The sequence below is a fragment of the Ambystoma mexicanum genome, chromosome 5q (genome assembly GCF_040938575.1).
Source record: "Ambystoma mexicanum isolate Mex_15411 chromosome 5q, UKY_AmexF1_1, whole genome shotgun sequence".
Taxonomy (NCBI): domain Eukaryota; kingdom Metazoa; phylum Chordata; class Amphibia; order Caudata; family Ambystomatidae; genus Ambystoma; species Ambystoma mexicanum.
Genome location: NC_090933.1, coordinates 833283025 through 833427203, shown reverse-complemented (window position 1 = coordinate 833427203; position 144179 = coordinate 833283025).

The following is a 144179-nucleotide window of genomic DNA, read 5'->3' as shown; positions in this document are numbered from 1 at the left end:
TGTGGTTAATCATCAGGGCAGCTGCGGTTTCTGCCTTGCAATTTGGGGCTGGGAGACATTCCACCCACTTGGCAAACAAGCATGTCACAGTCAACATGTACTTATTCCCCCTAGCAGAGCGAATCACGGGGCCTACAAAGTCGATTTGTAAATCTGACCATGGCAGTGTCATCCCCCTCTTTTGGAGAGGCGCACGGTGCGTGAGGGATGATGGCTGAAATTGTGCACACACGAGACACCCCTTCAAGTATTGGTCAAGGTCCTGCCCCATGTGTGGCCAGTAGGCAACCTCTCTTAAGATCTCAAGTGTTGTATGAAACCCCCTATGACCGGCTGTAGCCGCATCATGGGCGTGACTTAACATCAGGCTTCGGAATGAGGTAGGAACCACCCACTGATCGTGGCCAGCTTTGGATTTCCTTACCAACAAACCGTCTTGGATCCGGAACATTTTTGGACATTTCATCAACACTCTTAGGTCCTCTTTCCCAATGTAATCGGTATCCGTCAGGGGAAAGTTCTCAGGGTCCTCAATGTGCTGGTAAAATTTACCAATTATTGGATCCCCTTTCTGAGCTGTAATCAAATCAGCATCAGGGGTCTCCTTACTCCATTGTGCAATTGAAAGGTCGTTGTGAGCATTTGTCTGGGACCTAGTGATAGCAGTGACCTGGATTTCCCCCAACAGGGACTCAATCTCAATTAGATCCCCTTGGATGGCCCCGGTTTTGGCCAGCTGATCAGCTAAGTCATTTCCAGTTTTGTCTGGTCCCTCTACTTTGGAATGACCCTTGATCTTTTTCCAATAGATGGTCATCTCATTCGAGGTGACCAGATCATCAATGTTTTGGATCAACTTCCCATGCTTCAAGGGTTTGTTGTTAGCACATAACATGCCTCTGGCTTTCCAATTAACCAGGTGCTCCACGAACCCGTTCCGTACATAATCCGAATCTGTGATTATGACCAGTTCGCGGAGTTGATGCTGGACAGCAGTGAGGATGGCCTGATGCACAGCCATCAATTCTGCCACCTGACTACTTCGGGGACCAATTTTGTATCCAGCGGAGGGTTCTGGGAACTCATTCACCCATGCATTCCCTACGCCAGCCACCAGTTCTTTCTCCCCGTCGTTTTCAACATGGTAAGAGCATCCATCCACATAGACAGTGGGCATTCCCTCACACTTGTCCTCTTCAAAGACTTTGTGTGGGGAATTAAGGTATGCCTCCGTGTTGTCCTGTATTTTTAGACTTTCGTCCTCGAGACAGTTTTCTCTGGCACAATCATGCAAGTCAGCCAGACCTTGCGCGAGGGGACTCTTCTTGTTTTGGCCATATCTGACCTCCACCGGAAAGCCTTGCATTGACAGAATCCAGGAAGTAATTCGGGAATTACTCACATTTCCGGCCCGGATTCTGTCACTTTGGAGATATTGCAGAGGCTGGTGTGGAGTCTCCACTATGATGTGTTCCCCCTGGATAAACGGGCGGTAATTCTTCAATGCCCACACCGTTGCCAGGAGTGCCTTCTCACAATCGTTGAATTTTTCCTCCACGGAGGATAAAGTTTTGCTCGCATAGGAGATTACTTTATTGACCTTGTCATGCTTTTGGTATAATACTGCCGTCAAGCACGTATTAGAGAACCCCGTCTCCAGGAAGAACTCCTTGTTTCTGACAGGGTAAGCTAGGCAAGGCGCTTGTGAGAGGCTTCTCTTGAGTTGTCTTACTGCCTCGGCTTGTTCTGGACCCCATTCCCACTTGACCCCCCCCTTCAGGAGATGAATCAGGGGTCTGGTGATCTCTGCGTAGCCCTCAATGAACTTTCTGCTATAATTAGTCAGTCCAAGGAGGCTCCTTAGTTCTCGCAGAGTTGTGGGGTCTTTCAGTTTCTGAAGTGCTTCCACTTTCTTTTCCTGGGGACAGAGACCCTGAGGAGTAATCTCATGCCCCAAGAAATTAACACGGGTTCTACACCACTGTGCTTTCTGAAAGGAAAGTTTTGCTCCGGCGGCCCTCAACTGGGTCAGAACATAACGGATCTCCGATATGTGTTCCTCCACAGATGAACTTTTGATGTGGACATCATCTACATAAGCCAGGTTACCCCTCGCACCCAGGTCGGGCATGGCCTTATGTAGGAAAATGTTGAATTCATTGCCGGAGTTGAGGTATCCGAAGGGAGTCCGGGTCCATGTATACTGCTGGCCCCCAAAGGTAAAAGCCAGTTTGTATTGGTCCTCCCTGCTGACAGGCACGGTCCAGTATCCATTGGTCAGGTCTATTGCAGTGAATACCTGTGACCCCTGGATCTGGGCCAGCCCTTGGTCAATGTAGGGAAGAGGCCATCGGGAAGTATGGACCCGTTTGTTGAGCTCCCTGAGGTCGGCGCAGAGTCTCCACTGGCCGTTTGGCTTCAATATTCCCAGCACCGGATTATTGAAGGTGCTGTGGACGGGACGGATTATTCCCCGGGACTCAAGGTTCTTAATTATTTCAGTAAGGGACTCCATTGATGCGAGAGGCAAGCGATATTGCTTCACAAACACAGGAGTCATGCCAGGGTCCGTTGGGATTGTTGTTGTGTGGATGTCAGTGCGACCACAGTCATATGAGTCTACCGCAAAGAGATCTTGGAAATCCAAGAAAACTTGTTTCATCTTTTGCTTTTGTTCCAGAGTCACACAGGCATCAGCTAGGTTGACTCTCTCTTCCACCATCTGCCTGAAGCCTGGAAAGACTTCTGGTTTGGCTATCTCCGCGGCCTCCTCCAGCTGGGTGGAGAAGTCCCTGGTCAGAGTGCTGATTTGGACCGGAGGCTTCAGGTGGGAAAGGCAGCCCTCATGGACCTGGAAAATCACCTCATCCCTCCTGAAGTCACAAGTCACATCTTCCTTACCATAAGGGCAAGAAGTGTACACCAGGAAGTTCCCCCCATGCCGGGTAAAAATCCTGTCTGGTGTTGTATTGTCATCACTGTCACTGTCAAAGCAGTCCTTGGGGATTGGCCCTAACAGTTCATTTCCAAGATCAATGGAGAAATGTCGGTCATCAACCGCCATTCCAATAATGGTGCCTGCGGCTAGAGTAATACTCTTCAAGTCGCTGTTATCCACCTCTATTGGAATGGTGTCATGTTCTATGTTGACTAATGGTGTTGGGTTTACCCCCAACCCTTGCTGTTGGAGAGAAGCGTTTAGATGTATGTAAGCATCGGGGTTTTGCAAATATTGTCCTCTTTTAACTTTCACTTCCAGGGAGAATTGTCGAGTCCTTTCTGGGATGGTGACTTCCTCTTTGATCTGAATTTCAACTGCATAAGGTAGCAATTGAGCTGACCTAAATGCTTTTTCTGGATCATCAAAGCCCATGGGATTATCCGCTAATCGGGACCAAGCTTTGAAGTTTATTAGGTCCAAACTAATGGCAAAGCGATTGAGAATGTCACTGCCTAAGTAAAAGGCGGCAGGGACGTCTCGCACGACCCAACAATTATGGACTATGCTCTTGTTGCCAATAGAGATTTTGAGCATACACCTGCTTGGCAGGAGATGTTTGGAATTAGGTGCTTCCAGGTCCATTTCCCATTTGTCAATCAGTTTGAATGTGGGAATGGCTGGATCTTTTGGGAGTTGGCGAAACATGGCTTCGCTGATGAAGCTCTTACCGTTGTTCACACACACTCGAGCGAGAACAGAGTCCTTCCCATCATTTAATTGGACAGGGATGAACAACTGCTCTCCAATTTGCTGAATCTCAGCCAGGCTCTGAGCTGATTTCACATCTTTCTGGACTATAGGAGTGGGAGTTTCTGATTGTGGATTAGTATAGAATCTCAGAGTGTTTCCTTCCAGCGTGGAGTACCACTTTAGACTGGAATGAAGGTTGATTTTCAGAAATAGAGAGGACCCCCCATCACCAGTCTGTTGTCCTACTGCTATTACTGTCACGTCTGGAATTTGGCTATTCTGGAAGTGAAATTCTACTTGGTCAGATTTTTGTTCAACCATGTGGCAGGTGCCGTTTAAACTAACATGGTTGACACTCTGTTTTAATTTCATGGGTCGGCTAGTCTGGGTCCAGAGGACCTTGTTTACACAATCTATTAGGGGTGACAACCTTCTCAGGAGGTCATTCCCCAGTAAACAAGGGGTGCCGTCTGGAGTCACAACTATGACTGGGTGTTTCAACTTGTGTCGCCCAATTTTAATGTCCAAGTCTGCCGTCCCCTCGACGGGAATTTCCTTCCCGTCGAAGTTCTGGAGTTGTCCAGGAAGAGAGGTGAGAGGAATACGATAATTCTCTCCCCTTCCTGCATTCAGTTCGTCAAAGGCCCTTCTGGACAGAAGGGTAGCTTGAGATCCAGTGTCCACCAGTGCCAAAATTGTACCCTGCCCCTGTACTTGTACCGGGGCATAATATCTTCCCTCCTTCTCCTCAAGGGGGCACAGATAATGTACATTTTTGGACAACTGGTGGGCTAATTTTCTGGTTTTGGACATCACTAGCGAAGAGATTTGGGCAGAATTCTGTGGAGAGCCTTGGGAATCTGAAAGAAAAAATTGGCAACTGGAGATCAGAGCCATTGTGGGTTCCCCTGGCTCCGGTTCCGGGCCGCCCCCCCCCTTTTTGGAGGCAGTCATCAGGATGGATTTGAAACAGGGGATTTTCTTGCGGTTGGTTCTGGGATGAGATGGTGGGCGGCGGTAGCTCAGTCTCCACATCTCCCCAGTCTGGATTTGCATCCCTAGAGACCCATTTTTCTTTGGGAGCAGTTCCCCCCTCTCTGAAGGAGAAGATCCTTTTCCCAGGATCCTCTGAGGATCCCTCTCCCTCAAATTGGAAGATCTGTACCTCCTCCTCAAACTGAGTCTGTTTGGGTCTTTTGTTTCTCCTACCCCCCCTCTGCTCCTTAGGAGGCAGACTTTCAGGGGCAAGAGATTTTGTTTCCGGTTCCTGGGTTTCCAGGGGCTGTTTACAAGTGAGGAAGGAAGCTTCCTCCAAGGCTTTACACCCCCCTTCCCTTTGTGCCTCCTCCCTGGGAACCGGTGAGTTATCGGGGTGCTGCCCCTGTCATTGTTCTGGAGCACCAGGTCCAGAGTTGGGTGTGTTCTGCGCCGGCATGCCGATCTGAGGGTTCTGCTGAGCCCTCAGTATGTGACCCAGATCCCGCGCCATGTTTTGAACCTGGCGCTCTAACTGGGAAACCCGCTCAGGCTGATACGGGGCCCTGTTTTCTCCCCTGGGCTGATCCCGGGAAGGGTAGCTATCCCTTCTTTGGTAGTACCCCTGGTTGGGAAGATTTGGGTACCCCTCCACCCTTGGCCTCCCCTCTCCCGGATTCAGTGGTCTGGGCTCAGGGAATTGGGGAAAGAAGGATGGATGGTTTTGGGGCTGAAAATTGGGTGGATACCTGGGGAAAAAGTTCTGGCCAGGGTTTGGAGAATTTCTGCCCTCCTGTGGGAAGTTAGGAGGGAGGTTCCCTGGGTTAGGTGCTTGGCTGGATCCCCCCCCCTTGGGCTGGAGGAGTCCACACATAACCCAGGATGGGTCGATTTCCCTTGTAACGGGGACTTACATAATCAGGAGAGTGAGGGACCCCATATGTGGGGCTGCCTCCCTGGCTCCCTGTCTGTGACTGGCCCGAGGACCTTCTGGGCCTAGCATTATTAGGTGCAGGTAGGTTTTTAGGCCCCCCCATCTCCAAATCCAAAACGGGGGTGACCTTTACCTCTGCCACCTTGGCAGCAGCAGGGGTGCTGTTGGCTTTGGGGTTTTTCTGGGCATTACTTTTGCTATCTACCGGTTTCTGCACCTCATAGATCCGGGTAGCCTGTTCAATGATCCAGTCTAAAGGTCTTTTCTCGTGAAAATCCCTCACGAGCTGGGTCATTATGTATTTGGGCAAGGCATGAAAAAATGTATTAATGAATTCTCTACTGTCTGTGCGCACCCTTCTGGTGGTCTGCGCAAAGGCACGTTTCAGTTCTTGCACAAATTCTTGTGGGGCCTGATCCTCCCCACATTGCAAATTCTAGGCTGCCTTGCGAGCCTCTTGAGGATTTCTGTGAACAGAAAAATGTTTCAAGATGGCCGCCTTATAGGTGGACCATCTTAAATGATTTTGGTCCTCCAACCCCGCAAAGAAACTGGAGTATTCCGGGGAGAAGGTCCACTTTTCATATTGAATACAGCTTTGGCTGTCCTTCAAATGGAAAGTCTCCATCATTTGCTCAAACAACTCTAAGTGCTCCCAAACAGAATACTTAGCGTTCTTATGGTAAGGCGTGATGACGCTCCTGATCGCCTTAATCTGCTTTAAGGGGTCCTTAAGCAAGGCCCTTTTTGCCTTATTGGCCTTTTTGGTTCGGGTAACCCTTGTCCATTCATCCTCTGACTCAGAGGCACTGCTCCCAGAGGTTCCTGTCTGTTCTTCCAGGTTTTCCCGGATTCTGCGAGCCTGGGAATGGCTGGCAGAATGTGGGGACCTGGTCTCCTGTTTCCTGTGGTGCTCAGAGGAGTCCTCAGATCCCTCCTTGCTGCCAGGATTTGCTGGGTACCCCCCCACTGACCTAACTGGGCAGAGGTTTTCAGGATGCCCTTAAGGGGCCTACTCTCCTGGGGTTCCCCACTGAACTGTACTGTACTGGGGTGCCCATACCCGGATGCCCACCCCTCCATACCTGGGTGGTACTGGCCTCTGAGCCCCATACTTTTGTCTGGATAGTAGTCTGCCATCCCTGTGGCCCGGTGCTCATGTGCGCCAGGGAACATGGGGGTGGCAGAGTCCAGGGACTGAGAGGTATGAGGGCCTCTGGTACTAGGGCTCCTGAGGTTATGCTCCGGAGCTTCCCTTTCCCAGCGAACCTCATCTCTATCCGCCCCTGCTCCCTGTTGCAATGCAAGAGCCTGCATTTGTGCCTTCAGTTCCTCAGTTAAGGCCTTACTAGACTCTATCAGTCTCTCCTGCATCGCTACCTGTTGTTGGAGCCTATCATTGTGTTGACAGAGGGCCTCATTTTCCCTCTGTGCTTCCTGGTTGGTCCTGGAGAACTGGGCCAGTCTTTGCTGCAGGAGGTTTACCTCCTGAGTCCCATCCCTACTGGCCTGCTCCTTTCTTGCCAGAGCATCTTCCACCCTTCTGGTGTGCTCTACCAAGTTCTGGTTTTCTTTTTGGAGGTCACCCAGCCCTTGGAGGGCCAGGTGATTTTCTTCAATTTCCTTTTTTAAGTGGCAGACTTCCTGGCCTAAAGTGTCTCTTTCCTGACTGAGAGCCTGCATCTGTGCTGCCAGGTCGTCCCTCTGTCGTTGAAAGGCACCAGCTTTTTGGCACTCCTCATCAAACTCTGCCTGGGTATCCAGGTCTTTCAGAATCAGTTTATTGCTCTCCTCTTTCTCTCTATCTAGCTGGCTTTGCAGGGTGACTACCTGCTCCGCGCATGCCCTGTTGAAATTGATCTGTTGCTCCAACTTTTTCTGGTTCTGCAGTAAGGAGTCCAAACTGTCTTGGTGCTCCTTCTGCAGGGCCAGAAATCTGGTACCCTGGTCTGTCTTTTCCTGTTGTAGGATGCCCATATCCTCTTTTATTTTAATGATATATTGCCTACTATCATTTTCTGACTCCTGGCTCCTCTGCAGCCTCTGCTCAGAAGAGGCCAGATCAGATCGGGCCTTCTCTAACGCCATCTGTCGCTTGTTCGCCAGATCTTGGCTTTCCGTACATTTATCCTCCATGTCTCCCATATATAGGTACAGGTATGCCGCTATCCTAACCATCTTGTCTTGTTCATCCTTAGCTTTAGGAGCCATGTATAGTTCACTCAGGCCCACATGTAGGGGACCCTGATCTCTCCATAGGTCTGACCCTGTTTCAGTGACCTGTCGTGTGATGGCCTGCAACCAGGCATCCTGGCCCTGTTCAGTCCATTCACCTCTCACAAACAGTTTATGTAAGAGGTGCTCTCTGGCTATTTTCATGTCTACTAAGGTCGTCATTCTAGAGATTGGTCTCTGTCCTGACTTACAGAAGTTTGTATTTTATTTTTGCAAAACAGACCTTTTCCTAAGAGCGTTCCTTTGAGGAGTGCTTTACAGCGTAACACAGCGTGGTGATCCGACCGGATATGTGTATCTGGTCAGCTGGCACACTGTATTAATCTGCACAAGTGATAGATCTAATCCAAACGTCCGGCAGGAGCCCCCAATTTGTAAGAGGATTCAATTCAGCACTACAGCCAAGTCAACGCCTAGTCTAGAATACTGAATGAAAACCCTTATTGATATATCTTTATGTCCAGTTCATGCGTTCTGGATGACTACCCCTATATAACACCCCTCTCTTGGAATCCTCCTGACCCCACTGAGCCAAGAAGTAGTTCTGTTTTGCAAGTTAAAAGGTTTAATTGATAGTTTAAACAATATATATATATATATATCACACTTTAGAATAAATTAATAATTGAATAGCACACTTAATCTGATATGATAAAGATTAACAACGGAGAATCTGGCACTAGCAGACCTCTTTATAATCGTTAAGGAGTTGACATGAAATGGATAAGGTAGCACACTGGTAAGTAGGGACAGAAGAATAATGTGATAGAGAATGCTTTATAGAGTTCAAATGGATGCAATGTTGAATGAAAGATGCAATACAGAAAATACTCAATATGATTTCAACATAACAATGTAATCACTTTTCTCTGGCAATCCCCTCCCCCCTTTATGCAATGCAAGGAAATGGAAGGAAGGCACACAGTTCTCAGAAATGCAATTCAAATGTAATTCAGTTCACCCAGCAACTTAGACTACAGACGTTGAAAACACAGGCAAAATGCTTTGATATGTGCTGGCAATGGAGTGAAAATATGTTAAAATGCTTTTAATTCCCTCTAGGAGGTTCAGGGTGAGTGAAATCAAGTTAATATTAGTCCAGGCTCACTCTTGCAATGATTCAGGGATGATTAGCAGGTTAAACGAATTTCTGGCAAATGGAAGGCAAGCAGCAGCAGATTTTTACACGTGGAGAAATTTGCAAATCGCGGCAATATTCGCGGGTGAAAGTTACAGCAAGTCTCTAGCACAAACGGTCACGGAGATATGAGCGATTAAATAAAGGTCGTTTTTCAGATTTGAAATTTTAAAGTTCAAAAAGACAAGTGCAGCTTGCAACTAGAAAATGACAAGTGACAGCTTTACAAATGACCGGTGACAATTAGGAGGCAGTTCTACTTAGATTAAAATAGCTTGGATTATATTATTTTAACTAAGAGATTGGGTTCTGCACAGTTTGCTAGGTACTCACACTATATTCTTGAGTTAAATGGGCCTCGCCACGGATCTGGTCAGGTTTTAGACTGGACTCTGGTCTCTGCGCTTCACAGTGACCTGGATCAGCTCTCTCTGGTTCTGCTAACAGTGGTCTGGATCAGCTCTGCTCTGCTGGTCTGGTCTGGGTCTCTAGTTCTGGATAGATTGAAGTCTCTAGTTTGGCTCTCTGGAGGTTTGATGGAGGTAAAGTATGGATTTTCCCGGCAGAGCGTCCCGCAGCAAATGGATTTGAAGGTCCCTATCTGTCCTGTCTGTCTGCTTTTATGTGTTTTGAATGTGGGTGTGTTCTAGCATCACTGACCCTACCTCTCTCTCAGCTTCTAATTGGTCAAACTTCCATTTCTCACTTGATTGGGGAAGGAACTGTGAGTCAGAGCGATGTCATTTTTACAGCCTGCAGAAAGTCCACTCCTCCTGTCAACTTGCACACAAATCTAGATTTGAACCAAATACATATTTGCAGAGGTACATATTGTTTTAAAATCATATGCACCCATCATGCATTACAGGAGGTATACCCTGTCCAAATCTGCTCTTCCTGGGGGCTTGCATTCAGAAATGGCAATATTTTACACTTTTTAACTGGTTTGCGATACCGGACATTACCCCAAATTTACACACATGTGCGCAAGGAGTATGGACATTAGTTGATGAAGTGTCAGATTTTTCACATGCACACACTTTGAGTAATATCCTCTTTTCTGCTAAAACCCCCCTGAACATACCACCGGTTCTAAAAACCTCTTAAAATGTGGGCAGAAAAATCACACGAATTATGGTATCATTTATAAAATTTTCACATGTCCGCTCTATGAGTTATTCATCTTTTTAGAGTTAGGTTCTGGCCCCAAAGGGGTGTGGTTTTCCTCCAGCACAAGGTTGAATTTCTGGTTTTTCCAGTTCTGCCAAGCCAGCTTGCTCTCACAGGCAGTGCTCCTCCCCTTTGCTTCAGGAGGAAGCTACTTTTACGACATCTGCAATAAACCATCTGCCTGGGTCAGGACAGGGCTTTGTTCAGAGCTCCTGTATTCTGTGGGGGCTCCCCTTAATTCAATTATCAGAGAGATGGCATATCCTTAGTGTGGCCAGCAAAAGGCAGATAGGCCTGGGAACACAGCTGTGACTCAAGTTTCACTCCTGATGGGGGTAGTTGCCAGGCAGAATTCAGTTTCTCAAGCCAGGTTTCAGATAAAATGTCACTTTTTGTTCCCCAGTCTAAGTCAAGACAATGTTTACATATGCAGCTAGAATGCTGATTCTAAGTTTAAAACTATGACATTTAAACAATTGCAACCTATGTGACACTCAAAAGTAGGTCACTCATTTCTTTTAAACATTTAGATTTTTTTAGTGTCTTTCAGTCCAAATTTACTTAAACTGCTGAAATCCACAGCTCAGCCAGTCTTGTTATAAACCTTCAAGTCACTTCAGAATATAACTTTACATTGGATCCACCTCTCAGTAAGTCTTTCTTTGGCTTGCCTTGGGTTCATTTATTCAGTTTTGCACAAAAAAGTAAAATCTGGTGGTTTTAAAACGCCGGCTTTTGGATACTGGTGAGTACTGGTACTGCACCCCTTTTTGGGATTTAAGAAAATGAATTCCCAACAGTTATGGGTTTGCTTTTGGCAATCAGCATTGCCATTCCCAATGGTTTCAGACTACTGTGTGGGTAGTCCAATGGTGGTTTTAGGCAGTGTCCTTCTGTGCCCATAACATCAGCAAAAATGAGTGGCAGCCTGTTCTTCATGCATTTCCCTGTGCATTTTCTGGGAAGCTCTGGCCATCATGATGTTTTCCATGTCAGTACTGCACAGTTTTGAGGTAGGGCTTGGATGCGTGGATAAAAACATCCCACAGTTGAGAGGTTAGTTGAGACTGTAACACAGTCGAGTATTTTGTCCGATTTCAAACCTCTCCATGTCGGTTTCCTCGGAATGTCCCCCGGCGTTATTCCGTTTAGAATTATACAGTCCCGGGCTTAAAGAGTGCGCCTCCAAGTTATTCCTCTTTTTTGTTTAGTCGTGGCCATTATTGGTTTTTCTTGAATTACTTTATTGTTTTCATCAAAACAGGTACAATTGAGGTTGCCTACCGTTATTATCCAGGCATTGTGCCATTTGCCTTTTAAATCATAAATTGCATTAGCAACTTCCTTCGGGAGTGATTTGCTTGCTTTTGACCTCGGCATGCAGTTTATGTTGATGAGAAATACATAATGCGGATGTTGGTCTCCTTGGTTCCTGGTTACTTCGGCAACTAGGATTTGGGTGTATGGTGACGGGTTCAGGGAATCGATCACGTTCCAATTCTATTCCTCTTTTATTGCAATCAGTAAGCCAGCCATTGGTCTTCCTTTTTGCCCTTTCTTGGCCGGATTTATGCTTACAAAATAGCCTACAATCAAGGGAGTTTCTCTCAACCACGTTTCTTGTAAGCATAACACATCTGGCATATTTTTTGCAAATTCATTTTTAGTAAGTAAGTGGTTGAAACCCCTTTTGTTCCATGTTACGAGGGTCCATGTTTCCTTCCTATGCTCCTTTATGAATTATTGTGGTTTTATTTTACCCACTGCTAGCTTTGCTAGCCATTCCCATCTGCCTGTTCTCCATCCTGAAGTTGAGTCACTTGCGATTGTTTCATTGCTTTTTTGTGCAAGTCGTAAGCCTCTTGAAATTGTGCTTTTTTTGATAATTTTCCCTGTTCTATTCCGTCCAGTTCCACTTCTTCGTTGTTTTTTTCAGTTATCTTGAATCCCATGGTCCTTAGGGTATTTTCTTCTGTTAGTAGTAGTTGGTGGATAACCTGTGAGCCGGTTAAAACCCTTACTCTGTCCATGTGCGTTTTGTCAGAGAGTTCGATTAGGGATATGTCACTTGAGCTGATTAATCTCAGCCTTGGGACGTGATGAATCAATCTTAATACATTGGCCCGATTTACAATTAGGCCATTATTTGTGTGTACTAGTCTTTCCAGTATGAGTCCTCTGCCTTTCTTTTCAGGGTTTAACCTTCTCGTCGGCAGTCTCAATGGACTTATCAAGAATTTTTCATCTTTGGAATTGTGGTCCCCCTCCTCTACATTATACTCTTTGATCTTCAGTAGTGGAGGGGAGTTATTCTGGTTTCGGGCTCCCAGCTCCTCTGGTGGTGTCATCGTCAGTAGACCTGGAGCAACTTCCCTGTCTGTTTGTGATTTTTTCTTTTGGCTACCTTCCATATTTTTACCCACTAGTTTGTATTCAATTCCGGGATCTTGTGAGTGGCTATTCTTTTTTGCCATTTCTGGCTGATGTGGCGTTTCATCCTGTATTTTCTGTTTTTCGTGCACTATTTTTAGTCCAGGGTTGTCTGTATGCTCAGACTCTATTTTCTCCCTGTACATTTGTTCTATTTCTTCTTCTTCCGACTCACTAGAAGTAAGATCTTCTTCATCTGTAATTGAATATGTTGACAAGTTCATCATGTCTAGCTCCGAATTGTTGCTAGCTATTAGCTCCTCGTCCTCTTGATTTATTTCCTCGGGCGTGTTCGCCTTTTTCAGTGTGACAATACGCTGGCTCGCTTTAGATGTCATGATGTCTTTTGGCATAGTTAAGCATTTAAAAAAAACTTTGCTATTGTTCGATTTTCTTGGCCTCTGGTATGTTTGATTTTTAGATTATTTTTTTTTCTACTTGTAATAGTTTAGATGGTCTCGATTTCTGTTCCAGGGAGCTAGTTTTCGCTTTTGGTCGCTCCAAGGCGCTCACTGACGCCAGGTTTCCTTGTTGTTTTTTAAAGATTTCACAAACTTTAGGTATTGGGTTTGTGACCTTAGGTGGAGCAGTGTCCTTTTCAGCCTGCTGGAGGGCCGAATTTCCTGATTGTCCTGGTGTCTCCATTTTACTGTTTTGTTTTTCTTCTTCTTGGGGTATTTTGTCCAGCCCATCACTTGGACTTTTTGTAAGACTACTGGACGCAGACTCTTGTTCCTGGTGCTCTTGGGCTAGAGAAACCTTTGGCGAGGTTGTCGTCAGATCGTTTTCTTTGCATTTTTGATCACTGCCGTTCACTTTTGTGACGACCGGGTCGATGGTCGAGACTTTCTTGAGAATTGTTTGAGGTGACTTAATCGAATCACTTAGCCCTTCTAGGTTCGTTCCTTCAGGTATTTTTTGGAATTGACCTTCTAATGTCGCTCCCAGACATTTTGTCTCCCTGTTTGCTTGTTTATTCGTTAATTCCAATGATTGTGTAGGCAGGTTATCAAAACCTCCTAATGATTCTCTTCTGGAGTTTTTCCACCGCATTTCCTTGTCTTTTATTATTGGTTCTAAAATGGTATGTAGCATGTCAGCGATTCTTTGTTCGACATTTTGCATGTTTTTTTGTATGGCCGTTATGAATCCTTCAATGAAGATTGTCTTTGAATGAACCATAGCTAGCAATGTGGTATGGTCCTTTAAGGTGTCCGTAGCATCTTCATGTAATTTCATGTAAGGGGCCAGTATTGCTGCCATTGTGGAGACCATCAAGAATTGGTCTATTTCAGGTCTTTTATCTCTTGTCCCTTGATTAAGACGAGGCTCCCCGAACGTATGGGGAGGTTCTGTTGTAGGTAAAGAGTCTGGCAGGTTTAACTCTTGCCTGTGGTTAGTTTGAGTTAATTGGTTTTTGGTTCTCTCGTTAGTTGGTTGTGTCTCTGTCTCTGCAGTAATTCTTTCTTTTTCTATTAAAGTTGAATTTTCCAGCATTACTGCATCCGGAATTTCACTTAATATTGGATTGTTGACAGGCTTCTTTTTCAGCGTAGAATTGCTGACTCCATTACCCCAGTTGAGTAGGGATTGTTTCCCAAAATAATAGTTACTTCTGTCTTGACCTTCACCTGCCGATAATTATCGAGGTTTCCATATTTTTTTTCCGAAGTCCGTGTATCTAATAAAATCCATTTGGATTGATTTGGGAGTCGTAGTTCTTCCAGTTGTCGCCGGAGCATTTCCCTGTAATAGTTTGTCAGAGATCTGTTAATTCAGGCACTGGTCTTTCCATGGGAGTTTGGTTCAGTTCACTTTCCTTGGTCAAACTTTCTGTAGATGTGGTTGACCTTAAGTCTGATGGGATAAAAGGAGTATCTGGGAAACCTTCCATCAACTGATTACCCCTATTTGATGGTTCTAGGTCTTGGATATTATTATCAGGTTCTTCAGTTGACTTTGTTAAAGGAACTCCTTTTTTCCCCTTAATGTTAGCATTGCTAACTTGTAGGTCTAATGGTTGCTCACTTAAAGGCTTATTGGCAGAGGGGTCTCTTAAGGAGTTAGCCACACTGGTGCTCCTCTCTTCTCTAGGGGATGCAGGAATACCTCTTTTAATGCGGTGGGCAGCTCCGTTCGTTTACCGATCTTTACGTCGATCGTAAATGGACAAAGGGCTCCCTCATACTTGTTGTTCTCCGCATCATGACTTGTAGTTTGGGCAGGTTCATCGGGATGTGGCAGTTCGACTGTCTCGTTCAGCTCAGTTATCTCTGGGGAGTCCCTTTGACTTGCAGTCAAAGTTTTTGCTCCCCTTGTCGACTGCAGGGCAGTCTGTTCCTGATGCTTGCCAGTCATACTTTTTTCTTGGTTTTTGGTCCCGCTCCTAGTTAAAAGCGACACACCCCGTTGTCTCTTTCAATCTCTTTTTGGCTTAGTAACTTTGTTTGTTGTGTGGTAGTGGGCAGGATCAAAGGGGACGAGCCCCAACAGTCTCCCGATTCCAAATGCCACTTGTGTTGTCTACTGTCTACTGTAGCAGCAAACTAGAACAGAACAATATGGCTGCTAGCTTGTGCAAATACAAGCGCGTTACTTTAGGCTTGCAGGCTCAATTGACTAGCTTGTAATGTTTTACTTGCTTACATGCTTTACATGCTTTACCTCTGGTACTTGACCATCTGGTGCTTGACCATGACACTTATAGGTCTTGTAATGGTCTTGTAACGGCGAAGCAATCCAAAAAATAATTTTTAATTTTTAATTTTTTAAAAAAAAAATAATTTTATAATAGGGACACACTGCACACGACGCTGTGGCGAAGTGGCAGTGTGGTCCCTGCTGGTATTTACAAACGGCACGCTCACACGCTGGGGCAGCTCTATATTTTAGCTCTTTACCTTGATGTGCCTCTCACAAGCTCCCCGTATCGGGCCACAGTAGTCCTCAGTACGTCCCAATATGCTGATATGGAGCCCTCGGGGCGACCAATTCTCAATTTCTTTCCCGAGGCACTCCAACAGTGCTCCGACAGCACCGCAGTAGAAACCACGGGTCCGTAGCTACCAGTGACCAGCTTGCTCCCACACACGCACTGCACTGCTACTGCCGCGGACTGCTTCGGCTAAGTTAGAGGAAGGGACCTGGAGAAACTAATGGATTGTCAAGCTGCACCAGTCAGTCTTTCTACTGCTCTCACTCCTTCACCGGCCGCTTCCGACAATCTCCATCAAAGTAATGCATTTATACATACCTTGAGCTCAGAAGGAGCTTATCTTTGAAGTTGATGTGTCTGTTCTTCTGTGGGGATGTAAAGCCTGCTACCTTTGTAGATTATTCTGGGCATTTTGGGCTGGCTATCCACGCTTCAAGACCAGGTGCAATGGATTGGTTGTTCTAGAAAATCTTCTATTAGGGGCATGCAGGCTACCAGACACTAGGATAATGGGATTCTGTAGGCGCAAGAGACTGGTTAACTTTATAGACTTACTACATGTCTTCCAGGTTCTCCATATGTTGACCCAAGGGTATACTGAGTGCGATTTCAAGGATACCTGTCTGACTGCAGTGCGCTACAAAGGTTAACCTATGTAGTTATAAGTGCAATGGTGGGTTACCAGCCTATATCTTAGAGCATCAAGTGGTCCTTTAGGGGCCATGATTTAGAGGTATCAATCAACATGTTAGAATGATACTAATTGTTGCGATTTTCCGCTTTAAAAAGTGAACCCCAGGAGTACAGATATGGTTTCCAGTTCAGTTCCATTGAGCTGTCTGTTTTTCTCCCAGCTGTTTCTTTTTAATAACATATTTTTTTCTTGCAACTTGTACACTCCATTTTTGACTACTTTTGGATTATTTTTTGGATTACTTGGGGGACTGTACCTTTACACTGCCAACAGATACCTTGCATATTTGATGGCCTTCCTTCCTTGCCAAGTCAGTCCATCATTAGGAACAGCTAGCTACAAGCCTTCAAAAGGAGAGACATTTCTTTGTGGAACGCAGCAAGTACCAGGGATCCTGACTCTGAATTATCAGAGTTTATTGAAAATCCTGATGTACCTCACAGATATTTTCCTGGGACAGTCCCTCCTCCCTAGAATCAGGTTTGCAGGGGAGGAGAGAGGGAGAGGATAGGAGAGATAGTTCATTGCAAAGTAGAAGTCTGGTGCATGGATGTCAACAAGAATAAGGTCCAACTGTTCAGTATGCGGCTTAGCATGGGGTCAATGGAAAAGGCTGGTTTTGAGTTGGCTTCTGAACGGCCAGTAACATGTCTCTGCATGGATGTGGGGAGGTAAGTTGTTCCACAGGCATGCAGCAATGACTGGGAAGCTAGAGCCTCCCACTCGGGTGCGTTTGAAATGCACAGTTGTAAGTCTGTGGCTGTAAGGGAGTCTATTTGGTCAGGATGTGTTGGCCTTGGAGATTACATGCAACAGATAGAGTGGTGCAGACTTGGAGAGGCAGCGATGGGTAATGGAAAGTATTTTGAAGTTTATCCTTTTTCTTACTGGGAGCCAGTGATCTGCTTTTGTATGAGCTGACTCTTGGTCATGTTTGTTGAGGCCCTTTGTGGCTCGGATGACATTGTTCTGAATAGTGTGAAGTTTGAATAGGTTACTCTCTGATGTGCCTTCGAGGAGGGAGTTGCAGTGGTCAAGGCGCACGCCTATTACTGCTCTGGCAATGGTTAAGTGATCTTTTGTGTAGAGAAGGAGTTTGGTTGTGTTAAAATGTTTGATAGTGTATGCGGCTGAGGAAGCGATTCCATTAACCTGGAGGGTCATGCAAAGGCTTGAGTCGAGGTAGACGCTGAGGGTTCTAACCGCCAGAGAGACAGGGATGATACAGGCATCCATCGTAAAGGAGCGGTAGGCTGGGTGGAGTTTGGCAAGGTGGGCAGGTGCACCTATGACCAGGATCTCTGTCTTCTCATCATTGACAGAGGGTTGGTGTGAGGCCATCCAAGTTTGGATAATGTTGTAGATTTTGATGATATTGATAGAGTCCTGTTCGTAGTTGGATGAGGATTTGGGTGTCATCAGCATAATTTGTGTAGGAAATACTCTGGGCATCAAGGTTGTCAAAAAGCGGCTTTGTGTAAATATTGTACAACGTGGAAGACACACAAGAGCCCTGTGGGACGCCGCAAGTGATGTGTTTTGGGTGGGCTGCTGTGCTACCAGCATTGACACGGGCAGTTCTGTCTGCCAAGAAAGACGCAATTCATTTTGTGGCCATGGGGGAGAAATTGGTGGCAGTGGTGAGATGGTGGCAAAGAGTCTGGTGGTTGATTAGGACAAATGCTGCTGGCAAATTTAGCAGAAGGAGGAGGGCTAGGTTGCCTTTGTCTCAGATGTCGTCCAACTGGTTTTTAAGGTCTAGGAGGACTGATTCATTACCATGTGCTGGGTGGTAGTCTGACTGGCGTGGGCTCAAGATGTTGTGATGTTCTAGGTAAGCTTGTATTTGGACATATGCTGCACAGTTTTTTTAAAAGGAAAGGGACTGTAGTGATGGGCCTGTAGTTAGTGGGTATGGTTGGATCAAGGGAAGATTTTTGTGAGCGGTGCAACCCAAGCTTCCTTGAGGCTGGACGGGATGAGGCTGTTGGTGAATGATTAATGAATGTGAGCTGTGATGATAGGGATGAAGGCTGACTAGCATTCTTTTATGAGGGGAGGCTGGGCAGGTGTCGCCTTGTCATTGGGAGGACTTCAGGCCGGCGATAAGGATGGAGTTTCTGCTTCTGTGACAGATCTGAAACTGAAAGAGGGTGCAGTGGGAGGGGAATGGGTGGGGTGATAGGAATTGATAGGCTTGGCACTGGCTTGTGGGCTTTTGAATGAATGGAGGCTCTTTTAGATTAGATTTTTATCTGAAGGGAGGGGATTTTATTGGTGAGTAAATCTTGGATGTTTTGACGTCAGTTGTCATCTTTGGTGAAGTTGACAGGTAGTGTGATTGGGGATTCTAATTCGCGAAGACTAGAACATAGTTTGTGTGATTGGGAGTGGGCTGTGGCGATCCTATTTGAGAGTTAGGTTGCTTTTGTCATTGTAATTGTAATTGTTCTTTTATAATGTGCTTAATACCAGAGATTGGTTTCTAAGCACGGGATCAGTATTCAAACCTGTGTTGCGCTGCGTTGTCTTGCTTCCAACACAAACACATTGCCCCTGAGCTATTCCCCCCCTGACCCTTGCTTTGGTAGAGAGGATGGCTTGTTTGTATTTCTTGGAGTACTACTGGAAGTTAGATTTGTTGGCTGGTGATGGTGATTTCATCCAGGCAGTTTCAAAGGTGCACTTTTTGGTTCACGTGGCCTGGAGGGTTGTTGTGAACTATGAATTGATATGGTGGATGGTTTGGCTCTACAAGCTTTGAGAGGGGCAATGGCATCTAAGGCTAACTGGATGGCACTGTTGTAGGTGTTGACTAAAGTGGTTGGGCAGTATGGCAAGGAGGCTGCAGAGAGGATAAGATCTTCAGTGAGGACAGGTAAGAGACACTCTTTAGTGAGATTGCAGGAGCATCTAGTTATTGCCATGGGAAGGGGATGGGTATTGCTACTCTGGCAGTGGTGGCGAGAAGTGAGGAGATAATGGTGAAGTGGTCCTACCAAAGGTTGGAGGCAATGGTTAAACTGGTTAAGTTGCAGTTGGTGTCTGCGAGCCAGTCAAGTGACCTGCCTTGCTGGTGAGTAGGGCTGGATATATGCTGGGTAAATCGAGAGATATTAAGAGTGAGGTAGCGTCATTGTCGAGAAGGTTGTTGAGGCCCAGGTTAAGATCTCCAGTGAGAAGTATTCTAGATGTGGGTTTGATACTTGTACTAATGAGTTGTGTGAGGTCATCATCAAAGGGTTTGGCAGGGCCTGAGGGGTGGTAGATTTCATGACAAGTTATGGTGGAGGTCGGTGATAGAGTAAGCTTGGCACTTAGTAGGTCGCAATAGGAGGAGCTGTGCTGGTGAGAGGTCTGAAGTCGAGTGAGTCTTTGTGGATGACTGGGACTCCGCCCCTTTGTGTGTTAGGCGGTTACTGCCTAGGATGGAGTAGCCAGTGGGAATAGCAATGGTGAGGGCAGGGCCAGCAGCTGGGTGTAACCATGTTTCGGTTACAGCCAGGATGTCAAGATCCTGATTGGTGATAAGGTCGCAGATATCTGCCCAAGAAGGGGTGCTAGTCGATTGTTTGCTTGTTAGCAGTTGCTGTGATGCTGCTGCGGTCAGAGTGATCTTTCGATTCCTTTAGCTAACAAGAAAACCATCGACTAGCCCACCTTCTTGGGCAAAAGTTTGGATATTGGTCCTACCATCCCAACCAGGACACAATTGGTACCCCGACCACACTGGGGCAAGAACATGAGAATTCACCCCAGACCTCAATCTAGCCCCCAAAGCAATGACTGTATCATCACACCACATGCCTTGGTAAAGACCCAGGAGGGGCGAAACACGTGTTGGCTAACATCTCGCAATAAATATAGTACCAATAAATTGGTTTGAATCCTTTATTCCATCAATATCTACATATTGAACAATTCAATAACCCAGCGCTCAGGTGAACAGGGCTCAAACTCTTTTTTTGCAACATACCTCATGGAGAAACAAGGGCACCTTCTCAATTAGACCCAATCACCAGCAGGAGGGTATTTCATCTATGTCTAAGATCAAGTGCAGTGATGTACCATTTCTAGTGTCCCTCGCCTACTCCGCAACTTATCAGTATGCATCTCATGCTTGGTATTTGCATGTGATCGGTACCCCCGCCCCCATGAAAAGTGGAAACCTTATAACAGCCACTTTATGGTGAATGCACACACTGTTAAAAACATGGTTAAAAACAGAATGTATTATAACATTTGTTGAAGGGATCAGGCAGTACTTGGAAACAGCAGCCAGGCAGCAGGCCTAGACACTAAGCAGCACACTAGACATGACATTTGGGTTTTTATGCTTTGGCAAAAGTGTGCACTGACTTTTTCCATTAGGCCGCGGCATGGAGTCCCTTCCAGTGTGGCGGTGCAGATCAAAGCCCCCCTTTGCCCTCCATAAAGACATGTCTGTGTTGAATGACAGGGTAAAGAGTTCAAATATATGGGTAGCATCCACCAATGATTTCACAAGACCGCTACCAATCAACAATACACTTACACGGTATGTAGTGACCTACAAAATGAAATTACAGGTTCATTATCTACCAACAATTAAAACACAAGGCAAGTAGCAACTAAAACACATGCCTGTAAAATTTAAAATAAACGAAATTAGGACCTGGTGCATTGTCTATCTATCACTGGAGAGCAGGACAGGTCAGCAGTTGGAAGTAAGCAGCTTTCATATTCATTCTTTGGTGGAGCAGCTTGTCTTATGTAATGAAGTGGGACACAGAGGCAGCAACAAGTATCCACTTTGATGGAAGCAAAGACTTTCAGAACAGACGGTACATTAACAAACAGCAGGTTGTATGTTATTTGCAGGCCCTACTGTAACAATACAGAAGTCCTTTCTCCATTCACTAAACCCTGGGAGGTGGGACCAGGAGATCAGCATCCCTGCCACCAGAAAATAACTGCTTTTGCATCACCTTGGACCTCTCTTTTCAGGATCTCCCACCTGACACCCTCCAAAACCAAGAGATAAACAAACCCACAACCCACCAGTCACACCCAAATACCTACACCCCTTTATCAGACATATGCACACCCCTAAACACCTAAATCATGATATTGAACATCTAACCCCAGAAGAACATCACACCATCCATAGCATAAAAAACCAACACAACACAAGAATACTTTTTTGCATTAAAAGGTTTCGTCAGAAAATCGATACAGTACACACATGAAGACATTCATATTCTTCCTCCTAAAAAAGGCTTTGTGAGGGACAAGGTAGAATTGGTGCATAGAGTTTGGAACTGCACATGTAATCCTGTATCAAGAAATGTTTTAATTATTATCTGATTTATCAAAATGTATCTTTCATGTTTTCTGATGCTGTTTGTCTTAACTTTTGGAGCAGTTAGCACTGCTTGTCATGGGTCGCAGGGCCCTAATGCTCATCTTTGAATAAAAAGCAAGAATACTTTTTGGCATTCTACTTGGTGTTAGGAAAGATTTCTCTGAATGCAACTTTCCCTCCATATTTAGGGACCCCCCAAACCTTTTGCTTTTGTTACAGTATCCTGACATGACCTTTTACAGTGGGGCACAGCCTTGAGCTGCACTCCACTGGGCTTACACTCATTGTTATGGTGAAACCGACACATCCTTGAGGCTGTCAGTAGACTTTAGAATTTGTTGCCACTTTTGGTAACATTTTATCATTGTACAAAGTACATTACTGCACCGTGCAATGGGGTCCTTTTGTTTTCGGGCCCTAGTCACCTTCTAAGGATTTTTGCGTGATTGTACGGTATGCCTAGGAACAGACTGGTGGCAGCAGAAGCTTTTTCTTATATTTGTACAACCTTTTACTGAGCCATACCGTGCTTACCGGGTTTGGCTAGTGTCTGTCATGGCCGTGCCATGAGGTCCTTTGTCTGCTCCTTTGCCCATTTTGTGGCCTTCCCCCTGGTCTTCCTGACCTGCATGCAGGCACCCCAAAAAGCCATTTCTTTCATGGTCTGCTGCAGGTCACGTGTGTGTGGGCTGGGACTGTCTGGTCCCAATCCACACTGCTGGTGCCCGGACGTCTGGTGTGCACGAGAACATGAATCCCAGTGGTCCCTGATTGGACCACTGCTGGTGCGCATCCATGGGGTAGATCTTCTCATTGGTTGACCATCTATGAGCACTCTCCGTACTTTGGAGGGGTCCTGAATGCCATCCAGAAGATCAGCAACAGGTCAGAACTGACCTGGAGATGGAGCCAAGTTTCTGGAAGAGCCGAGCTGAGCAAAGGAAAATCCTGACACACGCAGAAGACAGTTGGCAAGTGAATCCCATTGTTGTTCTGGTGGAGCCCTGCTTTGTGCTGGATCTCAGAAGACCTGCAAAGGTGCTTCGAACATGTGGAACGCTGGGATTAATCACTCTCAGCGCCTCCTGGTTCCCCTGCTAAAGAGCCTGTTTTGGAAGTGTCCCTGGGCCATCCAGTGGACTGTCCAGCTCAAACATTGTTTACCTTACAGGAGTGTCGCCGTATTGAGCTTTAACCTGAGACTTTTAGGCATCCTAGCTTACACTGCTGAGCACCGTTTCACCGAATTTCCTTGTCCCAGCCATTTTGGGTCTCGAGATAGAAGGCTGTGTCAGATAGCAAGAGTTGGGAGCCCCTGCATCACTGTACTACAGTGACGGTCACTGAAGGAGGTTTTCCCGCGTTCCTTCTTGTGCACTGAGACCAGCTGCATCAGTGTTTTATTTCTTCATCACACAAATCCAGAATTACAGCTCCTGTTCCATACTGGACCAGCATCCGCACCCCTGGAAGCCGAACCAAGGGTTGTAAATCGAACTCTGATGACCCCTTCCAGACCTGCCAAGTTTGGACCAAAACGGAGCTAAGGGGCGGTGAGTACTGAAGTCAATTACCGCTGGACCCTTGTTCATCCATGTGCATTGTTACAAACTCGTGTGAGCAGATCTGTAAAATGAAATCATCGCTTTCATTTCGCTATCCCAGCCGGTGAATCCATATGGTTGTTTAAGCTGCTGTAAATGAGGCACTAGGTTATACATGGGGCCGTATGTTTAAATATGTGTAATCACTAGAAACACTAATTATTCTCATGCGTTTACCTGCTGCCATCCAGCTTCTCTCCCTGCTCACAATGTGGTGTGCACGCACATCTAGTTCCTGTTTACAAACTGTCTCCCAGGTAACGGAACTATTTTACTTGCATAGATTGCTGTGCATAGACGGTGGCAGCTGTGTTGGGACAACAAACGTAGTTAATGTGAAAATGAGTGCGTACACTCTATCTGCCATAGTGTATATGAAACTCTCATTAGGTGTGAAACATAGATACATAATTGTTTCATAAGGTAAGTCGAGTGTGTTGCTTGGCAACGCTATATCTGCAAGTGTAAACTATATCGTGTGGGTCAGAACACACATCAAATAAGTCATTTATCTAAATACATGTAACGCCAAGCAACATTATGTTAAAATGCATGCAGTTAAAATAGCCAATCTTTGAACCAGGTATAGCCAAAGGTGTCGCACAAAACAGACACCTCGGGTCCCAGACGTGTGTACGTACGGGAGGGACCCCTGGTGGTTCACTTACATGTGTCAAACGGAATATGTACAATGGTAAAGGAGATGATTAGAAGAGGTTAGTAGAGTGCATAAACTTATAAATATGTAGTTTAACAGAAATTGTACTACTCATCCACGACGCATATGAACCATACCCCCAGTCTGAACTAATAATAACCCTTCATTAGTCGTATGAAATTCTCAAGTCACTGTTAGAAAAATACAGAAAAATACAAAAAAATACAGAAAAATACAAAAATACAGAAAGTACAGAAAGTATTGTTCTTTGTATTCACACATGGAATGTGTTTTGAACCATTTTGGTTCGCCCTGACGAGGAATTTTTTCACAATGCATTGGCCAATGAACCACTATGGGAAAGATGTGGATATGCTGATTGTCGCCTCACTAAGAATTGATTAGTGACTCTAATTCAGTACATAAACTACTAAGAATAAATATAACACTGACTTAAGAGTTTTATTACGGAAAAGCACTTTGAAAAAGTATACATAAGAAGTATTTTTGCAAGAAACTTTTGAGATTGTTTTTTGAATTTACATAACTCAGTTTTTGGGTACACACAGAGAGCAACTGCATTAGCCTGGTATGGTTACCAAGTTTTTTGCTACACTGTTATTTTGGGTCTCGGTGTCTCTAGACCCTTTTGCAGTCTGCTCCTGAAGATTCCTACATATTAATTTGTTTTCAACTATTTCCAATTTCCAAGTACTGATCATTGTTACCATAAACTCTAAGTGGTGCCCACTTTCTTTGCATTGCTACTTTGTGACTTTTACACACGACCGAACGCTTTTACGCGTACATCAAACATTGAGCACAAGGCTCCATTCATTGTAGGACTGGACCTCTAAAGTTAGGGTTATCATTTCAAGTTTGTCTATGCTCCAAAGGTTATTCACCCTCTTGTCTTGCAGGTATTGATGGAGTCATTAACTTTAGTTTATTGACTCCAGTGATGGTATAAATTTTATATAGTGTGTTGCTTGTGTGGTATTTTGCTAACGCTTTTCGTTATTCATTTGTGTTTATTCTTGGGCCGCTAATAAATACTATATTTTGGTATACTTCTGTCTAATGGTAATTCTTGGCGTTTCACTGTATTTGCTCATTGTGGGCCTCTGATCACCCTCACTCCTCCTAAAACCTTCCCTTGACTGCTCTCCAAGCTACCCTGAATTGTTCTGGCTATCTTCCCAGAAGGGTCCCCTGTTCATCTAACAAGGGTGGCCGCCTAAACATCTGTCCACCAGGGCATAGTTTAGAAATCCCTTCTAAAATTTAGCAATATTCCTGCATCCAGAATGTGTTCAACTGTTGGGTCTGTGCCCATCACCCACATAACGTAGGCTCTGGATTCCCTATGGCACTGTTCCTTTGAATGGGGAGACATCTGCAGTGATTTAAGACTGGTTTCCACATCCAATGGCCCTAAACCTTGTTCTGTGTTGTTTTCAGGCTTTCTTAATTTTCCTACTCCAGTTCAGCTTCAGAAGAAACCTGATGGAATGCAATTATAATTATTTCTTTTCTTTAATGTTGATTGGTTTCACAAGTTAAAACCTATTACATATTAACAGCATCAACTCCTCAAAGAGGAGATTCCAATCCATTCTTAGCATGCAAATGAATCCATATACACCACTTCCACCCAAAAAAGAATAAAAAGAAACCTTTTTAAGCACAGACATAGTATCACTTAAATAGTACTCCCCATACATAATACACCAGCTTCCCTTCCTAAGTTTCTCTCTGTACTTAGTACAAATTCAACAAACTTCAGAGACACCAATACCAGACTAGTTCCCTCACCTAGGAGAAGCCATTCCCACCATTGTTCGGCCGATAGAGTTAGGGAGTGAGCGGCATGACCCCCTAAGAACCAGTCTCGAGTTTTAGCCAAAGAATTGCAAGATATAATTAAGTGCAACAAAGTTGCCACCCCACCTATTCCACAGTACCTACAGTGTGAGTTTGACTGATCGATTAACTTCCTAGATAGGCGGATCTCTCTAGTATCCATGATATTCAACCTGCATCGTAGGAGGAGTTCCCTGTAATGGGCTGAGGGAAACTTTTGCAAATAGCGTGGAAGCTGATTCAAACCCTTCCTCTCCCTACACAGGATCGGTCTCAGACTGTCAGCCCCTCTCCTCTCCAACCTTGGTGTCCAGTCAATGCTCTGAAGCTTTTTTTCACACTTGCAGGATTGGACACCAAATCCCCAACTTAACGTTCAGCTCGCTAAGGGTGGCCTCCACCTTGATTTCCCATCTCCTTATGCAGCTGTCTTGAACACAATCTTGCCATTTCAAAATTTTCATTGGCACCACAAGCTTTCCCAATATGGCTTTCCTATAGAAGGCCACAATCTTTCATAACACTGTTGAGGCCAATGATTTCAATCACAATTCACGTCTGATGATGGTTATTGAAAGGGATAATGGCAGCCTCAGAATCTTTCGCCAAAGGAATCCTTGCAATATTGCCCAAGTTTCCCAAGAGAGAGTATTTTACCCACCATCAATTCACTACCTGATAGTATGGCTCCAAACACGTTAGTTGCCGAATACAATAAAATGATGACCACAACACTGGACTCCATTGCTCCTCTAAAAATGAGACAAGCAAGCCTAAAGCCCACCTCAATTCTTAGTGCTCTCCAACCTGAAATCCTTGAGAATAGAAAAAAGAAAATGTGATGTTTCTTGGAGGTTATTACCTTCAGCTGAAAACAAAACAAACCTTACTAATATGTCATCTCACTACAAGAAAGAAATACTCTTGGCTAAACAAGAAACCTATAATAACAGAATCTTGCAAGCTAACTCGAGTATGAATGAATTATTTGTGATCTTAAAAGAACTAGAAACCCTGATCCCAGTGCAAGACAGCTGTGTGAAGGACAACGTTTGGTGCTCCAATATTCAACAAGCACTAGCTACTAAGGTCACTACCCCCAGGACAAGATTGCAACAAAAAAAGCCTCCATAACTACTATGACTTCACCGAACAATACCCCTGTGCCAACCCATAAATCTCCACTCCGATTTAGCTTCTCCAAAATCTCTATCCTCGAGGTGGAAAAAGTCATCCTTTCCTTTAAACCCTCGAACTGCCAGGGCGATCAATGCCCAGCCCAATAAATTAAGAATGCTGCAAGATATTTAGCACCCGTCATCTCAAAGCTAATCAATGCTTCCTTCTCCTCGGGCACCATCCCAAGTAACCTCAAAGGGTCCTGGGTACTCCCTCTTCTCAAAAAACAGACATTAGACCGAACCATACTAATTAACTATCGACCCATCACTACGGTGCCATTTCTTCTCAAAATCTTAGATAAAGTGGCTTATCTCCAAATACAGAAGTGTCTGGAGCTTAACCAACTCCTTGGAGCCCGCCAATCAGGTATTTGGCCTCAACATGGTACGGAAATGGCATGGATTGATCTGATGGCCCAGATTGACAAGCTTAGGGGCAAGAGAAAATCAGCCTTTCTTCTCCTTCTCAACCTCTTGGCTGCATTTGACCTGGTGGACCACAAGGTCTTATGAAACCACCTGGACTCAGCAGTGCACTTCTCAAAGGAGGCCATAGTCTGGATACAATCTTTCCTAAGCAGCATGACTATGAGCGTCTTCGCACCCTCAGCATCTGCAGTCCCCATCCCTATCACCTGTGGAGTGGCCCAGGGATCATGTGTCTCACCCACATTGTACAACATATTTACCAAGCCCCTTTTCGATGATCCGGACCATCGTGGTATAGCCTACACTAACTATGCAGATGATACCCAGATTCTCCTACCACTTACCAGGGATTATGACAAGGATTTGGCCTCGGTAAATAGAGTTTACCTGATCATCCAAGCATGGATGGCTGCTCACGGTCTATGCCTGAATGATGACAAAACTGAGTTCATCATCCTGTGTACCACATCCAACCTTAAAAAACTTGGCCCTGAATACACCTCCTTTAACATCAAAGGTAACTCTATTAAAGTTGCCAAAGAGGTGGAACTCTAGGCTTCTACCTTGACTCCACCTTCACTTTTACTAAACAAGTAAATTCCATGGGTTCCACCACTGCATATACATGCAAACTAATTGGAGCTGGAAAACCATTCTTATCCAAGAATAGCTGTATCATCCTGGCTAGAGCCTAGTCTTGTCCAAATTGGACCACTGTAACGCCCTCTACATTGGGACCAATAAGCACATTGTCAGGAGAATACAAACACTCCAAAATAATGCCTTGATAGCTGCCTTGGACATAGCAAGGAAAGAGCACATTTCAGAGATGAGGAGACAGAATAACTGGCTATCTACCAGTGACAAAATCTGGCTGAAAACTGCCTCACTCACCTACAAATGTTTGAATAAGCAAACCTCACTGAGAGAGTCAACAAAAAATCTTCGATCAGGCCTACTAGAACAGCTAATACCAACTGCATAACTGTGCTAAGATTTAAACTCTCTAAGGTCGGATGTGGTAGTTTCCCAGTCAAAGCAGCACAGCTTTGGAACTCCCTACCCCCATCCTTGAGAGCTGACCAAATGTATGTGAACTTCAGACAGAATCTTGTCAATTGGCTTAAAGATAATGACCATTAATGCATTTGTCTCCCTTTTTCACCTGCACTGTAAATAGATCTTGTTTCACCTTGCTAAATTATGTTCTTACTGTATAGTGTTTTTCTTAGTATAGTACTTACATACCATTTCCCGTACATTTGTATTTGTATATACTGACCTGTGTTCTATATATGCTACTGTGTAACCTAGGCTGAAAGTATTCTTGTATCTCCTGTGCCCTGTTACCCTCGGGTCTGGCGTGCACTACAAATAAATAAACAAACTCATGACAATAGTGATGCCGCCAAAGGTAAGACATCAGTTAGTGGAAAGGGTGGCCGACCTAGGCAAATGGGGCACCCTGGTGCAGGCGAGGGAAAAGATAGTGATGGCAGTTGCAGAGGAATAGTGATTGGGAAAAATGTCAAACTGCAAGCAGAACAAGAGCAAATCTCCTGCCGATTACTTAAATAGACTGAAGATGGTGTTCGCTCAGCGCTCCAATATCACAAAGCCGGAGGGGACAGCTCAGGAGTCTATAGCAAATTAATTTGTTTTGGGTCTACTCCAAAAGGTGCAGATGCAGCGTTAAAGTGTGTGTATAGGTTGGCAGACCAAGCCGTTAGTGGAGCTGGTGGCAGTGACTATTCATTGCATCACTCCAGAAGCAGAAGAAGGAATCTTTTGAGAATAACCTCATGTCATTACAGACAAATGCAAAGTCTTCAGGGACAGGAGCAGGGGCAGCCCCGGGGAACGGCACATTATTTTGGGAAATCAGGCCCAAAGGGGGGCCAACAAAGAAGCATAGGTGAAGGACCAAGGGGTCCAGAAGCATGTCCACCTCAGCAGAGGGACATGTGAGGCAATCTCAGCAACTGAGACAATGGGGACAGTTTGACCAGCAACAGGGGGGGAGCACTGGGTAAACAGGTACAGGGAAATTGGAATAACTAGCACGCTCCTAGAGCCATGGCACCACATTCTTTGGTTAGTTATTTGTCCCCCCATCCTGCTTGTACCTGCACATCCTGCATGTGCCCGCTTGCTCTCCCTCTTCCTCCTAACAACCTCTATGGTACTCTCCATCTCTCCTGGCTCCTGCAACTGCTACATTCTCTATCCCTCTCACTAAGTCTGGAAGGAAGAAGGTAAAGAGGGACATCCTGGTCTCCAACCCTGACTTCCCTATTGCTGATACCTACACCAGTGCTTCCTCCAGACTGATTAATACTGACATCTTCTTTGTCGTTCCCTTTCCAGAACTATGGACCCCTCATTTGGTCTCTGTTCTCTCTACCTTTTCCTCCTCTCCCATTAATGGTGGCACTAGGTGGGCGGTCCTCTTGACCTCCTTCCATTTCTCCAAGACCATCATTAATTTCTATTTGAATGGCACCATCTTGGTCCTGCGCCCTCAGCACAATCTCCTCCTTTTTGATTGATGATTCCTGCACCGTATCAGCTTCTTCCCTCCTGCTGCTTCTCCTTCTGCCTCGTCTCTGTCACTCTCCTCTTCCTCTTCTTCTTTCACCTCTGCCCACCCTCAGGCCCCTCTACCAGCTCCGCAGGGCACACCTCAAGCCTGTACCCCTCCACAGAAGTCTTTCAAGTGTGGCAACCTGCTCCACATCGCTACTCTCAACTCTCGTTCCACTGTCAAACACTCCTCTGACATCTGTCCCCTCCTTGAAGAATTCGACCTGGATGTCCTCACTCTCACAGAGACATGGTTCACAGCCAGTTCTGTCAGGAGTTTTGACACTCTCCTCCCTGAGGGCTACAAGATCCTCTCTTAACCCAGCACCAACCGTCCTTGAGTTGGAGTAGCCCTGATCTTTCCCGATTGGGACCCTGCTACTGTCAGCCCTACGCAGGCCTATTTATCCTTTCAATGCCTGGTCTGCAGGCTCTATATCTCTCTCTAACTGTGCCCACTATCTACAGGTCAGCTGGCCAAGTTGTCCTCTTCCTCTCTGAATGTGCTGACCCCTACTCTGCTCTCCTCGTATCTACCTCTCAACTTCTTCTACTCAGAGACCTTCAAATCCATCTGGATGCTTCTAACCCCTCCTTGGGGCTCTTATACAGTCTGTGCGATACTTTCTCTCTTCCTATTCTACCTTCTGACACAACACACTCTGCCAGGAAAACCTTGGATGTTCTCAACTCTTTTGACATCCCCCTCCCTAACCCTTTCACCACTCCTCTCTCTCTTGGACTGACCACTTTTTGCTCTCCTCCCCCCTGAAGCTCTCCGTCCCCCAGGTGAAGCCTACCCCAGCACTGCCACAACCTTCTCGGTCATGCAGCCCATGAAGCGTGTGTCAGTGGAGGCCTTTGTCGCTACTTTCTCTCCTACTACTTCTGTAGCTGACTCATACTCTGACAGAGCCTTCTCTAGCCTGCATCTTTCAATCACTAACACTCTTGCTGCCCTTGCCCCTGTCATGAGAATCTGCCTGAAGCATACCTCCAAGTGCAACTCTTGGTATGATTCTGACCTCGCTGCCCTGGAGCGCAAGTGCGGGGCAGCTGAGAGGAAGTGGAGGGCATCAGGCACATCCTCTGACAAACTGGCCTGTGTGCTGCTCCAAAAGCAATCCAGACTCTCTGTCCTGTCTAAGAAGAGAGCCCACATTCAAGCCCACCTCTCTGCAGCCTCTAACAACACGGCTGATACTTTCAAAATCTGCAAGGAGCTGGCCCATCCTGTTGCAGTCTCCGTCCCTCCTGTTGCATCCCAGGCCTTTTTCACAGCTCTGGCTTCTCACTTCTCCACTAAAGCTCAGGACATTCTGTCCTCTCTCTCCTCCTCTCTTTCCCCTTCCTCTCCGTCTATCTCTCCTGTCCCCCTTCTGGGTGCCTCTCCCTCTCCTCCTCCTTTCTCCTCTTTTTCTGTGCTCACCCCTGATGATATTTCTAGACAAGTCCGATGTATGAAATTGTCATCCTAGCAGGTGCTCCCCTGCTCCTCCAGAACCTTAAAGAACCACATCAACACCCTCGCTCCAGCCTTGGATGGTTTTTGCAATCACTCTTTTGCCACTGGAACCTTCCCCTCTCCCTTAAGAACTCCCTCCTGAAGAAACCTTCCTGTCCAGCAAACTACTGCTCGATCTCTATCACTCCTTTACTGGGCAAACTCTTGGAAAAGCTGGCCATCTCCCAGTATACTCTCCACACTGAATCTGTTGGTTGTCTCCATGACCATCAGTCTGGCTTCGGAGCAGCTAGAGGCACGGAAACCACTATCCTGAACACCCTTGATGTTCTGCTCACTAATCTCGACTCTAGCCTTCCTTCTGTCCTCATCCTCCTTGATATTTCCTCTGCTTTCAACATGGTTAACCATGCCATTCTGATCAATCATCTCTGTGACAACCAGGGCATATGGATCAGGCCCTAGCATGGTGGACCCCCTTCCGCCTTGGCTGTCCCTCTCAGGTACAGCATGTATCCTTTCTCTCCACCACCTCTCTCTCCACATGTGGTGTTCCCCAGACCGCCAACCACTGACCCTGGCTTTTCAATGACTACATGGCCTTTTTGGCCCACATCATCTCTACCTTCTCCTCTGACTTTCAGTGTTATGCAGATGCCACTCAGCTCTCCTTCAGGTTCTCCTCAGCCTCCTCTCCTCTCTCGCTCATTCCTGACCCACTATCTATGATTTGGGAATGGTGCACCTTCAACAATCACTGCCTCAATGCCAGCAAGATCAAGATCCTCCTCATTAGAACCCCTGCTCCAGCTTTCCCTCTTTCACTCTGGCTGCCTTTCTTGGGCCTTCTCCCTGTGCCTTCCTGTGATGCAAAAATCCTCAGAGTCATCTTCGACTCCCCTCTCTCCTTCTCTCTTCACATCACATACCTCTCTAAGAAGTCTCACTACTAGCTGCACCTCCTCAGAGGTATTCTTCTCTTCCTTTGTTCACTTTCCTCCAGAAGCCCAAAGTCTCCAGAGCCCTTGTTCTCTCTAGGCTGGACTATTGCAACAGCCTCTTTCTCAACCTGCCTACCATCTACTCTCCGCCCTCTGCAACTAATCCATAACAGGACTGCAAGACTTGTTCTTGGCCTCAAGTTCAGGGATTGTATATCTCCAGCCCTGAAATCTCTCCACTGGCTACCGGTGGCTGCAAGGATCAAGTTCAAAACCCTCTGCATTGTCCACAAGGCTTGCCGGGGCCCACACTACACCCAACTCTCTCTTCCTAAACCTCTTCCTTCTCGAGCCCTTTGCTCAGCTACCTCCAACTATCTGATGGTCAGACACTTCTCCAGGCAGCGAGTGGGAGGTAGATCTCTTTCCTCTGCAGGGGCCTCCCTCTGGAATGGCCTCCCTGCCCCTCTCAAACTTGAGCAGGACCACCTTCGGTTCCGGAAGCAGCTCAAGATCTTCCTTTTCACTGCTGATTTATATCTTTCTCTCCCTTGTTGTCCTAAACCTAAATCTAAGATGGGAGCCAGCCTTGACCATCAAATGAAAAATAAGGTAGTCCTTGTGGCGTTGTGTCAAAATAAAAGGGCCTATACTGAAGAAAAACCTATGGCCAATTCCTTACACCTAATTAGAGAAAGAGTGTGGGATAGGGTTTCAATAAAAGTGTTCCAAATAATTAGTCAGGATGTAATTGCCAGGGGTCTCCCTTCCGCACATTTTGAGAATGGGACAAGGTGGATCTCCTGAGCACAGCACACACTTGATCCTTTCCAGTACGAGTCGACAGTTCCATACTAGCTATCAGGTTCTTCGATGGTTAAGTATCTTTCCAATAAAAAGTCTCTGTCTTCGAGGGCCTGATGCATTCAACAAACAAACACAAAGTTCTGTTCCACTTATAGTTTGGGTGACGGCTTCACCGCTCGGTCCCCCTCTTCCGGGTGCAGACCCCACACAAGTTGTATTCAACAAATCAATTGAACAGTTCCTTTCTCAATGAACATTGGGGTGGTAACTTTCCATCCCAGATCTCCCTCGACCTAGCCCAGACCCACTCAACACGGGGGACAATTCACTTCTCCTAGTCTTCCAATACTTCTTACTTTCACGAGTCTTAATGTCTTTTTAAACAGTCCTTCACCCTTCATCCCTGATTGTCAGCTTCCCTCTGCTGGGTTCACTCTCGCCAACTGTTACAGACCATTCACTGTGGACACACCTTGGTCGGGGTCACTTCTATACACCCACTATTCTGGTTGTCGGCTTCCCTCTGCCGGGGTTCACTGTACTTCAGGACTTTAGACTTTGCCCCTTTTTGTTAGCATCCCTCCGCCGGCTTCACTCTTGCCAACTTTTACGAAACACACTGTTCATATACTGATTTCACCATGTGGGATTCATTTTGCTTAACTTCACAATCATCTGTTGGTCAAAGAGTTTCGATGGTACAGAGGATTTTACAAGACCCCTGTATGACCACTTTGACCTCTCTTCGCCTCTTCCCAAGGCCTGCTGGTTACGGTAGTCTCTTCCATAGGGTAATCACCAAGTTTCCTGCGTGAGCACGCACATGGTGCCGAATGCATCTGTTGCTGTGGTTTTCCCCCTCTTTCATCAATTGTTTTTTTATGTCTTTCAATGTTCAAATTAGTTGTTTTCTACTTTTTGATCAACACAGTGCGGTTTCTTATCGACTCTCTCCTTGACTCACCGGCTGTGATGAACCGCTTGGCTTTCTTCTTTTTTGAGTCAAGGTTGGTACCACAGAGACCCATGTCTCTCCTCAGCTTGGTTAGCAGCGTAGGAGGGTCTCATGTACCATAGACCTCTGCTGCAACACATGCTGGCTATTGTTTGCAGACTTATGATTCCCTCTGCAGAGATTTCATGGGTCTTGGTCAGAAAGGGCAAGGTTGCTTCTCTCCTTGTCACCCTCTGTGCCCTCTTTCTCCTCCTCTTGAACTGCCGTGCTGAGTTAACTCTCACATCGTGCCGTCTGCCTTGCTCTTCCTGTGCTCTTGTGCTCCAACTTTTATCCCTGTGTGAAAGGGAAAGGGCTGTCAGGTGTGTGTGTGGTTTTGGCCAATTGTCTGCCTTTGCCTGCCCTTGTATTGCGACATGTCAGGTAAAAAGGTTTCGACTTACTCCGTTGTCTTTCGTAGGGTGTGAAAGTGCTCATGTCGAAAAAGGGGGTTGGGGGTATAGAGTATTTGAGTATCCTACATGCTAAGATGGTAAAAAGGTATTATAAAACGGGGGTTGATTGGTTAAATCGGAAGGGTGGTTTTTGTTGGGTTTGTGCAACAAACAGGAATGACCAGGATTATTGTCGGAAAATAAACAGGGGGGATTGTGGGAATGGTTGTGTTTGTTCCACATAGACTGGGAGTTTGACAAACCATAATTAGAGGGATGTGTAGAAGAATGACTGGGAGTGTTCGGATAGGAAACAGAAAACCAGGGATTCTGGGCGTTGTTTTTTTTAAGGTGTAACACGATTTGGGATCCTAGGGGATTTGCCAGATATGGAGGGGTCATTGGATTTGGGTAAGGGAAATTCTGTGGGTGGAAGAGAAATAGACGTGGAACAACCTATAAAGGCCTGAGGGACTTTGCCCTCCTCGCATTCTTCCAATCCCTCCAAAAGTACACACCATGGCCCTCATGGGGTACTTCAGACCAGCAGATTCCATAAAGCATCAAGACTGGGACGAGGAAGAAATAATAACAAGAACTGTGAATTATTCATACTGGTTTGAGAAAACCATGATACACAAGACTATGATTTATCCCTACTGGGATGAGGGGAATGCTGAAGGACATTGCTATCCAAGAGAAACAGAACAAGCACCAATCCCCGAAGGTGTGGATAAGCGTGAATCCATTGGGGAACAAAAAGAAATGAGATGGAGAGAGAGAGAGACACGCCCTCACATCAGCTGAGAAAGGTCCTAAACTGCGTGAGGCAAACCAGTTAGAGAGAGAGAGATGTACACCAGCCTGGGAGTTCCCCAAGCCATGTACACTGCACCAGTGAGCGAGACTCCAGAGGTCTGAGTTTCAATCTTGCATAAGCGTATCAAGCGATACGCCAAACAAAGGGCAAGCGAAGAACCTTAAAAACCAAAAGAGCAGCCAAATGGTGGTGAGACCAAGGATAGGAATCCTTGCTGGACCAGGTGTCCAGGCAATGTCCCCGATACCCCTGATGGTCGAGTGCTGTATGACTGCAGCATTGTGCAGAAATGGGAAACAAAGAAGGAACTTCAATGACGAAGGATTCCACACAAGTTCTCTATTATCAGGAAGTTAACAGGGAGAACGGGAGGCCTGAGAAGACACCAAAGGATCATTATAACCCTCAGTTTACTCACCCCAGTACCATATCTGAAAAAGAGTTGAATTGGAGGAAAAGGGAACCTAAGAGCAATACTGAAGGAGAAACAGAAGAGATACATTTACCCTGGCAAAGGGGAAAGTTAACTTGACATCCCTTACACAGTCAAAATAAGTTTAAATAGGAAACAGGATATGAGCGAAAGTCTTGAGAAAGTTGGCTATTGAATCACAACTTGAATAAAGTATATCCAGAGACTGTAAAGCACACGCTGAGAATCACAAATTAGAAACAAGGAGTAATAAGAAAATCCCTAGAGGAGTAAGACGTGAGGAAAGAAAGCCAAGTAATACAATTAAGGAATTAAAGAGTTTAATGAGAAGAATCAGAAGACACTATTCATAATTCATCTATTAAAAAGTCCGTACTATGAGAACCCCAGAAGATTCACCTCAATTGTGAGAAGTAAACAGTTTCAAGAAACTATTTTCTTTGATTCACATACAGAAAGTCTGCTACTGAGAGTACTTCAGGAGAACGGAATCATCCCCCGTATTTAAGTTAGTTTTTCATCATGGTAGGGTCAGTGGTGGTAATTTAGAAAGCTGACTTATTTTGTTTGGACAATCACGATTGACTGATGAGAGCCTTAGTTATTAAAATTGGCACGTAACACCCATAGCGATAGGGAAATGTAGGCATTATTTGTTTTGTTTAATGAAAGACTGACTACAATGCCCACAATGATTCTGCATTCTTCTTCTGACCCACCACAAATGCTGTGGGAAGTGGGACCTATACCAGCTGATTAAAACTGGGGACCCATGGAGACCGCTAGCACCCGCTTCCTCCAAGAACAAAGGGATGAGATTGTGCTTTCCACCCGTAGGAAAATAAATACACTGGCCTATGTAAGTGTGCCGAGAGGCGAGAAATGTGAAATACTGCAGCTGACATTGGAGAAGCGAGCCATGAGGGACAAACGGAGGCGGGAGACGGCAGTGAGGCCTGCGGGCAGATGAGAAGGTGACTCAGCCCACGTCTCGAAATGGGCAGCACTGCGTGCTAAGTGCAGTGTGTGAGGAGCAGCGCACCCCGACAGAGTAGGGAGGAAGGACAGACGAGGCCCCAAGATGCTGAAGTGCGACGTGGAAGCAGGAAAAACATTCTGGACGAGTGCGCCATTGAAAGGTGCACCGAGAAGAAATCCGGAAGATGAGGTGACCCCGAGAGGAGGAGAACCATGGCCATGACCGCAGGCCAAGCGGGGGTGAGGAGAAGCAATGGAGGAGAGTGCGGCCCCAGCCAGGAAAACCCCCCTCGCAGGAGTACAGTGAGCCGACTCAGTGGGGGTGATGGGTCTAAGTGGAAGGAGAGGTCGACTGGGCAGGGAGGAGCCATACAGTGAGGTTTGCAGCATGCCCAGCTCCCCAAACATCGAGCCGCCCCTCTACTTGCTAACAGCTGAAGAGTGGGTAATACGGAGAAGGAGGGAAATGGTACCAGCAAGGCACAGAAGCTCCCATGACCCCCGGGGGAGAACAATATAGACCCAAGGCCATACGGCAGACAGGGGCAGGGTGGAGACACCTCCAGGGATAACCTCATGCATCAAAATTGAGGAGGGTGCGCACTCCCTACGACGCAGCCTCCACCGTACCCTAAGTGCGGGCAGCAGATGCAGAACACGTGAGCCCTGGGTACAAAGTGGCAGAAAACGGCACAGTGGGACCAACAGGGTATACGGCGAGAAGACCCAAACACGTGCCAGAGTGCACAGTGAGGCTGAAAGAGCACGGGTGGCCAACGAGTTGCAGGGGACCTCGCCACCACTTGGCCCCAGGGGGAACATATGCCCATAAAACCCAAGACAGAGGAAACTATGAAAAACAAAAACACTAAGGGCAAGTCAGAAAAGGGCCTAAACCCCACCCTGGCAGCAGTGAGTAGAGCAGCCCAGAATATTGGGGTGGTGAGTGGGAAGAGAGCTGTAGCTGCCCTGGAGGGGCTGGTGCCCACAGAATAAACAAGCCCCAAGTCCTGAGGCACAGAGCAGATATGCGCCAACAAGAGGGATAGGGATCCGGTCCAGGAGGAGACAAGCAGAGGATAAGGGACACAATCAGAAACCACAGAATAACCAAACTGGTGTATTGAGGTGCAGCCACAAGCAGGCACTTACAGTGTTAAAAGCGCAACACCACCGGAACGGTGACAGGTGGTGAAACTTCTGAGGGGTGAGGTGGGGAATAGCGAAGGAAGAGAGCATAACACCACTGGAACAGTGGCAGACAGTGGAACTCCTGAACGGTGTAAAGGGGAATGATATCAGTGGTGCAGAGTGGAACAACAAGGGACAGGGGGCCAGAAGTGAGAACAGGAGTAGCACGAGCTCAACGCGCAAGAGGGGCAAACAGAGGAAAATGGACGAGGCCCTGAGAATAGAAAAGTGGGAGGAAGAAGAACTAGAAGAGAACAAGAAAGGCTCCGGGAACGACTGTGAGACAAGGATGGACGGCAAGATGTTCGAAACTGGGAAGGCAGGAGGAACACCAAGGAAGGTACCAGAGATGAAGCTGATGATGGAAATTGACATGTCCCTATTTTCTACAAAAGAGGACTCAGGACATTTACTGGCAGAAATAAAAGCCCTCAGGGGAGATACACAGACCTTGCTAACCAAACTAAATATCAGGATGACAATGGTAGAGAGCAAAGTGGAGGGCTTAGAGCATAAACAGCTGAATGCGCACATGGTCAAAATAAGGCTTGATGCCAGACTGATGGAATTGGAACTCTGAGAAGAAGAGGTAATGTTGAAAATGGATGATTTAGAAAATAGAGAAAGACAGAACAACATAAGGATACTCGGCTTGAAGGAGGCAGCGAGAGAAACCCTGAGGCAAGTGGAGGAGAAGATACAGGCTCTGGCACATCACCGATTTGAAATGTAAGGGAGGAAACAGGTGCAACTTGAAAGGGCACACAGAGGAGGTAAACCATACGGGAGTGGTCCCCGCCTCTGTAGAAGCAAAGTTCCTGAGCTACAAGGATAAAACCGAGGTGCTGAACAGGGCGAAGCAACAAAGGGAACTAGTCTTTGGAAGCTCCAAGGTGACAATTTATCAGGACCTATCCAACCTCAGGCTGTCTAGGCGTAGAGACTGTAGACCCTTCACAAAGTAGCTACAAGAGAAGGGCATCAGATAAATGTTGGGATACCTGTTCTCTCTGAAATTCGAGGTAGAAACTAGACTATCGCATAACCTCCACAGAAGAGGCAGAGCAAGTCCTATGTCACATTACAGCAGACACTAAGATGGACACCAGGGGCCCAGACAGGCTGATCACAAGCAGGGACAGACCAGGCTCAGTGCCAGGTCTACAGAGGAAGAGGAGAGGACAAACGGGCAGGAAATATATGAGGCTGAATGGCCCATCACCAAACAAGTCACCCAAGATGCCAGAGCAGCTGCAGAGGAACATCTCTAAAGAAAAGACAATGTGTAGGCTGAAGCGATAACCGCAATAACCGGTGAAAGGTAGCGGTAAGAATATAGATTTCTGGAGGCAGGTACATGTCTCTGCTCCAAGTTGGCTGTCTGTTGGAGAGAGGGTGTCTCAATTACTCTTATTGAACGTAAGTTCATGTTTCAAACTGTTGCAAATTGTTTAGGGGATTTATGTTGTTGGAATGGCCCCGGGGAAGAGGGCAATAGCCATGGGGAAAGTAGTCCCCAAGACAAGGGAGATGAGGATGGGGTAGAGTCACAAGCTAGAAGAACGAGGAACAGATGGGCAAGATGGTGCATTCACGATGGGCAAAGGTGAAGCTAACAGGGTCCTGGTTGTGGGAACGCTAAACGTAAAGGGCCTAAACTCCCTGATGAAAAGATCTTTGGCAATGAGAGAATTTTGCAAAGCCTCCCTAGATGTGCTTTGTCTGCAGGAAATGTGTGTAATACAAGGGGAAGAGCGGACATTAAGAGGGGCGGGGATAGGACAGGTACACTGGGCATCAGGGAGCTCCAAGAGAGGAGGGGTTGGGATAGTACTACACAAACAATGCAAATTACTAGAATGTGTGGCCACTAATCTGTTTGACAGGACTCTGCTGATGCTGCAAGGTACCATTGAAGGGGCAAGGGTCCTACTGGCAGCAATATATGCACACAACCAGGGGCAAACACAATTCATATACAACATACTCAATGTGATACAGGAGGTGGAGGCTGACTTGTAGATTATAGGTGGGGACTTTAACTCCTGGCGGAACAAAACCTGGGACAGAAGGGCGGGAGGGTAAGAGGGACTGAAGGGAGGGGAAGATAGAATGGGGCACTTAGGGCAGGCGATAGAGATGCGTGGCCTAATTGATGTGTGGAGGAGTGAACACCCGCAAGAGGGGGGATTTACCTTTTTCTCAGCTCCGCATAAAACATACACCAGGATTGATTTCCTGCTTCTAAACAGAGACCAGGGGACAAGGGTACTGGGCTGTGAAATCAGGCCGGTGGGATGGACCTACCATGATATGGTGTTAATGACCCTAGATATAACAGGGTTGCACAGGCTGGACAGTAGCTGGCATTGTATGAGTCACTCTGGAGGGACCCCCTCTTTGCAGACCAACTGGCCAAGGCAACAACCGAATATTTCAAACTAAATGACACTGGAGAGGTGCGCACAGAAGTGGTCTGGGTTTCTGGGAAAACGACATGGTGAGGGCTTCTGATCAGGGAGGGGTGGGACGTAAAAGGGAAAGGAACCTACAGGAGGAGAGGTTGAGGAAAGAGATAGTGGAAGGGGAAGGAAGAATGCATGCAGCAGAGGGAAACACAGATGAGATGAGGGAGAAAAATAGCAGAGTTGAAAGTATTGGGATTGGGAGACACCGTGTGGATACTGAGGTATCTCAAACAGAAATATTATGAGAAAGGAGACAAGGCTGATGCATTATTAGCCGCGAGACCCCGGGCGTAGAGAGCAGAAAGATGGGTGTCCAATTTGGGGATCTCGAAGCGGGCAGTCGAGTGGCACCATGAGATATAACAGAACAGTTCACCCAATAATATGAGAGGCTCTATAAATCTGAAGACCCCAGCGGGGAGACCACGGTGGGAGAATATTTGTGGGCTACATTGACCCACTGAACAGAATTTCACCAAAACCAAGCTGCATTTGCGCAGAAACAGCAAAATGTTTGCGCTGGCTCCTGTGAGCACCATGGCCTCAAAACTGCGTTTTGCAGCAACAAAAAGATGGCTGCAATGTCTTGCCAAGCATATATTGGGCAGGATGGAACAAGGGGACACACAGAGGGAGCGTGCCAGTGTGTTCTGACAATGGAATATTCAGGACAAGAAAGTGTCAAGTGTGAAGTGGGAAAGGGGCAATAAACCTTCAATCAAGCGGGGAAACACCCTCCTTGCTCTGGCGGAAATGACAGTTGGTGGCAGCTGAAGAAACAAAAAAATGGTCCAGTGACAGATAAAGGACTGCCCTTTGCTTCCAAAGACTATTTATAAATAAAAATGTAAAGACTTTTCTCTCTGCAACAAGACTTAAAAATGTAAAATTTAAACATTTTGCCGTTTAAAAGTGATTTTATGGGATTTCATTTAAGATATGGTAGAATTCACTGACCCTTTGGGAATGGAAATGGTAAAGAATCAGGGATTACAAGGAAAGTATCCATGATGCCAATGCAAATTTAGATACCCTCATGATGATCCACACATGTGTATAAAGTTATGGAATTTTAGGCCGAATCGTTCATACTCAAATTACCAAAAAGTATTAGAAGAGCGTAACAATGTCTGACAGATTACAGAGTTGGAGTACTATGCTATACATAACATATGTCACCTGTGTATATAATTTGCTAAGATATTTCCACTGTATAAATGTACCGTTTGTAGCAAAATCGGATTTTTGCTAAAATTACTGTGGGAGGTTTTTGAACATTGTAAACTCACATCATCAATCTGCCCTCCTGCTTTGAAATCCAACCAGTTGAGAGCGAGGTGGAGACTAGCACCCCTGACCAATCCCGTGGGTTAAAGGTGTGCTTAGCTAAGCCTGCCCAGTCATATACTTTGATGATGCCACTATGCATTAGAAAAAAAGAGTCCCTGAAAAGACTCTAGACACACTCTTCCTGATTTTCCTGTACCAGCGTTCCTGTTCCATTCATCCTGCCGAGTCCAGATCCCAACTACAAGGCTAAAGCATTGCTGACCCTACTCCTGTGCCCACTGCAAAACAACCCAAGCATTGCTGATGCTATTCCCAGCAAGGCCATTGATCAAGAATCAGCCCACTAATCTCCCATTAAAAAGGGGAAAGCTGTGGTATTCTTTTGGGAAAGCATCCTGAACCAGCCTGTCTTGCTGCCCACTAACTGCTTGCCCACTAACTGCATCCAGAGGTACCTGTGCCATCCAGTGACTAGAATTACCATCCGGTGACCCAACCTTGCCCAGCTGTCTTTTGCCCAGATGTCCTTGGCCAGGTGCGCTGCCGTGTAATGACCAGAACCTGTTGACGGTCCAAAAATCCCGAACTAAAAGTGTACTGTACGTATAATCCCTACCGCATAGAAATCCATAGTCTACCTTGTCTTGCATTTTTCCTTATCCCAATCTCTATGCCATCCTATCCTTATCCTGGTAACTTGTTAAAACTGTCAGAATTCTCTGTGTTCTTGCCCTTGATCAAAACGTTAGCGCCACTTTTCTCTTCATTTCTGTCTTGCATAGATCATAAGTCATTAGCGATATTGTGTCTAAATAAATTAATTGTCCCTAAAGAAAAGGGTACACTGTGGGAAGGGTTACAAATGTGGCGTAACTTTTAAATTCACGGGTGGCATTTCTCTTTTCTTAGCCATTAAATCTAGTTTAAGTAAAATTTGCCTTTCACATTTAAAACCGATTTTCTCTTTTTCACTGCTATATTTTCTTAAAAACAAACCTCACTCTACATTCCAAATCTCTCTCAATTCACCAGTGAGAGACCTATTTTCACCTCTATGTTGTACCTGTGATATATATCTATCCCCCAGCCCAAAAGCTGCACTCCAAATCAGAGTATTTCACCCATTTTTCTTAAAAACTGTGTGAGTAAATTTACACGGAAATTGAAAGGAAATGTAACTTTTACACGTGTCATTTTGCTGCAACATGTTTTAAACTTTCCACTCAGTTTTCAATTGCATGCTCTTTGTCATCCATTGCTGGTGATTGTTAGTGTCTATGCATTGTTGCTTTAGTGAGAAATTGTATTTACCTTAAAGTTTTAACGGCACATTATATTTAGTGTCCAGTTCCGAGTGCTATTCCATAACATTGCAAGGGGTTTAAAATCCATTTTCCACTCTTATTTGGTGAGGCATGGTCGGATTTTGATTCCGTTTTCTGCCTCTTATTCCTGATTACCTGCTAGGTCTTTCTATCCATTTCGAATTCAATTATTGGTGGGTTGAGGGAACATTGCACAGGCAAATCCTAACTTGGGTGCTATCTTTCCTAAATCAAAAAGTGCTCCTGTTCCCTGGTGTTTGGTATATGTTCCACTAGAAGGTTAAACCAAGTGTATTGTTTACATCCTCATTGTAATTATCACCCCATTGGTGATGGCTGTCCCATATTAAACATTGTATGATTTTTTTTGAATTTTAAAATAAATATATACATATTGCATTTTACCAACCAGCCTGGTCCATTGTGACCTGGGGTATTTGAAAAGGGGGTGTGATACGAGTTATGTACTATCTCAAACTGAATCTGCATAAAATAAGGAGAAAAGCATCTCAGTTGTGTGCTACATACTAGGCCGAGACCAAGGTGTGTGTCACCTGATTGAAATCCTTAACAAATTTGGGGGCTTGTTAGCTGGGATTGACTTTGGTTACCACCCGTGCAGTCTAGTAGAGCAGACTAACCTGCAGGGTAGTGATATTATGGGTGGTTGGAATACTGTGTTACATTGTACAAGCGCCTCCCAAAAACAAATACACTAAGTGCCAGGCCTGTTTCTAAAAGTAAAACTAAAATCAACCCCAAAATAGATAGAAAAGCAATAGAATACAGGTTACCCTTACATAAATAAATAAATTAATAAAGAAAGAACATTTCCAAAATGACTGTAGTAGAAATCAATATGGCTAGGGAGCACCTTCTGCACAAGCTATTTGTCAGAGGTGAGTGACCAGAACAGGATGAAAAAGTCTGGCTACAAGAAATAACACAACAGGTCACCACCATGAACCTGGACACGTGGCAAGACAGTGGCCTATTACACCAAGATTTAAGTGAGCTATATATGACCCCAAAAATTAAAGAGGAGCAACTCAAAATTGTTAGAATCGTGGCATGGGTCTAAGTGGATGGAGAGGTCGACTGGGCAGTGGCATACATGTATCTCCACATGGGAGTGATGCGGGTAAGGCATGATGAAAACACAACTCTTGCGCAGAATCAATTTGAACTATTAAATAAAGTCCAGACTGACCTAAATTTAGTAGAACAAAAATTACAGAAGAGCCAAGAGTTGGAGGTAGAATCTGGAAATCATGTCATAAAATTACAAGAAGATTGTGGCTCTCCAACAGCCAAATAATGAAGATCAAGAGACCCAATTAAAGGCATTGAAAGAGGAGTGTAAGGAAAAGGTTGACCCTCTGCATGAGAGTCAACGGAAGTTAAATCAACAGATACATTTTAATACAGCTTGCGCAGAGCAGATAGTTACCCTACAAGATCAGATAGAGAAATTGAAAGAGGAAAATAATAAATTAATTAAGCAGAATTTGATCAATAGTGCCAGAAATCCAATGCCATCGAGAAACAAAGGGATGATCTGGCTGAACAGAGGGGCACCCTAAATCAGGAGAAAGACACCCTAGGTCAGGAAATAAGCAAGTTAAAAACAGAGTTACAAGAAAGTGAGTTAGCTCTCGAGAAACTAAATGAACTCAAAACAGGGTATAGGAATCTACTGGAGCACGCCATACGGGTAGAAGGTGCTCTGGAAGAGACCCCCAAACCAAAGATGCACAAACTCAGGAGGTGAGTCTCCTGCAACAGAAATTGTCTCATTATTTTCAAACCATACAGGAAGCGCCGAGAGACAATGAGGCCCTCTGTGAAAAGAATGATGGACTCCACAAACAAGTGGTAGCATAAGAGCGGGTCATAGAGGCCAGTAAAACCTTGATAGCTGAGCAAAAGGCTCAGATCTCTGCTTGTCATCAAGAAGTAGGGGCTGAGAAGGAGAAACTAGCGAGGTTGGAGAAAGAGGGTGCTAGATTTAATCCTAACTGGAGGGACCTTGAACAGGTAGAGAGGGACAGGGCAACCCCTGATCATAGAATAAGGACCTCTGTACTAAGGGACTCGAACCCATTTAACACTTCGTACACTGCTGACTTCATGGCTGCCAGTTCACACGAGCCGGAAACCGTGAGGCCATCAGAATTTAATAGACCAAGCATGATGGAACTAACAGCTCAGCACCCCCCAGAAATTGATGGATGGGCGTCCCAGTATAGATACCCAAACATTAAGACTGATGTCTCCAACAAGGAAGACTGCTATGAGGGGAGTGTAGGGTGATTAGATCCACAGAAATACTACCTTCCAAGGGACCGGTTGGTTCAATTTGATGAAAAACCAAATGAAATGAGGTCCAAAAAGAGCATCCTGAAGACCTCTACACAATCAGGGCAGTGGGGGGGATACTCTACTCACCCTGGGAGCAGGCAAGAGACAGAAGACTACTCTCCTGAGCCCCACAGGAGTAGAGAAACTAGGACCCTCCTTTCTGCAAGCCCCTCTCAAGCTCGCAGATTCAGGCACTGCCTAGATGATCATGAGGGGACCTCAAGTAGTAGCGCCTCTGAGTCTGAGGGCGAGTGGACTCGGGTGACTAAGCCAAAGAAGGCAAATAAACTCAAGAGACTTATGACAAAAGATCCCATTAGGCATATTAAGGCCATTAGGAGTGTCATAACCCCATACCATAAAAAATATTCAGTTTGGGAACACTTGGAACTCTATGAGCAGATGATGGACACTTTTCATCTGAAAGACAACCAGAACTGCATAGAGTATGTAAAATGGACCTTCTCCCCTGAGTACTCCAGCTTCTTTGCTGGACTGGAGGACCAGAAGCATTCAAGATGGTCCACCTACAAGGCGGCCATCTTGAAACACTTTTCTGCCCACAGAAACCCCCAAGAGGCTTGCAAAGCAGCCTACAATCTGCAGTGCGGGGAAGATCAGGCCCCACGAGAATTTGTGCAGGAGCTCAAACGCGCCTTTTCACAAACCACTAGGAGGGTACACACAGATAGCAGGGAGTTTATAACCACCTTCTTTCATGCTCTCCCCAAGTATATCATGACCCAGCTGGTCAGGGATTTCCATGACAAAAGGTCTCTGGACATGGTCATAAAGCAGGTGACCCGCATTTATGAGGTCCAAAAACCTGCAGAAAATAAAAATCTGGCCAAGAACCCCAAACCAGCCAACACCCCTGCTGCTGCTAAGGTGGCAGGGGTGAAGGTTGCCCCCATTTTAGACCTAGAGATGGGGGTGCCTAAAAATGTACCTTCACAAAATCAGCAAAATCAGAGACCCAGAAGGCCTTCAGGCCAATCACAAACAGGTGACAGTCAGGGAGGTAATCCCACCAATGGGACCCCTAACTCCCCTGGTTATATCAGTCCCAGATACAAGGGCAACCAACCAATCATTGAATATGTATGGACTCCCTGAGCTCCAGGGGGGGATCCAATCAGATAAGTACCGCCCTGGGAAACTTCCCTCCTAACTTCCCCCAGGAGGGCAGTAATTCCCCAAATGCTGGGTTAAGTTTCTTTCCCCGGTACTCACAAAACCCCAACCTGCAGGACAACCCTCCTTTCTTTTCCCGCTTTCAGGAAACCAGACAACCCAATCTGGGATAGGGGAGGCCAAGGGTGGAGGGTTACCAAAATTCACGATATCCATAGTATTATGGGAGAAGGGATAGTTATCCTTCCCGTGATCCACCTAGATTGGAATAGAGACCCCCATACTAGCCAGAACGGGTGTCCCAACTGGAGCGCCAGGTCCAGAACCTAACACAGGATCTGGGTTGCATGTTGAGGGCTCAACAGAACCCTCAGATAAACATGGCAGCTCAGAAGCCCACAAACCAAGGATCTGGTACCCCAGAACAATGACAGGGAGAGAACCCTGACAACTCGCCGGTTCCAGAGGAGGAGGCACAGGGGGAAGGGAGGTGTAAAGCCCTAGAGGAAGCTTCCTTCCTCACTCATGAAAAGCCTCTGGACACCCAGGAACCGGAACCAAAATCTCCTGCCCCCGAAAATCTGCAACCCAAGGAACAGAGGCTGGGTAGGAGAAATAAAGAACTCAAAAAGGCCCAGTTTGTGGAGGAAGTTAGTGTCCACCAATTTGAAGGGGAAGAATCCTTAGAGGATTCTGGGAAAAAGATCTTCTGCTTCAGGGACGGGGGAACTCCTATAAAGAAAAATGGGTCCCAAGAGATCTAAATGAAGACTGGGTGGCTGTGGGGACTGAGTCAGAATCGCCCATCCTTGAACCCCAGAATGAGCATCCAGGAAACCCAATAGTAACAGAGGGATCCCAAACCTCACACACCAATTCTGATGACCGCCTCCGAAAAGGGGGGGGGGCAGCCCAGAATCAGAAAAAGGGGAGCCCGAAACTCCCCAAATATCAGAATGTACATTTTTTCTTTCAGTTCCCCAAACTCCAATACAGAATTATGCACAAACTACCCCTGTGTCGGAGTCAGAAATAAGGAAATTGACCACCCAGCTTGCCCAAAATCCACATTACCTTTGTCCATTGGAGGAGAAAGTGGGTAGATTTCATGCCCCCAAGTACAAGGGAAATGTACATTTTCGGCGCTGGTGGACACTGGATCCCACGCCACTCTTCTGTCAAAAAGGGCCTTTGAGCAGCTAAATTCAGGAAGGGGGAGAGATACCAGATCCCTCTCACCCCTCTTCCTGGACAACTCCAGAACTTCGATGGGAATAAAATTCCTGTCGAGGGGACTGCGGATTTGGAAATAAAAATTGGGCGACACAAAGTGAAACACCCAGTCATAATCGTGACTCCAGAGGGCACACCCTGTCTACTAGGGAATGACATCCTGCATAGGTTGTCACCCCTAATAGACTGTGTGAACAATGTCCTCTGGACTCAGACTAACAGGCCAATAAAACTGAAGCAGAGTGTCAACCATGTTAGTTTAAATGGCACATACCACATGGTTGAACAAAAACCTGATCATATTGAGTTTCATTTCCAGAACAATCAAATACCTGACGTGACAGTAATTGCTGTAGGACAACAAACAGGTGATGGGAACTTCTCTCCATTCCTGAAAATTAACCTTCCTTACAGTTTCAAGTGGCAATTAAAAATTAAAAGAAGACAGAAACTGCAAAATCCTGACACATATGTACACCTCAACGCCCAGCTCCAACAGCAGGGGTTGGGGTTAAACCCAACACCATTAGTCAATGTAGAACACAACACCATTCCAATATTGATGGATAACAGCGACCTTAGGAATATCACTCTGGACGCAGGCACCATTATTGGAATGGCGGATGATGACCAACATTTTACCATGGATGGTAATGAACTGATAGGACCAATCCCCAATGACTGTTTTGACAGTGATAGTGACAATGACATACCACCAGACAGGATCTTCACCCGGCAAGGGGGGAATTTCCTGGTGTACTCTTCCTGCCCTTAAGGTGAGGAAGAGGTGACATGTGACATCAGGCAGGATGAGGTGATCTTCTAGGTCCACAGTGACAGCCTTTCCTACATGAAACCCTCTGTCCAGGTTAATACTCTAACCAAGGACCTCTCCACTCAGCTGGAGGAGGCAGCTGAGATAGCAAAACCGGAAGTCTTTCCAGGCTTCAGGCAAATGGTTGTAGAGCGAGTCAAACTAGCTGATGCCTGTGCAACTCCGGAGCAAGAGCAAAAGTTGAAACAGGTGTTCTTAGATTTTCAAGATCTCTTTGCGGTTGACTCGTATGACTGTGGTCGTACCGAAATACATACAACAACCCTTCCCACGGACCTTAGAATGACTACGGTGTTTGTGAAGCAATACCGCTTGCCTCTCACATCCATGGAGTCCCTGATCGAAATCATCAAAAACATTCAGTCCCATGGGATAATTCGTCCAGTCCACAGCACCTTTAATAATCCGGTTCTCGGGATTTTAAAACCGAACAGCCAGTGGAGACTCTGTGCTGACCTGAGGGAGCTGAATAAACGGGTTCACACGTCCCGATGGCCTCTCCCCTACATTGACCAGGGGCTGGCCCAGATCCAGGGTTCAAAGGTATACACTGCCATTGACCTGACCAATGGTTACTGGACTGTGCCGTTCAGTAGGGAGGACCGATACAAGCTGGCCTCTACCTTCGGGGGGCAGCAGTACATGTGGACCCGGACTCTCTTCAGATACATCAACTCCGGCAACAAATTCAACACATATTGCCATGCTCGACATGGGTGAAAGGGGTAACCTGGCCTATGTGGATGATGTCCTAATAAAAAGCTCAACTGTGGAGGAACACATAGCGGAAATCCATTATGTTCTGACACAGTTGAGAGTTGCCGGAGCAAAACTATCCTTCAAAAAGGAACAGTTGTGCAGAACCCGTGTCAACTTCTTGGGGCATGAGATAACTCCTGAGGGTCTCTGTTCCCAGGAAAAGAAAGAAAGTGGAAGCACTCATAAAACTTAAAGACCCCACAACTCTACAGGAGCTAAGAAGCCTCCTTGGACTGACTAATTACGGTAGGACGTTCATTGAGGATTATGCAGAGATCACTAGACTCCTGATCCATCTGTTGAAGGTGGGGGGTCAAGTGGGAGTGGGTCCAGAACAAGCCAAGGCAGTAAAGCAACTCAAAAGAAACCTCTCACAAGGGCCTTGTCTAGCTTACCCTGTCAGAAACAAGGAGTTCTTCTTGGAGACAGGGTTCTCGAATACATGCTTGACAGCGGTATTATATCAAAAGCATAACAAGGTCAATAAAGTAATCTCCTATTCAAGTAAGACTTTATTTTAGGTGGAGGACAAATTCAACGATTGTGAGAAGGCACTCGTGGCAACGGTGTGGGCATTGAAGAATTACCGCCCGTTCTAATCATAGTGGAGACTCCACACCAGCCTTTGCAATACCTCCAAAGTGACAGAATCTGGGCCGGAAATGTGAGTAATTCCAGAATTACTTCCTGGATTCTGTCAATGCAAGACTTTCCTGTGGAGGTCAGATATGGCCAAAATAAGAAGAGTCCCCTCGCGCAAGGTCTGGCTGACTTGCATGATTGTGCCAGAGAAAACTGTCTTCAGGACGTAAGTCTTAAAACTCAGGACAACATGGAGGCATACCTGAATTCCCTGCACAAAGTCTATGAAGAAGACCAGTGTGAGGGAATGCCCACAGTTTATGTGGATGGGTGCTCCTACCATGTTGACAACAACGGGGAAAAGGAACTGGTGGCCGGCATTGGGAATTCCTGGGTGAATGATGCCCCGGAACCCTCTGCTGGGTACAAAATCGGTCACTGTAGTAGTCAGGTGGCAGAGTTGATAGCAGTTCATCAATCCATCCTCCATGCCGTCCAAAACCATCTCCACGAACTGGTCATAATCACTGATTCAGATTATGTCCGGAACAGGTTTGTGGAGTACCTGGTTAATTGGAAAACCAGAGGCATGCTCTGTGCAAACAATAAACCGTTTAAACATGGTAAGCTAATCCAAAATATTGATGATCTGGTCACCTCTAGTGGGATGGCCATCTATTGGAAGAAGATCAAGGGTTATTCCAGAATAGAGGGGCCAGACAAAACTGGAAACGACCTGGCTGATCCGCTGGCCAAAACCGTAGCCATCCAGGGGGAACTCCTCAAGATCGAGTCCCTGTTGGGGGAAATCCAGAAATCCAGGTCACTGTTATCACTAGGTCCCAGACAAATGCTCACAATGAACTCTCAATTGCCCAGTGGAGTAAGGATACCGCAGATGCTGGTTTAATCATGGCACAAAAAGGGGATGTGATTATTGGTACATTTTATCAACACATTGAGGACTCTGAGAACTTTCCCCTGACGGATAATGATTACATTGGGAAAGAGGACCTCAGAGTGTTGGTGAAATGTCCAAGAATGTTCCAAATCCAAGACGGTTTGTTGGTAAGGAGATCCAAATCTGGCTGTGACCAGTGGGTGGTCCCTACCTCATTCCGAAGCCTGATGCTAAGTCACGCCCATGACGCGGCCACAGCCCATCATCGGGGGTTTCACACTACTTTAGAAATCTTGCGAGAGGTTGCATACTGGCCACACATGGGGCAGGACCTCTACCAATACTTGAAGGGGTGTCATGTGTGTGCACAATTTCAGCCAACATCACTCACACACCGAGCTTCCCTCCAGAAGAGGGGGATGACACTGCCTTGGTCATATATACAAGTAGATTTTATCAGGCCCGTGATTCGCTCCTCTAGGGGGAACAAGTATATGTTAACCGTAACATGCTTGTTTACCAAATGGGTGGAATGTCTCCCGGCCGCAAATTGCAAGGCTGAAACATCAGCTGCCCTGATGATCAATCACATCTTCTCGCATTTTGGCCTATTCCAAAGGATTGAGTCAGACCAGGGGGGTCACTTCAACAGCAAAGTGATGACAAAGACGTGGGAGATACTTGGTGTAAAAAGGAAACTTCACATTGCATACGGCGTCCTCTAATGGTGGAGTTGAGAGGTACAATAAAACCATTGTGAGCATTCTAAAAAAGATTGTTGGAGACTCTGGGCCAAGTTGGGACATCCAATTACCACGTGTCCTGATGGCCATCAGATCTATACCTTCTTCATCAACCAATATGTCTCCATTTGAGCTGATGACTGGACGAAGGATGGTGCTACCTCAGCATCTGCTCTATAGAACACAAGAGCAGACACTGATCAATGCCTCCACAACTCATGAGTATGTTGAGAATCTAAGAAAATACCTTCAACATGCTTTGCGTATGCTCAACGGAATCTAGAAGGATCTGCAGAGGGTATGAAGACTCAATATGATCTAAAAACAACCTCAACGGAATACCAAGTAGGAGACAGGGTCTACTTGTACAATTTCCAAAGGAACCAGACCAAAGAGCACAATTTTTGCCCAGTTGGCGCAGTCCTTTTGAAATTGTAGATAAATTTCACCTGTCGCCTACAGAATCTGCATCCCCAAAGGCGAATTGACAGAAGAGAAATGGGGCCATATTAATCAGTTAAAGAGTTGTCACCCTAGGCACACTTTTCAGCAAATTGAGGAGCCAAGAGAGAATCAAATAGAGGAGACATCTGAAGCATGAGAATATGAAAAAGAAGAATCAGAAGGGAAAAATTGATTTACAAGTATGATGATGTAACAGGGAGTATTTTTCTTCACCATCAATTGTCATTATTGAATGCATGCGTGTCCCACTGCTGTCAACCCTATTGGAAGGCAGTTAGTGGGAAAATGAAGTAACCCGTTCTGATTTATTTAATAGATTCAAACTGGTTGCAATGATTCAGAGACCAGGGAGGACCTCCCTGGCAACCTGGAAGGGAGAAATCAAAGAAAATCTGTCGCTCAACACCATAAAGGAAGATCCAAGAGAAAGCTGGGGGTGTCGTTCCATGCTTCAACGAGAGACAGCGAGAGGATCAGGGCATTCTGCTCTCTGATGGAAGAAGGACTCCTAACTGATGAAGCCCACCTTGCCGGACTCTCCATCAGAAAGGATCTCAGAAGAGTCGGGGGGAGGATCTGTGGCTACATTGACCCACTGAACAGAATTTTGCCAAAACCAAGCTGCATTTGCGCAGAAACAGCAAAATGGTTGTGCTGGCTCCTGTGAGCACCATGGCCTCAAAACGGCGTTTTGCAGAAACAAAAAGCTGGCTGCACCATCTTGCCAAGCATACATTGGGCAGGATGGAACAAGGGGACACACTGAGAGAGCATGCCAGTGTGTTCTGACACATACAAATGGAATAAAGTGAAAAAACAGCTCTGCCTCGCTGCAAGCCCAAAATCCCCATTAAAAAGATAACTTTTTCACCTTTAAAAATGCTGCTCTGATGCTATTTCCATCTGTTTTTCCTTAAACCACTATGATTAATAAGGCCCTGCCATGCCCAGTATATCTCATTGTTCTCCAGCAAAACCAGGCATGATTTCTGAATGACAGGCCCTGTCAAATCAACTCTGAGAAAAATCAACAAGGAGCTTCACTTTTCCCACACGGGAAAATGCATTCATTTTCATCACAAAGTATCAAAGCTCAGTAGCTCAAAGATACTCCAGCTATCTGAGCCATGTCAATTTCAAGGCATCTCTGCTTCAAACAAAACTCCTGCATACCAGGAAATAACTATAGCTACAAGACAGTGTGGGAATCCAGAGTGAGATGCAAAACCGAATTTTAAAAAAAATGCCAGCTTTTCACCACACATGTAAAATGGGCTTTTCAAACTCAAGGAGAGAAAGGCCCGTTTTAAAAGTAAACTGTTGAATGAAAACTTGCCATTATCTAGCAATGTGAAGGGGGTTGTTGCTGGGGAGAATACACACATGGGTGATTTTATTCAACTGGCTTGTTTAATTCAGGACCAAATATAAGAAAGTAAAACTGTTAAACTATATTTGCTGTTTTTTAAAAGTTACAAAAGAAAAATAGGTTTCTGCTTGGGGGGGGATGCTACCAACAGGAGGGCCTCTCTCAGCAGATACTAACACCCCAGTGATAATGATTAGGTTGGACAGAATCTAGTCTAGGCTGAACCCACTGACAATGGAATTTCCAGGACAAGGAAGTGTGAAGTGGGGAAGGGGCAATAAACCTTCAATCAAGCGGGGAAACCCCCACCTTGCTCTGGAGGAAATGACAATTGGTGGCAGCTGAAGAAAGAAACAAATGGTCCAGTGACAGACAAAGGACTGCCATTTGCTTCCAAAGACTATTTATGAATAAAAATGTAAAGACTTTTCTCTCTGCAGCAAGACTTTGTAAAAATGTAAAATGTTCGCAGTTTAAAAGTTTTTTTATGGGTTTTCATTTAAGACATGGTAGAATTCACTGACCCTTTGGGAATGGAAATGGCAAAGAATCAGGGATTACAAGGAAAGTATCCAGGATGCCAGTGCAAATTGTTATACTTACATCCCTCATGATAATCCACACATGTGTATAAAGTTATGGAATTTTAGGCAGAATTGTTCATACTCAAAATTACCAATAAGTATTAGAAGGGCGAAACAATGTCTCACGGATTAGAGTTGGAGTACTAAGCTCTACATAAAATATGTAACCTGTGTATATAATTTGCTTAGAGATTTCCACTGTATAAATGTACTGTTGTAGCAAAATTGGATTTTGGCTAAAATAACTGTGGGAGGTTTTTGAACATTGTAAACTCACATCATAAATCTGCCCTCCTGCTTTGAAATCCAACCAGTTGAGAGCAAGGCGGAGACTAGCACCCCTGACCAATCCTGTGGGTTAGAGGTGTGCTTAGCTAAGCCTGCCAGCCATATACTTTGATGATGTTACTATGCATTATAAATAAGAGTCCCTGACAAGACTCTAGACACACTCTTCCTGATTTTCCTGCGCAGCGTTCCTGTTCCATTCATCCTGCTGAGTCCAGACCCCAACTACAAGGCTAAAGCATTGCTGACCCTACTCCAGTGCCCACTGCAAAACCCAAGCATTGCTGTTCCTATTCCCAGCAAGCCCATTGATTCAGAATCAACCCACTAATCTCCCATTAAAATGGGAAAAGCTGTGGTATTCTTTTGGGAAGCATCCTGAACCAGCCTGGCTTGCTACCCACTAACTGCTTGCCCAGTAACTGCATCCAGAAGTACCTGTGCCATCCAGTGACCAGAATTACCATCCAGTGACCCAACCTTGCCGAGCTGTCTTTTGCCCAGATGTCCTTGGTCCGGCGCGCTGCTGTGTAGTGACCAGAACCTGTTGATGGTCCAAAAATCCCAAACCAAAAGTGGACCGTAAGAATCATCCCTACCCCATAGACATCCGTAGCCTACCTTGTCTTACATTTGTCCTTATCCAAATCTCTAAGCCAACCTATCCTTATCCTGGTAACTTGTTAAAACTGTCAGAATTCTCTGTGTAATTGCCCTCGATCAAAGAGTTAGTGACACTTTTCTCTTAATTTCTGTCTTGCATAGATCATAAGTCATTAGCGATTTTGTGTCTAAATAAATAAATGTTCCCTAAAGTAAAGGGGTACACTGTGTGAAGGGTTGCAACTGCAGCGTAACTTTTTTATTCACGGGTGGCATTCCTCTTTTCTTAGCCATTAAATCTAGTTTAAGTAAAATTTGCGTTTCACTTTTAAAACCGATTTTCTCTTTTTCACTGCTATATTTTCTTAAAAATGAACCTCACTCTACCTTCCAAATCTCTCTCAATTCACCAGCGAGAGACCTATTTTCACCTCTATGTTGTACCAGTGATATGTATCTATCCCCAGCCCAAAAACCGCACTCCAAATCAGAGTATTTCACCCATTTTTTTATTAAGAACCGTGTGAGTAAATTTAAAGGAAATGTAACTTTTACACATGTCATTTTGCTGCAACATGTTTTAAACCTTTCACTCAGTTTTCAATTGTATGCTCTCTGTAATCCATTGCTGGTGATTGTTATTGTGATTGTTAGTGTCTATGCATTGTTGCTTTAGTGATAAATCGTATTTACCTTAAAGTTTTAACCGCACATTCATTATTTAGGTGGAGTTGGAAGCTGAGGTGGAAGCAGTCTGGTGCAGTCCCCCTGTGCTGTGCAGTCTGTTGTCCATTGCTATTGGTGGCTGGAGGAGGAACCCACCCTTGAAAATCCACCACACACCGCGGAGCGGGTGCAAAGTTGGAAGCTGAGGTGGAAGCAGTCTGGTGCAGTCCCCCTGTGCTGTGCAGTCTGTTGTCCATTGCTATTGGTGCCTGGAGGAGGAGCCCACCCTTGAAAAACCACCACACACCGCGGAGCGGGTGCAGAGTTGGAAGCTGAGGTGGAAGCAGTCTGGTGCAGTCTGGGGCTGCACGGGGCGGCCTGCCCATCAGTCTGTGTCCAAAATATGGAGGACACAGGCCGCAGTATGTGGAGCAAACAACCTAGTCGTGAGGACTCTGAGTTGGACAAGAGAAGCCCGTTGAAGCAGTTACCCCGACTGCGCCAACGACGATTGGTATCGGCATCACCTATAAGCATAAAGGTGGAGACAGGTACGCAACAAAACATTTTTCTCTTTCCAAAATCGACTTTTCACAATCCAGGCCTTTCTGTTTCCCCACCACATTTGGATGAAATATTTGAAACATTTAAAACACTTGAAAGTCCCGTGATTGGGAACAAAGAGGAGTAGAAGGAGAATATGGACAATGCTCACAAGCCGGTCTCTACCACCTCCCCTGCCTCTCCCTCCTTCCTCCTCCCCTGCGAAAACACAAACATCCCCCAAACATCCCCAAACATCACCAAACATCCCCTCAACCCTCCCTCCCAACCCTAGAGTCTCTCCTACCTAGTGGTGCGCCCTGAGAGGGGCTGTGGGGGTCGTGGGGGCCGGCTTGCTCCCTGCTGGAGCGGGAGGAGGACCTCCGGAGCTCCCTGGTGTGGGTGAGCAGTCGTTTTCATCCTCGCCACGGGAGCCGTTGCCGGAGCTGTGGTTTACGATGGGAGGGGTCACGGAGGGAGAGAGGAGCCCGGAACAAACAGCGGGCGATGTGGAGCTGCCCGACGAGGTGGGAGGGGCGGAGCTCCAGGGACCGATGTTGTTGGGAGTCGGGGGGTGTGGCCCAAGAGACGACTTCGCTGGGCCAGCCCGTGGAGGGGGTGGCAGCGGACTTAGGCATGGCACCACCTAAGAGAGTCCAAAGTGCCAGTGCAGTCAAAGTGAATTCGAATAACGTGACAAACGTTATTATTCAGATCCACTATCAAACGACAGGGCCAGATTTAATCAGCCCATGTGAAGAATCCAGAAAAGAAAATCAAACATCACCAGTGGACATTCAAGTCCCAAAGTTCACCGACGAGAAGGGAATAAATATAGAAAAAGAAAATGGACTAGGAGACCGCAACAGGGGTGAAATCGAAGAAGTAGACCAAAGTAACAACCCCCTTCCATCATAGGATAAACCAATGACTTTGGATCCTAAAGATAAACACATCAGGGAAAACTCTGCCAGAAAAGGCAGTATAAAAAGACCAACTAAATTGCTGCACAAAATGTCCCTTCATGAATCTTCCAAGCTAAGTAATAGGAGAGTAATCCACAAAACCACCTTGGGACGGAGAACAAAGATTGCAGCCTCAAATCCAATGGCAAGATTTTTCCAAAAAAACGTTAAGGAAAGACCAAACGATGACGGAGGAAGTGTCTGACGTGGATTTACTAGATGGGAACAGCATGCCCATAAATGAAACTCCACTTGGGGGGGAGTGTGTTTGGCCAGGAACTAAAGTGTACCCCCCCCTGTACATCCTTAAAAAAAGGAATTCGGTATTTTAAGGACCCCGAATCACAACTGGAAGGGAACCAACAATCTAAATGGTCAATAACTAAGCAGTTACAGGAGGAATTAATGAAGTCCCGGACTGTGAGCTCGGGGACGAGTAAAAATCACACGGCAAATGGCCGTGTTTTGGGCCTGTGTGAAACTACTAAGGCAAACATAGATAAGAGCTTGGACTCAACCTCTATGGAAGAAGCAACTCACACAATGATATCTGATAAAGATCCCCCTTTAAGAGAAACAAACTCGAGGCCCAGCTCGAAGGAATCGCCAAGGACAGGCGAGGAACGAAGGAAGGATCCACCAAGAGTCCCATGGGGCTTGACCACTGATGCAAAGAACACAGAACAGGGGTCAAACATCCTGCCCAATATCCATCTACAATCCCTGTCGAGAAATAAAATAGCGGGTTCTTTTCAGGATCAGGATTCCTGCACTATCCTCCTGGATAAATATAATAAGCATCTCACTGAATTAGTGGAGGCAGAAGCTCCGCTTACCTCGAAATGAATTAGGAAAAATAACAGCCAAAAATGGTTTACTCCAGAGCTTCATTCCTTGAAGAGGGAAAAACGGACCTTAGAAAGGAAATGGATTTCAGACAAAACCGCGGAGAGCAAAATTATCTGGAAAAAAAAGGACAAGGAATATAGAGATAAGATTAAATTAGCAAAGGCTGACTTTTTCAATTGTGAAATTGAGCTTGCAGATAACAAGACAAGCAAGATTTTTGATATTCTGAAGAATATTGAAAAGCCTGACTCTCTCACCCCTCCATTTACGCCATCTGAGGAGGATTGTAATATGGTTTTAAATGCCTTCCAAGCAAAAATAGAAAAAGCAAGACAGAATATTTTCAAAGCTAGATCCTCTGCTAATCTAGACACCTGCCCTTTAGTAACAGATAATTCTGCTAGAGAGCAGTCGTTTAAGTTTAGCTCCATCTCAGAATCAGAGATGTTAGAGGTACTGAATAGCATGAAGACAACCACTTGTGCATAAAATATCCTGCCTCCAAACATAATTCTACAACATAAAGACATCTTCGCTCCTATTCTACAGAGAATAGTGAACTCATCTTTTCAAGAGGGCATAGTGCCTAGAGATCTTAAGAAGTTACTATTACCCCTCTAGTTAAAAAAGCAGGTCTGGATCCCAAAGATCCTGGGAATCTCCGTCCAATAACTAATTCGAACTTTGTTCTTAAGTTATTGGACAAGGTAGCTACACAACAACTGCAGCAGTTTGTCGAGAATGAGGAGATCCTGCATCAACAACAATCTGGTTTTAGAGCATCCCATAGTACGGAAACTGCCATGCTGGACCTGCAGAACCAGATGCTCAGCTTAATGGGTAAAAGCAAGTTGGGAGTACTTATGCTTTTGGATCTAAGTGCCGCATTCAATCTGGTGGATCATCGCCTTCTTATCAAGGCGCTTAGAGAGAATGTGGGTTGTTCAGAAGGAGCCATTGATTGGCTCTTGTCTTTCCTCTCGGATCGCCAAGCAAGAGTACATTGGGGCAGTAGTTTTTCCGATCCGTATGACATCCTATTCGGAGTCCCACAAGGGGCCAGTCTGTCCCCCATGTTGTTTAACATATACATGCGCACATTGTGCAGTCTACTGGTGAATGCGGGGGGGTCGTTTACTAATTACGCAGACGACACCCAACTCATTCTGGAACTGGGTGGCAGCCACTATGATTCAGACAGTGAATTAATAGCCAGGGTTTATAAGGTAATCGACGATTGGATGCAGACAAACTGGATGTGTCTGAACGACTCTAAAACCGAGCTGATGCTGTTGGGATCAAGTCGTCAGCTAGCGAACTTGGGGGCTGAGTATACATCGTTTAAAATCAAGAATGCCACTATCCAGGTGGTCCAGAAAGTGAAGACCCTGGGAATAATGGTCAACTCACAGGTGGATTCTCATGCCCAGACTAGCTACCTACAAAAAAATACGGCATATTACTTAAGGCTCATGAAAGCCATTAGGCCGTTTCTTAATGAGGGTAATATGGCCACCGTAGCCAGGGCCATTATACTATCAAGGCTTGACTATGGCAATGCCCTGTTATTAGGGGCCTCCTCTAAGGATGTTTCTAGTTGTCAGGTGCTTCAGAACAACGCGGTTAGGCTGGTAAAAAATCTGAAGAAAAGAGATCATGTTACTGCAGAGAGAATAGCCTTGCATTTGCTCAGAGTGGAGGAGCGTATTAAATTCAAAGCTCTCTGCCTGGTGCATAAATGCCTGTACGGCTCTGCTCCTGATTATCTGAGAAAGGGCTTAGTGCTTCATACCCCCAGTAGGAACCTTCGTTCAAAGGGTAAATGCCTGTTGATCGTCCCCAAGTTTAAATTGAAATCTGGGCTGGGCAGTTCCTTTTTGGTGCAGGCCCCCAGCTTGTGGAACAGTGTTCCAGAAACACTCAGAACCATTACCAACCTTACTGTTTTTAGGAAAGGGTTGAAGACTCATCTTTTCAGATGATGAACTGGGATACGGGGGATTATGACCACCTCATGGCTTAGCGCAGATGTTCCTATTGTATTGTTTTGTTTTTCGTTGTTTGCCTAAGCGCCCTGATGCCCACGGGCTATCGGCACTATACAAAAATAAATACATACATACATACATAGGAGATCTTCAACTATGGACTCTAACAATGAGAAAGAAACTTCCACAAAACAAGTAGACATGTTAACAGTAATGTCAGCAATAACTATTGCTATGACACAGTATTGCAAATTATATGAATCCATCCACGCAGCATTAAAGGATCAGACAACTCTGGTGGCAATGCTCTATACAAAAATGACATATATCGAAGGGTACATTACGGCACTAGAAACGAGAGACGGGAGGCATATGCCATCTAATAAACCACAGGGTGATACTATAGGAAACCTGGAGAACCTAGCTGTGGTAGCGGAGAACGAGATGACATCAGAGAAAGCCCTGCCTGCTGTACAAATGGAGACACTCACAAAAGTATCCTCAGACATAATTGTGGCAGAAGACGCACAGCTACTGAGTGAACATCAGAATTAAATAGTCAAATTAAATCCCCTAGGGGAATTTAACGAAACCTTGAAAAAAGCACAGTCAACAAAGCATGTAAAGAACAGAAGGCCCCCGCCACGTCTACATCTAAGAAGCAACCATCAAATGGCTGTGTAACTACGTCTGTAGAAAACAGCACATTTACTATAGATGAGATTGTGGAGGAACCGGAAATAGAGCCACAAAGTAAATCCTGGAGATCAAACAATCTAGGATCCAGTGACCAAAAAGAACTTGACAATCGAGGGAAGACCGTAAAACTATACCCGCTTTTTGCAAAGGGAAACAGATCAGCGAACAAGAGAGGGTAAAATGTAGCAACTGAGGAATTCCAACCCTCTAAGTTAGTAGCAGGAAAGGATCAAAGTGAAAACCAGAAAATAAAAGCCTGGGAAAACAAAGAGGGAAAAAATAGATCGGTGGTGTTCCAGGCCACGGAACCATCTAATATAGAAGAAATGAGACTGGCCTATAACCCAGTTAAGAAGTATCAGATCATCGACGAGTCTGAAGAGAGTATCGACTTATTGGACCTGTTGTTATACTCAGTTGAAAGCTCGGAATTAGAATTCCCAACAGAGAGTCAACAAGTGAGAGTTTTGGGAAAAGACTGCAGAAATGAAGTAAACGTAGATGCTCAACAATTGAGCCCTTTCCTTACTTTGGCAGAAAGACGGGAAAAGGTATTTAAGGCCTATGGAGGAAAACAACTTTCGAATCCACATCCTCTAGAATGTGTGAACTCAGAGAACGATCACAAAAGGAGCACTAGGACAGTCGCAGCAGTAAATCCAAAGCCTACAGCCTTATACACCAAGGGAGAGACGAATGCCCGGACAGGGGAGAAGCTGCGCCTTGCAACTTATAATAAAAAAGAGGAAAATAGATTCATATCGGATCAAATTAAGGGACGCAATGTAAGAGCTGACAGAAAACAAGCTCTAGTTAAAGAACTAGATACCCACATTCCGTACAGCAAAAAGTTAGGCTGTGAAAGAACTTTTAAACTGGAACGGGTAGGGGAGAACAGAGATAATCTGATCCGGAAAAACATCATGGCCCTAATGAACTGCATTCCAAAATTAAGGCAGATCAATACGGAAGATATAAAGATTGTGGAGTTTGGTACCACGAGTAAAAGAGATTGTGTCTACTTACATATTCCCTCCCCGGTAATCAGACTAATGCTGATTTCGGAACAAGAAAGCTTCCAAATGTTGGGCTATGACTTGTTGGACTGTCGAACAACTGCTGCGAAATTACAACAGTCACAAAATGATAATCTGAGATCAAGTCAAAAAGATTCATCTAGCTGTCAGGATGAGACTACTTTCGTTCAATTAAAGAGTGGACACAGAGAATGGAAGGAACTAAGATCGAGAAGCAGTCAAGCATCCTAGATAGAGATGATCAAAGAGTAAAATCAAATAAAGCGAATGAAGACGGAAATATTTATCAGGTTGCTGTGAACAATGATAGATATCTAAAAGGTCCCTTTTCGGAAGATAAAAATCACATTTGCTCAAGAAGTTAGTGAAATGGTCAACGATGAATTAGTAGCAAGTAACAATTCTGGAGATGGAGAAGATCTGGAGCTTAAGAAGGCCGCCGCAAAAGCACCAGGAAAAATAAGTTAGCCACGCAAGACATGGAAGGACAGCAAGGCGGAATCCGCGACTGATGTCGCGAGGATCTTGGGAGAGGATAACATCATTATGGCATGTTGGAACACCCGGGGGTTTAGCCACCTCTTGGCAGAGAGTGACGTCAACTTGGGAGAGTTCGACGTCATTTGTCTGCAGGAGACGTGGCTAACTAAGAAGCCATTTTTGGAGGGTTATGAAACCTATCTAGCCCTCGCGGATCATTCGAATAAAGGACACCCCTCTTCAGGCCTGCTGACTGCCATTAGATCGGATCAGGATTACATTATGTCGAATCAGTGATCTCAAATAGCCATTTCCAGGGGTCTCTTTTGAATTGGTCGAACCAACTGTCAGTAAACAGTCAAAACACTGCAAAGGAAGAAGAAATAATTGTGTTGAACACATATTGGAATCCCGCAGTGATCAAAAACGAGGACTACCTGGAAATGGCAGACAATATCTTGGAAAGAATATATCTTGAATGAACACCAAAATTTGTCATTTTATGTGGAGACCTTAACGTGATCTGCCCAAAACCTAACTCGAAATACGGGACTGGTAAGAAGGTGCCATTGAACATGGTAAGTGGGCATCTCTGGATTAAGGTAATGTCCTATTGGGATTTGCAGAGCTTAAAAACATCAATACACAGAGACAATCCGAGAATACCGACATGGGAGAGAGATAACTCTGCAGCAAACTTAGACCATATTTTTGTTTCTAATGAGTAAATTAAAATCATAACTGAGTACGAGGTTGTGAGAACGGCCAACAGTGACCACAACCTATTAAAGGTAAAATGGGCCTGCATAAGAAAAACAAAACCAAACATGGAAGCAAAAATTGAGGTCTGTAGTAGTTGCACAAAGTTAAGATTGTCGGCCAGTGCAGTTGTGGAGCTAACAGACTCATACATAAACATCAGTAGAGCAAATAAGCGAGTAACCATGGAAAATAATATTGATTACCGACCTTTGTTAAAAGTCTATGAAGTTAAAAGAAAGTTTGGTCCAAACGATAAATCAAAAATCCATCAACATGAATTCAACAAAAGAATTGTTGAAGAAAGGAAAAAACTGAGGAAACTAAAGCGACAAGTAAAGAAATCACCTACTCCTGAATTAGTTACTGAATTGAAAATAGTAACAAGGACCTATAAAAATTGGCTAGGACAATACAGAGAAAGCATGAACCAAGCCGACGCAGTAGGTATGCTGAAGACAATATTTAGCAGGAAAACCAGAGATTTTTGGACCCTAATTAGAACTACGTCAGACTCTCAAAATAATTTGATAAATAATTTTGTGGGAGAAGAAGCATGGTCAACCTACTTCACGAAAGTATTCCGGAAAAAGGGTTATCCCGATTTTCCCAACAAAGAACAAGGATTTTTGTGTCACAATCAAGAACTGTCAAATTCATCATGGGAAAACGCATGGGATTTGGAGGACATAAGAAGAAAACTTGTCCAACTGAACAACTCAAGAGGCCCGGGCCCGATGGCATTACTAATGCAGACCTGAAGGAAAATGCTGTAGAATGGTCAAACTTTATATATGAGGTAATTAAAAACTGCAATGAAACAAGATCGATACCCGTGTCATGGACTACAGCAACAATTGTTCCAATTTACAAGTCGGGGCCTAGAGACCAACGTAAGAACTACCGACCAAATGCATTATTAGATGTCTTTGGGACAGTGTTTGGCTCACTGCTGTTAGAACATTTTTAAAAATGGTCCAGGAAATCAGGACATGAGGACCCCCTACAATCAGGGTTCGTGAAAGATGGGGGAACGGCACCTAATATTCTCCTATTAACCACCCTAAAAAGCAAGATTCAAGACGGAAATCAAAAGATCTACCTTGCTTTTATTGACCTGGTCCAGGCTTTCGACCAGGTCAATCCTGAAACACTTTGGGGAAAATTAACAGCAAGAAACTGTCCGGAAAACATCTTAGGGCCTATTAGAGCCCTACATCAGAACACCTCTATTAGAGTGCGTCTAAACCAAGGAGGGATGTTATCTGAGTTAATTACTACGGCGAGAGGAGTGAAGCAAGGATGCCCTCTTGCACCAACACTGTTCAATTCTTATCTTTGGGATATCGAAGAAAGCCGCCAGGAGATACGGTCCTTTCCACCTACAGTAGGGAAGATTAAGATCCCAAGATTACTCTATGCAGATGATCTTATCTTAATGGACTACACTCCGATTGGTCTTCAGCGCCAATTAAATGCATTGGCGCTATATATAGAGAAGAATAACTTAGAGATCAACAAGGCCAAAACCAAAGTTATGATCATGGAGAAACAAACTACCCGCACAGAGAACTTTAGTTGGACCCTGGAAGGTGAGAAAATAGAACAAGTGGTACAATTTAAATATCTGGGGGTAATCCTCAGTAATAACAAACAAGAGCACCCCATGCAACTCCACCTTTTAGAGAAGGCAAAAAAATTGGCATGTCAAGCAAAAATAATCGACAGAAGATTTGGCCGATTTACAGCAATTCCCTTGTTTCAATTTTACAAAGAGAAGGTGGTCCCGTCTTTGATCTACGGTGCAGATGCACTACTGGCGATTCCCCCAGATTTTTGGAAACGACTAGAAGGTTTGTTTTGGAAACATACTCTGAACCTACCGCAATCTACACCTGCAAAGACCATACGCCAGGAACTCTGTCTTCAATCATTGGAATCGATGGTTGCTAGAAATTCATTAATGCTATACAGGAAGTCCCTTAATAGCACCTGCCCGAATGTAATGTCCATCATACACACGGAAATTGAAGAACAGAAAAGTAAAATTCTGATGTGTTGGATGAAAGAACACAAAAAAACCCTTGTGGAAATAAACAGCTCTGAGGAAGAACTCATTTGGAACCCGAATAAAGTAAAACAAAAAATACAGGAATACGACTGGATACAGACTATATCTCTGGATCAAAGAAGTAAATTGATAAGCCACTTGCCACCAATAACGAGAGGCTTAAACGACCTACCGAACTGTTTAAAAACATTTCCAAGTAAAACACTATGTGAAAGTTTCCTAAGAGTGCGAATGAATCTCTTGCCAACAAATGAGATCAGAGCGATCAGGAAATTAACATCTGACAACAGTTGCCGATTTTGTAAAAATAAGATGCAACCAGAGACACTTCGGCATTTACTTTTAGGGTGTAGTGCTCTAGTAAGGCTGAGAATGGCACACTTGGGACATTTACTCAAGGAGTCAAGAACATGTAATGAGGAGGACTGGTGGAACCGCTTAATTGAGGAAGATAACATCAGTCACGTAATAGCGGTCTCCCAGTTCTTCATGAACTTGAAACTCTAAGAGTACAAGGCGGAATCATTTGGGGGTTGGGACTTGAAAAAGACCTGTCTATGGACTATTTGAAGTTATTGATGTAATTTGACAGATGAAGTGATGGGATAGCTGGAGTTGAGAATTGTACGATATTCTCTTTTTCTTTTTCTTTTCTTGTAAACATTTTTTGTAAATTGTAACAAGTAAAATAAAAAAATAAAAAAATATTTAGTTGTCCGTTTCCGAGTGTCATTTCATAACATTGCAAGGGGTTTAAAATCTGTTTTCCACTCTTATTTGGTGAGGGAAGGTCGGATTTTGATTCCGTTTTCTGCCTCTTGTTCCTGATTACCTGCTAGGTCTTTCTTTCCATTCAGAATTCAATTAGATGGATTGAGGGAACATTTCAGGGGGAAATCCTAACTTGGGTGCTATATTTCCTAAATCAAAAAGTGTTCCTATTCCCTGGTGTTTGGTATATGTTCCACTAGAAGGTTAAACCAAGTGTATTGTTTACATCCCCATTGTAATGATCACCCCATTTGTGATTGCTGCCCCATATTAAAAATTGTATGATTTCTTTTGAATTTTAAAATAAATAAATAAATATTGCATTTTGCCAACCAGCCTGGTTCATGGTCCATTGTGACCCGGGATATTTGAAAAGGGGGTGTGATACGAGTTGTGTACCATCTCAAACTGAATCTGGATAAAATAAGGAGAAAAGCATCTCAGTTGTGCGCTACATGCTAGGCCAAGACCAAGGTGTGCGTCGCCTGATTGAAATCCTTAACATATCTGAGGGATGTGGATATGACTAGGCTCACAGGCCCAGAGGTGGAACATTTACAGAGCCCAATAACAACTGGGGAGGTACAGGAGGCGATGTCCCGTCTCCCGAATAGGAAAGCACCAGGGGAGTTCAGATATACCATTGAGTTTTATAAGAGGTATTGAGGGGTTCTATCACAACACATGGTAAAACTATCCAACCACATCCTGGAAACGGGGAAGGCTCCGGCCACGTTTAGCAAGGCACTAATATTAGTAATCCCAAGGAAGGAAGGGACCCAGCTCAGTGTTCATCATACCGCCCCATCTCGCTCCTGAATGTATTTGAGAAAAAATTCACACTGATTATAGCGATACGCTTTGAAGAGAAACTGCCGCAAATAGTCCACCCAGATCAGATGGGGTTTATAGCAGGCAGGCAGGACCCAGATGCAATTCGGAAGATCTGGGCCTTATGGAATAGATTAGGGAGGATGCTGGGCACCATGCGCTACTGAGCTTAGATGCGGAAAATGCCTTTGACAGAGTTGAATGGGGGTTTTATTTGTGGTGCTACGAAAGATAGGGGTGGGAGATAAAATGTGTAGAGCAATCAGGGCAATATATTCGAGACCCACAGAGAGTGGTAGTCAATGGGACGAAGTCTAGGGAATTTGGACTCAGTAGGGGTACTAGGCAGGGGTGCCCCCTGTCACCCCTCCTCTTTGCCCAGACGATGGAGACACTGGGGAAGAAGATACTTAGGGATAATCAGATAAGCGGCATTAGGTTGCGTGATGATAGTCATAAAATAGGTATTTCGGCAGATTACATATTGCTGTATCTCTCAGAAGTAATGGGGACAGTCCCAAGGGTGCTCTGGACATTGGAGGAGTAAGGAAGGATGTCAGGTTTTAAAGTGAATGTAAAGAAGTCAGTGCTTGTCCCCCTGAAAGGTGTGACCGAGGAACGAAGAGAAGAATAGAGGGGACTAGCGATACCAGTGGAAGAGGATAGTATTAAGTACTTGGGGGCAAAAACACCAAATGAGCTAGACACTCTGTCTGAGAAGAACTTTCCCCCACTGCTGCACTGACTCTATGGGGAACTGGACACCTGGTCATGGCTAGGGTGCCTAAATGCGATAAAGTTGGTGCTTCTCCCCAGGGTGTTCTATTTATATCAGGAACTGCCAATATGTTTGCCGGACGTGCACTTTATGGAATTAAAGAGAATAGTGTGGTTCCTATGGCAGGGGAAGAAACAAAGAGTAGCTTACAGAGTATTATTACAGCCCAAAGAAAAAGGGGGAGGGGGTTTGCCAGATATGCACACTTACTACAGGGCAGCCCAATTTAGCTCCCTGATCCCTCACCTGCGAGCGGACGTGCAGAAGCAATGGGTGAGCTTCGAGAATCACTTATTTAGACCAGTCACGCTGGGGGAGTGGCTGTGGGCTCCACAGGAAGCAGCCCAAGAAGGGCTAAGATGCATAACATCCTAGGACCACTTTGGAACTTGTGGAATGTCAAAAGGGAAATGGCAGGGGTCACAACATGGCCCTCACCACTGAGCCACATATGGTCTCCACCGATAAGAGACCGCATTCCAGATCATGAGAGATTCCAGGATTGGTTTGAGGGGGTGTTGGAGAGAGTGGGGCAAGTCTTGAAGAAAGATGTGCTCATAGACATGGGAGAGCTGGAAGAGACACTGGGTTGAGGTGCAATCTCTGTATTTAAGTACCTGCATCTTAAGGGAGTGTTGATGTCAGATGGTCGGAAAAAGAGTTGCAGAGGGAACTGACAGGTAGAGGATATTAAACTTGGAAAAGGGGACGAGAGGGCTAATATCTAAATTGTGCCAAGTTCTACTAGAAGCACAGGGTTGGGAGATTGAGGCATTTAAAAAGAGATGGGAAATGGACATGGGAATGGAAATAGTAGTAGATCAGTGGCGAAGGCTATGCTTGAGTGCACACTGCACCTCGGTGGCCTGTCAATATAAGCTGCTGTGGCTCAAACTTCTATTCAGGTGGCAATGGAACCCAGCAAGACTATCAAAGATGTACCCGGGTGCATACCCCCATTGTTGGAGGAAATGTGGGCAAGTGGCAGATTATTGGCACATGTGGTGGGCGTGCAAGAAGGTACAGAAATATTGGAAAGAGATCCTGCGATGGATTAGGAGCTTAGATGGGATATACAGACATCTGGATCCCCTACTTGTATTATTCAGGGTGGAGGTAATAGAGGGGGACTGGATCAAGCTCCCGCATATGCCACACTACCTATTTTTAACAGCCAGGGCCTGCCTGGTGGGGGGATGGAAAAGGGAGGAACTCCGGAATGTGAGACAATGGGCCTCAAAAGCCTTAGACATGTATAAAATGGAACAGCTGACCAGACAATTACACAACCTGACCACGTAAAGGGAAATGGATTGGGCAACCTTCCTTGTAAAGTACAGCCTGGGGAGGCTGCATTTAGAGGCCAGAAAAGAGAGCCCAGAACCTATGGAGGATCCCGTGAGGGGAGAATGAACCAATGTGGGGAGTGGCGACCAGAGCGGGAGCAAGGGAAAATGGATGGGGACAAAGTTGGCAGGCCCTGACTCAAGCCCCAGAGTTATGTTATAAAAGCACCCAGTGAAGGCGGAAGGATGACTCGTACTCAAAGGTGGGACAAGCGGTGGTAGGTACCTGGTAAAAGCAGGCCTGAAAGAGACAGCGGCTATGACCTCCCTAGGTCCAAGCTAGAAGGGATGGGGTGGGGTTTGGGTGTAGAAATAGGGGGGGAAAGTTGGGGTTGAATTTTCTGAAGTTGTTGTTGGGGGGGACTTATAAAACGGACATGGCATATCTGGTAATATGCAAATGTGAACATGTGAGGTTCAAATATTATGTGTGCCAATTCACTAATAAAGTTTATTAGAAAGAAAAAACTGGGGACCCATTAAATTCACAAAAGTAAGTTCCAAGACCGGCAATCCTACAGTAGTCACAGCCGAATCCATAAAATTAGATCTGCAGAGTACTGCTGATATAGAAATACCACCAGGCGAACAGCGCATTAACCTCATCTCTAAGTCAGGACTGATTTTAGAAGAGATGTAAACATTATTTTACATAATAACAGACAAAACCCTTGTACAGTGAAAGAGGGCGACAAGGATGCTCTAGAGAAAGCGCTGTTCCCAGTACCCCAAGAAGTAGAAGAACAAGAGGAGACCAAGCGAGTCTCAAAAGGGTTTGGGGAAGCGGACTTACCTGTGTTAAAAAATAAAACTGAAGTACAAGAGGAGGGTATTCCCTTACCTGACTTAGTCTTTGCTCAAAGGAATGAAGCCTTTAACAAGGAAGTTCTCAAAGCGGCTGGTTGAAGTCAGACTACTACATTTTTCTTTTTAAAAAGTGTCTGTTCTTTTTAAAAAGTGTCTGTTCTATAGAAGTGATGCAACTCCCGGGGTGATACGTCAAACCCAACTGTGATATCCCAAAGTCATAGAAGAAAGGTATTGCAGTTAGCTGACTCCCCTCTCACTGCAGCCCATCATGGGATAACGAAAACATAGAACCAAATAGAACAACGCTTCTATTGGCCAGGGGTCTTTGCTGACGTTAATAATTTCAATTCAACATGTGATATTTTTCAGAAGACAAGAATTACACCAGTACCCTCTGCCCCTTTACAACCATTTGGGATGTGATGATTCCCTGGGTCCTCTATGCCATCAGAAACCCCGCCCCTAGATACCTTAGGATATGGTAGAGAACCCTGCAATATTTGACATATTCTGAAGAAGACGTGGGAATAGAGGGAAGAGGCCATATTAACAATTTCTGAAATGGCCCAGAAACTAAAAACCCACAGTTAAGCAGTAAGAGAAATTGGGAAGAAACATCTGGGTCAGGCACAAGAACAACAGCAAGCTGCCTATAATCGATGTGCAGTCATCCATACTTTTTCTGTTGGGCAGCTAGTGCTAGTTCTCTTACCAACTTCCAATAACAAAATGATCTCCCTTTGTTATGGCCCCTGTAAAGTTTTGGAACAAAAAGGTCCTCTAAACTACCTGATAGCTCAACCTCCTAGGCGACAAACAACCCAGATCTATCAAGTGAATTTACTTAAAGAATGGAAGACAAATCTCAGTGAAAAAACCCCAGTGACTATGGCAGCTCTTCTTACTGATAAACCAAAGGAGATTAACTTGATAAACCCTGGGCAATCATCCTCCCAAACAGATATTACTGATTAGATCAATTTGAGGTATTCTCAGAGCAGCCAGGGAGGGCTGTTGATTACGTTCATCTTATTAGGCTCCAACGGGGGAAAACAATAAATCTCAAACCCTAAAGGATTCCTGAAGCCCAAAAGAAAGTAAGCGATTAAACAAGAACATCTGAAAGCACCTGGTGTTCCGGGGCCAAGCCTGATCAATCTTGGCATTTTTGCAATGACTTCAGAAAGCTGAATTCAATTTCACTGTTTGACAATGACCCCATGCCAAGGATGGACAAGCTTATCGAAAAACTAGGCTCAGCTAAGTACATATCGACCTCAGACGTAACCAAAGGGTGTTGGCAAGTTCCTTTGAATCCCGCCGACCATAAAAAAAAAGCGTTCTCAACATCCCAGGGCCCGTTTCAATTCAAGGGTCTACTCTTTGGTTTACATGGAGCCCAAGCCACATTTCAACGTCTAATGGACTAAATACTCAAACTGTATTCAGCTTTCTGACGAGCATATCTCGATGATCTTCTGGTGCACAGTAACAACAGTCCAGAACACCTTTTTCATCTGTATAAGATCATCCGAGCCCTAAGCAAAGTTGGCCCCATGGCAAACCCACGGAAAAATTCCATCTGGGTCAATCTGCTATAAAATACATGGGTTTATTTGTTGCTAATCAGTTGATTCAACAACAGGATGAAAAAGTAAAGGCAGTTCTAAAAACATCAACACCAAAGACCAATAGAAAACACTGAGCCTTCCGGGGCTTGACAGGATACTATAGGAGATGTATACTTAATTATTTGAGTATTGCTTCCAACCTTACCGACAAGCTGGAAAACACCCTGCTACAAAAGTTAATTTGGAGCAAAGAAGACCAGCAAAGCTGTCAAAGTTTGGAAGCCATTCTTTGTAGCAAATCCATCCTTATTTTAACAAGGATTTTTTACTGCAAACAGATGCCTCATGAAAAGGCCTAGGAGCTGTCCTTTCACAAAAACATGAAGCAATTGAGCGCCCTATCTTGTACACCAGTCAAAGCTTTTCCCAAGGGAATAATCTTATGCCACTGTAGAACTGGAAGCTCTGGCCATAAAATGTGCTGTTACCCATTTACGATACTACTTTACCAGCTGAAACTGTTAATTAATTACCTACCACTCTCCTCCGACCTGGATGAGTTCATGAAAAGACACCAACGCTAGGGTCATGAGATGGTTCCTGAACTTGAAACCTTTTTGTTTTTCAGTAGATCACAGAAAGGACAAGATCAAAGGAAGGTTGATTTCCTGAGCCGGTTCCATATCAATCAAGAAGGGGAAACCACAGAGATAAGGGGAAGGGTATGTGATGAATTAAGGGAACTTGCCACTTCTCCCCAAAGGGGAGACCATTCCTGTGAGTTTAGGGAGGTGAGCCCATTCCACAATATCCTCCCTAGGGGTGTAGGCAAGTGGGGCTTCACTGGGAACGACTCCCCCGTTGGGGACAATGACTCCCGTTCCAGTGAGGAACTTCCTCTAGAAGTACAGACTATGGCCTACATGTGGTGCTTCAGAAGACCAGACTCCATCAAGCACTAAGACTGGGACGAGGAAGCAATAATACCAGGAACTGTGAATTATTCATACTGGGATGATGAAACCATGACATGTGAGACGATGAGGCACTTGAGGGCACCAGCATCAGCCTGCCCGCAACCTGGATTTGAAATGCAGTGCCTTCCTGCATAGAAAACTGGCCACAAGGGCCTTCCATCATGGCCACTTAGTGAGGCAGCCTCATCAGCTGATCTGAACTACTGACGACGGCCCGCCTGATGGTCCGGCAAGCTCACGGAGCAGGCAGGTGATTGCCTCACCTCTCAAAGGGCCTTCTAAAAGGGCTGCGTATCTCCCTGTTTGGCCCTGTGTGGGCATGTGTGGGCCTGAAGGGACCCCATCGTTGCAGACTCACCGGAGCATCCAGCTCACCTCGCCTAGGCTCTCTGCTGGTGATCTGCCTGCATAGGTAAGACCTATGCTCCCACTACTCCTGATTGCCCCATACACTTTTGCCACCTGGGCTAGGCTGGCTACTTACCTCCTCTTCCTCACCATTCATGCTGCCCTTCACCTCTCACCTTCCTGGCATAGTGTCACAGCATGCTGGGAGCCCATGACATGCAGCCTGCCACTCTGCTAACTCGAACTGCACCTGGAACTTTGAACTCCTAAAATTCCATCCAATACCTACTGGCTTAATCTCCATGCTTCTCCGGTCCGCCCTCCTATTTTCAAGTCTGTCCTTTATTAACTGATCATGGTCCTTCCCGCAGAGTTCATGTGAGTAACTGAGTACTGAGTACCTTGCTCCCCTAACCACAGATTTGCTGTCTTTAACCTGTGCATTGACTGTTTTGCTGCAATTTAGCGCACACCCAGTCTGGGTACCTACAATTCTGCTTCCCTGTTCACTTGTGCACTGTGCAGCTCCCCTGTCTATCTCTCTCCCTCCCTACCCCTGCCGCATGGCATTATCTATCTCCCCTATCTATTCTAACTGCTACTCTATCACCTATCCTATCCCTCACATGAAGTCTGAAATACAATAACATAAAATAGCTCTCCAGGCCTCCAACCCAGGCCTACCTATTGCTGACTGCTATGTCAATGCTACTTCCAGAAAGACTATTACTGACATCCTCTTCTCTCTCCTCTCCCCAGACCTTTGGACACCCTCCACCTGATCTCAACTCCCTCCCCTTTCTCCTCCTCACCCATTAATGGTAGCACTAGATGGGAAATACCCTTGGCATACTTCTCATCCTCTAGATGCATCATTAATGTTTATCACAATGGCACTATCATGGCCCAAGGTTATCAATCTACTCTTCTCCTCCTTGACCAGTGCCTGATCTCTCTCATTAACTTCCTCCCTTCTCCTGCTACCCCTCCTTTCTCCTCTCACAACACCCCACCACCACTGACAGGAGTACCACACCTCTGTACCCCTCCCCGGAAAACTTTCGAAAATGATAATCAGCTTCACGTAGCTACTCTGAATGCTCGTTCTGCTGTCAAACACTCCTCTGACATCTGTCACCTCCTTGAAGACTTTGACCTCAACGTCCTCACCCTTACTGAGATGTGATTCAATGCTAGGTCTATCACTGCTCTTGACACTCTCCTTCCTGAGGTCTACAAAATCCTCTCCAAAATCCAACCGGCCCAGGGGTGGAGTGTCCCTGATTTTCTCTGAGTGGGTTCCTGCTGCCGTCATACCTACTCAAACTGTTACAACGCTGAACTCCGCCACCTTGAAAGAAAGTGAGAGAAAAAGACTTCACTACAGAACAAGGTTCCTTACTTGAACATACCAGTGATATTTAATGCAATACATAAGGACTGATTGAAAATGACCAAAGACAAGAGGGTACAACATCCTTTCATTCACAGACTTTTTTTTCAATTTTTTTTTACAAAAATGTTTCAACAAAAGACTCATCGAAAAATATGGCGGGGAGTGTCTATTAGGAGTGGGAGGCTGGGAATAGAGAAAAAACAATATGGGATCCATGGGCTCGGGGAAACTCCCAAAAATAAAAATAAATCAATTTCAATGAGTTTTTTCATTTAAAAATATTTGTTAAAAAACCCATCGAAAAAATCTTTCAATTAAATGACATAGAACTGACAATACAGTTGCTGAAAATGTATTTTGTTTTATTTGAATGGATAAACACATACTGCTGTAAATAATTTTGAATGTCAACTGAACAAATGTGATACACACTCACCAACTGTATACACCATAACCCTAATTTGGTAAATCCAAATTGCAATTATTGTGCCTCCAAGTAGGAGAATATTCGCACTATGTACAATACCAGAACACATTGAACTCACATTAAACTAAAAACTGAGTGTACAATTTAAGACTCAAGCTACTTATTACTTTTTGGAAAGCCTGGGTGCATGAAATAAACTTGGCATATTCTTCTATAAACTTCTAAAACCTACCCCTTGTTTGAATAGCTCGTTTGTAGGCTTGGGGTCTCTCCTACTCTATCACTTACCTTTCGGCAACCAGCTACGGCCCCTTGGCCCTATCTCTCTCTTCCTCTCTGAATGGGCCGGCCTCACTGTTAGGAAGAATCATATGCAGTACCCTTTGGGAACACCACACACAATTAGGACTACAAGTGTAAGTACAATTTCACCTTTGGTACAAGCCTGTACTACACAGTAAAAGTGGTAGCGATGGCTGAGCAGCCAAACTTATCTCAAGAGTAAAGCGAGCAGTACAAGAGGTTCAACAAAGGACAGCAATTGCTATGGGTCAAACAAACACTGATTCAAGGTTTCTGAGTAAAAGGATATACATTTATTTACACCATCAGTTATAAAAAGTTCACTATTATAAAGCAGCAGAAAATCACAATCTTAATACACTACAATAACCCAAAATCAATTCTGGACAAGTTAAGCTCAAAATGAAGTGTGAGCAATATGGCACTCCAGCAATTTAAAAGGAAGAAAAGACAAGTTTATTCAAAATCAATCAGCACCAACAAGTTATAGGCAGGGCAATCTAGAAAAGGCTACGACAACAAGGATTCAAGCCAATAGGCCTGGACCAATGTTAAAGGTTCAGAGTCTTTGCAGAGGATCACACAGTTCAGAGTAGTTTGTGGTTAAGTCTTTGCCAAGAGTTCAAAACGAAGTTGGTCAGAAGAAAAGTTATTCAAAGGAGAAGAGAAGGACAAGCCTTCGTAGAGGCGAAAGATTTCAAGCACTTTCACTGTGGTCGGATGGAACGAACAACCAGATTTGCACAGTACCTTACATGGAGAAGTATGCTGTAGCTGAGGCAGTGGTTCCTGAAGCTTCAGTCGTGGTGACGAGAAGGAGGATGTCTGGAGAGTCCTGCACTGCCCAGGGAAGAAGCCAACAGTGAAGCAAAACGTTGAATAAAAGGTGCGCTCCTTAAAACCCAAACAGGTACCATTCCTCCTGGCAATCCGGTTCACTGCAGCGATGGACAGCAAATTCGACCAGGAGAGGGAGGCTGGCGTTTGGTGTTTGGCGAGCTGGTTGGTCCCACCAAGCTCAAAGGAAGACGATTCCTTGCAGATCTTCTCTGTTGTCGGAGTTTCGGGCAATTCGGACCTGCAGCAGGGCTTCACCAGGATGTCCAGTAGTTGCAGCAGTCCTCTTCTTTCAGCTCCTCATTGGTTCTCTCATTCCAGTGGCGACCCTGCCTTCCAAGTCCCAGAGACCTGCTTTTAAGCAGTTTTCCCCCATTCACACAGCCTGGCTGTCAATCACACAGCAGGGTGGCTGTCCTGGCAGAACAGCCACCTAGCCAATCAAACTAGAGTGCGACTTGGGTCTCCAAAGAGACCGTGTGCAAGGGGCCTCAAACCCCTCCCTCACATCCTGTCCACCAGGACACCCAGGTGCCTAAGGAGGGCTTCTGTGCAGAAGCCCACCAAAGGACGGTGAACAAAGGAACCAAATCTGGGTGGCGCGCAGAGTAAAACACGAGGAAGACCTTTACAAAAAGAAATGGCGAATAAACCCGACCGGAACCAAATAAAATGAAAGGGGTCCAGCGGGTTAGAGTTTGGGGCTACCACCATTTTCATAGTCCGCAGTAGAATAAAAATGGTAGATACCACTGCCACCAGCCACATTTTAGAGAAAGGGGAACAAAATAATGTTCCATGAGAATCAAACAAAAAGGGATAAATATTAACCCTTCCAGTACTCTTTGGGAAGATAGGTTGTACTGGGTCTGTAGATTTAAAAAGACTAGTAAAGTCAATTGCAACTTTACATATTCTGGGAGACAGTAGTCAGTCCCAGAAAATTGAGTTTAAAGTGGGAAGTCTAAAAAGACAACCCTGTGTTACTGCACTAAAGGTGCTGTGTGACACACAGTAAAAAGATGATGCCTATGGAGTGGGTGAGACTCCATAGTCCATGAGCAAAAACATGTACAACACACAGCAAAAACACATGTAAGAGTGGGAAAAAGGCTCACACTCTTACCAGTTAGAAAAGTTAAACCCTAGAAATCCAGCAAAGCTGCTGAGGGACTCAACAGGTAAGGGAAATAAGCCATTCTGGAGAATTCTCCCTAACACTCATCTCGCCCCTCTTGACCTCTTCCTCCAAACTCCTCCTCCTCAGAGACTTCAATATCACCTGGACTCCCCTGAAACAACCACCTCACTGTTCTGTGACCTATGCAAATCCCTTTATCTCACTATTTTTCCTCCTGGTTGGAGCCAGTCAGCCAAACACTCTGTGGATGGCCTCATCTATGGGGACATCCCTATCTCTAATCTGGTTGCCACTCCTCTCTCCTGGTCTGTGCACTCTCTCCTCTCCTCCCGCCTGGGGCCCCTTGGCCCTCTGTCCGATCCTCCCCCCACACAGCCAGCCCCATTTGTTGTCATTCAACCAATGAAGCGGATGTCAGTCGCTGCTTTTGCTTCCACTTTCATCCCCCCTCTGACCCCTGCTCCTGACTCTGTCCTTGCTAAACTGAACCTCTCCATCTCTAACACCCTTGACATTCTTGCCCCTGTCATGACAATTCACCTGAAACCTGCCTCCAAATGCAACGGCTGGTTCGACTCTGTTCTAGCATCTCTGAAACGAAAGTGCAGAGTTGCTGAACGGAAGTGGCAGACCTCGGGTTCATCCTCTGACAAACTGGCCTGTCACCTGCTCCAAAGGCAATATTGCTTTTTCTATTCACTCTAAGAAGGGGGTCCACATCCAAGCCTGCATCTCTGGAGCCACTAACAACAGAGCAGAACTTTTAAAAATCTGCAAGGAACCCGCCAATCCAACTGCAGTCTCAACCTCCCTCCATGCCAGAATCTCTGCACTGCTGTGGCCTCCTATTTCACCTCTAAAACTCAGAACACCTCCATTCCCACTCCCACAGTATTTCCTTCATTTGCTCCCCCCACAACTCCCTGCATTCTCCTCCCTCCTGCCCATAACACCTGATGAGGTCTCTAAAGTGGTCCATTCTATGAAGGTCTCATCCAAACAGGTACCCCCTGCTCCTCTAGAACCATTAAGGACAACACCTCCTCTCTCGTCCAGCCCTTCCCTTGCCGACTTCCCTAACCACTCTTTCACCACTGGCTCCTTCCCTCTTTCACTAAAGCACTCACTTGTGCACCCTCTCCTAAGAAAGCTGTCTGCTGACTCCTCCTCCCTGGCTATCTATCACCCCATCTCCACCACCCCCTTCCTGGTTAAACTCCTGGAGAAGTTGGCCTTCCCTCAACTGACCCTTCATACTGAAATCATTGGTTGCATCCATGACCAACAATCTGGCTTCCGGGCATCCAGAGACATGGAAACTGCTCTCCTGAACACCTGTGAAGACATGCTCCCAAATCTTGACTCTAATTCTCCTGCTGTTATAATTCTCCTCAATCTCCCCTCTGCCTTTGATACAGTCAACAATTCTATCCTCATAAAACGGCTTTGTGATACCCTCTGCATCACAGACTGGGCACTGGATTGGCTGACCTCTTTTCTCACTAACCCCCCTCCAAGTTGCAGCTGCGCCCTTTCTCGTGCCCCACTTCAATTTCTACCTGTGACATGCCCCAGGGCTCTATCCTATCGCCATGGCTCTTCAATATCTATCTCGCCCCTCTTCCTCACCTGATCTCCTTCTTCTCTCCTCATTTCCAGTGTTATGCTGATGACACACAGCTTTCCTTCATACTTCCCTCTACCATCTCTTCTTCTTCTCTCATTCTCGATTGTATACCCACTATCCACTATCCAGGCATGGGGTGCAGCTAATGACCTCTGTTTTAAAGCAAGCAAGACAGAGATCCTTCCTATCAGGACTCCTGCACCCTGTTTCCCACCTACCCTCTGGCCACCTTCCTTGGTCCCTCTACCTTCACCATCCCATGAGGCCAAAAACCTCAGGGTCATCTTCCATTCCCCTCTCGCCTTCACCCCTCACATCTTGGGCCTTACCAAGATGGTCCACTTCCAGCTTCACCTCAGTCGAGGCATTCTCCCTTTCCTCACCTTTCCACAGAAGCTCAATGTTTCCAGAGCTCTGGTCCTCTCTAGGCTGGACTACTGCAATATCCTCCTCCTCTCCAATTCCTCCCTACGGCCTCTTCAGCTAATCCAGAATAGGACTGCAAGACTTATCCTTGGCCTCAAGCCCAAGGACCATATTTATCTAGCCCTAAGATCTCTCCATCCGCTCCCGGTGGCTGCAACTATCTAATATAAGTCCCTCTGCATCATTCACAAGGCTTTCTGGGGCATGGGACCAAGCTATCTCCAATTCTCTCTCTCTAAATACTTCCCTGCCAAAGCCCTCCACTCCTCTAATTCCAACTCTCTGCACGTGAAATGCTTCTCCAAGCAGAAAGTTGGGGGCAGGTCTCTCTCAACAGCTGGGGCCTCTCTTTGGAATAGTCTACCTGGCCCTCTCAGACTTGAACCAGACCTTCTTAAATTCGTGCAACTTCTCAAAACTCTGCTTTTCTCTAACTCTTCCTTGCTAATCACCAGTCTGCCGTTGAGTCTGGCAGCCTGAACCTTCATGAATCTTGGGATTCCGCCACATTAGCACTCCTCCCTCGGCACTCCTCAGCACTTCCCTCCCGGGGTCTCATCAGGAGTCCGAATGCCACAAGGCCTATCAGTACCACAATTGTACATTTACTGTCTTTATTGACATTATTATTTAATCCACTTGTTCCTTCCCCATTTTGCCTCGTGGCACCTGGAAACGGGGCTATTTTGTTGCATAGGTGCCTAATAAATGCTCAATAAATAAAATAAATAAATAAAATCCCTACTGGCACAAGGGGAATCCTAAAGGACATTGTTATCCAAGAGAAATATAACATATCTCTTTAACCCTCAAGCTCCAATCCCCAAAGGCGTGGATAAACAGGACTCCAATGGGGAACAAAAAGAAAAGAGATGAAGAGAGACACACCCTCATGTTAGCTGGGAAATGTCCCAATCCGCGGGAAACAAACCAGAGAGAGAGAGAGAGCTGTATTCCAGCAGGAGAGTTCCCCTAGCCACGTACACTGCACCAGTCAGAGAGATTCCAAAGCCTGTGAGTTTCAAACTTGCATAAGTGTATCAAGCAATATGCCAAACACAGGGCAAGTGAAGAGCCAGAGAAATCTAAGGGCCAGAGCCCATCCGAAGGTGGTGGCGAGACCGGGACAGGAATCCTTGGTGGACAAGGTGTCCAGGTAATGTCGCCGAAACCACTGAGGAGTGGGGGCACCAGTCGGTATAGTCGAGCCTAGGACGACCAGAGCATCATGCAGAAACGGGAAACAATGAGGTAGGAGATTTTGAATCAGTTGAGGAGCTGGCAGTCTGGACAATAAAGAAGGAGCTACACTGACAAAGGCTTCCATGGAACTTCTCCTATCATCAGGAAGGTAACTGGGAGAGCAAGAGGCTGGGGAGACCCCAAAGGATCATTAAAACCCCTGTTAACTCGTCCCAGTACCAAACCTGAAAAAGAGTTGAAATGGAGGAAAAGAGAACCCAAGAACAATAATTGTATGGAACAAACTGTTGAGGGTTAAATACCGAAGAAGAAATAGAAGAGATACATTTAGCCTGGGAAAAGGGAAAGTTAATTCAACATCATGTATACAGTCAAAATAAGTTCAAAGAGGAAACAAAATGTGAGCAAAAGCCTAGATAAAGTTGGCAATTTAATCACATGAATAAAGTATATCAAGAGACTGTAAAAGCACATGTTGAGAACCCCAAATTAGGAATAAGGAGTAATAAGAAAATCCCCAGAAGGATAAGACATGGGGAAAGAAAGCCAAGTAATCCAATTTAGGAATTAAAGAGTTTAATAAGAACAATCAAAAGAGACTATTCATTATTTGTCTGTTGAAAAGCTAGTACTATTAGATTCACCTCAAGTCTAATCCGGAAACCTTTTCAAGAGACTATTTTCTTTGATTCACATACAGTTAGTCTGGTACTAGGAGTACCTCAGAAGAAGGGAGTCATTCTCCTCATTCAAGTTAGTTTTGGATGGTGGTAGGGTCAGTGAAGATAATTTCGACAGCAGACTTATTTTGTTTGGACAATCACCACTGACTGACGAGAACCTTAGTTATTAAAGTAGGCAAGGAACACCCATAGTGATAGGAAATGACAGGCATTATTCATTTTGTTTAATAAAACACTGACTACAATGCCCACAATGAGCCCCCATCCTTCTTCGGACCCGCCACAGGCTCTATGTCTTTCCAAAAGCGCAGAGACAAGTGTGACAAAGTGCAGTAAGCACTAGGCATACTTTGTTTCTCCTCTACACTGAGGCCTCTGCATTCAGCACTAGGGATACTTTGTTTCTCCTCTACAATGTGGCCTCTACTTGTCTGTTTGTTGGCTCCTCCCTCCTAATCAGCTGATCCCACAAGAACTGGAGTGGCGCATGGTGCACGCTTGTGAAGACAGGTGCGACAAAGTGCAGTCAACAGTCTACTGTCAACTGGAGGGGGAGTATGGGTAAGCGATTGTTACATTAATAAAATACGCTATACCAGTACTGACCCCGACCCTGAGATACACTCATTGTGCTTATTTGGCATTTGCGGCGGGTGACATTATGCCAGCGAAGTAGTAAAAATAATATAACCTTTACAGTGCCGTGTGCCAAGCAAGATCTAATGCTCACCCAAAACTCATGAAAATCCATCAAAAAGTTATTAGAGATAATTTTGCCTACAAACAACTTGAACATAAGCAGGGTCAAATCACAGAATTCTTCCTGCTGTGTAACGCATCTGCTTCAATTTATTTATTTATTTCAAGTTACACAACCCAGAAGCATCTAGGCGCTAGTTACAGAAAGTGCACGATTGCGCATATGGTTGCAAACAGAATATGTGAGTGTAAACAGACTGGCGAAGCATCGCCATATGGTGTGGGGTTTATATCAAGTATGCAAGTATAAATAGGTAAAAAGCAACAATAGTATGGGTGCACAGATTGGGAAGCTTCACCCCATGGTGTGGGGGGCTACATCAAGTATGCAGGTATAAATAGGTAAAAAGCGATATTAGTATGTGTGCACAGATTGGGAAAGCGTTACTACAAGGTGTGGCGCGCTACATCAAGTATGCAGATACACATAGGTAAAAAGTGACATTAGTATGAGTAAACAGATTGGGAAAACCTCATCTCATGTTGCGGGGGGCTACGTCAAGTATGCAGGTACAAGTAGGTAAAATACAACATTAGTATGGGTGCACAGAATGAGAAAGTCTCACCTCATGGTGCGGGGGGGTACAACAAGTGTGCAGATACAAATAGTTTTTTAAGACCATATACAGCAAGTGCTGTCAGTAAGAATTGATTACTGCAAAGAGTTGCATAGGGACAAATTAGGTAGGTTACAGTTTGCGGTCCATATTTGGCATGTGATGCCACATTAACATCCAATTACAGCAAGGAGCTACATAAAGCTGTGGAAAGTCACATTGGGTATTGTCCGGTTCAAAACCTGTTTCAGCAGGTGCTGCCATAGTAAAATCCAATTAAAGCCACGTGCTGTTTAGAGTCAAATTACATAGATTATAGGTGCAATCAAGTTACATCAAAAAGGTGCATGGATTGAAATTCAGGGTAGACCCGATCGGTATGTGTCCACAGACCGGCAAGCCTCACCTCGTGGTGTGCGGGGCTTCACCAGATAAGCAAGAGGACAGAGCAGGGTGGAATAGTTCAGTCAGTATGGTGAACAGTTAAGCAATGGGTAGAAGGAGCTTTAAGTGTATGAATAGGGAGCCGTTATAGAGATTGTATAAGTGTACGAGCATCGTGTGAAGAGGCAGGTGTACAGTGAGCCAAACAGCCAGTGTTGCTGACCGCTACAGTAGAACATGGCAAATGTAGTTTGAAATGAAGTTTACTGACAAATGTTGGTAGTCATGTCTACTAAAGACATGACTGAGGAAGTGTCTGTTCCTCCACAAGCCAATAGCTCTGCTACCCTACCCTTCAATAGACAACTTGCTACTCATATTGAAGGGTATGAATAGGGAGCTGTTGTAGAGTCAGCAATGATATTTGTGATGTCATCTTTGATGTCATGGGTGTTAGTCCTTGCAGTGCACAGTGGTAGCACGAGTTATGGTTGCTTAGCTTACCATAACTGGCAAATTTCTGGGGTTTTTCGGTTTTACTTGTAACCATAACTTCCATGTAACAATGTTTCTCCATTGAATGGCATAGGTTTTTACTAGAGCAACTTAACCATAACATCCCTTTAACAATGTTATTTGTCAGTGAATTTCATAGTAGGGCACTGTAACCGGAACATTGCTTTAGCATAGTCTTTTCTGTAAAGATGATAGCTGTTTTGTAGTGCTACGGAACGATAACGTCCCGTTAACAATGGTTTGTCACTGATTCCTTGGCTGCCCTCATGATGAATGTGTGGAAAAGCCAAAATCTCTGATGTATGTATCCATTTGCGCTACCCCTTCCTTTTCTTAATAGTGTTGGTGTGTCTTAGCAATTACAGATGTACATGGTAAGTGTTGGTGAGTGTTTGAGTGCTTTCTCTTTTTTTGTTAACTTTGCATGGTGAGTCTGTGCTTGTAACGCTCACCTGATTCTCGCAGAGGCGCCGGTCTTGACTGGGCGACTACCGTATCTTCAAAGGTGATGTGTAGCACCCGGTTGGCTCTTTGGGCTGGACCTCTGTGCACTGTATGCCTGACGTGTAGAGTAAGATGTCTGCAGATAGAAAATATGGGGTTAATGAACCGGGTTATTGGGGTGTCCCTATCTCTTTCCTCTTCTCCTCTCCTGTAGAACCCCAAAGGTTAACGCTCTCACCTTAGGTAAGTGAATGCCGAGCTCTCCATCTGCCTCGGGGCAGGGTGCTGTAACCAGTTTCTTCACTGGATAGGTAGCGCAGGCCTCTTGACTTCAGAGGACTGCTGTCCGTCGTTTACTGCACGAACGGTAAGTTTCAAGTCATTCAAATGTCTTTAAAGTCTTTAGTAATGATGTCTCTTGTTTTGCAGGGTTCCGGCGATGGCGGATGACGGGCTGAAGTGAGTTGAAGATGGAGCCTGTGTGATGAATAGAAGCGCCTGGAAGCACGTAAGTAAGCGCTTGTTGCCTGCTTCACTATGCGCTCTAACTGTCTTTTTATTTTGCAGGTACGAGTTCGGAGCGGCTGCAGGGTGCCGGAATACCCACTGGATTAGATGTGGAAAGGAGTAATGGCACGTGAGTATTAAAGTTCCCCAATGTCTTTAAACGCACCTTGTTTTGTCTTTCAGATGCGGGATGCAGCGCCGAAGGCCTCCGGAGCGTGCGAAGAGTTGGTAAACTTTTGTCTTTCAGATGCCGGAATGCAGTGTGAAGACCTCCGGAGCGCACGAAGAGTAGGTAAGCCTTTGCCTTTCAGATGCCGGAATGCTAACCTGTTCTTTCCTGTCTTTATAGGTGTTGCTGAAGACTGGATTCAGGATGGTAAGCCTTTGCCTTTCAGATGCCGGAATGCTAACCTGTTCTTTCTTGTCTTTATAGGTGTTGCTGAAGACTGGATTCAGGATGGTAAGCCTTTTTCCTTAGGCCCAGGACCGGATGCAGAAGACACGATGAGCGTTCTGCTGCAGAGGTTGCAGAATAACGCAAAGCAAGATTCATCCACCGGGTGTGGTTTAAATAGCCTCCTGTAGTGCTTAGGTATCTCCTTCCACAGCCACGCCTAAGTAAGAAAAGAGTTCCTGGTAAGAAAAGAGTTCCTGCCTTCCAGAAGAGTTCCAGTGTTCTGAATCTAGGGAGTGGCTCCAGCCCCACCCAACAGGAAAAGTAGTTCCAAACAGAAGAGGATCAGAGGCTCAACTGGCAGGCAAGTAAGCAGCATGGTCTGCTGAAGGTAAGTCCACCCAAGCATTATGAGCCTGGCGCTTCCAGCGCTGGGACTGGGCATATTTATGAGCCTGGTGCCACTGGCGCCAGGACTGGGTCCAAAAGGTCCCAATTGGGACTGGTTGGCACTCGGAACCTGGGTTATGGATCTGCTTCCAAGGGAGTTGGGAAAACCCTGACCTTTTGGAAGCAGAGATCATGACAGTACCCCCCCTCAAGGCCCCTCCAAAACCGGGCTTCTCCGGGGGTTTTGGCTTGTCAGGAAATGTTCGGTGAAATCTTTTGATTAGGCGAGGAGCGTGGACATATTCAGCAGGTTCCCAGGATCTCTCTTGGGGGCCGTAGCCTTTCCAGTCAATTAGGTAGAATAGTTTAGATTTGGAGATCTTGGAGTCCAGAATGCTTTTGACTTCAAACTCAAGTTCTCCATCCACTAGGATAGGTTTTGGAGATTTGGTTAGTCGGGTTTGAGGTTGCACGGGTTTTAATAGAGAGACGTGGAAGACCGGATGTATCTTCATGTGCGGGGGCAAGTCCAACTTGACCGCTACTGGGTTTACTATGGTAGTGATGGAATAGGGACCAAGGTATCTTGGGTTGAATGTGCGTGGGCCTTTTAGAGATAGATATTTGGTGGATAACCAGACTTGATCCCCTACTTGATAGTAAGGGGCTTCCTTCCGATGTTGATCTGCTCCTTTCTTGTATTGTTCTTTAGCCCTTTGAAGGTGAGAAACAGCTTCCTTAAAGGCTTGGGTGATTGTAGAATGCAGGTAGTCTACTGCTGGTGTTTCAAGATCTTGGAGGGGATCCAACTCCGAGGTTCGAGGGTGACTGCCGTACAAAAGAAAAAACGGGGTTTTCCCAGTTCCCGAATGGACAGAGTTATTGTAGGCATACTCGGCTATCCAAAGGATATCTTTCCAAGTTTTTTCAGTTTGTTGCAGCATGCACCGTAAATACTGTTCCAGAGTTTGATTGGTCCTCTCGGTTTGTCCGTCGGTCTGAGGGTGGTGACTGGTCGATAGTCTCACATCAATTTGAGCCGACCGACAGCAACTTCGCCAAAAATGAGAAATAAATTGACTACCTCGATCCGAAATTAGAACCGAAGGAAAACCGTGCAGTCGGACGATGTTTTCGAGAAATTCTCGGGCCAGAGTTGCTGCTGTTGGCAAGCCTTTGAGCGGAATGAAATGCGCCATCTTGGAGAATAAGTCCACGATTACTAGAATCGTATTGTATCCGGAGCATGGAGGTAGATCGGTGATGAAGTCCATAGAAAGCGTATGCCAAGGGCGAGGTGGGATGTCAATAGGGCGTAAGAGGCCTGCTGGTCTTTCCTTTTGACTCTTGTTTTGGGCGCATACTCCACAGGACATTATAAAGTCTCTGATATCTTTTTTCCAAGACGGCCACCAGAAGTAGCGCTTGATCTTTTCTGAGGTCTTGGCTATACCGGGATGACCTTCCATTAAAGAGTCGTGATAACAAGAGATTACTTTTTTCTGTAAATCTGTGCTGGGTAGGTATAATCGTTCTTGGAAATACAATAAGTTGTCCTTTACTGCAAAGTCCTTTCCCTGCAGATGCCAATTCTGTATGTCTGATGGAGTTACAAGTTGCCTGGCTTTTTCCTTAACTTCCTCTATGGATTCTGTGGCGATTACACCCAGAATTCTTTGTTCGGGAATGATTGGTACAGGTTTAGGGTTGACCAAGTGTTCTTCCACTCCCATCCGAGAAAGGGCATCAGCTTTACCGTTCTTTGCACCAGGTCGATAGGTAATTATGAAGTCAAACTCGGCAAAGAATAATGCCCAACGGAGTTGTCTAGAGGATTGGGCTTTTGCGGTCTTCAAATATTGCAGGTTTCGGTGATCCGTAATCACAGTAACGGTGTGTCGGGCCCCCAGCAGATAATGCCGCCAAGCCTTAAAGGCAGACTTGATAGCCAGAAGTTCCTTGTCAGTAATCGTGTAATTGATTTCAGGAGGCGAGAATTTGCGGGACCAAAATGCCACGGGATGCAACTGATTGGTTACCGGGTCCTTTTGTGATAGAACTGCCCCCATGGCAAGGCTTGAAGCATCAGTTTCCACGATGTAGGGGAGTTCGGGGCGAGGGTGTTTTAAGATTGGTGCAGAGATAAATTTAGTCTTCAAATCCTGGAAAGCTTGTTCCGCCTCGGTAGACCATTCAAAACGTTTGTTTTTCTTTAACAAGGCAGTGATGGGCTGGACTATTCGAGAGAATTCGGGGATAAACCTGCGGTAAAAGTTAGCGAAGCCTAACATGCTTTGCACACCTTTTACGGAGGATGGTGATGGCCATTTGAGAACTGCATCGACCTTCTTTGAATCCATACGCACTCCGCCAGGTGATAATATGAATCCCAAGAATTCAACTTCAGTCACGTTGAAAACACATTTTTCCAACTTAGCGAAAAGTTTGTGTTGACGCAATCTTTCGAGGACCATTTTCACGTGTTTCCGATGTTCAGATTCCGATGAAGAATAAACGAGGATGTCGTCAATGTAAACAACAACACATACATCTATGAGCTCTCTGAGGACATCGTTCATAAAATATTGAAAGGCGGCCGGGGCATTGCAAAGTCCGAAGGGCATGACCTGATATTCAAATAGTTCATACTTGGTGCGGAAGGCCGTCTTCCATTCATCGCCCTCTTTTACTCGTACCAAGTGGTAAGCTCCTCTAAGATCCAGCTTTGTATATATGCATGCTTTTCTGACTTGGTCCAGGAGTTCAGGGATCAAAGGTAACTGATATCTATTCTTAACGGTGATCTGGTTCAGGGAGCGATAATCGATACAAGTTCTAAGGTCTCCTTCCTTTTTTGGAACGAAGAACAAAGCTGAAGAAGCAGGGGACTTGGAAGGACGAATAAACCCATTTGCCAGGTATTGATCCAGGTATTGTCGAAGGTGAAGGTTCTCAGGCTCGGTGAGGGCATAAATTCTACTACAAGGAGGAGTAGATCCAGGTATCAGGTCTATCTGGCAGTCATAAGACCTATGAGGAGGTAGAGAGTTAGCCTGATCCTTCCGGAAAACATCTTGGTATTCTAGGTATTCGGGAGGTAACTGGGGAGTCTCTGAAGAAATTGCGGCCAGTGCAACACCAGGTGGAGGGTGACAAGTAAAGACACATTCTGGAAACTGGACCGTTCTTGCTCGCCAATCGATCAGAGGATTGTGTTTCTCTAACCAAGGTATTCCTAGAATAATCTGAAACTGAGGGGCCTTGATCACATCGAACACGATCTTCTCATGGTGTCCATCTTGACTTACTAGCGTCACCTCTTGAGTGGTATGCGTTACTGGCCCGGAGGCTATCTCCGTACCATCCACCGTAGTAATGACGGCCTTTACAGCCTTGGGACAAAGAGTTAGATTCATCCTCAAAACCATTTCATGATCCACATAATTGCCGATGGCACCGCTGTCGACGTAAGCTTCAATTGCATGTAATCGATCCGGATTATCAGGGCTAATGAGGACCATAGGTATCACGAAATGTGAGGTCACGGAACTGGTTTTCACGCTCGGCAAGAGGACCTCTATTCTTGTCGGGCGAGGTCGTTTCCCTGCTCAGAGTTTGTAACTTTGGTAACTGCAGCTCCTTCTTCCTTCTTGGCAGGTTTCACCGGACAGTCTCGAAGAAAGTGCCCTGAGTTTCCGCAATATAGGCATAATTGCAACTGTTTCCTCCTTTCCCGCTCCCTTTGTGTTAGAGGACCTTTCAGACCCCCTATTTGCATGGGTTCCCCGGAGTCTACTCCTTTGGAAGGAGTTGGCGGTATGGAAAATACTAGAGCATCAAACTTGGAACGATCGGCCTTCCTGTTCTGCAGCCTGTGATCTATTTGAACGACCAAGTCTATATAATCCGAACAGTCTTGTGGGGGATTCACTACTTGGGCTAAAACGTCTTTGAGCTCTCCACGTAGACCTCTATAAAACAGCGTAATCCTTTTGTCCTCAGGCCATTGAGTTTCCACTATTAGTCTATTGAAAGATGCAATATAAGCCAAAAGGTCTTGATTACCCTGTCGCAACGAAAGAAGCTCATTGTCCAAGGCCTGCCCCTGTGAATGTCTTGCGAACAGTTTTTCCATACTAAGCTGAAAGGCTTGAAAATCATGGAGAACCGGATCATCTTGATTAACTAGAGGGATCGACCAGTCTGCCGCATTGCCACTAAGGTACGAAAGTACAAAAGCTACTTTTGCTTGATCAGTTGGAAAGGCTGCTGGCCGGCATAAGAAGTGCAACCGGCACTGATTGATAAATACTGCAAACCTCTTTGGGTCACCAGAAAATCGTTCGGGCGGAGCCAGAGGTACATTCCCAGGTAGGTTGATCTGCACTGGATTCATAGAGGATGTTGAAGGAAGATTTGCCCCTGATGCGGGTAACGGGGTCTGTCCGGCTTGTGACTGTAGCACTTGTCTAGCAAGATTGTCTGTTCTCTCCTTGGAAATAATTAGTTCCCTTCTTAGAGCATTCGTTTCCTGACGAGCTGCATGCACTTCTGCCCTTAGTTCCCCAAGTAACCGGGCTAGGGGGTCAGTATCCGAGGTTTCCATAGCGCCTGGGCGAGAGTTTTGCGGTAGGCTTTGCGTTCTGTAACGCTCACCTGATTCTCGCAGAGGCGCCGGTCTTGACTGGGCGACTACCGTATCTTCAAAGGTGATGTGTAGCACCCGGTTGGCTCTTTGGGCTGGACCTCTGTGCACTGTATGCCTGACGTGTAGAGTAAGATGTCTGCAGATAGAAAATATGGGGTTAATGAACCGGGGTTATTGGGGTGTCCCTATCTCTTTCCTCTTCTCCTCTCCTGTAGACCCCCAAAGGTTAACGCTCTCACCTTAGGTAAGTGAATGCCGAGCTCTCCATCTGCCTCGGGGCAGGGTGCTGTAACCAGTTTCTTCACTGGATAGGTAGCGCAGGCCTCTTGACTTCAGAGGACTGCTGTCCGTCGTTTACTGCATGAACGGTAAGTTTCGAGTCATTCAAATGTCTTTAAAGTCTTTAGTAATGATGTCTCTTGTTTTGCAGGGTTCCGGCGATGGCGGATGACGGGCTGAAGTGAGTTGAAGATGGAGCCCGTGTGATGAATAGAAGCGCCTGGAAGCACGTAAGTAAGCGCTTGTTGCCTGCTTTACTATGCGCTCTAACTGTCTTTTTATTTTGCAGGTACGAGTTCGGAGCGGCTGTAGGGTGCCGGAATACCCACTGGATTAGATGTGGAAAGGAGTAATGGCACGTGAGTATTAAAGTTCCCCAATGTCTTTAAACGCACCTTGTTTTGTCTTTCAGATGCCGGAATGCAGTGTGAAGACCTCCGGAGCGCACGAAGAGTAGGTAAGCCTTTGCCTTTCAGATGCCGGAATGCTAACCTGTTCTTTCTTGTCTTTATAGGTGTTGCTGAAGACTGGATTCAGGATGGTAAGCCTTTGCCTTTCAGATGCCGGAATGCTAACCTGTTCTTTCTTGTCTTTATAGGTGTTGCTGAAGACTGGATTCAGGATGGTAAGCCTTTTTCCTTAGGCCCAGGACCGGATGCAGAAGACACGATGAGCGTTCTGCTGCAGAGGTTGCAGAATAACGCAAAGCAAGATTCATCCACCGGGTGTGGTTTAAATAGCCTCCTGTAGTGCTTAGGTGTCTCCTTCCACAGCCACGCCTAAGTAAGAAAAGAGTTCCTGGTAAGAAAAGAGTTCCTGCCTTCCAGAAGAGTTCCAGTGTTCTGAATCTAAGGAGTGGCTCCAGCCCCACCCAACAGGAAAAGTAGTTCCAAACAGAAGAGGATCAGAGGCTCAACTGGTAGGCAAGTAAGCAGCATGGTCTGCTGAAGGTAAGTCCACCCAAGCATTATGAGCCCGGCGCTTCCAGCGCTGGGACTGGGCATATTTATGAGCCTGGTGCCACTGGCGCCAGGACTGGGTCCAAAAGGTCCCAATTGGGACTGGTTGGCACTCGGAACCTGGGTTATGGATCTGCTTCCAAGGGAGTTGGGAAAACCCTGACCTTTTGGAAGCAGAGATCATGACAGTGCTGCACAGTACTGGCCGAGATGACTGCAGGTGAGCAATATGGACGTTTCCTAGGGAGACTGCACCTGGCCGGCGTATGTGTAATCACACTGCAAGTATCCGTAGGACTCTATTAGTGGGTGCATGCCCGCATCTTCTAATGCACTTTTAAATAGTTGTGGGAGCGCACGTGTATCTGTTGCACAGCTATACCCATGCGTAGGGCATCTTCTGTGTGCTGGTAACACCGGCCCTGTCTCCAGCCCTACAGATTCATATGGTAGGCTACCGCATTTCAAGTACTACTGCCGACTACGTGGGTGGCTCCACAAACCTACCAATGTATGGCTGTATCACACCTAGTTGTATGTGGCCCACTGGTAAACAAGCAACAGCAACCTGCAGTGTAACATGGACGTGTTAAATGTCACATTAATTTGATTGATGTGCTGCTTGCCTTTCCATGACCCATGAAACAGACACACTGTCTCTGTACTGAGCACTGTGACAGAAAGTGTCATGGGTTCGTCTGTGGGTCGTACAGTTGAAGAAAACATGCAACTGCAGGTGGGACAGTTTGTAGTGAGTCTACAAAATGGCAAAGGTAGTGCGGCTTGGTCACACACATACTAGTGCATGTAAAGGCAAGTAAGAAAACAGCAGAATGTTCAGAGCGCAAACAATATCTGTGGTGGTTAGAAATGTACTGTAGCTGCATGGGTTGCACTGAATAAAGGTCTTCCTGCTCCACATAATGAAACTGTTTCGCTTTGTTGTAAACAATCTTGTATTCCAGAATGTATGCATCTCTGTGAATGCTACTCCTAAGGCTAATGGCGTAGCATGAAGTGTTTGTACTGCATGTGACGTCAACTGAAATGGAAGCACAAGGGACCATTGGGCAGTCTGCCGCCCTTCCAACAATGAAGTTGAGTAATTTCATTTACAGCATTTTCCACATCCGCTGCGGCCAACAACAGGGGCACTGCTGTAGGCAAGCAGAGCTCTAAAACACCCTTGCAGACCATATGCCACGCTACACACCCTTACCCGGCAAAGGGCATTGTATTGTGCATGTACTGCATGTACTGCAACATGCTACTCTACAGAGGAAAGGTACATGGAAGAGTGTGGGAAGGGTCCATCCGGGAGCATGACAATGACTGGCGCCTATGTATTTGAGGGTCAGCCAATAATTCTGTCTCTGTGCATGTCCCCTATGGTATCCATGCCGGTGATGCTCCTTCTACACTGGGCCTTTCATGCCGTTCCCTCTGTGTGTTAGAAGCCAAAAATAAATGGAAATGTACTGGGAAAGGAAAAAAGGGAAATAAAGTAAGCACCTGTCAGAGAAGAACAATGAAATTGCCTATGAACGGATGCAGGGCGGGAGGCGTGAGACTGTGCACAACACTGAAGTTGAATCGGTTGGAAAGGGGTCACTGCGGAAAGAGGTTTCATTGCCTGTTGCAGAGCGTTTTGAAGAGTTTCAGTGCCCAACACTTACTACAAAAAATCTTCCACTACTTTCAAGAAGGGCCCCAAGGCAAGTTGGATGGGGTGTTCAGAAATCGAGATGCGAGGCATTTCTGTTGACAAATACACTGTGTAGCAGTCTGTGCGTACTACCACACCCACAAATCTTATTTACCAATCCTGTAGCCTCTACAGGCCCATTTCTATGGACATCATCTGCAAAAGGGGCGTATCTAATACATGCCACCCTGCAAGCGTCGCGTTATTCGCTGACTTTTCTTGCTGTGCACGTGCGGGAGTGTGGTAGGGAACATCGTTGGTTGTGGCGGCTCTGAAAAGAGACTTTTTTTGTCATTTTTACAGGTTCTTTTGTGTTTTGTATGTCAGCTCACATTCTTACAATAGGGTCTTCAGTGCAGCCTGTAGATTGTGAAACAAAATGTCATTGCCACTGGTCGACAAAGACATGCCATTTCCTTCAAAAAGGTATATATATATCGAGAACAAATGTCATTCTCACAGGAGAACATCCCAGCAGCACACAAGAAGTCACACATACTTCTGTTGATGAGATCCCTTCTGAACTCTGGCTGGCTGCAGGAATCATTGGAATAGTCCCACACTATTCTCGGTGTTATACATGAGAAAAGCACCTTGGCAGTGGGAAAAATGCGCTGCACTGCTTTCATCATCTTCTTCAGTTGATGGTACACAAAGTGCACGAACACAACATGTACAGTTGCAGAAGTGGCCATGCATCGACATTCTACAAGCACTCCGCTGAAATAGCACGCTTTGACACTGCACGACAAAGTCTTCAGTCCCTGCAAACCGAAATTGCCACAAAAGCCTTCTTGGAGGGCATAAACGAACAGATCTTCCACAAAGGCATCACCCACGATGAAAACAGCGCGTCTTGCCATGTTTGCCAGCCGCACTACACAAACTAATAGAAAAAATGATTGCCGCCCTTTCGTGTGATGCACACTCTGAGCACCTGATTGGACATTCCCCACAGTTCCATTTCCATTAGCCACCATGGTGAGAAAAGCAGAATGTGGCACGTGCCTTTCCCCAAGTACCACGAGGGCCGTGCCCCAGTTAAGCAGGAGGAGTCATTCTCCCTATTGGTGCTCTTGCCTGTGACGCACACCCTGAGCACCTGATTGGACAAAGGCCATAGTCCAATTTCCATTGGCCAACATGGTGAGAAGCGTAGAATGTGGCACGTGCCTTTCCCCAAGTAACACGAGGGCCACGCCCCAGTGAAGCTGGAGGAGTCCTTCTCCCTATTGGTGCTCTTGCCTGTGACACACACCCTAAGCACCTGATTGGACAAAGGCTGTGGTCCCATTAACATTGGCCAGCATGGTGAGAAACGCAGAATGTGGCACGTAGGCTTCCCAAAGTACCGGGAAGGCCGCGCCCCAGTAAAGCAGGAGGACTCCTTTTTCCCTTTCCACTCTGGCCATGCATACAAGGCACTGGGCCCTCCACACAGAAGACACACCATAGTACATGCTATGGTTAAATGCTCATGTCATGTGCACTGCACTCCGCATCTGCAATTGTGCCTGGCAGCTTTCACCCTGGGTACATATTTGCATGCATGGCTGCATAACGTTGCGTTGGGTGTGCTGAACGGTATGTAGGAGCCCGTGTACGTTAGCCATAGTTTACATGTGTGCTGCTGAGCACGACCTTTCATGCTGCAATATCCTAAAGCAAGGGGACTATAAGGGCAAAACCATATGAAATGCCCATGGTGGCATGTGGCTCCCTATTGTTCAACAGGGGCAATGATGTACAGCATATGCTAATGTATGCATATCAGATCACTTCTGCTGCTGTACAAAGTCTACAATGTCCTCCACAACCATTATGTAAAAGTCACCAACTTCAAATGCATGTAGAGTGACAACTGCATGGCTGCATTATGATGTGGTGGCTGTGATGAAGGCCTTGGCTTTTGGGTGCATGTGTGCTGAACGGTATGTAGGAGCCCGTGTACGTTAGCCATGTTTTACATGTGTGCTGCTGAGCATGTCCTTTCATGCTGCCATATCTTACAGCAGTTCCTAAAACATGGGTCTTCTAATGGCCTAACCATAGCAAACGCAAATGGTGACATGTGGCTCCCTTTTGTGCAACTGGGGCAATGATGTGCACGTATGCTAAAGTACACATAGCAGCTCACTTCTGCTGCTCTACCAAGTCTACAATGTCCTCCACAACCATTGTGTACAAGTCACCAACCTGACATGCATGCAGACTGACAAGTGCATGACTGCATTTACATTGTGGTGGCTGTGATGAAGGCCTAGCCTGTTGGGCGCATGGCCTATGGCCTACAGCCTTCGGCCATGCACCCAACAGTCTAGGCCTTGCTCACACCCACCACAACCTAACAAAGCCATGCAGGCAAACATGTAGGCATTTGCCACAATTCAGAAAGGCAACATAGGCACCAGCCCTTCTACCCACCCTCTGCACCCTAAAGCAGGAATGCAAGCACACATGTTCCACTTACCATAATGCACAAACATACCACAGGGATTGGCACCATTACCCACTTCCATTCAGAAACCATTGTAATAATGGCAACCAAATGACACAATCATCGCAGCATTGGTCCTGCTCTTCACACTGTACTACATGTATACAAGCAGTACTGCATGGTGCACTGCAACACTTACTAATCCGTGCAATGCACACTACGCAAGCGCATGTAAGAACCATTTGCACCATAACCTCTTCCATATTTACACAATTCCATCATTGCACCCAGTGGACACTGTACACGACTGTTCACTGCAGCATCTCCACCCATACACCGACAACTGTACGATATTCTACCAATCACCACACCCATGCAACCAACAATGTGTGCAATGCAGCCAAACCACACACACAAAGCAACAATGTGGCACCGACTTTAAACCAGTGGACATACCTTTTCAAACATTGGACATACTTTTCTGTGCAAGGGCGGGAGCCATGCATTAAAGGGGCTACAGACGTAGCACACCATAGTTCACCCTATCTGTAAATGAGCATGTCTTGTGCAATGCACTCCTTTTCTGCAAATGTCCCTGCAACCACTCATCACAGAAAGACATTGCCGCTGCATCTGCTATCCCACAACGAAGGCTACCTGCAATGACTACACAAGATTGTTGCCTGTTGAGGTAACCACGCATTGGTGTGACATGCACACCACCGTCTTCTTCTAATGAGATGTATCAATTGCAGCACTTCTCACTCCCCCACCCTTTCCATCCCTTCTTCCCACCACCAGATTCCGTAAACTATGTTTTCCAGGCACTTTCGCCGCCGTACTGCCCTCAGAAAGAACATGGTGGCGTTATCGAAAACGATTCACGCACAACAGGTCACTGTACACTGCAGTGCAATCACATTTTTGACTGTGCGGCAAACAGGGAAAAGGAACCCCAGAGCAGAGGCAGATATGACTACTTTTAGTGGCACACAGTTACATACAAGAGGCCCAGCCGTGAACACAATGCATTAGGGGCGTGGCAAACACACCACAACACTGTCCTCGGATACACCATGGTGGTGTTTCCAAAACTTTGACGCACAGCACGCTTCCCTCCAGCCAACCACCGACCGTGTCCATTGTTTGCTGACAGCACGGCATACCTCAGGCCAATGAGACTTCGATCTGCGGAGCAAACAGGGAAATGGGTCAGCGGAGTGGAGCCAGATATTACTAATATTTTGGAAAGTACATTTCAGTTTTTTCCAACAAAAATACTGGTCCAATTTATTTATTTATTTATTTATTTATTTATTCAGATTTGTATAGAACGCAACAGCTCGAGAGCATTGTGGCGCTTGTTACAGTGAGGGGTGAACATTTAGTTACATAGATAGCAGAACAAAGAGGTCATAACTTAGTTACATAGATATCAGAAGAGGCAAACATAATGTGCTCATAGTAGAACAGTTAGTTTGTAGCGCAGCCTGAATAGGGTGAGAGAGGAGAAAAGAAGGGAGAATAGAGAGAGGTTAATTAAAGAGAGCAGTTTTCATATTTTTACACAAATTTGGTGAAAATCCGTCCAGCTGTTTGGGCTGTAGCCGTGCGCAATGTTTTTGCCCATTCAGTCTATGGAAAAAAAAAATGTGGGACCCCCTCTATGACTTTGCCCCCCCTGCACGAAACCTCACCCAACTTGGCAAAAAATTCAGAGCCGGCCATATACTTTTTTTGCAAAGTTTGGTGAGGATTCCTCCAGTGGTAGCGAAGTTATAAGCTGCCGAAAAAGTGGTCTTCCTATGAGTTTAGCAACTTAACCATAACTACACGCCTGCTACAGTGTAATGATCATAGGTTAAAATCGATATAGATATTCTGATTGGAAGATAGACAGCTCCCCCGTTGAGGTTGTAGATAAACATATATACTTCTGAACTCCTCTATGCACCAATCCTAACCAGAATCACCGGTAGAACTATATTGTTCCAAAGACCCTTAAGAGATTTAGAGCAATACAAAATTACATCTTTACTAAAAGGGGGTTTCTTGTTTGAAGAGATGATTAAAATATACAAGATCAGCATTGTACAAATGTCATGTATGAGCTGGAATATTATACAGAAAGACAAGTGGGTTGGCTAAACTAGCTAGAATGGAACTCATGGTGTCCTGATTAGGTCTACCCAACTCTGTGCATATTGGGGCAATAAGAAGTGAACGTAGTTTGACATCCTTAATTACATCATGACGATCACACTTAGTGATTTATATTGGACAATCCGACTGGAAAATCAAAACTGCAATTCCTTGCTTAATGTATTTGCTGCCTTCTAAATAAAGGTCATGAGAGTTATACGTTAGAGATAGAATTCCTCAAGCCATGCAAAGCATTCTACACATACACTGGACAAATGAAGAGTCAAACATTGGGATCGTTTTTGTACTTTTGAAAGCATTTCAACTTAAAAGAACTATCGGGAATAAGGATTCCCACTCCATGCTCCATTTAATTATGTCATTACGTTTCATGATCGACCTCTGGGTAGATTTCTCATGCAAATAATACTTAACACATTGCCAGCTACGATGATCACCGCAGCCTGGAAAAAGAATACAGTGGTCAATTAGAAATGGCCCGCCACTTGTTGACCACCTTACTAATTGATTTAGGGTGGTATGTGCTAAATTTGTTAGCAAATTAAGAAACATATAGATAAGTTCTGGGCTTTTATTTACTCAGGCAATTCACTAATCTTGTTTGCGGCAGTTCACCATATATGGCAATGAATTTGATTTTGAATGACTTCCTCTTCTAGTGGTGGTAATATCATAGTCATAGCACTTGATTCTGTTAAGTTGAAGTTTGCCTTACATTGGTTGGAATAAGAACAAATGTGGAGCATATCTTGGTCTATATTGTGGGAGATTGTTACTACAAACTATTGTAACATAATATTAGTAATATGTTTTATTCTGGAGGTTTCTTTTAAACTATAAATGTGTACACAATGATACATGATGGAATGTATGTGTATATATTATGTACATAATGAAATATTATTTTTCTATGTTCCTGCAAAAGGTTACTTTGATATAAACCAAATACGCTAATAAATAATTAAACACAAAAAACATAATCCGTGATTTGCCAGTGCTCTGAGGGCCTGTTACTGAGGGCTAGCTGGCAAGGCATTTCCTTCTCATTGTTTGTACAGAGATAAGGATGGAATGTCTGGGTGGCCTCACTGCCACTTTGGAAAATCAAACATAATGCCACTGAAACCGGTTTCAAGTAGGGGGAAACAGAGCCGTAAGAGAACCCTGCTGCAGTTCAAAGAAGCTGCAGAAAACGAATGAAAACATTGTTGAGGAGTACACCAGTAACAATGAGGAATGAATGCAGTGTGACATACCCCCATCCTGTCACTAGCTAAATATAGGGTGCTCCAGTACCATGAGACGGAAAGAGGGCGTGCCTGATATTTGAACAGGATAAGAACAATACAGTATAATTAGGCTATGTAAAGTGATATAGATGTAGCCTATTCTGAGATATCTACCATGCTGATCTGTTACCCTTTCTTTGGTATCAGTATGAAGCATTCTCCTTTTTCAAGATGGATGTTGCCTGGCATCCTCATCCTGTCACTTCGCTGCATGGCTTGGAGGAGTAACACAATCAGCAAATGGCAGGAAGTTGGTGTATTTGTTTGGATAACTAGGAGAGCTTCTAAACAATCTCTGTACATGGGCAAGAATGGCAATGTGTGAAGTACCATTGCTGGGTGAATTACATTGGTACAAACAAATGGTGGCAGATACATTTAACCAATGTAGTATTGCGGCAAGTGGACAGTATGAGGCAACATCACTGACAAGACCTGATTAAAACATACAAGGAACAGGATTAACAATGTGAATTATTACACATTGCACAGGATTATCAAATCAAGTATACACAATAATTGTAGAGGAGAGAGTGGGGATGAAGGTCACAGTATTTGCCTGCAGGTGAAGGCAGCAATTTTCTGAGCCTGGCAAAGAGGGTGATCCAAGGCAACAGGTAAACAGTTGAGACCCTTTGTCAACTTGCCTTTGCGTGGCTGCTTTGGAGGTTAGAACTAGTGCTGCCTGTACTAGGGTCTGATTGGGATCTTTGACTGTGTGTGTGCTCCTGTGCTTGATGTTCTTGGTGCAGTTGGTGGGTGAAATATAGGGTCGTCTGTGGTGGTGGTCTACATGGTATGCCTACCTCCATTTTCGGCTCCTAGGCAGGTGGTTGGCCAGGAAACATTTCTATGAGTTGCTTCTGGGCCCAAGGTCTTATGGTCAATCTTGGATGTTGCAAGGACTGTTCTTGCTGTGGGTGGTGGGGTGGGAAGTAAAATAAACCATTGTGTGAATGCCAGATAGTATGTCTTGCTTCCTTCTGAGTCCCGGTCATCTTGTTGTCTGGTTCCAATCATCCAAGATTCTGTTGGGCTTTGTGATTGATGGGGCAATGTTTGGTCTTGGGAGAGCTCCTCTGCTTGATGTTACTGGAGATTTTGGTCTGTGGTGTGCAGGGGAGACTGCAGTGTGTTGTCTCGATGGTATGCCTCGTTTTCATCTGGTTCCGGGGCTGGGTCACAATCACCTGAGATGCTGATAGGATTGGGGCTAAAGGGGCAATCTTTGACCTTGGGAGTGCTCATGCACTTAATGTTACTGGTGTGGACAGTAGCTGAAAAGTAAGGAAGACTGAGATCCTGATGGGCGTAGGGGTTGATGGTTATACATTAAAATAGCGAATACAAACAAGGCAAAAGTGCCCAAAAGATTTTTTTATTTTTTTCTAAATGTTTTTTTGAATGTTTTTTTAAATTGCGGGGAGACACCCTGCTGCCCCAGCTGAATTAATACCCTAAGCCAACCCCCACCTATTCATTTAAACATGGTGCAAATATCCTGCGGAAATTTGGCTATAAAAACTCTGGGGTTGTGATGGGGTTGAAGGGCTGATCTTTGGCCTTGTGAACTCTGCACTTGATCTTCCTGTTGCGGGCCACAATGCCACCATGTTTGCTAGAAGAAAATATAGTTGGAAGCAAAAGGAAACATGTCCTGTTACAAATGAAACTTGCAGAAACTCGTATGTTTAAACATATGCTCTCAATGAAGGATTATAGCATCAGACTGAACAAATAGAAATGTGGCCCAACAAAGGAGTGCACCAATCCTCAGTGCTAATGAAATCCATAGTAGAAAAGTCGTATTCATGGTCAATAACCTAACATCCGTGATGTATATGGTATTGTTTCAAAGGAATAGGACTACTGCTCATTCAGATAGAAGGTGTATCAGAGAGGCTATCAACCTGAGGGACCTGGAAAAGAAAACATTTTCAGCAATCTTTTTGCCAGGATTTCTCCTTCAGAATCCCGCAAGCAGGATATTTAAATGCTTAGATAGCCATCCACTGATGTCTGAAAAATGGAACCACCAACCCCAGAGTAGAAATAACCATCCCAGTAACAGGAGAGAACACAGTGATTTGGACCTTCACCAGGACGGAATGGTGTTCTAATGTTGATTAGAAAATGTCGAGGTACAGGGTCTCCTTGACTGGTGAGGGTGATGGAAACACAAAACTGCTGGGGAACCCTGAGCAGCTTTGACATTAAAGTCATGGCCATCTGTGCCCTATGCAGAGTTGGAACTATGGCCCCCTGGACCACAAACACATTACCAGAATTAGCTCTTCCAAATTGTCCCTGATCTTTAGGAGGGTTTTGTGAATTAAGAATAAAGGTGAGAAATTATTCAACAGGTCCACCGGACAAGTCAGGGACTTCCAAGTGGACATTCAAACCTCAATGTTTTGGTTCAAGGACATGTTGCAAAAGCGGGGATAGAGGAAGTTGCTCAGAAAGACAAACATGTCCATGGAAGGCTGACTGAATCAGTCACATATCTGCTGACCAATCATACAATGAAAAGAGAGCTGGATAGATGGACAAACATAGTGGAAATAAATCCATCATAATATTGTTGACTCCCCTGATATAGACCGTTGATAATTATAGCAGGTTTTTCTGTGATTATTAACCCACAAACTAGACGGACACCTCCAGACATCTCTACCTGGCCCTGCATCCCCACTCCATGAGCATCTTTCATATGATTCTGAGATGGTGCTTTGAACAAAGACCACAGAGCTCTTCATTGTCAGAAGAAAGTGAATCAGAGTCTGGAATATTAACTTTCAATAGGAAGCTATGTCTGATTCCAAAAATATTAAAGCCCTGAATGGTAGACCCTTCCAAAGTTGCCCTTCACCCCAGACTGAATCCATAAACATGATCCAAAGAGGTAGTGGAAACAATGAAAACCCTGATTTGGACTAGATGGATTCAGATACTTCTGAATCCCCTGGGCAGAGAACTTGGGAAATGGTGCATTTGTTGAATTCCTGTGCCTGATGGCAACATACGCTCTGGCCATATGGCAGCAGTGGCTTGAGGTATATCCTTGCACAGGGAACAGCTAGGATTTCACATTTATTGGATTTTAGTCTGTTACAGGGCTCTAGCTTCTTGAACATTGGAGTAGTTGTTGCCACAAACATTCATGTAGAGCTAACAGCAGCTGGGGCAAAATCTTGCTACAAATGAAGGTAAGGTATTGGGAAGGGGAGAGTTTGGATTTCTGCTGATTGATCAGGAAACATAATTATGTAGCTTTGTGTAGGTGCTTTCAATATGTTGTGCCACCACGGTATTTGAGAAGGAGCTTGAATAGGCCGATTGTATTTTATTTTTTTTTGGTAAGGAAACAATAACATCCCTATCTGATATGAAATCATAAAATCACCACAATTGGAGAATGGGGTTTTTAAGATTGTGAGTGCCGATTTCATGCTGAGATCTTGAACAATGAATTGGAGATCCACTGCTGCAACCTTAGGTGGCCGATGGTGTCTTCCTGACAGTTAGATGTGGGCAGCCAAGAGATCCGGAGATGTCAGCAAATTCCATTTGGAGATGATAAAAATACAACTTTCAGTGTCTCCATCTTGAGCTAAACAATGTTACGAATTGGTCTTACACCAAATAGAAACCGTAATTCCTTGATTGTGATTGTATGATTTGCCTTGGAGTTTTATAGTGTGCATGCATTTGCCCAGAGGTCCCTTGGCTCAGTTGAGGACTATTGAGCAGGTTGGTAAGTTGAGTCCCTGATCCAGGGCTTTAATCACAACAAGTTTATGTGGCCATTGTGTTATCCTGACCCCATATCCAGGAAGAACAATAAAGCAAACTCTATCCCAACCCTGATCATACCAAGAGATTGTAAATGCATTCGGATCAAGTTAAAAAAAAGATGAGAACACCACCGACTAGGAGAAAGTTGCTTAAGTCAGAATAGTATTGTATTGTATTGTAGTGTAATGTAATCATCATTTTATAGCACCATTTCCCCATTTGAATAGCCTCAATGCGCTTTGTGGTTGGAACGCCCTCGAGGACTGAAGTCCATGTATTGAAACATTCTAAGAGTTTACTTTAAGATGCGTGTGTGCATTTTGCCAGGTTAGGACTTAGGCGCGCTGGCTAGGCCCTTGTAAGCAACGCAGAGGGCATGCACGTGGGCAGGTGCTGTTTGTGGTTTAAGATAGAGTGCTAGTACAGGAGACTCGATGTGTGCCCAGACAGACCAAATTCATACGTAGGTTGTCGCTGTAGACTAATGGCAGGGGTGTTGAGGCACATCAGCGGTTTCATTGTAGACGTCTATGCGAGCTGCAAGAGCGGATTTGAAATAGCCATAGCTCCATTCTAGAGTGCATAGATGTGGAGCCATACCTGCGGCATGTGCTCACAGACATGGTGCAATTTATACATACCTTGGACTCGGACAGATTATATCTTTGGTGTTGTTTTCTTAGGTCTCTCATGGCGACAGACTGGTCACTTGAGTGCGTCTTCTGGTGGGGTTAGCATACTACCTTCGGAAGGACTTGGCTGGTGGCAATAGGTAAATACCTTAAAAAGACACTGCCACATATGGCCTAAGACTAACGATATAGTTTCCCGACCCCAGTGGAAAGAACTGTCTAAGTGCGTCTTAGTGCATCTATATTCCTATCTCCAAAAGCCATTAAAGTGTGTTCTGTGCCCAATAGCCCAAGTTGAACTGGCACATTTCCTTTCTACCTATGGGTTGAGCATTCTGAGTGCTTGGGTAAGCCCCTTGATAATGAGGTAGGGCCATCCAACTGAGTACATGAGCATACCTGTCCCCAATTAAAAATGGTCCTTGCTACCTCTAGCGGTCCGTCTGATTGAGCTTTCCGTCCAGGCACTTCTTTTAAGTTCCTATCAGATTTACAGGTGTTGTTCGGTAACCCGTTTGCGCCATTTATAAAGTTGGTGGTCTAGATGGGGGATGTGGGGAAGAGAGGGGTGCGGATGGTGATGTATGATCATCTGTGGGAAGGGAGAAGGGTGAGTTCATCAAGCTGTGTCACTGCTAACGCTGCTGGCATGCATGGTGGTATAAACGTGTAGATGTTTTGATGGGTCTGGGACAGGACTTGTCAGGAAGTAAAGACTGTGGAAGGAGAAGGCAACTGACTTTGCCTGAATTCTGAAAAGAATGCTTAATTTGGGTTTCAAACAGTCTATACCTCTGAAAGTGACTTTGCCCTCTTTCAGAAGACCACCTCATGTTTACCTTTCTTGAAGACAGACAAGTGATGTTAAGGGCCATATTCCTTTAAGAACAACCAGTTTCCAATCCTGAATAGGATGCGCCATCTTTTTAAATTATCTATCCCATTGCCAATGCAGATGGCCAAACTACATCAAAGGCAACATTGGACAGACGTTTGACTCATTGATGCATGACTTTTAATATATAGAGAAAGAATCCACGCCTTCCTTAGTTGTCCAGTAGAGATCCTGGAAACCATCAGGAGAATCATGTGAAGTATGTGTTAAATAGATTAGGTCTTAGAGATAAATGTCCCATTGTGTGCGCCTTTTTTGATTGATATAGTAACATTTTATAGACACTGAGCCTTGTTACGGGTCCGGCGGGTTGCCGATGGACCCGTAATATTTTACTGGTGCCTGACTTCCCGTTTCCACCGGCTCATTACGAGGCCAGCAGCCCGGGAAGTCACATGCCGGAAAATTGTAAGTCACCATTCTCATAGAGTCCTATGTAACTCCATGGGAGCAGGGACACGGATGGGTCTGTCTACCGTGGCAGCTGCGCCCAGCTGGGTCAGACCTGTCGGGCACAGCTGCCACGGCAGGCAGACTCGAAGTTTGCGGATCCAGAAACAAGGGTGCCGGTGATCTTACCAACACCCTTGGTTCTGGACCGGCAAACTTAGAATGAGGCCCACTGTCTGCAGCTTGGAGAGCTTGATGGATGGCAGGCGAGACTTGAAAAGAATGAATCAACTTCTGGGGTTACCGGCTTCCTTAACTTGCCTGTGAATACGTGTGAATCATGAACCTAGGCACATATTGTTTGCCAGATCTTGTCATTCTTTCCTAAGAGATCTTAGGAAAGCCCATCTTCAAACACTGGTGAAATTGCCTTTATATTGGGCCAGAATTCCTCTCAATCATGATAGGAAATTCAATTTGGTGCACTGCATGAGACAAAACCTCAGCTAGCGCTGCTTTTTACGAGTATTGCGTAATGGATTCTGACCTGGAGACTTCCTTTTCCTTGCTATGCTTCTCCTCTCCGATCAATAAAGCGCCTCAACCGCCTCTTTAAATATCTTCTCTTGTTTCACAAAATAAAAGGGAGAAGTACTTTGCGTGTCCGCATTATCCTCTCTGATATCTCTCTTTTTCACGTCTAGCCTCATTTTGTTGAGACGTAAAATGGCCCAGATCGGGGAAAACGTGAGGAGTCGTGGGGCTCACGAGGAGTTCCCTGGTCTGGAAAAAGTGCTGAATGCAGGTAATTCCGGCACCGGCATTTTTCCCAGACCGGGGAAACACAAGTCTTCAATGTGTGAATTGTGCCTTCTTTTTTCGTACTCTGTGACTGAAGCTTCGGCGCCTATCCTTGTGCTCTCATGCTTCTGCTGTACCACTTAAGCACATCTTTTGAGACACATGTGTTCTCATTTGGGGCCTGATTCATGGAATTCTTTGCGCGGCGCAAATTCACTTTGTACTGGTGCAAAGTCACTTTGCATTGCCAACAAACACCCTGATTCACAGAGCGGTGCAAAGTGTACCTCTGCAGTGCAAAGTGACTTTACACATACACTTTGCAGCGCTCTGTGAATAAGGGTGCAAAGTCACTTTACACCGCGCTAAAAATTGCATGAATCAGCCCCTTAGTGTCAAAAGGGATGACTGATACATTTTTTATTGGGATTATGAAAATGATGGGTGGCATAATAAAACATAGGTACATGCCCGTTGTCAAATGGCTTAAAGACTATCAAATCACAAGTAGAAACTATGGGCCTCATTCTATGTTTTGTGAAAATTCGGCAATAAATCAGCTGAGCTGCTGTCAAAATTGGTTAGCGTTCACGTCAGTCTTTCCTATGGATTTACCATGGGATTCTGAGAGGTGGTATGACGTGTCACACCCTATTTTTGGGCAGATTTAACACAAGTGGTAATTCTGTTGCGGTACATCCACCACCGATTTTGGGCCTTAAAGTGTAGGATTTGCCTCGAGCATTGCCCAGGAGGTAAAATCCTCCACGTCAATACGAAACTCGTAGTTACACACATAAGCATGGCAAAAGCTACTACACATTAATAAGGCTGAGTATTTTCAATATAAGTCCTGAAAACCACGATGTGAGTTACCCAGTTTTTCTAGACTAGACCCCTGTGAAAATAACACCCTCGTAGCCAGTGAAGAAAACTCAAACACAGGACTTTCCTCATGAGCCAGAAGGATTCTCCTGTGGAAATGGGATGTGCTTTAAAATCCACACAAAACAAGCGCATTCCCCTGTGCCTATTCTAACTGCGGTAGGGGGGTGCGCAATGCATGACTGCGTCATGGATTTTGTAAATTGTAACAGCAGTGGTATGCGCTGCTTTTGTCACACTTGCATTTCTATCCTTCAAACAGCGAAATGCATGTTTTTTTTTTTTACATTTTACAATGAGGGGCTTTTTATTTTAGATCTCCCAGTGAGGGGTCATGCCAAGGACGAGTATGCTCATCCTTTTTGCATAGACTTGCATAATTGTCTGGCAGTTATGCCCTGTCAATGTGAAATGCGGGTAGATTTTATTTACATCAGTGTCCACAGTACAAGTGATCTGACCAGCGCATCTGTTATGGCCTCCCAATGATCACACGGACGCTTTATAGTGTGACACTGCCTTTATTGCCAATAACACAATACAGGTTGGACACAGTCACCTCACTGGGATAATTCTAGTCCGTGGCTTACTCTGTAAGTGGCTAAGAGGGGTTGTAATAGGGGTGGTAGGCTGGCAGGAATTGGGCCCTGACTTGCCGGTCAGAGTGCTGGGGCTGTGGTGCTGCCCCTCGTTAGCCCGGGCAGCGAATGCCGCGCCTTCCTTTTCCGTTCTGTCTTCTCCCAAGAGGCCGGGTGAGCTCGCGCAAGATTACACTCTACAGCATCATTCGTACATTTCCTAGAATGCCGAAAGTGAAAATAGTGCATCTTCTATGCTTATTTTACTTGCATCACTTTTTAAGAATCTGCTCCTTTGCACCGTTTTGTGATGGGCAACGCTGCAGGCACCAGGTGAGGCCTGATAACCTGTGCCCCATGGCAGCCAGGCAGGGGAGAGGAGGAGCAGCAGCCCAACAAATGGGCCGGTGCTCCCTATCTCCCCCACCAAACTACAAATGCGACACGCAGTCGCTGAATGGGGATACACAGAGGGAAGGGCAGGGATTGCAAAGCACCATGGCCCCCAAAGACAGGAATTAGGTGGGGGAGCAAGTCTTAGGCACGATAAGGTGCAATTTGTTGTTGGCATCAGCCAGCCAGGGGGCTGGCACCACAGCCCCCCACCACACAGAAGGACCCAGGGGACAGCCCTGGGGTCATATATAAGGAGCTGCTTTGACAGCAGAAAACAGAATCAGTTTGTGGTCCCTGCACAGGGACCCAATCCAAAGAGTACTCTGTGCACTCAGAGTATCTTCTTTTTCCCAGAACCCTCCCACCCTAGAAAAAGGGTGAGAAGAAAGAGAAAGAATTCAGGTCACTGTACAGTGACCACACTGTCATGGGACAAGAAAGGCAGCACAGGCCAGAGGGGGTAACCTCGGGACCCTATGCCCAAAAGTACAGCATACTATGGTTACTGTAATTATGATTAGGTTTGTTATGACCATAACTGTGCAATAAAATCCCACAGCCTTTTATTGCCAACACTTACCCAATGTCTCACGTACTACCTGGGGGGAGGAGGGGAAGCATGGGGCGCATTGTCACCCAGGTCATGTTACCCCTCTGCCTGCATATGGGTCCACTGGTTATTTTGTTGGAGCATTGGTTGGGATTCTTGACTATGGCTGAATGAAGCCTTTTCTACTCTGCACTTCGTACGTCATCATTTTTTAAAATACTGGTAAGCACTGAATCGCAACACATTTTCACATTCCATTAAGTGGCAGGTTGCAACTGGTGATGATGAATCTGGATGCTGCTCGCACTTCATAGGTTAAATCAAGTTGACTCTCATTTGGTCATTTCCGCTGCAGTTTGTCTGCTTCCTGGGGCTCGTTCTTTAAATGCCACTTCACATTTCAGTGTATGACGCAGGCCAAGCAGGGATTTCATTGACAGCGCATTCAATAACTGCAGAGCGAAAAGCGTGAAATTGCAGCAGTTAAACTCGTGACCGAGCATGTTGTTGATTTTGCCTGTTTTATGTAATCCCCTGACGACAAGGAGGATAAGAGGAAGGATTTAATAAAATTATATTTGCAGACATGGCAACATGAATTTATCAGTCTTAGATATTTGAATGTGTTCCAAGATTCCTCACATCAAAGAACAAGAAGTAAGACAGTCACAGAGGTCAAAATGGGCATCAGAATAGAGCCGTTGCAGGTAGTGAATTGTTCTAGTGGCGTGGAGTATTGGTATTCCATCTGACGTGTGTCGGCCACTGTCCATCCATGATTTCGACTGCTTTATTCAGGTGTACAAAAGTCCCTGCCCTGAATTTTTCGTTCAAGGGAAGCCTCAAATAGTCTGTGCTTGGCCTGTCAATTATTGTGGTATGTTTAATCACCACAAACCAAACCCAAATCATCATTTGCTCCAGCGACCTGTTATCTTTTGGAGTTTTGAATGTGTTCCTCTAGAGAACGCATTTTTAATTGTAAGGCCTATAAGGCCTTTAAGCTATTTTTCAGGAACGTGTGCTGTAAAATGCACAATTTACATCAATTTCTTTCAAAAACAATTCTCTATGGAGGACACCTGCAGTCAAGGGGGTTCTTGAGCTCTTTCCCACCTCGAGATCTCAACCATAAAGACAAGCACTGGGCACTTCTGCAGAAAGATCATGATTTTAAAACAAACAAACAAATAAAACCCAGTAATGTATGTGAGATTCCCAGCTCTGCAGATATACGCATGTGATGTCTATTATGCATATTGCCACAATGCGTGCATGCATCGATCAATACCTACAAGCAGGTGATCACTTCACAGAGTCCTCTGGGTCCTATGTCTGAATGAAGTGCAGCCATACATTGGTTAGTTTCTAGCTATCTCATGTTGGCCCATGGCAGGTGTGAAATAAACCAGTTCTGGCTCTTTGGCTCATTTTATATGTCGTTTTGTCACATCTTGCCATGTATTTATAATATGTACAGGAATACAAAATGGATGTATAGTAATTGTAATTGCAATTGGTTATTTACAACATGCTTAATACCCAGAGGTTTCTAAGCACGGACCCGGGGATCAAACCTGTGTTGCTCCGTATCGTCTTATTTCCAAGGCGAGCGCGTTGCCCCTGAGTTATCCTCCCGAGACTGTGTGTACAAATGGCAGGATTTACAGAACATGATTTGAGAGCCGTTTTTTGGCATATTTTTAACAAACAGGAGCACACATGAAGGAAAGATGTTGAGAAAAGGGGATCATGATTTTATTTTGCACTTCTTTTTTTGGTAGGTTTATGAATTTTCATATACAGCTTACTTCACATTCATTTGTCTGTCCAGTGCCAGAAGTGAACACATGCATCTGCCAGGGCCAACTCTTTCTTTTATCTTTAAAAAGTTGATAGAATGACTATCATTATACTTATTACTACTATCATTGTTATTATTATTATTATTATTGCTGTTATTAACTTATGTATTGAGTGCAGACCTAGCTTTGGGAAGCAATGGAGCATTTTACAAAATCATTGGGGGAAGTACAGGGTGAGGGAAGTAGATTACAAGGGATCAATGAAAGGAAAAGGGGAGTTAACATTGGGGGAGGTGGAGGACAGTCAATTTGGCAGCAAGGTGTCTACAAGCAGCCAGGGGAGGAAACAGGAGCAAGCAGGTTGCCCATTGCTAGTTTAGTTGGGGAGTGGAGGATGTGTGGACCTAGGTGTTAGAGAGGAGCCATTCCTTAAAGAGGAGCATCTTGAGAACCTTCCTGAAATGAAGTAGCAAGGGTTTGAGTCTGGGGAGGAGGTTAAATAATCCAGGGCGGTATACAGAGAAGACCTGTCTCTGGTACTTTCCTTCCTGCACTGGCAAAGTTCAAGTCTGCACATGTCCTTGCTTCTGGCAGATCATAGGTTTCTGGTGAGTGAGGTAGCTTGGGGACTTGAGGTCAACAGCCTTATAGATGATGCAGCAGGATTTGATGGTGATAATTGCTTGAAGCGGGAGCTAGTGCAGTTCAATGAGGGTTGTGATGTGGTTGAGTTTGCAGAACATTTGATAATTCATGCTCCAGCATGTAGGAAACATCTCAGGCATGCCAGTACAGTAACTGGAAAACCTTTTCAAGAGGGAACTTACACCATCGAGGTGGGAGAGGACCAAGGATTGGACAGCTGATCTACAGTTGCTTGTTACGACGAATGGCTTGGTTTGCCATACGAAGTAAAGTTTGTACCAAGCTGTTTGTGTCTTTATTGCTATGGGTTCCCACGGAGTGGTGTCTGCTGATGTAGAACCCTAGGGATGTGTCACAGGTGGTCAGGTTTTGTATGAAGCCCTTGAAGTTCATAGTGGAGAGCAATGTCTGGATGTTAGGGTGTTCAGTGCTGTTGGGCAGCAGTAGGAATTTGGTCTTGGAGGGCTCAGCTTCAGGTAAGCATTGGACAACCAGGACTCAATCAATGTGAGGCATGCCTTGCACCTGTGGATGTCTTGGATGGAGGATATCTTCAGGTAAAGCTCATTTCCATCTGCATACTGGTGGATGTGATTCTTGTGCAGAGCCAGGAGTGTTTCAAACAGTTCCATGTAAAGGTTTAAAATCAAGGGACGGATGATGGATTCTTGCAGGACTCTACAGGCGATAGGGAGAGTTGGTGATGTGGATGAAGCCATTTGGATGCATTGGTGGCTGTTAGAAAGGTAATATTTGAACCAGCTATGGATGGTCTTGCTGATTCCCAAGTGGAAATGTAAAATTTTGGTTGAGTATTTGGCGGTCTACTGTGTCAAACGCTGCTGAGAGGTTGAGGAGAACAAGAAGGCAAGAATGCCCATCATCAAGGATGTTAAGGGCATCATCAATCATGTTGATTGTAGCTGTTCTCTGCCTAAAACTGATTTATTGGGAAATGCTAACTTACATTATTATAAGCTACTGGTACTCAATATGATGCAGCACATTTTACTGCTTTGCTTGTGAAAATGCTTTCTGTGTAGTGTTAATGTTTGGGACATTCACACTTCAATAGGTGCAACTGGTTTACAATCCCGTGGACCAATGAGACAATCTTGTATTCCAAAATGACAAATTGAAGGAAATCCCTTTTTCTTTTTTGCTGTACTTCAAATTCTAAATAACAACACACACACAAATAAGCTGTATGCCCTTGTCAATTCATAGAAGCAGGTATCCTTATCATACAGTCTCTTTCAATGTTGGGTCTTAAAACCAGGAGGATATTCTTTTGGGCTGACATTGCTTTAGGTTCTAGAGCAATGTAAGTGGGCATTTTTCATTCAATTGTGTCCTTAAACTAGTTAAAAATATTCCAAGGCCTACAATAGTTAAAGTTTTTCCATGATCCAAGGGTGCGTACGAAAGAAACACACCAATCAAATAAATAAATATCTCCTTTGGTCGTGGGGGCCCCTGCCTTGGTCCCACATGTAAGATGTGTAGGCCTGCACTGGCAAGAAATGCTAGCCTTTCTGTCACTCCCTCACACAGACTGTTGCAGTGGTTGTAAACAATAGATACACAGCATCATACTTACTGTACAGGATTGGCATCCGGGCACCTCATCATTCATTCATCACTTTATACAGCTCTATGCAGCACTACAAAGTCAGGAAGATCCTTCAGTTACCAGTGGCAGTGGTTTAAACAATGCCATCCTATGGAAGAGGCCTTTTTGGCACCTCAGTAATGGAAGTTGACTCTTCATCTCATAGGCACTAGACCACTCCATTGCCTGATGGACATCGCTAGGAATGCACATATCGCACCATAAAACGATTTGAGCACATGTAATGTACATCATTAAGCAAGGTGTATTTCAAATGACTTTCTATTTAAATGCCATGTAACTTAATGTCAAATATAACAGGAATCAGTGTTCCCTTTCAAAAAATGAAATGTGCTAATCCATTAGTTTCTATCTTTTATGCAGCCATGTTGTATGAAGAACATGCATACTTACACGCATTCTGTTTTAATATTCTGGAAGAGATGCCAGACAGAATGCATATTATAAGTTATTATTAACTACATTTTTTAATAGGTTTGCACTTTATTAATTTGCCACAAGTAAAAATTACACAAAGAACATTTATCCTTTTTACATGTATCCTTGAAAAGGTTAACTTAGTAAGATGTGTGTATGCCGGTCTCTGTACTCTTCAGAAAAGGAATACAAGTATCAGCTTAATGTGGCAATAAGACCCGAGGCGGCGGGCCAATACCACCCCAGTTAATGCCCCCGGGCTGTAGTTACAGGCCCGAGCATAGCGAAGGCCTTAACGAAGCCCCGGGGGCATTACCGTGGGCGGTATTGGCCCACCGCCGAAGGTCTTATTGCCATTAGCACCCCAGCCCGTTAGACCGGGGTGCTAATGGCAATTTTTTTCTGTTTCGCTTGTTTTGAAATAGAAAAACAAAAAAAACAAAAAATGAAAAAAATGGCCACCGCGAAAGGGAAAACGTAGTCCGTTTTCCCTTTCCATGGCGGCCATCGGGAGCGGATGCGCTGGGAACACAAGTGTTCCCAGCGCGTTCGCTCCCAAGACCAGAAGAAAAAAGAAGGTAAGTGGGGTTGGGAGGGCGGAAGGGAGGGGGACGGGGAAGAAAAAAAAAAAAAAAGTAACGCAGTCTCCGGCGGGGGCGATGGAAGCCTCCAGCCATGTGGAGGCTTGGAGCGGGGATGGCCCCGCTCCTAGTCTCTACACGGCTGGAGGTTTCCATCGTCCTCCGCTTGAGATCGCAGGATAGAAGGTAAGTCAGGTGGGGTGGGAGGTGGCAGAAGGGAAGGAAAAAAAAATCTTACCTGAGTCCCCGGCGGGGGACGAAGGAAGCCTCCAGCCATGGGGAGGCTCGGAGCGGGGATTGCCCTGTTTCGAGCCTCCTCATTGGCTGAGGGGCTGCCACGCCCCTCGCTGGGAACAGCAGTATTCCCGTTGCGCCGCATGTGCCGGGTGCTAATGTGAAATAGACCTCATTATTAATCAGCCACTACGCCAATACGGGTTAAAGTATAAAATTCATTAACAGGTCCCATTTGTTAGCCCTTTTCTCAATGCAAATTCCAAGACTAGATTTGAATTCAGCAGATTGTCAGGTCACATGCATATATAAATAAATTTATGAAGCATTCACATGTATAATACATTCATATATTTTAATAACTCTGTCATTCAAGTGGCTACAGAAACATGATGGATGTCTTGAATTCAGATTTCTTTTGCTATTTTGAATGTATAGGTCTCATTAATGGCATATGACTATACAAGAAATCATAAGGGAAAGAGATATTTCAGTCCAACCTGAGCATAATTCCCATTGGGAGGGTTACCGACAGCTAAATAAAGCCAGTTATTGTTACGTTCACCGGGTATCCACAGGGGCGCCACACAATACTGGATGGAGGTTTAAGCGCAATCCCAGACCCATCTCTGCTTGGTTATGTGCCAGACATCGGGTAGCGCCTATAACAGGAGAATGGAGGGTTCAGATACTGGTTCTGTGATGGGTGGACTCTCACCTCCCTCTGGTTCAAATCCCCTCCCTTGGGGTTATTTCTCACCTTGGGTTTTTGTGCGTTGAACTCTCCGTCCTGCGTCTCTGTTCAGAGGCGCACGGTTGGTGCAGGCGTTCCGTGGACCTAGTTGCTTCATTGGTCCGTGTGCCCTTATGTCGGGTCCGGACCGGCTGTGACTCCGATTCTGCTTGCTGTCTTCCAGGTGAGTTATAATGTCTTTTCCGTCTTTATTCTGTCTCTTTCTTTCCCTCAGTTTTCTCTGTCTTCTCAGCGTCTTGCTCCACTACGCTGTTCCCTAACAATGTCTCTTTTTGATTTCACAGGGATGTTTGCGATCTCGGATTTGCCGCGCCAATGGCGAAGACCACAGTGAGTTATTGATGCGCGAAGCGCTGCACTCTTTATTGGTGTTAATTGCTAACCTGTGTTCTCTTTTCTTTGTACAGGTTGTGGTGATGTTCCGGAGTGATGAGGGATCGAAGCGCAGCTTGCCCAGCTAAGAATTGTTATTAATGCTGTCCTTGTTTCTTTACCTTTGCAGGTTGCGGCGAACTCCGGAGATGGGCGGGGTAAGCGAAGCGCAGGATGGATTCAAGACCGGTTACTTCACAGGTAAGTGTTCTTGCACGCTAATGCTGTTCTTGTTCTTCCAGGTTATTAATGGGAATCTGGATCTAGGGCTTCATGATCGGGTCGCCGGAGAAGCAGGTGAGCAGGAGCTCGACGCGGTGAGCGTTACGCTGCAGGAGTGCCAAATAACGCAAAGCGTCTTCTGCTGTTTGGGTGTGGTTTAAATAGCCCAGGTAAAGTAGTTCCAGGCCAAGTAGTTCCAGGCCCAGCCACACCCAAAACACTAGACCGCATGGCTTGGTTCAAAGGAACTGAGCTGTATAATAGTCCTCCATGTTGGATTAAGGTCCACAACTGGTATTGCTTTATTCCTGATAATGAGTCTGGCACCAAAGGCACCAGGACTGAATCCATGTATGTTTCTGATGGAGTTTTAAGGCCCTTAGGGCCAGTGTGAAGGGCTTTAGCCCCACCACTGCCAGGGGGCTGTTATACCTGAGGGGGTCAGGGGCATGGATCGGGATAGCACTCCCCCCCTAAGTGCCCTCACAAAGTATTTCCTCCGTCTGGTCCTGGTTTGGTCGGACAGTTCAGATGAAATCGTCTTACCAGGCATGGCGCATGGACGTGCTCGCTAGGCTCCCATCTCCTGTCCTGAGGGTTGTATCCCTTCCAGTCCACTAAGTAATATAACTTGGACCTGGTGAGTTTAGAATCTAGGATGACTTCAAATTCGGGTTCTCTGTTAACCAGTACCGGATTTGATGGTGTTTTGACCCGAGTTCCAGGCTGAACAGGTTTTAAAAGTGACACATGGAATACGGGATGGATCTGGTGGTGGTAAAGCTAGTATTACTGCCACAGGATTTATAATAGCCTTGATGGCACGTGCCGAGACGCCAGCCAGACTTCATCTCCGACTTGGTAGTCTGGGGATTTTCTTTGGTGCTGATCAGAGAAACTTTTCTGTCTTTCTTTGGCTTGGATCAAGTGTTCTGCTGCCTTTTTGAAGGCTTGAGTGATGGTCGTATGTAAAGTCTTCAGTGCGGGCATCCAAGGCCCTCCAAGGCCATGGGAGTATCTAATTCGGAAGTACGTGGGTGCCTTCCATATACGGTATAGAATGGACTCTGTCCGGTACTGGTGTGTAGCGAGTTGTTGTAGGCATATTCGGCTATCCACAGCACATCCTTCCAGCTTTCTTCCACTTGATGTAACATGCACCATAGGTATTGCTCTAGTACCTGATTCGTCCGCTCCGTTTCGCCATCAGTTTGGGGATGGTGACTAGTGGATAGACGAATATCGATTTGGGCAATTGCACAACTCTTCCTCCAGAAGTTAGACACAAACTGACTCCCTCGGTTAGAAATCAGGACGGAGGGGAAACCATGTAATCGTACGATTTGCTCTACAAACACATTTGCCAGACTGGATGCATTTGGTAGACCCTTAAGCGGAATGAAATGGGCCATTTTAGAGAATAGGTCAACAACCACTAGGATAGTGATGAACCCTTGACAGGGAGGCAGATCTGTGATGAAATCGAGGGAGAGTATGTGCCAAGGTTCAGGTGGAATTTCCAGGGGTTGAAGAAGGCCTGCAGGTCTTTGTTTCTGGGATTTATTCTGTGCACAGATACCACATGACAGAATAAACTGCGTAATGTCCTTTTGCCAGGTCGGCCACCAATAATTTCTTTTCACCTTGGCTAGGGTCTTGGCAATTCATGCATGTCCTTCTATCAGGGGGTCGTGATAACCAGAAATGACTTGTTCTTATTCGGTAGATATAAACGCCCTCTGAAATACAGGAGCTGGTTCTTTGTTGTGTAATGTTCACCTTGAGTGGTCCAGTCTTATAGGGCCTCTTTGTTCATTAGGAGCCAAATTTCCTTTTGGAGTTCGTCCAGAGATAACGTTGTTGTAAGTCCTAGTAGTTTGTCACCTGGAATAATGGCCACCGGGTCTGGGGTTGAATATGCGTTCTCATCAATACCCATGCCGGATAGGGCATCGGCTTTTCCCTTCTGGACTCCAGGTCGGTACGTGATTATGTAATCATATTCTGCAAAGAATAAAGCCCATTGGAGTTGACTGGATGATTGAGCCTTTACTGTCTTTAGGTAATGTAGGTTGCGATGGTCAGTGATTACTGTGATGGTATGTCTGGCGCCTAGGAGGTCATGCCACCAAGCCTTAAAGGCTGCTTTGATCGCTAGGAGTTCCTTGTCTGTTATTGCATAGTTAAGTTCAGGTGTAGTACATTTTTGTGACCAAAAGGCCACAGGATGTAACTGTCCCGTTTTGGGATCCCTTTGGGAAAGAACAGCCCCCATTGCCATGCTGGAGGCATCTGTTTCCACTACATGTGGGAGATCTGGGCGGGGGTGACGTAGCCCCGGGGCTGAGGTAAATCTTTTCTTGAGTTCCTGGAAGGCCTTCTCTGCCTCTTCTGTCCATTGGAATAGTTTGTTGTTTTTTTCGTAATAAAGAAGTGATCGGGTGCACAATCTGGGAGAAACCTGGGATGAATCTGCGATAAAAGTTCGCAAAGCTGAGCATAATTTGGACACCTTTTACTGAAGACGGTGATGGCCAGCTAAGGATGGCGTCTACTTTGTGCATATCCATCTGGACGCCTCTGTGAGTGAGGACAAAACCAAGGAACTCGACTTCGGTGACATGGAAGGAGCATTTTTCAAGTTTGGCGTATAGCTGATGCTGTCGGAGTTTTGCAAGGATGGAGCGAATGTACCTGACATGGTCCTGTTTAGAAGAGGAGTACACTAAAATGTCGACGATGTAAACTAGGGCACACACGTCGATCAATTCCCGTAGTACATCTTTCATGAAGTACTGGAGCGCGGCGGGAGCGTTGCAAAGCCCAAAGGGCATCACTTGATATTCGTACAGCCCATACTTAGTACGTAAGGCGGTCTTCCATTCGTCTCCTTTCTTTACACGCACAAGATGGTATGCTCCTCTGAGGTCCAATTTGGTGTAAATCCGGGCATCCTTGATTTGGTCCAGCAGTTCTGGGATAAGGGGTAGAGGATAACGGTTTTTAACTGTTACCTGGTTTAGTGCGTGTTAGTCAATGCACGTTCTCAAGTCCCCCTCCTTCCTGGGTACGAAGAATAGGGGCGAGGCTGCTGGGGATTTGGACTGGCGGATAAAACCGTTTGCCAGGTATTGGTCCAGATATGATTTCAAGTGGAGATTTTCAGGTTCGGTGACTGCATAAATTCGACTACACAGGATTTGTGCACCAGGTACGAGGTCGATCTGACAGTCATATGGCCTGTGAGGAGGTAAGGTATCAGCCTGTTATTTTTGGAAAACGTCTTGGAAATCTTAGTATTCACTTGGTAGTGTACTTGTTACACCTACCAACGCCTCTTTATCTTGGACAGGTGTCTCTGGGTCAGACAATGGCATTTCCACTTGGTATACATGCATGAGCACACTCATTGGAGAAGGCTAATTTCTTGGCTCGCCAGTCGATGTTAGGATTGTGAGCCACCAACCACGGCATCCCTAGAATCACCCGGAACTGAATGGCTTTGATAAGGTCGAAGGCAATGGCTTCCCAATGTCCGTCTTGGCACAGAAGAGTCAATTCTGCTGTGCATTGAGTTACAGGACCAGAAGCTATCTCTGTGCCGTTGACAGTGGTGACCATCTCAGTTGTCGTTTTCTGACAGAGGGGAAGACCCATCCTTGTTGCTAGGCCTTGGTCTATGTAGTTACCAACGGCTCCACTATCTATGTATGCCTCCACAGCATGCATCCGAGATGGTTGTTGGTGACTGATTAAAATCACAGGCAGGGCAAGGTGTGAGGTCTGTGGCTCTTTTCCTTCACTCGGCAAACGGACCTCTATGCTTGCTGGGCCTGGAAGTTTTCTGACTCTTGTTCTCCTCCTTATTTCTCTGTAGCTCCAACTGTTCTCCTAGGGGGTTCTACGGGACATTCTCTGAGGAAGTGACCTGATTTCCCGCATTACAGGCATAATTGCTGTTGTCTCCTTTTGTCTCTTTTGGCCTTGGTTAATGGGCTCCCTACCCTCCAATTTGCATGGGTTCTGAAGTGTTTTCTGATGAACGCAGACTGTTCTCCTTTGAGCATACATACACAGTGTGATTCTCAATTCTGGCTTGATCTGTCCTTCGATCTTGTAGCCTGTGGTCTAGCTGCAGCACTAGGTTGATGAACTCTGCACTGTCTTTTGGCAGGTTTACCACCTGAGCTAGGACGTCTTCCAATTCCCCCCGTAATCCTCGATGGAATAACGTTGTTCGTTTCTCCTGAGGCCACCAAGTTTCTGTTAAAAGTGGCGATATATGTTAATAAATCTTGGCTGCCTTGGTGGAGGGACAGCAGTTTGTTATCCAGAGCTTGGCCCTGGGTATGTCGGGCGAACAACTTCCCCATCCCTTGTTGAAACCCCCTGAAATCCCGCAGGAGTGGGTGATCCAAGCTTACTAATGGTATTGACCAATCAACGGCACTGCCACTCAGATATGACAGAATGAAGGCAACCCACGACTGATCGTTATGAAAGGCTCCGGGTCTACAAAGAAAATGGTGGTGGCACTCGTTCATGAATACTGCACATTTTCTTAGGTCCCCCGTAAAACGTTGCGGTGGGGCCAAACTGCCCGAGGGAGGACCACCTGCACTGGATTGACGGATGTGGCTGGAACCGACGGAATACTTCCTGGCAACAGAGCCTGCCCAGCCTGTGTTTGGAGCAATTGCCTGGCTTATTCATCGGTGCGGTCCTTGGTTACAATCAACTCCCTCCTAAGGGCGTTGGTTTCTTGCCAGGCGGAGTGCACCTCGGCCCGTAATTCTCCCAGTAACTGGGCTAGTTGGTCAGTCTGTGATGCTTCCATGACGCCCAGGTGGGTATTTTGAGGCTTTGCGTTCTGTTATGCTCACCTGATATCCACGGGGGCACCACACGATACTGGATGGAGGTCTAAGCACTATCCCGGACCCCTCTCTGCTTGGTTATCTGCCAGACGATGGGTAGCGCCTATAACAGGAGAATGGAGGGTTAAGATACTGGTTCTGTGATGGGTGGACTCCCACCTCCCTCTTGTCTCTGTGCAGGGGCACATGGTTGTTGCGGGCGTTCCGTGGACCTAGTTGCTTCACTGGTCCGTGTGCCCTTATGTCAGGTCCAGACCGGCTCTGACTCCGACTCTGCTTGCTATCTTCCAGGTGAGGTATAATGTCTTTTCCTTCTTTATTCTGTTTCTTTCCTTCCCCTCCGTTTTCTCTGTCTTCTCAGCGTCTTGCTCCACTACGCTGTTCCCTAACAATGTCTCTTTTTGTTTTCACAGGGATGGTTGCGATCTCGGAGTTGCCGCACTGATGGCGTAGACCACGGTGAGTTATTGATGTGCGGAGCGCTGCGCTGTTTATTGGTGTTAATTGCTAACCTGTGTTCTCTTCTCTTTGTACAGTTTGTGGTGATGTTCCGAAGTGATGAGCGATCGAAGCGCTGCTTGCCCAGGTAAGAATTGTTATTAATGCTGTCCTTGTTTCCTTACCTTTGCAGGTTGCGGCGAACTCCGGAGTTCCAGCCACACCCAAAACACTAGACCGCATGGCTTGTTTCCAAAAAACCGAGCTGGTTAATAGGCCTCCATGTTGGATTAAGGTCCAAAACTGGTATTGCTTTATTCCTGATAATGAGTCTGGCAGCAAAAGTGCCAGGACTGACTCCATGTATGTTTCTGATCGAGTTTTAAGGCCCTTGGGACCAGTGTGAAAGATTTTAGCCCCACTGCTGCCAGGGGGCTGTTATACCTGAGGGGGTCAGGGGCATGGATCGGGATAGCACTCCCCCCCTAAGTGCCCTCACAAAGTATTTCCTCCGTCTGGTCCTGGTTTGGTCGGATAGTTCCGATGAAATCGTCTTACCAGGCATGGCGCATGGACGTGCTCGCTAGGCTCCCATCTCCTGTCCTGAGGGTTGTATCCCTTCCAGTCCACTAAGTAATATAACTTGGACCTGGTGAGTTTAGAATCTAGGATGACTTTAAATTCGGGTTCTCTGTTAACCAGTACCGGATTTGATGGTGTTTTGACCCGAGTTCCAGGCTGAACAGGTTTTAAGAGTGACACATGGAATACGGGATGGATCTGGTGGTGGTAAAGCTAGTATTACTGCCACAGGATTTATAATAGCCTTGATGGTATAGGGTCCTAGATATCTGGGACGAAATGTTCAAGTTCCTCTTATGGGCACGTGCCGAGACGCCAGCCAGACTTCATCTCCGACTTGGTAGTCTGGGGATTTTGTTTGGTGCTGATCAGAGAAACTTTTCTGTCTTTCTTTGGCTTGGATCAAGTGTTCTGCTGCCTTTTTGAAGGCTTGAGTGATGGTCATATGTAAAGTCTTCAGTGCGGGCATCCAAGGCCCTCCAAGGCCATGGGAGTATCTAATTCGGAAGTACGTGGGTGCCTTCCATATACGGTATAGAATGGACTCTGTCCGGTACTGGTGTGTAGCGAGTTGTTGTAGGCATATTCGGCTATCCACAGCACATCCTTCCAGCTTTCTTCCACTTGATGTAACATGCACCATAGGTATTGCTCTAGTGCCTGATTCGTCCGCTCCGTTTCGCCATCAGTTTGGGGATGGTGACTAGTGGATAGACGAATATCGATTTGGGCAATTGCACAACTCTTCCTCCAGAAGTTAGACACAAACTGACTCCCTCGGTTAGAAATCAGGACGGAGGGGAAACCATGTAATCGTACGATTTGCTCTACAAACACATTTGCCAGACTGGATGCATTTGGTAGACCCTTAAGCGGAATGGAATGGGCCATTTTAGAGAATAGGTCAACAACCACTAGGATAGTGATGAACCCTTGACAGGGAGGCAGATCTGTGATGAAATCGAGGGAGAGTATGTGCCAAGGTTCAGGTGGAATTTCCAGGGGTTGAAGAAGGCCCGCAGGTCTTTGTTTCTGGGATTTATTCTGTGCACAGATACCACATGACAGAATAAACTGCGTAATGTCCTTTTGCCAGGTCGGCCACCAATAATTTCTTTTCACCTTGGCTAGGGTCTTGGCAATTCATGCATGTCCTTCTATCAGGGGGTCGTGATAACCAGAAATGACTTGTTCTTATAGTGCCTTATTCGGTAGATATAAACGCCCTCTGAAATACAGGAGTTGGCTCTTTGTTGTGTAATGTTCACCTTGAGTGGTCCAGTCTTATAGGGCCTCTTGGTTCATTAGGAGCCGAATTTCATTTTGGAGTTCGTCCAGAGATAACGTTGTTGTAAGTCCTAGTAGTTTGTCACCTGGAATAATGGCCACCGGGTCTGGGGTTGAATATGCTTTCTCATCAATACCCATGCCGGATAGGGCATCGGCTTTTCCGTTCTGGACTCCAGGTCGGTACGTGATTATGTAATCATATTCTGCGAAGAATAAAGCCCATTGGAGTTGACTGGATGATTGAGCCTTTACTGTCTTTAGGTAATGTAGGGTGCGATGGTCGGTGATTACTGTGATGGTATGTCTGGCGCCTAGGAGGTCACGCCACCAAGCCTTAAAGGCTGCTTTGATCGCTAGGAGTTCCTTGTCTGTTATTGCATAGTTAAGTTCAGGTGTAGTACATTTTTGTGACCAAAAGGCCACAGGATGTAACTGTCCCGTTTTGGGATCCCTTTGGGAAAGAACAGCCCCCATTGCCATGCTGGAGGCATCTGTTTCCACTACATGTGGGAGATCTGGGCGGGGGTGTCGTAGCCCCGGGGCTGAGGTAAATCTTTTCTTGAGTTCCTGGAAGGCCTTCTCTGCCTCTTCTGTCCATTGGAATAGTTTGTTGTTTTTTTCGTAATAAAGAAGTGATCGGGTGCACAATCTGGGAGAAACCTGGGATGAATCTGCGATAAAAGTTTGCAAAGCTGAGCATACTCTGGACACCTTTGACTGAAGACGGTGATGGCCAGCTAAGGATGGCGTCTACTTTGTGCATATCCATCTGGACGCCTCTGGGAGTGAGGACAAAACCAAGGAACTCGACTTCCGTGACATGGAAGGAGCATTTTTCAAGTTTGGCGTATAGCTGATGCTGTCAGAGTTTTGCAAGGATGGAGCGAATGTACCTGACATGGTCCTGTTTAGAAGAGGAGTACACTAAAATGTCGACGATATAAACTAGGGCACACACGTCGATCAATTCCCGTAGTACATCTTTCATGAAGTACTGGAACGCGGCGGGAGCGTTGCAAAGCCCAAATGGCATCACCTGATATTCGTACAGCCCATACTTAGTACGTAAGGTGGTCTTCCATTCGTCTCCTTTCTTTACACGCACAAGATGGTATGCTCCTCTGAGGTCCAATTTGGTGTAAATTTGGGCATCCTTGATTTGGTCCAGCAGTTCTGGGATAAGGGGTAGAGGATAACGTTTTTTAACTGTTACCTGGTTTAGTGCGTGGTAGTCAATGCACGTTCTCAAGTCCCCCTCCTTCCTGGGTATGAAGAATAGGGGCGAGGCTGCTGGGGATTTGGACGGGCGGATAAAACCGTTAGCCAGGTATTGGTCCGGATATGATTTCAAGTGGAGATTTTCAGGTTCGGTGACTGCATAAATTCGACTACACAGGATTTGTGCACCAGGTACGAGGTCGATCTGACAGTCATATGGCCTGTGAGGAGGTAAGGTATCAGCCTGTTATTTTTGGAAAACGTCTTGGAAATCGTAGTATTCACTTGGTAGTGTACTTGTTACACCTACCAACGCCCCTTTATCTTGGACAGGTGTCTCTGGGTCAGACAATGGCATTTCCACTTGGTATACATGCATGAGCACACTCATTGGAGAAGGCTAATTTCTTGGCTCGCCAGTCGATGTTAGGATTGTGAGCCACCAACCACGGCATCCCTAGAATCACCCGGAACTGAATGGCTTTGATAAGTTCGAAAGCAATGGCTTCCCAATGTCCGTCTTGGCACAGAAGAGTCAATTCTGCTGTGCATTGAGTTACAGGACCAGAAGCTATCTCTGTGCCGTTGACAGTGGTGACCATCTCAGTTGTCGTTTTCTGACAGAGGGGAAGACCCATCCTTGTTGCCAGGCCTTGGTCTATGTAGTTACCAACGGCTCCACTGTCTATGTATGCCTCCACAGCATGCATCCGAGATGGTTGTTGGTCACTGATCAAAATCACAGGCAGGGCAAGGTGTGAGGTCTGTTGCTCTTTTCCTTCAGTCGGCAAACGGATCTCTACGCTTACTTGGCCTGGAAGTTTTCTGACTCTTGTTCTCCTCCTTCTTTCTCTGTAGCTCCAACTGTTCTCCTAGGGGGTTTTACGGGACATTCTCTTAGGAAGTGACCTGATTTCCCGCATTACAGGCATAATTGCTGTTGTCTCCTTTTGTCTCTTTTGGCCTTGGTTAATGGGCTCCCTACCCTCCAATTTGCATGGGTTCTGAAGTGTTTTCTGATGAACGCAGACTGTTCTCCTTTGAGCATACATACACAGTGCGATTCTCCATTCTGGCTTGATCTGTCCTTCGATCTTGTAGCCTGTGGTCTAGCTGCAGCACTAGGTTGATGAACTCTGCACTGTCTTTTGTCAGGTTTACCACCTGAGTTAGGACGTCTTCCAATTCCCCCCGTAATCCTTGATGGAATAACGTTGTTCGTTTCTCCTGAGGCCACCAAGTTTCTGTTAAAAGTGGCGATATATGTTAACAAATCTTGGCTGCCTTGGCGGAGGGACAGCAGTTTGTTATCCAGAGCTTGGCCCTGGGTATGTCGGGCGAACAACTTCCCCATCCCTTGTTGAAACCCCCTGAAATCCCGCAGGAGTGGGTGATCCAAGCTTACTAATGGTATTGACCAATCCGCGGCACTGCCACTCAGATATGACAGAATGAAGGCAACCCGCGACTGATCGTTATGAAAGGCTCCGGGTCTACAAAGAAAATGGAGGTGGCACTCGTTCATGAATACTGCACATTTTCTTAGGTCCCCCGTAAAACGTTGCGGTGGGGCCAAACTGCCCGAGGGAGGACCACCTGCACTGGATTGACGGATGTGGCTGGACCCGACTAAATACTTCCTGGCAACAGAGCCTGTCCAGCCTGTGTTTGGAGCAATTGCCTGGCTTATTCATCGGTGCGGTCCTTGGTTACAATCAACTCCCTCCTAAGGGCGTTGGTTTCTTGCCAGGCGGAGTGCACCTCGGCCCGTAATTCTCCCAGTAACTGGGCTAGTTGGTCAGTCTGTGATGCTTCCATGACGCCCAGGTGGGTATTTTGAGGCTTTGCGTTCTGTTATGCTCACCTGATATCCACGGGGGCACCACACGATACTGGATGGAGGTCTAAGCACTATCCCGGACCCCTCTCTGCTTGGTTATGTGCCAGACGATGGGTAGCACCTATAACAGAAGAATGGAGGGTTAAGATACTGGTTCTGTGATGGGTGGACTCCCACCTCCCACTTGTCTCTGTGCAGGGGCACATGGTTGTTGCGGGCGTTCCGTGGACCTAGTTGCTTCACTGGTCCATGTGCCCTTATGTCAGGTCCAGACCGGCTGTGACTCCGACTCTCCTTGCTATCTTCCAGGTGAGGTATAATGTCTTTTCCTTCTTTATTCTGTTTCTTTCCTTCCCCTCCGTTTTCTCTGTCTTCTCAGCGTCTTGCTCCACTACGATGTTCCCTAACAATGTCTCTTTTTGTTTTCACAGGGATGGTTGCGATATCGGAGTTGCCGCACTGATGGCGTAGACCACGGTGAGTTATTGATGTGCGGAGCGCTGCGCTGTTTATTGGTGTTAATTGCTAACCTGTGTTCTCTTCTCTTTGTACAGTTTGTGGTGATGTTCCGAAGTGATGAGCGATCGAAGCGCTGCTTGCCCAGGTAAGAATTGTTATTAATGCTGTCCTTGTTTCCTTACCTTTGCAGGTTGCGGCGAACTCCGGAGTTCCAGCCACACCCAAAACACTAGACCGCATGGCTTGTTTCCAAAAAACCGAGCTGGTTAATAGGCCTCCATGTTGGATTAAGGTCCAAAACTGGTATTGCTTTATTCCTGATAATGAGTCTGGCAGCAAAAGTGCCAGGACTGACTCCATGTATGTTTCTGATCGAGTCTTAAGGCCCTTGGGACCAGTGTGAAAGACTTTAGCCCCACTGCTGCCATGGGGCTGTTATACCTGAGGGGGTCAGGGGCATGGATCGTGACAGTTATGATATGGTAAAATACATTGGGCTAATTGAAGCAGAGATGAGGATTTATTTTCGCGGGAGAAAGTAAAGGGAAGGCTCTGACCAATTCAAAATTGCCTTGTGAAATGATGCTGTATGGGTGAAGTTCATTGGGTAAATAAAGGTAACCACATAGGAAAGGAGGGAGAGTTTTTGGGAAAGCAGCAAACGGAGAGAGCCTCTCTGAAGGGAAAAAAGGGGTACATCGTTCCCCTTAAGAATGCCTTTTCCAGAGGTAGCTGAATGCAGAAGTCTTTCTCAAGACAGAACCAGATTGCCTAATCTGGGTTTGTGAGCAGAGGGACCATCTGCAAGGAAGAGCTTGCCTGGAAGAGTTGCCTATCTAAAAGTGAGTATAAGAACCTCAGAGATTTAGATACATTTCCCAAGAATTAATTAAATCCCAGATAGAAATTGAATGTATTTTGAGGCCATACCTTTTACAAGCTATGCCAATTAAAATGGACTGGGTCTGTACATTAAACTTTGTGAAGTGTAAGTATATTTAAAATAGAGTTTTAAAGTATCCAAAATTGGGCAGGGCACACTTTTTTCTGACATAAATTAGTTCTCTGAGTTTTCACAGTAGTAAATCATAGCTGAGCTTTTCAACATGGAGAACAAGACTCATAGATGTTCAGGGGTATCAGGTAATATTGTCCCCATATTTATGGTTGCCATACATATAGTCACCGGGAAACGGCATAGGTGACATTATATGTGGGGAAAATATATGAGGTAAATGGGAGCAGGGTTTGCAGGGGTGTCAATCGCTCCCTTTAAAACAAAAAAAAGGTTCCCCATGAAAATGTCTCCGCAGAAAAACTGTGCCATTCTTGCATGGTGACATTATTGCGGGGGCATTATCACATGGAACCTGTTCAGGGACGGACATACCTTTGACATGTGAAAACCACAGTTTAAATTAAAGAAACATCCAAAATAGAGTTTCCTACTCTTCCAAGTGGAATAGGAAGAGGTTAGTTTCTTCTCTTCTTTCCTAAGAAAATAATGTGAATTTACATAACAATAATTCTTTTCAAATAACATTGCACAGAACTCAAAGGATTTTGCCTCAATTGATCCCTAATGAAAATGAAAGTTAGCCTGCTGATTTATTTTTATTTCGATTTTATAAGCTTAAACCTGTATGACACTTTAGTATATTAAGACATTATGCACTCAGAAATAAAAGCTTCTACTCTGAACCCAAGCCTTTGGAATAAGTGTAATCAGGCCAACCCTACCAAACATTCCAGTAACTATGTCCAAGGTAGAAATCAATGGCGTCCAACATTTTACAGTTGAAGCGCTAGAAAAGGAAAGTTCATATTTCTCTCAGTTGCCAACACTTTTAAACGGTGTCAGAGTAAACTAAGTAACTAAGTGGATTGTGTTGTAAATATGACACTAATAATGGTTTTTATCTTTTTGGATGTTTTAACAGCAGGTATGTTGTGTTTCTTTTCTCTAGACAAGCTTCCTGTATTCACCTGGGAAAAATGTGGGTGACATTCCCAACCTTTAATTTCTTTAATAATTATTTTAAATAAAACAGGAAAATTAGATATAACCAGCCCATTTCTTGTCCCAAATTTTGCAGTGGGGTTGTCATGGTTGGGATAATCGATCAGGGATATTCATTTTTATTTTTGTATTTTAATCTTATGCGTTTGGCTTATTATTAGCCTTTTGCATTTTTTTACATTAAAACAAGAAACAACATTACATTTTCCATTTCTCAGTTACATATATATATATATATATATGTATACATATATATATATATTACATGGCCACAGTAGTGGCCATGTAGTTATGGTTAAGTTGCTGTTTCCATAGGAAGAGCACTTTTTGGGCGGCTTATAACTTCGCTCTCCCTGGACGGATCCTCACCAAACTTTGCAAAAAAAGTAGTTGGGTCACTCTGAATATTTTTGCAAAGTTTGGTGAGGATTCTTCCAGGCGGCGGAAAGTTATAGGGGAGGTCCCAAAACTTTTTTTTCCCATAGACTGAATGGGAAAAAACTTTGCGCACGGCTACAGCCCGAACCGCTGGACGGATTTACACCAAATTTGCGGCAGGAGCGGCGGCCTGGTCCCAAAAGCGTGCTTTTGTAAATTTGGTGTAAATCTGCCCAGTAGTTTTTTTAAAAATGACCAAAATGTAAGGCAAAAAAATTAGTGATATCTGCGTTCGCTTCACGGACGGACTTCCCTGTTCGCTCCGCGGACAGCACCCCGATTGGCACATGGGCTTGCGTAATGTCCGCGGACATGCGACGTGTTCGCTGATTGGACGGCGAGGGGCGTGGAGCGCGTCAGATTTTCTGTGGCGCCCACCATCTTGTATTCGCAGTCGACCGCGTACAGCGCAGTGAAACGTGGATAAAAAATTGTATTTAGTGCCGTGTGTTGGTGTGTAAGAGTGTTTGGGGAGGGTTGGGGAGTATGAGATAGGTTCAATGCTTTGTTTTTTTATGTGCTAGACCTTTTTGTTGCGTTCGATTTGTCCGCGGAGAACCAGCTGTTCTGAGATTTTGTAAATAAACTAAATGGTGGGGTGTTTAGAGGACGGAGTATGTGTCATTTTTGTTCGCAAGGAAGGTAAAAATGAGCTATGAAAACTTGCGGTGTACTTAATTGTTCGTAAATACACAAACTGGGGGTGTCCTCAGGACGCTGTCCGTATTGTAATCTGTCTAGTTGAATGTGTTCTAAGAACACTCGCAGTGTCCCGAAATGGTTGCAATTACACAAAATGGGGGTGTTCTGAGAACGTTGTTTGTATTGTTCGTTGTCAGGGTGAAAGTGTTTTAAGAGCACTCCTTTTGTTCGCTAATAGTACAATTTCCTAGGGGCGTCAACCGACTTTTTGTCCACTAAAGAAATGATAAATCCGGCTGGTGTGCGTCGACATTATGTGATAATCCTATGACTGGCGCTATTGACCTGGCTGACTTGCTTTTGCGACACTAAATCATATCTCCCGCCACAAAGCCTGATATTATCAAAGCATTCATATTCCCCGCCTTTCTCCGTGACGTTACAGAATATGAAACTGTGATTTAAAAGCAAAGAGCAAGATTGTAAATGTTGTAAAGTACATTTATTTGACATCAAATGTTTAGAGAATATTCAGCAATTTGCATTTGTCTTTGTTGTCGATCCGCAAAAGTTCATGTTGAGACACGCGATGTTCCTTTGCGGTACAGAGAGTGTTAGATCAGGTTACAACTCAGTGCGCCACAATTCGGAATATGAAACTGTGGTTTAAAAGTAAACAGCAGGATTGTACATTTGGTAAAGTACATTTATTTCACATGAAATGTTTAGTGAATATTCAGCGATTTGCTATTGTCTCTGCTGTCGATCAGCAAAAGTTTATTTGGAGCCACGCGTTGTTCCTTTGCGGTAGATAGGCTGTTGGTTTATGATAAAAGCAGTAAATGGTCTCTTTGATAATCGGAAGGTTGCTCCAACAAGGAGCCATTAGACCACCGTATTGGTTGGTATGTTGTTTGTAGCCGCTAGTACTGCGTAAGGGCATATTGGTTCTTGGCGATTGTCCCATAAAATGGTGAGGGTCATGAAGTTGCATATTTGGACTTGCACCTGGCAGTTGAAGACCCCATCCGCTGGAGTCTGTAAATCGTGACATAGACAAAACGGGGCCACGTACCCGTTTTAAAAAACATAAATTAGTCTCACCAGCCGATCTTCATTAAAAATCTTCATTTTATTTATTAGGGCGTGAAACCATTTGCTATCGAAGATAGTCCAACAGAGTATGTTAATAATATTTTCCCATTCATATAGCGCTAAGAACTGTGAGGTATCTAAGCGGTGCTTATTATTAACCACGGTGTGTGGTGCTCATTTATCGACCACGGAAGGATGAAAGGCTGAGTTTGGCCTTGCCGGGATTCGAACTTGCGTTAGCAAGCTGTGCACGGATGTCAAAGCGAGCGCTGTACTCGCTGTGCCACTTGACAGGCTACAGTGAAGTGGCACAGCGAGTAGAGCGCTTGACCGCCTATAGACCGGTTAAATTATTTATATTAACCCACTCTGTGTCGTCTGCCTTTTTCAGAGCCCTCTAAACGACAGGGGATCAATTCGGCGGTGATAGTGCGCGGTAGAAAACATTATGCCACTTTCAACGAACAAGTTCAACTTCAGCGGTCTTTAATGCTACGCTATTGTAATTATATTTGGTATAAAGTAATGTAAAGGGTTACTTACAGTACAATTGCAATTTCCATTGTCTATGAGTGGTGCAGTCCCAAAATACGACTCCGCGTGTGCCAACGATCTTTCGCAAAGTGATATAATATGTAAAAGTGGTTTCGTTTCAGAAATTTCATCTTTATCTTCTCTTACGTTTTAGCAACACTCCTTCAAGAGAAGTCTTTCATCACAATCTCTGTCTGTCAAGGTTAAAACACAATACAACCTTATAGTCTGCTTCGTGAGCCTCTCCGGGGCCCATGAAAAAAATGGAAGCAGCTGACCTTCACTGTGAACGAGCATAAATTCTTACTTTGCAACATTCTGTGTAAAGACATCTGTAGAAGTTGGTTTTTGCACGCCATGTTTGTATATTGTTTGCGTGATATTAAAAAAAGTTTGTTTAAAGGACTTTATGGTTCTAAGTACAGCTGAAAGACCCCTGAAAATAGCAAGTTATGGTAAGCTATGAAAAATAACTCACGACAACACCATGCACTGCTAAGACTAACACCCAGGACATCAAAGATGACATCGCAAATGTCATTGATGAAATCACTGATGACATCACATGTGTATGTACTTTTCATGGAATTTGTGTACTAGGGATTTTCATTATAATGTTCCGAAAAAAGTGTCAAGGATATTGCAATAAATATCATACCGTTATTAGTGCTTTGAACGATGCATTTATATCAATAAATAGCATTGTATTATGGGATTCTATTTAGTATACTGAGCTGCTAATGGAGAAAGATAGCATTGTGTGCAGAGTACAAGATAAAAGTATAATATTTGTAATGTTAATATGTAGAATAATGAAATGATAATTGTCCTGAAATGTTCGAAAATTCACAAAATGGGGGTGTTCTGAGGACGTTATTCGTATTGTGTGATTGCTTAGCTGTATGCAATGAGGGAATGGTACAGAGAGTAAAGTGGACGCCGTCCGCGGACACCGATGCTGTTCGTGGACAGGGCGTGGTAAATCCGGGTTTTTCCAGGAAATCCAACATGGAAAGAAGACTGTTCGGATCAGCCAATCAGATGTCGAGGTTGTGGATTTGTGTTGAAAGAGACTGTGTGTGGTGAAGATGGCAGAAGTGGAGAAAGTCAGGGTGTTGGTGCTCGGAGCTATGTTTGTGCATTGTTTACAGCAGTACGCTGAATGCAGGCATGTTGCAAAGAACTTTGATGTCAAAGGAGTGGAGGTGGTGTGGAGCACTGTGCCTGATTGCAATGTACAGGGAATTGTACAGGTTTGTGCGGATATGGCCACGATGAACAGTCCGCATGTGGTAGTTTTGCACTATGGTGCTTTCCATTTGGGCAACGTCAGTGCCCCTACTTTGTTGGCTGATTTGGAACGCTTGATTCAAGCCGTAGTGAAGATCCTTCCAAATGCAAAAGTAATTTTTTCTGGATTACTACCTAGGGCAATATGGGACAATAGTTCAGTTTTTGGTCCTCAGCAAAACATTGCTAGGTGTGTCATCAACCGAGGCATGTGTGCATTCATGCTTAGAGCTGGTATGTTCTTCTGTAACAATGAGAATATTGATGCCAGTAATGCTGTTAATTTTAAAGAAGATGGCATTTGTTTATCTTTTACCGGAAATGCCTTTTTATTTTGGAATGTAAGGGTTGCTTTGGAGAAGGTTATGTGAAGATTTTAGGAGTAAAGTAAGAAAAAAAAACAAGAAAAAAAATATAAAATAACAGGTGTCTGTCAAGCATCTGTAAAAAAAAAAACGGCTCTTTTCAGAGCCAACTTCAAAGGGGAAATGGGGCACACTATTTAAATTTACATTCACCACGCTCAGATTTTCGATGTGTCCGCGGACATGGCGGTAGTCCGCGGACATGAAAATCACTACGAGGGGGTTAGTATGTTCTATGTTACATGTCAGGGATATTATGGTTAAGTTGTGCTACTAAAAACCTATGAAATTCAGTGAAAAAACTTTGTTAAAGGGACGTTATGGTTCCAAGTAAAACCGAAAAACCCTTGAAATTCGCCAGTTATGGTAACATAAGCAACCATAACTCGCGCCACCGTGCACTGCTAACACTAACACTCAGGACATCAAAGATGAGATCACAAATGTCATTGATGACATAACTGATGACATCACATGGCTGGCTCTCCCTTTTTATCCTTTACTGACATATAAAAGCCACATAGTTTTCTACAGTAACAGTCAGGAAGTAAAAATTGAAAAGGTACTATATTTGTAGACTTGGGGTCCTGTCACATCATATATGAAACATGTACATAGCGGAAGATACAGGCTTGAAAGAGAGCAATCCTTTCTGTGCATGAAGATAATCATTATGGTTATCAGCACTTTGTCATAGTTTTATTTTTATTACTCTACCTTCCCTCTATATGCTCATATTTGTATACATTATACTCACTCTCCATAGAGAGAATGGGAAAAGAATTTTGCTCGCGTCTACAGCCCAAACCGCTTGACGGATTTCCACCAAATTTGGACCAGGAGCAGCGGCTTGGTCCCGAAAGCGTGCTTTTGCAAATTTGGTGAAAATTCGTCCAGTAGTTTTTTTATAAAATGACCAAAAAGTGTCCTGATTGGCCAATCGTCTTGCGTGATGTTCGCGGACATGCAAAGTGTTCGCTGATTGGACGGCGTGGAGCGTGAAGCGCGTCAGATTTTTCGGTAGCGCCCGCCATATTGGATTCGCAGAAGTCCCCGGACAGAGCAGTGAAACTTTGTTCAAAATGTGTATTTTGTTGGTGTGTAGGAGTGTTTGGGGAGGGTGGGAGTGTGTGAGATAGGATGAAAGTTGTGTTTTTTATGTGTTAGACGTTCTTTTTGTGTTCGAGTTGTTTGCGGACATCACGGGTGTTCTGAAATTTTCTAAATGAACTGACTAGGAGGTGTTCTAAGGAGTCAAAATGTGTCCGTTTTGTTCGCAAGCAAAGTGAAACTGTTCTAAGAACACCTGCGGTGTCCGGGGCAGTGTTCGTAGGTGGTGTCCTGAGGACGCTGTCCGTATTGTTCTCTGTCAAGTTGAATGTGTTCTAAGAACACGCGCGGTGTCCTGAAATGTTTGCAAATAAACAAAATGGGGGTGTTCTGAAGACGCTTCTAAGAACACTCGCGGTGTCCGGGGAGTGTTCGTAGGGGGTGTCCTGAGGACGCTGTCCGTATTGTTCTCTGTCAAGTTGAGTCTGTCCTAAGAACACTCGCGGTGTCCTGAAATGTTCGCAAATAAACAAAATGGGGGTGTTCTGAAGACGCTTCTAAGAACACTCGCGGTGTCCGGGGAGTGTTCGTAGGGGGTGTCCCGAGGACGCTGTCCGTATTGTTCTTTGTCAAGTTGAATGTGTCCTAAGAACACTCACGGTGTCCTGAAATGTTCGCAAATAAACAAGATGGTGGTGTTCTGAAGACGCTTCTAAGAACACTCCCGGTGTCCGGGGAGTGTTCGTAGGGGATGTCCTGAGGACGCTGTCCGTATTGTTCTTTGTCAAGTTGAGTCTGTCCTAAGAACACTCGTGGTGTCCTGAAATGTTCGCAAATAAACAAAATGGGGGTGTTCTGAAGACGCTTCTAAGAACACTCGCGGTGTCCGGGGAGTGTTCGTAGGGGGTGTCCCGAGGACGCTGTCCGTATTGTTCTTTGTCAAGTTGAATGTGTCCTAAGAACACTCACGGTGTCCTGAAATGTTCGCAAATAAGCAAGATGGGGGTGTTCTGAAGACGTTTTTGAGAACACTCCCGGTGTCCTGGAATGTTCGTAGGGGGTGTCCTGAGGACGCTGTCCGTATTGTTCTCTGTCAAGTTGAATGTGTCCTAAGAACACTCGCGGTGTCCTGAATTGTTCGCAAATAAACAAGATGGGGGTGTTCTGAAGACGTTTTTGAGAACACTCCCGGTGTCCTGGAATGTTCGTAGGGGGTGTCCTTAGGACGCTGTCCGTATTGTTCGTTGTTAAGTTGAAAGTGTTCTAAGAACTATCGCGTTGTTCTGAAATGTTCGTAGGGGGTGTCCTGAAAACGGTGTCCGTATTGTTCGCTGGCAAGTTCAAAGTGTTCTAAGAACACTCACATTGTTCGCGGACATTAAAAGTTTCCCATAGATCATAGTTGAAATGTTTGACTCTATGGATGTGATATGCTGCGGTGGTTGTTGCCAGGGCATAGAGTCTTGGGTGCATGGCCATTTGGCCATGCACCCAAGACTCTATGCCCTGGCAACAACCACCGCAGCATATCACATTCATATTTGTTTATAACTTTGGGTGAAAAACAAATGTATAAGGAACAAAGGTATTAGATACTATGGATGTGATGTGCTGCACTTTGTTTGGTGTGTAACTATGTTATTGGCACAATGTAAAAAAATAAAAACAGATTTAAAAAAAAAATGGATGTGATGTGCTGCTACGGTTGTCCTTATTATTGTATACTTACTGTTTGGTCTAGTAATGGGAGTCCATGTTTTTCTTCTTCATTTCTGTGATAAAAGAAAATAGCATGTTAGTATTAGTATTTTGCAATGACTTATTACATTGTATAAGCAATATACTTTTATTTTTTTTTTACCCTCATATTTAGTCGAGTACAAATCAGAGTACTGCGCAATTTGCTCAGTTTCTGTATTTGTTGCTAAAATCATTGGGTCTGTGGGAGAAAAAGAAATCCATGTTGGATTTAAAAAAAAACCTTTTTCTGTTATGCTACAGTTTATTTGTTTGTTTGTTTTCAGTGTTCACTTGTTGTTTCTGGCTAATGCTTTATACTTTGCTTTGTTGTATTTTTTTTGGAACAGTAACAGATTCTTCATTTGTTTAGATATTATAAAATTTTGGAGCAGTTAGATACCAATTGGCGTATTCTAACTGTCTATTTTTTTAATATATTGTAGTGGTTTTCATTTACCTATTTGGATATTGTTAAATTTTGGGACAGTTAGATACCAATTGGCGTATTCTAACTGTGTATTTTTTGGCCTAATTTAGTGGTATTCATTTATCTGATTAGTTGTTGTAGAATCTTTGAGCTGTTAGATAGCTTTTGGAGTATTCTAACAGTTTATATTATTTTAACACACATTTATAATTTTGGGACAGTTAGATACCAATTGGTGTATTCTAACTGTGTATTATTTGGTCTAATTTAGTGGTATTCATTTATCTGATTAGTTGTTGTAGAATCTTTGAACAGTTAGATAGCTTTTGGAGTATTCTAACAGTTTATATTTTTGTAACACAAATTTACTTAAAGGTTTAAATACAGTTTATTTATCAAATTTTGGTTTTAAGAACATCAAATAAGCGTTTGTAAGATTTGCTGGTAATCTCTGCTTTAGAGTAATGGTACTATCATTACATTCAAACCATCCACATTTCTTTTTTATGTATGCAGTGTAGTGCCCTGAATTGGTTGTGGCTCCTGCGTGGTAGATTATACCTATTGTTGTGGAGATTTTCTTACCAAGTGATATTTGACCATGTGTGAATCCAGTCAGCTTGCAGTTGTTTTTGGTACCATCTGCATTGTAACGTAGAAGCATTAGTATTACGTATTTACTATGTGTTTGTATTACTAACGTGGAGCGATTATCTGAATTGCAGGTAGAGCATAATCTACCATGGTTTGCATTTTGTACAAGTTGCTGAAATGGAATGGATTCACAATTTAGTATTGATATATATATATGAAGCGTTCATTGGGGATTTCTTCTTGTGTCACATTGTTGCAGAGAGTGCATGTATGTTTCCACATGTATGAAATCTGAAAGATTTCATTTATAGGTATGTTTTTGTTTTCCAGTACTTGTAGTAAGTACATTAGAAATTCTTGTGGATCTTCCTGTGAGTTTATAGTGAATTTCACCATTCCAGCACAGTAGTCCAATTGTCGTTTTATTCCAAAAACACTATATGTGTTGTCAGGATTGTTTGCTGCATTTCTGTGAAGTACTAACATTTGCAAACACAATGGGTTTGTACTGTGTGAGTAAATGTTGTCAACAATTGGTGGTAATTGAAATAGAATATTCATTGCTACATTTGCATAGCAACTTACACCAACTATATTTGAGAATTTAAATGGTCCAGGTAGTTCTGTATCTAACTGCTTTTTTTGGAGTTTGTCTTCCTTCTTTAAAGAAGTACCCTGTTTACTTTCTCTAATTGATTCTTTTTTGTTTGTGGTACTTGATGAAGTATTAGTTTCTTTTACTCTCTTTGGAGGATTTCCAGTGACATCCTGTTGCATTTCAGTTTGATTTAGTTTTCTTTTACAACGTTTTAGTTTTTGTGGAACCGAATATGTGTTTAGATGGGGAGTGTATAGTGAGCGAAGTCTATTATATTCTAAAATGCAAGGAATCTCAGCGTTTACTTTACTTGCATCAAAGTTGATTAGAAATAGACCGTCAAGTGTACGTAAGTGTGATAGTGCTACGTAGCTCATGTCTTCTTTAAAGACTGTGTTACCAATATCTATCATTGCTTTGTCTAGGGTAAGACCTTGTGATTTATGAATTGTGACTGCGTATGCAAGAGTTAGAGAAAATTGTTCTCTGCGTACATACATATCTTTGAAGAGAAGGAATCTTGCTGTTGAGCATCCTATCCGTTTTACTTCTGAAAGTTTGTCAAAGAGTATATTGACAAACTGAATTTTGTTGTCACGTGGGTATGTTTGAAAGCCAACAACTGTACCCAGTGCTCCATTAACTAGTCTTTGGTCCACGTCAAGGTTACGTTTAAGCATTACTCTGCAATTTAAGGATAATTTTAACATCTTTTCTAAGCCTGCTGTGTTTGAGATTGATTTTTCTAAATTATTTAGTCTTGTTGTGGCTTGGTCACACATGGGTAGTGTCATACCATGTACATCTAGTTTGTCTGTGGCGCTAATTTCCATTATTGGTTGCATTTCTTTACTTAGCATGATTTCATTGAATTTGAAACAGCTTGCAAGAGTTGGCATTAAGGCCATACAATTGACATTTTTGTGGGCTAATTGTTCCATAACATCTGTAGCACATACATTATCGCCATAAAGTGCATTAATGTGCCGTGTTTTCAATGTTGCTTCTGCTTCTTTAGAAGGTATACCAACTCTCAAACTTTTTAAAATGTTGGCATAAGTTAGATCTGCAGATTGGTGCATGTTTTCTGTTAATACTCTGTATTGGAAATGTTGCCAAAGGTTGACATTTCCAATGCTGCCAACAGTTTTACGGCAGAGTTTGTGCCCTAATGTTTTAAAAATAGGTTCACCTTTTACTGGTGTTAATTGAAGCAGATCTCCAAAAACAATAATGTGTTTTCCTGCAAAGAGCTCTTCATAGCCTGTTTTGAGTACTTCTTGTAATCTGAGGTGAATCAAAGCTAACATCAGGTTGGAGACCATGCTCACTTCATCTATTAGTAGCATTTTCATTTGTTTCAATACTCTGCGTAATTCCATTGCAGCTTCTGCAGAAAGTTTGTAATAGTCTTATTTGTTCTAGTGTTCTACTGGTAATAGTAGTAATCGGTGTAATGTAACACCACCTATGTTGTAGGCAGCTAAACCTGTGGGGGCAGTGACAACAGCTGACAGTTTGTTGTTTGTCAATTGTTGAAGGAACTTACTAATGATTTTGATTAGGAATGTTTTGCCAGAACCAGCTTCACCACTGACGTACAGTAGTATAGGTTTATAATTATGGCAGGATCATTCTTTATTTTCATGTTCTACACCATGTGCAATTTGCTTTGTTACTTCTTGAAAAATGCTACTTTGCTCATTGTTTAGTTTTGATTGTAGTATAGTTAAGTCTTCCTTATCTTCATACTGACACATGGTGTTTTCTACTTCTATCATAGCTAATTCTGCCTCATTTGTTATTAGTGGTTCTCCCAGTGGTTCTTGGCTTCCTGTTACAGAAGGTTGACTACTGTCAGGAGTATCCTTATCTAGTTGAGCTTGGAGTTCTTCTTCATGTTGCTGTTCATTGTGCAACATTGTTTTGTACTGTGTAAAGTTTACATCAGTTATAGTGCTTTCATTTGCTTTGAAAGCATCCTCATATGAGTCATAGTTATCTAGTAATTGTTCTTCTTTTCTCCATGGTTTGAAGAGTTGTAGCAGGGACATGTAATATACTTCTTTATGTTGAGGAGTCTTCAATGACAATTTGATATGATTAATTAAATTTGGTTTAGTGAGTTTAACTAAGCTGCCTTCACAGTCTGTCACTCTATATTTACCTTTTTTTTCATCAGGTTTCATATTATTTTTGTATGTGTAGTTTTGGGCTATTTGGTATAGACACATGTTTTCCAAAGTATTACTTCTGTTTGGGTAGTATGTGTCCAATAAATTGTTTTTTAAAATGTCTTGGCTGTTGGGATCATGTTTGGCTATTGTTTCTATATCTTCATATGATTTTAGAACTATTTTTCTAGATTTAGCTGGACCAAGACTTAGCCATACTATATTTTCAGATTTACCATACAATGAAGTACCAGTTAAACGATCAGCTGCTTCATAAGATCCACATTCTCTATGGGTGAGAATTTTTATGCCCAAGCTGTATAATTTCTGAGATACTGTTTTATCTGATGACAGGTCATTCCAGAGGTCCTGGAGCTCTGTCTTTTCTGCTTTAGTTAAGTATGCTGTGACATATCGTGCAACTGCAGTAGAATTGTCTGCAATGTACTGCACATCTATGTTTGCATTCCATAAGTGGGCAATGATTGCATTATAATCATTGATATATTTTTCTTCTTCTTTTCTTTTTATGTAATATGTATTTTTAGGTGACTTTCCTTTAACAGTATGTCTAACTGAAGACATGAGGTTGTTTACTTGACCTGTATTTGTAACTGGTCTAGGGAAACCAAATCGGCATTTGGTGTAGTATTTGCCTTTGTTTTTGTATTTGCGACGACAATATTTTCCACATTTGTGTCTTTGAAATTGTAAAATTTGTGCACAAAGATCACTATTTGTGGCTTCTGATGGAATTTGACAAGTGACATATTTTTCAATAAACTGTAAAACAGTGGCATCACTGTCTTGACCAAATTTAGGAGCATCTTTAATCCATAAAAGCATGTGGATATGTGGTGCTCCTCTGGCTTGGTATTCTTTTCTCCAAAAGAAGTGTTGCACTTCTCCAAGGGGAGGAACAGTTTTATTACAAATAAAATGTAGCATAGCAATGAAGCGATGGTGAAAATATCTTGAAACATTAACAGGATCCAAAGAACAAAGTTCTCCAGGTGTTAGAATATCTATGTTTGTTTTGTTTTTATTTGATATGCGTAGGAAATCATGTAAATCTTTCCATGCATATTCTGCACAACTTAATGTAACAAACCAAGTGGGTGGGCCAAGGTTTCTGATCATACAACGTACATTTCCATGACGTCGAAACCAGTACTCTTTAGTACCACGCATATTTGCTAATAGATTTGTAATATTTGATTGTAAAACCTCATCCTTTTGTTGCACTTTCTCTAATAATTGTGTAGCTGTCATATTTTGAAAGTGTGATCCTGATTTTAATATGTGTGCAACTCCGTAACATAAAGTTGCTAGTTCACTTTCAAAGAGTAGGTGGAATGTGTATTCCACATTTTGTCTAAATCTGGGATCTTCAGAATACATCCGTAATGAGCGGTATTCTGAAGCTGATATTTGAATAGGTCTATCATCATATCTTCCTCCTTTGCCAGTTGGAAAGAGTAGAGGAAAAGCACGTGCTTCTATACTTTTTTCCCATATGCTGATTGGCGATCCTTTTGTTTGACGCATTTGGTAAGTTTCCAGTACATCTTGTACGGTGTCATTACAGTGCAAAGGATGAATTGTATACTGGTCTAAAGTATTTGATATTGTAGCAGGATGTAGTAGCTCAAATTGACCAGCTTCTTGTGTTTCTTGAATTATTTCAGTTGTATCTTTCAAGTTTTCTTCAATATTAATTTCTTTGTAATATTCATTATTCTCTTTAAGATATTGGAAGGCTTGTCTAACTTTATATAAATCTACCAGCTGTTGCCATATTTTTTTGTGTTTTGTAGGTACTCCATTTACTAATATAATTAAAGATTGGTGCATTGGACGTTGCACTCCTAGAGTATGCACATTTTCCTTTAGATTTAATGGTAAATAAACTACTTTTCCACAAATGCCTTTTACCAATTCAGAGGGAGGTAATTTTGCTGTTTTTGGTTGAAGGCGTATTATTGCTTGAAATCGGTGTACTGTTTGAATTATGATGCTCTCATATAAATTAAGTTGTTGTAGAGGTTTTGGTACTGGGTATAATTCCAAATTATTTGTGATAGAACGTGAAGGAGTTTGGTTGTTGTCAAGTTTTGTAGTGCAATAACTGCAAAGTATTAAGGGCTCAGTTATTTCATATTTGTTTTCTGCTAGAAGGTAGAGAGCTAATTCAAACCATTTAGAATCTTCATTGTCTTCTATTTTGTATGATAGGTCCACATTTGTTGTGTTACTTTTATAAAAAATTTCTACGGCAACATACACATACATGGTTTGGTACTTCAGCTGATGTACTTTTAAATTTTAGTATTTCTTTTTTGTATGTGTTTAGCAAAAGGTTGCCATGTGTAGAATTGTTGCTTAATTGGTTTAAAGCTATTTCATTCTGTAAATGGCTTTCACTTCCAAAATATTTTTTCTGGATATAGTGAATTTCTTCAAGTAGGTCTTTTGCTGTACCATGTAGAAGGATGTTATTTAACTTTGCTAGTGCTAAAGCAGGACATTTAACATAGTACAGTTTATAGACTAGATTTCTTATAGTTGAATGATGTGTTGATATCCTTTTGATATCATGGAAAGTGGTTTTACAAGTAGGTCCTGTAATGCAGGCCAATGAATGTCCTTGTAGTCCTGTGTACTTGCGCACTGGACAGGTATCTATATTTTGCAGTAATTTAATTTTGATTTTGTCTTTGCTTTTTACATATTTATTGAGGAATTGGTGTAAAGATTTGAAACATTGTTTGGGAATGTTACACATTGACGTGCATGGCCATTTGTACACTAGAAGTTCTGATTCAGTTGAATGGAGGGGTAATTCTAAGTTTTCAGGGCATATTTTTGTAAAGAGTACTTCTTGTTCCATTATGGTATTATTCACTTTTTCATAACCTCGACCACTGCTATTTATGGCAATTGTATTCGTTTGCTTTTGTTTGTACGCTTCTTCATTAAAATATGGTTCTGTGCTCGTAGTGTGATTCCATTCACCTCCGCAGATACTTAAGAAGTTCTTTCTGTTGACATTTCGCTTATTGAGAAGTCTTTTTTGTAATTTAGTTATTAGTTTTGTTAGTGGTTTCATTTTGTTTAACAGTAAAATAAATAAAGTTCTTTTGAGAAGAATTGCACTGTCCATCATTGCTTCTAAGATTAATTTCCTACGAATTTCACTGATGACATCACAAGGGTTTCTTATTGTAATGTTAATTTTAAAAAAAGTGTCAATGATCATTGGAATAAATATCAAGGGCTATTTAGTCCATCCAGTATACTAAGGTGCTCATGTAGAAACATAGGCATTGTGTGCAGCATACATGATGGAGGTGCAATATTCATAAGCTTGCCATGTTGAATAGAGAAATGATAACTGTTTTCTTATTAGACCTTTGCATACTGTGAAACATGTGATAAGTAGATAATAAAACACAAAGAGACAACACCACATACAAATATGAGTATATACAAGGAAATTGAAGTAGTAGCAAAAACTGTTCATAACCTAACTGATTACCTTTATGCAGAGAAATGATTGCTCTGTTTCAAAGCTGCTACTTACCCTATATATATATATCACATGATGTGCCTGGTCTCTAAGGAAAGTAGTGTGAATACAAGATATAAAAATATGAGCATATACAGGGAAAGTATAGTAATAAAAAAACAACAGAACTATCAGAAAGTGCTGACAACTCTACTGATTATTTTAATGCACAGAAAGGATTGCTGTCTTTCCAGCTTGTATCTTCCCCTATGTATATGTTTCATATGATATGACTGGATCCTAAGGGAATTATTGTAAGAGCATACTTGAAGGACAAGTCTACAAATATACCACCATTTCCACTTTTAATTCCTGACTGTTACTGAAGAAAACCATGTGGCCTAGATATGTCAGTAAAGGAAAAAAAGGCGGAACCAGACATGTGATGTCATCAGTGATGTCATCAATGACATTTGTGATGTCATCTTTGATGTCCTGGGTGTTAGTCTTAGCAGAGCACAGTGGTGGCGCGAGTTATGGTTGCTTAGCTTACCATAACTGGTGGATTTCAAGGGTTTTTCGGTTTTACTTGGAACCATAACATCCCTTTAACAAAGTTTTTTCACTGAATTTCATAGGTTTTTAGTAGCGCAACTTAACCATAACGTCCCTTTAACAAAGTTTTTTTCACTGAATTTCATAGGTTTTTAGTAGCGCAACTTAACCATAATGTCCCTTTAACAAAGTTTTTTTCACTGATATATATATATATATATATATATATATATACTGATATATTAAAACTATTTAAAAAGAAGTTTTAAAAAGTTCAAATTCTTGTTCTGTGAGTTCATTATTTTTTATTTTTTTATTTATTTAATGTGCATTAGTCAAAAACAATTCTGACTTTTCACACACAAACACTCAGCAAATTAATTTCATTACATTTAAAATAAACATAAAAGTCCAAGGAATTGATATCATGAACAAATCTACTGAATCGAGAAGCCCTTATGGGCCAAGTGCCTGGACATTCATTTAGAGCATGTTGAGTCGAATGCTTGAGTCCAAGCTCACATCCCTGGCAGATTTCAGATGGATGCACTTCCCCATCTCTCACGTGTAGGATTTCTAATGTTGGTAATATATTCAGCCTAAATGTGAGGAAGTCAATTTGCACGCTTGGATCCGGCGACTTTCTCAGATATGTAGCCAGAAACGATCTAGGTTTGTTGCACATGGAGAGGGACGAGGAAAGTTTTAATGATCTCATTTGCTCAATTGTTCGAATCCAGTCCCCCCTTTTAATACTCTCTTTGGTTTTTAACAGGTCCTGCAGCAGAGTATCTGCGCCCGAATCCATTACAGTAAGAATCTCTATAGATCTCTCCTTAAGGACATGTAGGAACCGATTATCTCCATTCTGTAACTGGATCAACATATCCTCATAGAGGGACTGAGATGGGGGGGCAAGAATTAATCTATACACTGAGGGCCACCTCCATTCCATCGACACCAAAAGGGATGTCAGGCCTAGTTCAAAACGCACGGAAACCATGGGAACTGAGTTAGGCAAATTAAGAGTTCTCTTCCAAGGCTTGGCCCCCAATTTCTGCCAATCAATGACAAAGCTCTGGGTGTTACATTCCATGCCAAATAATAAGGAGGGAACTACTTTTCCTACACAGTATTGAACAAGGGGTAAGATGGAGAACTTACATAATTTCTTACACATTTTGGTCATCTGGAACCCTAAATTCAAGATTTTAATATCCAGATAATGGAGGAAAGATTTTTTAGTTTGGAATGCAGAGACCTTAGAGCCCAGTTAAGTAATCTCATTCATAATTGGCACAACTTAATTGTCCAATCGCCAAGTAAAGGACTTTACCTTTTTCTGAGGTTGTTTAAAATTTACAACACTTGATTTTGAGGGGTTTATCGTTAATTGATTTATCCTGGCATATTCTGCAAGTAGATTTAATAAGCGCTGCAGGCCTATTTGCGTATAGTCAAAGATGGATATGTCATCTGTGTAGGCTAGTCTCACTATCTTTGTTGAACCCAATTTAGAGCTCAGCAAGAGTAGACCTTGAAGCCAATCAAAGATGTCCGCCAGAAAAAGGTCAAAAAGAAAAGGGGCAACTAAACAACCCCGTCGGATGCCCCTATTTATCTTGATTTTCTTAGATAAGTACCCTGATTTAGACAATCTAACACAAAATGTGGAGTTCTGGTGTAATTTGGTCAAAATTAACAACAGGCTGTCCAGCATGCCCCAACTTTTCAGCTTTTCCCAAAGCTTCCCCTTATTGAGTGTATCAACTGCCTGGGTCAAATCAACCCAAGCTCCAAACAGGGGTTGCCCATTTTTCTCTAAACATCCCGCCGTGACACAGCTCAGGACTAAACCATTTAGTGAAGTAGATAAGCCCTTTCTGAAGCCCGTTTGATATTTAGAGATTATCATTTGCTCATTAGCCCAGGCTTCAAGGTCTCCTAATACAAGCCCCGTAAATATTTTACTGTCTGTGTCCAAAAGTGATATAGGATGGTAGTTGGAGGCCGCTAGGCAGTCACCACATTTGAAAATGGGCACAATGATGGACATTTTCCAGGACTCAGGGAAGCTTCTGGTCTCCACAATTTGGTTGAAGAGACCCTTCAACAATCTAGCCCAAACTAGTGGGTTGGCCTTTAGTATGGCATTGGTAGGGCCATTGGGTCCAGCCACTCTGGACACTGAGGATTTCATTATTAGATTTGCAATCTCCTCAGTGGATGAGCTTAGAGCCCGAGTTGATAAAGAGGGGCTCCCTGGATCAAAACATATAGAGCCAAGATACACTTTATCAAAGTGATCAACCCAGGTCTTTTCTTGAATTATTGCATCTTGCAGTTGATTGGCCATTGGATTTAACAGAGCCCAGAAGTTTCGTGAGTTCTTAAGGCAGACCGCCTTCAGCATTTCCTCCCCGTCTTTCTGCAATGTCAGGGCCTTATAAGATCTAAACCAATTCCTATATGAGTTGTTTAACAATCTAGTCTGCTCTCAACGAACAAGATCATTGAATTCATACTCTCTTTTTATGAGTCTCAGCGATCTTCTTCTTCTCTCTCTCTTTTTTTCTGGGATTTGCAAATCCAAATGATGCACATGCAGGGGTCTAATTTTCTGTGTTTTAGTATTCAAAGGGTTAAGGGACCAGAGCAGATCTACGAAAGTATGCAGAGCACACTGCCGGGATGAGTCCCAATCAGAAAACTTTTCTACATAACTTTCCAGATTCCTATTCAGGATCTGACCCCCTTTGTTAATTTTCTTTTTTTTGTTTCTTTTTTTTTGAAAATGTTATATTAGTTTCCAATATTTACATTTGAAACATAACAATGAAGAAACAATTCTACATTATATACATTTTCATTCCTAGAATTATGTACAATTTCCCTCAACCACCAGCCACAGGAATCAGAACAATGGTCAATGGTTTAGCACAGTAAGAGAAATGTACCCCTAATCGTTTCAAATAAAGCAATTTTACTATCCCTCTGATATAGCACTGTTTCCATCTCTGCCAAGTTATGCATTTCTACAATCCACATCTCTATAGTAACCGGATC